Genomic DNA, 144,179 nt, shown 5'->3' with positions numbered 1-144,179 from the left:
CCTCTTTGCTCATCGCTGTGAAATAGAGATAGAGTAAAGACTAAATTTTGTTTGATTGTCCAATTTTTTATTTTTTATTTGAAAAATGAAAATTGGAAATAGCTCGACGTTCGACTCAAAGCTCAACTCACCTCTCGGATTATGAGTTGATCCTTGAAAAATAGAAATTGAAAATACCTCAGCGCACGACCCGAGGCTCAAGTCACCTCTCGGATTATGAGTTGATTTTTGAAAAACAGAAATTAAAAAATACCTCGACGTGTGACCCGAAGCTCAACTCACCTCTCGGATTATGAGTTGATTTTTGAAAAACAGAAATTAAAAATACCTCAGCGTGCGACTTGAGGCTCAACTCACCTCTCGGATTATGATTTGATTTTTGAAAAACAGAAATTGAAAAATATCTCGACGTGTGACCCAAGGCTCAACTCACCTCTCGGATTATGAGTTGATTTTTGAAAAAAAACAGAAATTGAAAAATACCTGGGCGTGTGACCCGAGGCTCAACTCACCTCTCGGATTATGAGTTGATTTTTGAAAAAATATAAATTGAAAATACCCCGGCGTGTGACCCGAGGCTCAACTCACCTCTCGGATTATGAGTTGATTTTTGAAAAACATAAATTAAAAATACCTCGGCGTGCGACCCGAGGCTCAACTCACCTCTCGAACTATGAGTTGATTTTTGAAAAATAGAAATTGAAAATACCTCGGCATGTGACTCGAGGCTCAACTCTCCTCTCGTATTATGAGTTGATTTTTTGAAAAACAGAAATGGAAAAATACCTCGGCGTGTGACCCGATGCTCAACTTACCACTCGGATTATGAGTTGATTTTTGAAAAATAAAAATTGAAAAATACCTCAACGTGTGACCCGAGGCTCAACTCACCTCTCGTACTATGAGTTGAATTTTTGAAAAACAGAAATTGAAAAATACCTCGGCGTGTGACCCGAGGCTCAACTCACATCTCGAATTATGAGTTGATTTTTGAAAAACAGAAATTGAAAAATACCTCAGCGCGCGACCCGAGGCTCAACTCATCTATCAGATTATGAGTTGATTTTTAAAAAATAGAAATTGAAAAATACCCCGGCGTGCGACTCGAGACTCAACTCACCTCTCGGATTATGAATTGATTTTTAAAAAACAGAAAAAGAAAATTTTTTTCTCGAGAGAATTAGAATTTCAAAAAAAGATTATTAGGTAAAACTCGAAAGCCTTCTTTTGCATCGATTCAGTGCAGCTGCAACCAAAATCTCTTGCTCTACTGGAATACTTGTATATGTCATGTATAATGTTATTATGATATGCACGTGTTTGTCCTAAATGCTTTTATGCCTACATGATCATGCCATGCACCCTGGGTTGTTTGTCACGTGCCCCCTTTTTTTATTTTCGTGAAGGCCTGCATTCATTGCCTCAATCCTTAACTTTTCTCTCAGGTTTTGTACTCATCCTCAAGTTTTGCGAGTAACCTACGTTTTCGTATATCACCCTCCTGCCCCTTGTTGAACTTTGTTCTAGCTTCGGGGCCCTTGCACTTATCAAATTCTCATCCAGGTAATGCTCAACATTCCTTTTGTTTAAAGTATGTCATTTTACTATTTATTATTTAAATGAACCAAACATGAGATGCTTGAAAATGGAAAAGTAGGTATGAAAGAAATACCTCACATTCATATTTTATTTCAAAAGCAATAAACAAAGAAAATTGACAAGGAATATTTCAATAAAGGAAGCTTCATAAAGAAAGGAAAGCAAATTCAATGGCCACAAATGCTCTAGATATCCAACGCATGAACTTTTCCACATTTCTTCATCAAGGATCTTTTCGAGTATGGCTTCTTGTGTAGAATATTTCGAGCTTCTGAGAATGCTTCAAATATTGTAACTTCGCCATTTGACTCCTTGTTCAAGTCGTCTTGCTCCGTAAGTCCGAATCTGCTTTATTAGGATGCCCTTTCGGGTTTTCATTCTAATCCTTTATGTTTATCAAGATGCCTTTTTCGGGTTTTCATTTTGATTTCTTTTAGGCATAATATTTCTTCACAGCATCTGAATTCATTGGATTGGGTAATTCTTTCCCATCCATCTCAGTGAGAATCAGAGCCCCTCCCAAGAAGGCCTTTTTTACAACGTACGACCCTTCCCAATTTGGTGACCATTTTCCTCGAAAGTCTTTTTGTATTAGGAGGATCTTTCTTAGTACGAGCTCACCTTCGTGGAATTCTCTTGGCCGCACCTTTTTATAATGGGTCATGATCATTATCTTCTAGTACATCTGTCCATGACAAATTGCCTTCAAGTGTTTTCCTTCAATAAATTTTAGCTGATCATATCAAGCTCAAACCCATTCTGATTCTTCTAGTTTTGACTCCATTAAGACGCGTAAGGATGGGATCTCCACTTCGATAGGCAGAATGGCTTCAATCTCGGAGACTAGGAAGAAAGAAGTTGCTCCCGTAGATGTTCGTACTAAGGTGCGGTATGCATACAAAGCGAATGGTAGCTTCTCGTGCCAATCTTTATATGTCTCAGTCATCTTCCTGATAATCCTCTTAATGTTTTTGTTAGCCGCTTCTACTGTTCCGTTCATTTTCGGGCGATAGGGTGAGGAATTATGATGGTTTATCTGAAATTGCTCACACACTTCTTTCATCATCTTGTTGTTCAGATTCAAAGCGTTATCTGAAATGATTCTCTCAGCCAAACCATATCGACATATGATCTCTTTTTTTAGGAACCTGCAGACTACAGTCTTCGTCACATTAGCAAACGAAGCGGCTTCTACCCATTTTGTGAAGTAATCTATAACCGTAAAGATGAATCGATGTCTATTAAAAGCCTTCGGGGAAATTGACCCTATAACATCGATGCCCCACATAGAAAAAGACTACTGAGAAGTTATGACATGAAGGGGCGAAAGAGCTGTATGAATTTTATCGCTGTAAATTTGACACTTGTGACACTTTTGTGCGTAACTAATGCAATCCCTTTCCATCGTCAGCCAATAATAACCAAGTCTTATAATTTGTCTAGCCATTGTGAAACCATTGGCATGCATTCCACAAATTCTTTCATGGACATCTTCAAGTATTCTTCTGGCTTCATAGCGTCCACGTATCTCAGAAGCATTTAATTTTTTCCTCGCTTGTATAGGATATCCCCACCAAGAACAAATTCAATCGCCATTCTCCTAATCGTTCTTTTGTCATTCTTGTTTGCTTGCTCGGGATACCTTTGATTCTTGATATACTCCAAGATATCATGGAACCATGGTCGTCCATCTGACTCATTCTCAATGCTAAAACAATGTGCGGGGACCTCATATATGCTCATTTGGAGAGGCATTATTTCAGTTTCTTTGTTTACTTTGAACATTGAAGCCAAGGTGGCCAAGACATCAGCCAATTGGTTCTCTTCTCGTGGGAAGTAGTTAAAAGTCACTTTTTTGAATTCTTTGACCAGTTCGGCAACGAGATCGTGATATTTGACTAATTTCGAATCCCTCACTTCCCAATCTCCACGGATTTGATAAATCATTAATGCTGGGTCCCCGTACACTTCTAAAATTTTGATTTTTCGTTCGCTAGCTACACGAAGCCCTATGATGCAAGCTTCATATTCTGCTATGTTATTGGTACAAAGGAAATTCAATCTGGCAGTGAGTGGGTAATGGTTCCCTTCCGGTGACACTAAGACTGCTCCTATCCCGTGCCCCAATGCGTTCAATGCACCATCAAAGCTCATCCTCCATGATTGATCTTTTAATGATTCACCTTATTATTCGGAGATGCACATCAAGCGTTCATCCAGAAAACCAAATCTCAAGGACTCGTACTCCTCCATTATTCGACGTAGCAAGAAGTCCGCTATTGCTTTTCCCTTTATCGACTTTTGGCTCATATACGCGATGTCATACGTAAATAATAGGATCTACCATCGTACCATTCTTCTTGAGAGCTTAGGTGATTCCATCATGCACTTTAATGGATCCAGCTTTGAAATTAACCATGTCGTATGATACAACATATATTGTCTGAGCCTCTGAACTACCCAAACCAATGCGCAACAGAATTTTTCAATTGACGGATACTTTGCCTCATACTCTGTAAACTTTTTGCTGAGGTAGTAAATTGCCTTTTGTCTTTTCCCCGACTTATCATGTTGCTCTAGTACGCAACCCATTGAGTTTTCAAACACGGTCAGATACAATATTAACGGTTTTCTGGGGGTCGGCGATACTAGCACTAGAGGATTAGACAAATAGTGTTTTATCTTGTCGAAGGCCACTTGGCCTCCTCGTTCCACTCTCCCGGATTATGTTTTCGAAGGAGTCGAAAAATTGGATCACATTGGTTGGTAAGTTGAGCAATGAATCGAGTGATGTAATTTAACCTTCCTAAAAATCCTCTGACTTCTTTTTATGTGCGTGGAGGTGGCAATTCTTGTATGGCTTTTATCTTATCTGGATCAACCTCAATACCTGTCTTGCTGACAATGAAACCTAGCAATTTCCCTGAGGTATCCCCAAACGTACACTTGGCTGGGTTAAGCTTCAACTGGAACTTTCTTAATCTTTCGAACAGCTTCCTGAGGTTCCCAACATGCTCTTTTTCTTCCCGGGATTTGGCAATCATATAATTGACATAAACTTCTATTTCTTTGTGCATCATGTCATGGAACAACATCACTATGGCTCTCTGATATGTTGCCTCAGCATTCTTCAATCCGAACGACATCACTTTATAATAGAACGGTCCCTACATTGTCATGGATGTGGTTTTCTCCATATCTTCGGGAGCCATCTTTATCTGATTATAACCCGAAAAACCATTCATGAAAGAAAACAATAAATTTTTTGTCGTATTATCCACCAACGTATCGATATGTGGCAAAGAAAAATTATCCTTAGGGCTTGCTCGATTTAGATCACGATAATCTAGGTACATTCGTACATTGCCATCTTTCTTCGGTACCGAGACTATATTAGCTACCCATTCTGGATATTTAGAGACTTGTAAGAAACCAGCATAAAATTGTTTCTTGACTTCTTTTATCTTTAACAGTATTTCAGGTCTCATTCTTCTTAACTTTTGTTGAACGGGTTTGCATTCTGGTTTCAGTGGGAGCCTATGGGCCACCACATCCTCGTTCAACCCTGGCATGTCCTGATAAGACCAGGCAAATACATATTTGTACTCACGGAGCAAGGCGATCAAATTCTGTTTGGTGTTCTCTGAAATGGAAGTCCCAATATTCACTTCTTATTTCTTTTCTTCATTTCCCAGGTTTACTATCTCAACAAGTTCTTGATGGGGTAGAATCTGTTTCTCTTTTTGTTCTACCATTCTCAGTAAGTCAGGAGACGAGGCACAATCTTCAGCATCGATTTCAAGACTTGTAATGGGATTGTTCATGCCATTGATATCTGAGCACCTGATAGGTGAATGGAAAAGAAAACTATAGAGGAGCATCAAAGTATTGGAATCAACAAACACAATGTTATGGAATGATATGAGATACATGTAGGGAAAGGCTGTGAGAAGAGGGAATAAATATGAAACTGATGGGAATGAAAAGACCATGACAAAATGCATCTTCATTAATGTTCATTGAAATGATAAAGAGCAAACATAAGCTCTTACAAAAGGAACCCCACTATTTAGGCACACAAAAAGAAAATGGAGAAGTAACATTAGGCATTACTCTGGATAGGACTTAGAAACTACAAGAAGGTCCACAACAGTCCAATTGTTCAAAACATATCTTGGGGGACAAAGGCGTATCATTGAAACATCCTTAATTACATCACCCTCGTTGTCAACAACATTTATGCTGATGTTCTGAAGACCCTTTTGAATTAATAACAAAGCGCTTCGCGGATTGTCTTGCCCTAGGTACATCATTCCCGCAGATGTAAATGTTTCTGACAAAGGAGGATACGTCATTGGCTCCCATTCCAATTCTCGACCTGAGGCTCTTGCGATTATCCTTTCTTGATTTTTTAGTAATTGTTTTCTTCTCTGACGTATATCTAGCTCGTACCCCAAACCACATCGAGTACTGTGGTGCACTGGTTTCAAGGTTCTAGCTATCTCTTGCTGATATTTTCCCAAACCTTTCTTCGCTCGAGCTCCACAGTCAGCTTAATTCCCATCTTGGTGTTTCTTGACAACTTGGGTGTGGGAATCTTGTTTCCTTCGGCGATGAATGTGGCATTGATAAATTCAAAGGAACGAAAGGAACATTCCATGGCATCCTTGCTTACTTCGATGTAAGGTGCATCAGGAGAGATAGATGTGACAATGTCTTCCTCACCAGTGACAGTAATCAAGTGATTATCCATGATAAACTTCACTTTTTGATGAAAAGATGAAGGAATTGCCCTGGCAAAATAAATCCAAGGTCTCCCTAAAAGGCAATTGTAGGAAGGCGTGATGTCCATGACTTGGAATTTGATATCAAATACACATGGGCCCACCTTTAGAGGAATTTGGATCTTTTCTATAACCTCTTGTCATGTCCCATCAAATGCCCTTACTGCGGAGTGACAAGGCCTTAGATAAAGACATTTCACCTAGCATCTTGGAAAGTGTGGCCAGAGGCATGACATTGAGTGCAGACTCATTGTCGATGAGCACATTCGGTACTATGTAACCCTTGCAATTGGTTGTGATGTGTAATGCTTTTACAGAGCCCCTGTAATTCGGCGGTATTTCGTCATCACTGAAAGAGATGAAATTATCCGCATTCAAGTTGTTTACCCACCTGTCCAGCTTTTCTACAGATATATCGCTTACCACATAAGCTTGATTTAACACTTTTAGCAAGGCATTTCGATATGGCTCTGAGTTCAACAATAGAGATAATACCGAGATTTGTACCGGCTGCTTGTTTAATTACTCCACGACGCTATATTTATTGTGCTTAATGAACTTCAAAAATTCATGTGCTTCCTCCTCATTCACATGTCTTTTAACTTCTTGCTCAGACCGCATTCCAATATCGACTTCAGCCTCATGCATTGGTGCCTTTCCTTTCCGGTTTGAGTCAACGACTTTCTTCCTTGGTTAAACCATCTCGGGGGAATAACACCTCCCACTACGGGTAAAGTATCCTACTCTGCTAACGCCTCTATTGGTAGCCTTTGACTTTTCTCCTTCAGGTACGACAATATTGACATCATATTTCCATGGTATTACCTTATTATCCTTGTAAGGGAAAGGAGATGGCACTTCAATTATCACATTCGGGTTAACTTCCTCCTTCCTTGCCTTGTAATAAATCACCAAAGGTCGATCGAAGCTATAAGGGATAGCTAACGGTTGATTATCAGATACACATATTTCTCATTCCTCGACCTCCTCTATTCTGTCAAAGATCCTAACCTCCTTATTATCCATCATACCCTGAAGTAGTTTTCTGAATTCTTCACAAGATTGGATGTTATGCCCTTCAATGCCATGGAAGTCACAAAAAATTTGACCTCTTGTACTTTCTTCATTGAAAATTCTGTTGAATGGACAGAACAAATCCTTCTCAACCATCATCTCCCATATCTTCCGCAAAGGCATCCTAACTTCGGCAACACAGCTTTTAGCTCGCCATTCATCTTCATTTATCACCGCATTCACATTCCCATCAGTATGGTTAGGAAAAAGATTTCCGGCCATATTACTAACACCATCAAATCGTAGAATGTAAGCATCAATGAGACCTTGAACCCTCCTTTTAAAAGCCAGAAAATTTTCTGTAGAATGCCCTTGATTTCCAACGTGATTCCTGCAACTAGCGTTAGGATCATATCATTTTAGGTATGGAGGCTTCAGGGGGTGCCATATAATGTGGGGACATTAATTTCTTCTCTAATAGTTTCAGGTATAATTCTCCGTATGACACGGGAATTGGGGTGTCTAAACTGAAAAATATATAGGATTTTTCCTATATAATTCATCACCTTTTACTTAAATTTGTTGTTAAAACCAAGTAATTGTTTAATAAATTAATGAAATATGCAAAACATGAAATTAAGATATATAAATTATTAAAATGTGATTTTATACTTTATTATATAGTTTTCATGCATAAAATGACTTATTTTATATTAATTTGAGCATGTTATATTTTTAAGCTATGAAGTGGGCCATGCATGATTAAATTAAATAACAAAATACAAAGTAATATTTAATAATTCATTTTTAATATTTCATTAATAAATTGGGTTTTAATTAATTAAGTAAATTGATTAATTAAAGTGGTTAAATTATATTATTTAGTCCTCTAAACTATCTACTATTTTTGGACAGGTCTGAGAGTTTTCTTCTAATTGCAAAACCATCCAAATTAGGGACCAAGTCAACCCAATTTTCAGCTACACATGTATGTCATAAACCATTTTTTTGTTTAATTATACAAAGTCCTTGAAGAGTTAAAGAAATCGGAGATTTTCCCGAAGATTTGTTGATGACCGAGTCTTAGTCCTGATTTGTTGTGGCACTCAAATTGACCAAAAATTAAGGAAAAATCAGCCACCTTTCCTCAATTCATGGCCGGCCACTCTTGGAGGAAGTTTCAAAGGATGGACACTCCTATTTTTAGTAAACTAGCTCATTTGCCTCACATATAAATAAGAGTTCATTTCTCACTTTTTCAATCATCCCTCATCCCATCATCTCTCACTCATTCATCATTCTCTCAACTCTTTTAGCTATCTTTCCCCTTCATCATCCTTGCATAAGGATTTTAGCAATTAAGCCTCTTAAAGAACCCTTGGTCTGCCACCTTGGAGAGCCATCAGCAAATGAACAAAGCAAAGAAACGAAGGAGCCTCGTCAGTCAAAGTCTTGGGTGATAGCCACTTCGAATTGGGTTTAATCTTTCTTTTCTTTAATTTAATATAAAGATGTTTGCTATGTGTTCTTTGTTCTTGTTTATAACAATGATAGCTTAAATTTATTTAAGCTAGGATGATTATTTTGATTAAATAATATTTATGTGATTCATGCTTATAATGTTTGTGCCTCAATCGATCCTGTTTTCAATTAAAATCAAGTCTATATTTCATTCATACGTGATTGAAATGCACCTGAATTAGCTGAGTGATCCTAACCAGACGACGGCTAATGGACACATAATTGAAATGTGCATGCTCAATTTAGATCCTAACCCGATTAAATTGTAGGTTGCATAACAACTCTAACCAAGATCTGTTATCTGCATAGTTTTTAGATTTGTGTGATTAAATTGTTTCAAACCTAACACGTCCCTGTTACCTCACACGAATGCTAAGAAACCCTAAGTAAATAAGGATCAATAAAATGCGTATTTACTAAGTAAAGGATTCCGAAAGAACATAATATGGTTTCCAAACTCATGAAAGATCGAGTTGCCATGGAATGCTTTTCTGAATGCTATTAAGCATGTTGATAATAAATTGAGTTTAATTAAAGTAATTATCCTAGTTTATTTATGTTATAATTGTTGGAAATTGTGTTTAATTTTACTAAAATCTATTTCATTCATAGAGTTTGCATACTTAGGATAAATTACATGAGGGACTATTGCATTTAGTTTGATATATTTTAATCTCCACTTCTCAACTATATTGTGTTTTTTTATTTACCAAATTGTTAATATAATTTTACAAATTAAGTGACTTAGCACAAATACAATCCCTGTGGAGACGATAACTCGATACTTACTTATTACTTGATAACAACTGTGTACACTTGCATAAACCCGAGTGTTATAAGTTTTTGGCACTGTTGCCGGGGATTGTCAACTGTTGCCATAGTCATTTTTTTCGTGAAATTATTTATTTTCAATTTTATTTATTTCTAACATTATTAATTTATTCTTTTTAATTTTTGTGATTTTCTCAGGTGTTTATGAGCATAGATCGAATTATCGATTTACTCCCAATAGACCTTGAAATTGAGCGAACTTTCAGACAAAAAAGACGTGAACGAACAGCTCAAAGAAAAGTCAAAATGGACCTTGGAAATTAGAATCAAGAACAAGTCAATGAGGCCGATAACGTACGAAATCCTATCCTCATTACCGATGATAGGGATCGATGCATCAGACAATATGCTGTGCCACTTTTCAGTGAGCTAAACCCAGGAATTAGAAGACCAGATATTGAGGCAACCTAGTTTAAATTGAAACCAGTGATGTTTCAAACGCTACAAACGGTGGGCCGATTTAGTGGTATACCCACGGAAGATCCACATCTCCTCCTTCGATTATTTATGGAGGTAAGTGATTCATTCAAGATAGCCGATGTGACTGAAGACACACTGAGATTGAAGTTGTTCCCGTAGTTGTTGCGAGATCGAGCACAAGCATGGCTCAATTCATTGCCACCAAGTTTCATATCTACATGGCAAGAATTAGCGAAGAGATTTTTGGTTAAGTATTTCTCACTTAGCAAAAACGCTAAGTTGAGGAACGAGATCACAACTTTCCAACAATTGGATGACGAGTCTTTGTATGAGGCTTGGGATCGATTCAAGGAGTTACTTCGTAAGTGTCCTCATCATGGGATTCCTCATTGTATCCAGTTATAGACATTCTATAATGGTCTCAATGCACATACAAGATTGATGGTAGATGCTTCCGCGAATGGTGCAATTTTGTCTAAGTTTGATAATGAGGCTTATGAGATCATCGAGAGGATTGCGAGTAATAACTGTCAATGGCCACCAAATCAAATAGCTTCAGGAAGACGTGTAGCCGGAGTTCATGAAGTTGACTCTCTCACTTCGTTATCAGCTCAGGTATCGTCTATTTCCTCTATGTTAAAATAGTTAACCACTAATAGTACTAATAATTTTGCAGCTCCACCACCAAGTCCACTTGAAATAGTTTCCTGTGTGTACTGTAGAGAAGGTCATTCTTTTGAGAATTATCCATCAAATCCCGAGTCAGTGTACTATGTGGGGAACCAATATCAAAATAGGAGTGGACAAGGACCCCAGTCCAACTTATACAATCCTTCATGGCGTAATCATCCTAAATTTTCTAGGAGCAACCAAGGAAATGGACCGAATAACAACTTATTGCAGCAAATACCCAACCAATCTCAAAGGTTTAATCAACAAGCTCCAAAACCACCTCAAGCTGAAGCATCAAACAGTTTGGCGAACTTGTTGAAAGCGTACATGGAAAAGAATGACTCTTTGATCCAAAGCCAACCAGCAACACTAAAAAATTTGGAAAACCAAATGGGTCAGTTAGCTACGGAGCTACGTAATAGACCGCAACAAACCTTGCCGAGCAATACTAAGAATCCAAGGAATTTAGGTAAAGAACATATCAAGGTAGTGGCATTGCGATGTGGTAAGACTCGGGAACCCCGATTGATTGATGTCGAAGATAAGCATGTTGAAAAGGAGGGAAGTCAACCAGATGTTGAAGTTCTTACACCAAAGGAATTAGAATCTGCAAAGTCTGACAAGGTAAACCCTGACTTAGTGAATTCAGATATTTTAACATCTTCTTTGGATACAGATTTACCTACTCAGCATAGTTGTCCGGTTCAACCGAAAGTTCCATCACCTTCATATCTGCAAAGATTGTAGCAACACAAGCATAAACATGAGGTACAATTCAAGAAGTTTTTAGATGTTCTGAAGCAGTTACACATCAATATTTTGTTGGTGGAGGCTTTAGAATAAATGCCGAATTATGTGAAGTTTATGAAGGATATACTGTCCAAGAAGAAATGACTGAGTGAGTATGAGACTGCTGCCTTGACAAAGGAGTGTAGCGCGTTCCTGCAGAATAAATTGCCACTGAAATTGAAAGACCTAGGAAGCTTTACTATACCTTATAACATTGGTGAATCTTACTGTGGTAAAGCTTTGTGTGACTTAGGAGCGAGTATCAACTTGATGCCTAAGTTTATTTTCAAGATTTTAGGGATAGGTGAAGTAAGACCTACAACTGTGACGCTTTAGCTAGCGGATTGATCGTTATCATATCTCGAAGGAAAGATCAAGGATGTTTTGGTAAGAGTCGATAAATTTATTTTTCTTGATGATTTCATTATTTTAGATTTTGAAGTAGATAAGGAAGTGCCAATCATCCTTGGGAGACTTTTCCTAGCCACGGGGAGAACATTAATTGATATGTAAAAAGACGAGTACAAGACGACCAGCTAACTTTTAACATTTTTAAAGCGATGAAATTTCCCAATCCGGTAGAGGAGTGTTCAGTGATGAAAGAGATAGAAACCTTGGTTTCTACGGAAACAATTTTGAAGAAGATCCATTGGAGAAAGCCTTAAATCTTGACCCTTTGGAGGATAAAGAAGGTGAAGAAAACATGGCTTTGATGGAAGCCAATCCGAGAAATTTTATTCAATCCACACGGTTTGAACCGTTGGAGTTGAAAGTCAGAGAATTTGTGCAACCCAAGTTTTCAATTAAAGAACCATCTAAACTCGAATTAAATGTATTTCCTTCCCATTTGAAATATGTTTATTTAGGTGACTGTTCTACTTTGCCTATGATTATTTCAATAGAACTAACGAAAGATCAAGAGGAGCAACTAATTGTTATTCTAAAGAAATTTAAGAAAGCAATTGGTTGGACCATAGCTGATATTCGGGTATATGTCTTTCTTTTTGCATGCACAAAATTATTTTAGAGGAAGGTGAAAGAGCTCGAATTGATGGGCAAAGGAGGCTGTTTCAGATAGTTCGTGGGTAAGTCTGGTACAGTGTGTGCCGAAGAAAGGTGGAATCACGATTGTTGAAAATGAGCGTAACGAGTTAATTCCAACAAAAACTGTTACCGATTAGAGAATCTGTATTGATTACAGAAAGTTGAACAAAGCCACTCGGAAGGACCATTTTCTAGATCAGATGTTAGATCCTAAGGTAGTCATGCGATTCCTACATAAGCATGTGTTTACACGATTTGGGACACCAAGAACTATTATTAGTGATGAAGGTTCTTACTTTGTGAACAAATAACTTAAGTGGTTGCTTGACAAATATGATGTGAAGAACAAGATTGCTGCTGCCTATCACCTCTAGTCTAATAGGCAAGTTGAAAGAGTGAATCACGAAATCAAAGGTATCCTTGAAAAGGTAGTACGCCCTAGCAGAAAATATTGGTCTCGAAGGCTCGATGATGCATTATGGGCCTATCGACCAACATTTAAAACTTTGTTAGGAATGACTCCTTATCGGTTAGTCTTTGGAAAGGCATGTCATTTGCCTTTAGAGTTGGAGAATAAAGCTCACTGGGCTTTGAAGTAGTTAAATTTTGATCTTAAGCAAGTCGGTGAGAAAAGAATGTTACAACTGGATGAGTTGGAAGAGCTAAGGTTGTTTTCCTATGAGAATGTCAAAATGTGTAAAGAAAGATCATAGAGATGACATGATAGTCATATACGACCTCGCGAGTTTAAAGACGGTCAAAAGGTTTTGTTGTTTAATTCAAGGCTAAAATTATTTATTGAGAAGCTGAAATCCCGATGGAAAAGACCCTATACCATCTACCGAGTTTATCCTTACGGAGCTATTGAATTATACGACAATTAGGAGGTACGTTTAAAGTTAATGGTCAACGTCTCAAACACTATTGGGATGGTGAAGTTGAGCGAATTGAATCCTTGCTCAAATTAATAGACCCTTAATTTTTCATGAACTCATTGTGTAAATAAATAAATAATTAGAACTTATTTTCTTAATTTATTACAATTAATTAATTTTGTCTAAGGAGATTGAAACTTAAGTGGGACCGTTGTGACCCCTCCAACCTTTCTTGGGAATTAATTTAATGTAATTTGTTAAGCAGAAATTTTCTAATTAAGACTTAACTTTTTTTAATTTCATTGTTCTGTTTAAATTTTAAATTTTTATGTTAATAAAATGGGTCAAATTTGGCCCAAGTACTAATCAGTTTTTTTCTAAGTTGCAGTCTGAGTTTGAGGCCCAAGACAGTAAAAAGGAGGAAAAAAATTAGGCCTTGCCGTCACACCCATTACTTGCCGCCCAAGTAACTTTAATGTAGCTAAATTTTTGCTACATGTTGCCCTAATTTTTCCCTATATAAACCCCTCTTCATTCTAATAATTTCCATATCACTCAAATGAATTTGCTTCCACCCTAAAAATCCCTAAATCTCTTCTTTGTGCCGTCAACCTCAAATCCCGAAAGATGCCCTAGTCCTTTTCTTTCTTTTTGTCGAAATTCCCTATTGCTGTCGTAAAGAGATCGCCGCCGCACCATCCTTGCTGTCACAAGATTTTTTCCGTAGCAAGTTATACCAATTTTACCGATTTCTTTTTTCTCTCTTGTGCAAAAACTCTGCTAAATTTTTGGGAAAATACCATGTCTCGTAAAAGAACTAGATCGTCAAAGACTACTCCTGAAAACCCGATTGTGGTTGATGAAGAAGTGAAAGAGCGATTTGATTCAATTTTCAAGCATCAACCTATGATGCCGGAAAAAAGGTTTTAACCTGAAGAGCAATGATGTGATGGTTGTTCCTATGCCAATTAGAAAGATAATCAATGCTCTCAAGTGGGAACGATTCTGTGATGCTTGTTCACTTCCTGATGATGAACTAGTTCGAGAATTCTATACTAGTTTGACTACGTAAGATGCTACTGAAGTCATTGTTCGAAAGAAAAAGGTACCTGTTACTTCTAAGTCCATCAATGATTTGTTTAATTTACCTGATGTTGAAGAAAATGAGTACTACCCTATGATGAGCAATATCAATTGGGATTTTCTTCAATAAGTGCTTGATGTTGTAACAAATCCGGGATCCCAATGGATTATAAGAAAGTATGAGAGCCATTCTTGTCGAAGAGAATACTTGAAACCAGTAGCAAAGGTATGGTTTTATTTTGTTCGCTACAGTTTTATGCCTATCTCAAACAGTTCCACCATCTCAATGGAACAAATGCTCTTGTTATATGCAATTTTGATAGAAAAGTCCATTAAATTTGGGAAAATTATCCTCAAGGAGATTCATGATTGTGCTAAAAAGAAGGCAGGAAGTGCTTATTTCCCATCATTAATCACTTCAGTTTGCCTAAGGGCCCGTGTTAAAACACAAGCAAATTTGAAAGGGCAGTATGTTCAAGGGTGTATTACAAGATCTTGAAAGGTTGGTAGAAAGAGTGCATGAGTTGACCCAAGGTGAGCAAGAGGAACCAACTGAGCTAGAAACTGAAGAGTCAACAAATAAAATAGAAATTGAAGTTGATTCAGTTGTAGACACTGAAGAAGAAGAATCTGATAAGGAACCAAATAGTCCTCAACCAGCTGAATGAGCTGAAAACCCTGAACCTAGGGTTGAGCCAGAAGAAGAACCAGTCAAGCTAATCGTTGAACCAGAATTTACAACTCCAATGCCGACTCCTGCATGTACTTCAAGGAAATCGGAGTTGTCAATTTTGATGGATATGTGCAAGTTCATGCTCAATCAACAACAAACTTACTTGAAATATGCAAAAATTAGGGATGATTCAATTTGAAATACTTTTAAGAATATCTCTAATACTTTTGTTCCTGAGTTCCCAGATGCTATCTTTGAGACATGGGCGGAAGAGACTGACGATGCAAGCGAAGATGGAGCTAAAGACGACAAGGGGAATAAGTCAGAAAAATAAAATGGGGGATTCTTGTCTTGTTATTTATTTAATTGTTTTTAGGTTTTTAGGAATTTATTTCTTTAGTAATTAGGATATAATTTTTGCAAAATAAAACATAGCAAGCATGAATAAATACTTCTTTAGAAAGAAAAAGACTAAGTGATATGGCAATAGGAATGAACATGTCTAGGATTGGGTTGTTAAGAAAGACTTGGTGTTTAAGTAGTCTTAATGACTCACCTCTCTATCTTTATAACCCTACCTGGTGTTCAGTTTTCATTCATTACTTTGTTTTTGCAATGAGGACATTGCTTCTTTTTAAAGGGGGTAAGGCAAATAATTGCTCGAAATTTTTAAAAATTTTCAAGTATGTTTTTATCATTTCTTTCATAAGTATGTTTTAATAAATGAATGTTTAGAGAAATTCTTTTTAATAAGATAGCTTGTATACAAGCATGAATGATGATTTTATCTGAGTGATTGTATGTTATCATAAAAAATGGAATGTTTTTATTATCTTAGTCTTAGGTAATGTTTGCCACGAAAACTTAGTTTCTCTTGAGATTAGACATGCATGAAAGTTTATATCTTTAGAATTGACTTAGTAACTTTCTTGAGGCGAAATCCTAGGGGACATAAAAATCTAAAATGATATAGGCACTATTTTTTTTTTTGGATTGCTTGAGACTTTTCAAGCCCACCTTATGATATTAGACCCTTGAAACTATAATTTTGAGCTTAAAGGTTTGGTCATTGTAATAAACCTACATTATAAGCTAGCTACCATCTTTTTTTTTAAATTATCCAAATTTTGCGCACCTATCTTAACTAAAGTTGTCTTGGGAATCAATATTTGAGGAAATTTTCATAAAGATGTATGTGCTCATGCTCAGTCTCCAAAAAGAAAATGTATGAGTATGAGTTCAAAATAAGTTTGGGGGTATTCCACAAGTTCACTTGAAGAAAAAGGTTGAATTTCAAGAAATCCAAGACAAGGTAAAGGTTAAGATTTTGAAACCGAAATGTCTCATCTATTAAAATCCCCACCTTTAACTGAGCCCATTACAACCTTATAAAAGATCTATTGATTTGATGATTATGTCACCTACATTAGTGGAGAGCAAGTATTAAGTTCACCATATGAAGATCATAAATAAGCCTTATGATTATTTTGCTTGATTGATGAGAAATTGTGTCGAATGAAAAATATTATCTATGGTTGTGACATACATGCAAACTATGATTCATGTTGGCATATCTTGAAACTTAGAATAAAATTTTCAAAATGTTTGTATATGAGTTACTTGTTAATAAAGAAGATCTATGAGCATGAATTTATTGATGCATGATTATGAGACGAAGATTGATGCTACTTACACTCTTAGCAAAATTTTCCTTAGCAAGACCTTGTGCTGTGTATGAACATTACTCGGGACGAGTAATGATTTAAGTTTGGGGGTGTGTAAACTGAAAAATATATAGGATTTTTCCTATATAATTCATCACCTTTTTACTTAAATTTGTTGTTAATACCAAATAATTGTTTAATAAATTAATGAAATATGCGAAAATATGAAATTAGGACATAGAAATTATTAAAATGTGATTTTATACTTTATTATATAGTTTTCATGCATAAAATGTCTTATTTTATATTAATTTATGCATATTATATTTTTAAGCTATAAAGTGGGACATGCATGATTAAATTAAATAATAAAATATAAAATTATATTTAATAATTCATTAATAAATTGGGTTTTAATTAATTAAGTAAATTGATTAATTAAAGTGGTTAAATTATATTATTTGGTCCTCTAAACTATCTACTATTTTTGGATAGGTTTGAGAGTTTTCTTCTAATTACAAAATCGTCCAAATTGGGGACCAAGTTAACCCAATTTTCAGCTACACATGGATTTCATAAACCATTTTTTGGTTTAATTCTACAAAGTCCTTGAAGAGTTAAAGAAATCAGAGATTTTCTCGAAGATTTGTTGATGACCGAGTTTTAGTCCTGAGTTGTTGTGGCACTCAAATTGACCAAAAATCAAGGAAAAATCAGCCACCTTTCCTCAATTCATGGCCGGCCACTCTTGGAGGAAGTATCAAAGGATGGACACTCCTATTTTTAGCAAACTAGCTCCCTTGCCTCACCTATAAATAAGAGCTTATTTCTCACTTTTTCAATCATCCCTCATCCCATCATCTCTCACTCATTCATCATTCTCTCAACTCTTTTAGCTATCTTTCCCCTTCATCATCATTGCATAAGGATTTTAGCAATTAAGCATCTTAAAAAACCCTTGGTCGGCCACCTTGGAGAGCCATCAGCAAATGAGCAAAACAAAGAAGCGAAGGAGCCTCGCCAGTCAAAGTCTTGGGTGACAGCCACTCTGAATTGGGTTTAATCTTTCTTTTCTTTAATTTAATATAAAGATGTTTGTTATGTGTTATTTGTTCTTGTTTACAACAATGATAGCTTAAATTTATTTAAGCTAGGATGATTATTTTGATTAAATAATATTTATTTGATTCATGCTTATAATGTTTGTGCCTCAATCGATCGTATTTTCAATTAAAATCAAGTCTGTATTTCGTTCATATGTGATTGAAATGCACCTGAATTAGCTGAGCAATCCTAATCAGACGAGGACTAATGGACGCATAATTGAAAAGTGCATGCTCAACTTAGATCCTAACCCGATTAAATTGTAGGTTGCATAAAAATTCTAACCAAGCTCTGTTATCTACATAGTTTTTAAATTTGTATGATTAAATTGTTTCAAACCTAACACGTCCCTGTTACCTCACACGAATGCTAAGAAACCCTAAGTAAATAAGGATCAATAAAATGTGTATTTACTAAGTAAAGGATTCCGAAAGGACCTAATGTGGTTTCCAAACTCATGAAAGATTGTGTTGCCATGGAATGTTTTTCCGAATGTTATTAAGCATGTTGATAATAAATTAGGAGGATCAAACATTTTATTAAGCATGTTGTTGAAATGTCAGTTTAACTCTCAACTCAGCTACGACTGAACCATCATCAATCAAAGACAATCGGGCATTCATAGCTAGCAAAGCAAACAGAGATTTTTGACTTAAAGCATCAGCAACAACATTAGCCTTACCCGGATGGTAATCAATAATCAAATCATAGTCCTTTATCAATTTAAGCCACCTACGCTGTCTCAAATTCAAATCTTTCTGTGTCATCAGATATTTCAGACTTTTATGTTCAGTATAAATATGACATTTCTCATCATACAAGTAATGTCGCCATATTTTTAATGCAAATACAATAGCAGCTAATTCAAGATCAAGCACAGGGTAATTTCTTTCATGTGGCTTAAGTTGTATCGAAGCATAGGCTATAACTTTACTTTCTTGCATCAAGACACAACCTAAACCATTTAATGATGCATCACTATAAATAATAAATTCTTTACCCGGTTCAGGTAGTACCAATACAGGTGCTTTCGTCAACAAATCTTTCAATCGGTCGAAACTCTGCTGGCATTCATCAGTCCACTCGAATTTAACATCTTACTGTAATAAACGGGTCATCGAAGAAGCTATCATAGAGAACCCCTGTACAAATCTCCGATAATAACCAGCTAAACCCAAGAAACTTCTAACTTCAGATACAATTTTCGGTGGACTCCAATTGACAATAGCTGAGATTTTACTCGGATCTACCCTGATGTCTTCTGCGGATACAATATGTCTGAGAAAACCCACTTCTCGAAGCCAAAATTCACATTTACTAAATTTAGCGTATACTTGCTTCTCTCACAGAATTTGTAACACAATTCTCAAATGTTCCGCATGTTTATTTTCATCTCGGGAATAGACCAAGATATCATCAATAAAAACTACCACGAACCTATCTAAATACGGTCTGAATATCCGATTCATCAGGTCCATAAATACTGCAGGTGCATTAGTCAGCCCAAACGACATAACAAGAAACTCATAATGCTCGTACCTGGTTCTGAAAGTTATTTTCAGTACATCTGACTCTTTTACCTATAACTGATAGTAGCCAGATCGGAGATCAATCTTTGAAAATACAGTGGCACCCTTCAACTGGTCAAACAGATCATTAATCCGAGGCAATGGGTACTTATTCTTTATAGTGACTTTGTTGAGCTGTCGATAATCAATACAAAATCTTAAGGACCCATCCTTCTTTTTCACAAATAGAATCGGAGCACCCTAATGTGAATAACTTGGTCAGACAAAACCCCTGTCAACAAGTTCTTGCAACTGTGTCTTTAACTCCTTTAATTCCGTAGGAGCTATACAATATGGAGCTATGGAGATTAGAGTAGTTCCCGAAATCAGATCTATAGAAAATTTCACTTCTCTTTCTGGTGGCAACCCTGGTAATTCCTCTTGAAACACATTGAAAGATTCACATACACCTGGCACTGCCTGTATCTTTGTCTCAGATACCTTAGTATCTAACACATATGCCAAATAAGCATCATACCCTTTTCTGACACACTTTTGAGCTGTCATAACTGAAATCACATCAGATAATTCCTCTGTCTGATTAGATTTAACCCGAAGTAATTCTCCATTCTGACACTTCAGCACAATATATTTCTTTTTATAGTTTACTACTGCATCATGCTGAGTTAACCAATCCATGCCCAATATCACATCAAACTCATCAAAAGGCAATAACATCAAGTCAACCGGAAAATAAATACCTTTACCATCAGTGGAAAATTTTTACAAACTTTATCCACCATCACAAACTAGCCTAGGGGGTTCGAGATTTTAACCACAAATTCAGTAGGTTCAACAAATAAAATTTTAACAAATACTAATTTTGTGCATATGTATGAATGTGTAGAACCAGGAACAATTAATGCAATAATATAAGTATCAAGTAAAGAAAATGTACCAGTAATTACATCTGGTGCGGAGACATCTTCTCTAGCACGAATAGCATATGTCCTGGCTGGTGCTCGTGCCTCAAATCTGCCTATAGTATCTTTTATAACTCCTCAAGTACCACTAACATTACTGGTAGGTCGAGGTGGTCTACCCCTTGAAGCAAGATTACTTAGCTTCGATGTCTGTTCTGCCTCTTTTTCTATTCTTTCGGAACAATCTCTGAGGAAATGATCGAAAGAACTACATCTATAACAGGCTCCACTCTTCAGTCGGCATTCTCCAAAATGAACTTTATTACAGTACTGGCATCTTGGCTTAGGGGTACCAACACTGCCAACACTGGTTACTGATGGAGTGGAAGGTCTTGGATTAGTGCGTTGAAAACTTCACTCTCTACCCGAATACCCAGTGGCTGAGGTAGAACGATCCTAGTATTTCTTCAATTTCTTTGAAGTAGAAAACTGAGATTTTTCCATTGATCTTTTACTAAGAATTCGAGCTTCCCTCTCAGCCTGTTTCTTTTCTTTGTTCAATTCTTCTACTTTATAAGCTTTCTCTACCAATATAGCAAACTCTCGAATTTCAAGAATTCTGATCAGTAGCTTAATTTCTTCATTCAACCCTTCTTCGAATCGTTCGTACATTTCGGCTTCTAATTGTACCCATTCCCGAGCATATTTACTCAATCAGACAAATTCTCTTTCATACTCAAATATTGATCTGTTACCTTGTTTCAGCTCAAGAAATTCTTTTCTCTTTTGATCGAGGAACCTCTGACTGATATATTTCTTTCTGAACTCGGTCTGAAAGAATTCCCATGTAATTTTTTCTTTCGGAACAACTGAAGCTTTAGTATTCCACCAATGGTAACCTATATCTTTTAGCAATGATACTGCACATTTCAGACACTCTTCTGATGTGCAAGATAATTCCTCCAAAACTCGAGTAGTATTTTCTAACCAAAACTCAGCCCGTTCGGGATCATCATCAACTGCAGTTTTGAATCCTTCTGCCCCATATTTTCTGATTTTATCAACCGGATCTTTTCCTTTTTTCATAGATTCAGTACCTATACCCTATAGAATCTCGGGAATCGGTGGAGGAGGAGGAGGAGGAGCTTGAGTTTGTCGCACTACAGGGTTAGTTCTTAATTACTGAGTAAATCATTCATTCATCATTTGATAGAAGGCCATTTTAGCCTCTTCACTTTGGTCTCTTGTCTCGGACCTTCTACTACTAGTAGCTTCAACTTCTCTTTGTTCTGAAACCGGAGCATGACTTCCGGCTTCCTCAGGTTGAGCTCGGTCGGCAGGCATTTACTATAAGAAAATCACATTTCAAATGGTCAGGAGATATCACACTATCAATAATAATTTAAATGGCATGTATAACTAATCCCGTATTTGCTACGTTGATTCGAGAACCGGCTAAACTGTAGCTCTGAAAGCAACAAATGTAATACCCCCTACCCGTATTCGTCGCTGGAATAGGGTACGAGGCATTACCAGGTTTTATTGAATAAATTTTCTATTATTACGAGTTAAATACTATTCATTTATCGAAACACGTCATGACGTCTCTTAGATAGGCCTCCGAAGCCCAAAGCATACATCGGGACTAAACCGAGATTAAATCGAAACCATAAGAATTTTTTTTATGAACTCAATATAACCCCTTTATAAATTTCTAACCTTCCCTGCAATTTTAAACCGAGACTAATCTAAACCAACCAATCCATTTCAACATATTTTCAAGATAGATTCAAACATATCCATAAGATCATGACATACCAAAACGAAGATTTGTTAGTCATAGCAATGGCTAACCTTACATTCATTTCCCATTAACATTTACTTTATTAGCTTATACATGCCATTGATTTTCAAAATAAAGTTTCTTTATATACCGAAATCTTGAGGTTGATAGTGTGATGCGTCTCTAACTAGATCTAGTTTCCGAGCTCTTAACACTACAAAACAGGGGAAAAGGAAACAGGGTAAGCACTTTGTACTTAGTAAGCTCATGTAACAAGAATTATACTTACCTAATATTTCCAATACAATGCAATAAACATTCATACATCCATTCAATGCATTATTCCCCTAACATGCACAAACTCAACATTCAAGTTAGTTCAATAATTTTCATGTATCAATAATATATATACCATGATTTGATGAGCTCATCAATACCATGATTTCTATTCCCTTGTTATTTTTCCATATTTATCCCGTTGAATTTCTCAAAATTTCGATGGATTTTTAGGGGTACACTTTAGTGCATAAATTCGGGTCCGTCAATTCATATTCATGTGCGCACATTTCCATTTCAGAGAGCACACTCTCGCGAACCTCATCCTTAAGCGGGATTACCAGTCCAGGCTAAATCCCATGTAATATAAACTCATAGAGTATTGTCGGGATTACCAGTCCAGGCTAAATCCCCTGCAATGACAATTACTCTAATGAGCTTGGATCAGACCCTAATTCGGATTACCCATCCGGGCTAAATCCATTTTCCACATATTTTTCGGGAGGGCTACATCAAGATAGGATCACCCGTCTCGGCTAGATCCTTTTTACCATCAATTCCTTTTCAAAGATCCATCGAATTTCCTTTCATTCAACCGGGATTTATTTTCTCTTTTCATCAAGAATATCAATACTTCATCAATTATCATACAATAAACATCCAAATCATATTCACATCAAGAAAAATATAATTCAAGTTACATGAACTTACCTCGATACTTGTTCGTATGCAAAAATCTACTAATCCCAAACTTTTTCTTTTCCTCGATCTAGCTCGTATTTGAATTTTCTGGATTCAAATAAATAAATTTAATCATTAATTTAATACATTTCATGTTCATATGTAACATTCTCTATAATTCTATTATTATTTATAATTCATTCAGAGCTGTCTTCTTGAGTCATAGTTACTAAATTATTTATATCTTGAACTAAAAAACTCCAAATTAAGATCCACTAATTTTCCCCGAAACTAGACTCACATATCTTCTTACCATAAAATTTTCAGAATTTTTGGTTTAGCCAATAATTACAGTTTATTCTTTAAAAGTCATCCCTATTTTGTTATTTGATAGTTTTGCCCCTTCTTCACTAAAAATTAATTATCTCCTCGTACACAATTCGGATGATGTTCTCGTTTGTTTATTTTGAAAATAGACTTATTAATTATTTTAAAAATATAAATTTAAGCCCCTAATTATTTTTATCCAATTTTTTATGAATTTACAAAGTCAGAACAAGGGAACCCGAAATCATTCTGACCTTGTCTCACAAAACCTATTATATCTCATGATTTACGATTTCATTGCTTACACTGTTTCTTCTATAAGAAACTAGACTCAATAAGTTTTAATTTCATATTTTATTCATCCTCTAATTCGATCTCTACAGTTTTTGGTATTTTTCAAAGTTAGACTACTGTTGCTGTCCAAAACTATTTTAGTGCCAAGTGTTGATTTCCAATTTACCCCAAATTTCACAGTTCATACAATTTAGTCCTTGCTCAATTAACCCCTCAATTAAGCTAATTTGTCTCAATTTATTCTTTACCTGGACATTATAAGTTATTTCACAACTATTGAAATTCAGAATTTCCACATAAAACCCTAACTTCACACTCTTTTACAATTAGGTCTCACACATTCATTTTCTATTCAATTCTTTCAATAAAATCGGCAGATAAACAATTTAAAGCTCTAATTCCATGCTAAATCATCATATAATTCCAAAATATATTCATAGAAACTTTCAATTTCATTCATAAAATCTAAAACTAATGAATTCAACAAGTGGACCTAGTTGTAAAAGTCACAAAAACACAGAAATTTCAAGAAATAATCAAGAATAGAACTTACTTGTAGTAAAAATATGAAAAACCAGCTTAAGGAAACCTTCTATGGTGTTTTTTCTGATGATAATGCAGAAAAAAAGAGAAATATAGATAATTCTACTTTAATCCTAACGTTATTAAGTAAATTTTACAATATTCCAATTTTACCCTTAATTATCCTTATTTTCTTGCTGATTTCATGCCCTTGTCGTCCATCCCAAATAGACCTTGGGTCTATTTGGATTTTAAGCCCTCTTTCTTTTATCATTTAAGCTATTTAATCATTTTCCATAATTTTGTATTTGTTACAATTTAGTCCTTTTTGTTCAATTAACAATCGAAACTTTAAAATTTCTTGACCAAAATTTAATACTAACTTATTAACACTCCATAAATATTTATAAAAATATTTATGGCTTAATTAAAAATCCCTGAAGTCTCGATACCTCGTTTTTCGATTCTAATTATTTTAATATTTATTTCTAGTACACTATTCACTATATACTCACTAAATTAATAATATTTTCTACTCACTTGTCGGATTTAGTGATCTCAAATCACCGTTCCGACACCACTGAAAATTCAGGCCATTACATCCAAGCTCACGTCCGAATGGATCCTAGATTCAGAATGTTCTTTGCACATGTGTCCCAATAGAGAATGGTTCTCCACATACAGTTTGGTTGAAGGTGGAGTTGTGTGCATGTGAAACGATTCATCTAGGAAGGTAATTGGTGATTCATCTATTTATCATTGGCTACACAGTTCATCTCATTGCTAACATGTTTGTCCCTAAGAGAGCTTCATAGCTTGTATAAATATAGCTGTCACAAATACCTACATCAGTGGTAAAGGCAAAAATTTTTGTTTTGTTCATTGCCTTAAAACTTCATTTCCAACACCAAGAAAGCACTTATAACAGTGAAATTGTTAGGGTTGATTTGATTTCCATTGATTTATGAATTAAGCAAACTAAGCATAATCTTTTGAATTGTTTTAAATAAAAGCAAAGGTTATTATTCCTACAATTTCCTACAACATTTTGCCTATTCTATTTGTCATATGTGGATGTTAGATTCATGGACCATAACACTATGCATGTCAAAGTTATGGAATAGAAGATATGAAGTTGGGAAGTTGGATGGGAAGAAGAGTTCATCATGATTTAGGTCTTTCCCTTTTTTCTGATAATTTTCCTTAAATCCTTGAGCCCAATCGAAAGACCTCATCCATAGTGATGCATTTATTGTTAAAAACAACCTCATTACGAATAATCCACAATGACCACAAAGAAGGAGCATAACATATAAATAATTTTGAAATCTGAAAAGTGGAGTTAAATTTCTAGAAATAAAAGAAGATGATTAAATTTTAAATTTATGAAGAGTGCAAGGGCTTATGGCATATTTTATAACTATTTTTATCTTTAAATTATAGTTTCTTAATATTATAAGAATTTATGACATATTTTAATTTTTTAAATATTTTTTATAATTTATTTTAATTTTGTGCATATATATCAAATTTAATTTTATCAAAATGAATATATTATAAATTAATATTTAAAATTTTAAGGTGACTCGAAACGAGATTAGGAAAAACTAATTGGAGGAGAGGACAAAAATTCTTAATAAAATCAGATTTAAAGCGAAAGGTAAAGGTGAAGGTCGAGGAGTAAAAAACCACCCGCTTTATTATTATTATTATTATTATTATTATTATTATTATTATTATTATTATCCTCGTCTACCCCCAATTTAAAGAAACTAAAAGGAAAAATAATTTTAAGTTATAAAAGATCATTTTTATCTTTGTATATTTTAGTTTATTTTTAATCTTTATCTTGTAATATTTAATATTATTTTGGTACATTAATATTATTTTTTATACTTTTTACATTTAAATGCATTATTTTACATTTGAATTAAAACTCGATTATCATAATTAAATTTAATAATATTTATACTATTTATTAAGTGTTTTACTGAGTTGGTATCACCTCAACTGGGTCACCAACTCAATTAAGGAAATTATGGAAATGTCTTTCTATAATTAAAATAAGTTATATTATTTGAGATAATTTAATCTTTTATTGCAACGAGAAAGGATTGTATGAAACATAGATTATCCCTTTTCTAATAGTTTTATGCCACGTCAACAATTTCATTTTGAATTTCAATATTTTACATTGGATTTGATTTTTTAAGGATGAAAATGCTGAAATTTAGGATGAAAATATTGATATGACATTGAACTATTGGAAAAGGATTTTGGATGATGTGGCATTATTGTTTTATACAATTTTTCTCTAGAGGTCAAATAGTTCATCTATTATAAAAGGTCAAAATATACCATGACTCCTTATACTCTTCAGTAAATTTCTAGTTTAGTCACTTTGTACTTTTATTTTTAGGAATTTAGCCCATTTATTTTTAGATTTCAAAATTCAAGTCTAACTGATAACACTATTAAAATTATTTTGTTAAATTCAAATTTATTAAAATTTATTTATTTTAGTTACATGACCATTAAGTGAGAATTAATTTCAAAATGGCGACCCATAAATTTAACAGAAAAAATTTAATATTGTTACCAATTAAACATAAATTTTAAAATCGAAAAGTAAAAAACTAAAGTACTAGAAATAAAAGTACAGAGACTAAATTTTAATTTTACGAAGAATACAAATCCTTTTGACATGTTTTAACCTTATAAAAGTATCAATATATTCATTATACATTAAATTTTAAAGCAAACGGTTAGAACTAGTCAGCAATTCAACATTAAAATAATTAAAATATACTTTTAAGTCCCTCAGTATTCTTCATACATTTGAAATTTAATCTTTTACTTTTATTTCAAAGAATTTAATCTTTTATTAGATTTATAAATGTAAGTTCAATTATTAATCTGTTAAAATTTTTTATTAGATTCAAATTCATTACAACATCATTTTTCAAGGGTGAATGTACTTGAGAGGTCCCTTTATTATAGGGACTGATCAAATTAGTCACACTACTATTAAATGGGTCAATTTAGATTATATTATTAAAAAGAATCAAATAAAGCTAAATTGGAATTGAATTAACATTTATTATTTAAACAATGTCATTTATTATTTAGTAGAGTTATTATTTTTAAAGTTTTATGGTTCTATAAATGAAATTTTTGTTTGGAATTGAACTACAACTGAAATAAAATTTAAGATGTTTTTTTTATAGAACAAAAGTTAGCTCTGTTACAATTTGAACTTATTTAATTTTTTTAATAATATAAAGACTAAATTTATCTATTAAATAATAGGATTAATTTGATCCAATTCCCATAATACAGGAGTTCTAAGGTATTTTAACCTTTTTAAAGATACATTATTACTAAGGGAGTTTTTTTAAACAAAAATTCAAAATTTTAAGTGAATAAATTTAACAAAAAAATATTTATCTGTGTTAAAATGAAACTTTTTTTTTTTAATCTTAAATTTACTTTGACCTTAAATAGTAAGGTTCAAAAAAGGAAACCAACTTGCAGGGTAAGTTACAGAGCATTCTTGTGTCCTTTCAAGTCCGATGACAATGAGAGGCCTCAGAAAGCTAATGCTCAGTGCTGAAAATGGAGAATCAGATGAAGAAGAAAAAAGGGTCTCTCACTATTCATCCAACCATCAAATACTGTTAGTTGGTGAAGGGGATTTCTCTTTTTCTTTGAGTTTGGCCAATGCTTTTGCCTCTGCCTCTAACATTTGTGCTTCTTCCTTAGACTCCTATGGTAATCAAACACAAAAGAAACAACCCTTTTCTTTATAAAGTGTTTTATTGCTTTAGCTATTTACACCAAAGTTTCTTTCTTTCTTTTTTCCATAATGGTGTGCGGTTCTGTTCCTCTTTATGAAGAATCAAGAAAGGGTTTGACATTTTTCTTTTAATTTAGTTGTTAAGAAAATTTTTTGATTTTACTGATATTTTGGTTAAATAGATATTTTGGTGAAGAAATACAAGAATGCAATTTCAAATTTGGAAAATCTTGAGAAGCTAGGGGCATGCTTACTACATGAAGTGGATGCATCCAAAATGAAGCATCATACTGACTTAGCCAACCGAAAGTTTGATCGAATCATCTTCAATTTTCCACATGCTGGCTTTCATGGAAAGGAAGATAATCCCCATATGATTCGGTAAATTTCCTCTTTGCAATTTCATATATGATTCTGGGATTTCTTTCTCATGTTTCTAGATGTGTATTTAGTGTCCAGGATATTTATGTTCATGCATGGCATCTTCTAATATTTTCGTATCATTAATGTCTTTGCTATCCTTTTTAGTTATTCCCAAGTTTTTAAAGATACATAAATGGATAGAGCAAATTTACATGAATTTCTGCCGTTATTTGAGTGTTGAATATGTTGGTCTTACGATTCTTTATATAGAGGGTCCTTGAATGGCCATATCTTTATACCTATGTCTAGAAATGTGTCAAGTTCAAGTGTCTGACACGATTGCTTGAAGAATAAAATGAAGCGTCTAAGCGACATAATGGTAGTGTACTAATATTTCTGTGTCATTTTCGCTTTTCATCCGTGATGTGATTAAATAAGTGTCTTTACTGCACTTCGTCCTAGAAATTAGGAGGATCAAACATTTTATTCCTTTTCCATTTGGAGGGAGTTAAACCATGAATGTTGTCATAAAATGACAGGAAGTTCATACTTACGGTATATTCCAAATCTGAGATGTGATATTGATGCTTGTATTCAAGTATCAAGAGATCATATGTAAGTATTTAGTTGTCCCTTTGGCTTCCACAATACACACTCTGTTTTTCACAATATTGTTGTACTAAAACAGGATGCATAGGAACCTTGTACAAGGTTTCTTTAGGAGTGCAAAGGGCATGCTTCGAGCTAATGGTGAAATTCATGTAAACCACAAGACCAATGCTCCGTTTTCCCTATGGAATCTTAAGAAATTAGCTTCTGGGTGCTCTCTGGCATTGATTCAGTGTGTAGATTTCAATGTAGAAGATTACCCAGGTTATCACAACAAGAGAGGGGATGGTTCAAGATGTGATGAACCCTTTCCTCTTGGCAAGAGCAGCACCTTCAAATTCGGCTTTTGCTCTAGAGCTAAGAAGGCGTCTAAAGCAACCAAAAGATGGGGTTCAATGTGTAACAAATCTCAGCATTTTCAAACCATTTCAATGCCAATGCAGCTGCGTTCAACTTCTGATTTCAACTATCATCGAAGGAATCATACTGTGAATCGCATCCCACTGCGTGTTAAACTGCGTCCTATCATTCCTAACCAGAATCAATACTCCGGGGTCTTTGATAGAAACTTTAATGGTTTGGTCCGAACATGTCAAGCGAATAGCCTGAGGTCTGATTTTGATGCAAGATATGATGATCTAGGAAGCTTGAGGCATGGTCTTGACAGACAATTGGTAGAGGTGCCGAGAACCTTGAATGGTAACTTGCCTTACATGCATGAGCACAAGCATGAGCATGAACAAGTGAGGCATAGTCTTGACAGACAAGTGGTAGGGGTGCCAAGAACCATAAATGATAACTTGTATTACATGTATGAGCATGAACAAGCGAGGCATAGTCTTGACAGACAAAAGGTAGAGGTGCCAAGAGCCTTACATGGTAACTTGTATTACATGCATGAGCATGAAAATAGTCTTGACAGACGAATGATAGAGATGCCAAGAACCTTAAATGGTAACTCGTATTACATGCATGAGCACAAGCCAGCGAGGCATAGTGTTGACAGACAACTGGTAGAGATGCCAAGAGCCTTGAATGGTAACTTGTACTACATGCATGACCGTGAGCATGAACTTGCCCATATTAGCAATTCGAGGCCTCATCTTCACAGGGCGCTTGCATGTCCAACCTCCCAGCTGAAAGTACCTAATACTCGGGATGTTCTCCGTTTGTAAATGCATGGAATCTTCTGCTTTTTTGTCTGTGCCAGTTACATAGTGCATCAGCATAAAATGACGAGTACATACAACTTGTGATGCTGACCATGTAAAGTCAGAAATGCTTAACCTTCCTCTGAAACTAGTTATCTTTTGTCTATGGAGCATACAATGTAATGCTTAAGTACGGGTATCTTTGGTTGCTTTGCTTTACTTGATGTTTAGTGCCTAACTAATTCTAAATTCATATGATTATTGACTACATCTAAACAAGTTGCATGCTTTGCTTTACTTGATGTTTAGCGCCTAACTAATTCTAAATTCATATGATTATTGACTACATCTAATCAAGCTTTAGCTTGATTTTATCTCTCCTCCAACTTTTCCTTTATTGAATTTAAATTGATATTCTTACTCTCCATAGTCTCCTTATCATTTTCTCTCTTAGTGGTTATGGAAATTCCTTTGATTTTTAGGTGAAAATGGTGAATTTTGATGGAAAAGATCAAATTGTAAAAAAAAGTAAAATTTTCTTTTCTTCAAGAATGGTGGAGGTGAGCTGAAAGAAAGATGGAGAAATTTTCATCATCCTTTCTTTTTATTTTCTTAACCATTAATTAAATAAAAAACATATTATATTAAAAGAATAAAAACAATTTTAAAATAATTTTAACCAATCAAAATCTAACACCAATATTCATAATTATCATGAAACATCATGATAATTATCTTAATTTAAAATAACTATGACTATTTTACCCTTCAACATATATTAGTTCATATATATTTTGAAACTTGTAAATTAGTTGATCCTTTAAATTTTATTTATTAAACAATGATGAAAAATTATTTTTATGCGTAAACCATAAAAATAGTCACCCAACCATATCTTTCTTTCTATTTTAATCACCTAACTATTAAATTTTTTGATTTAATCACTAAACTTTTCGAAATTAAATATTTTAACTACTGTTACTGTGAATTGATGTGAAATTTATCCATTTAACCCCAATACTTGTACTTAAGCATTACATTGTATGTTCCATAGACAAAAGATAACTAAAGGTTAAGCATTTCTGACTTTACATGGTCAGCATCGCAAGTTGTATGTACTCGTCATTTTATGCTGATGCACTATGTAACTGACGCAGACAAAAAAGCAGTAGATTCCATGCATTTACAAACGAAGAACATCCCCAGTATTAGGTACTTTCAGCTGGTAGGCTTGACATGCAAGCGCCCTGTGAAGATGAGGCCTCGAACTGCTAAAATGGGCAAGTTCATGCTCATGCTCATGCTCATGCATGTAGTACAAGTTATCATTCAAGGCTTTTGGCATCTCTACCATTTGTCTGTCAACACTATGCCTCGCTGGCTTGTGCTAATGCATGTAATACGAGTTACCATTTAAGGCTCTTGGCATCTTTATCATTTGTCTGTCAAGACTATTTTCATGCTCATGCATGTAATACAAGTTACCATGTAAGGTTCTTGGCACCTCTACCTTTTGTCTGTCAAGACTATGCCTCGCTTGTTCATGCTCATACATGTAATACAAGTTATCATTTATGGTTCTTGGCACCCCTACCACTTGTCTGTCAAGACTATGCCTCACTTGTTCATGCCCATGCTTGTGCTCATGCATGTAAGGCAAGTTACCATTCAAGGTTCTCCGCACCTCTACCAATTGTCTGTCAAGACCATGCCTCAAACTTCCTAGATCATCATATCTTGCATCAAAATCAGACCTCAGGCTATTCGCTTGACATGTTCGGACCAAATCATAAAAGTTTCTATCGAAGTCCCCGGAGTATTGATTCTGGTTAGGGATGATAGGATGCAGTTTAACACGCAGTGGGATGCGATTCACAGTATGATTCCTTCGATGATAGTTGAAATCAGAAGTTGAATGCAACTGCATTGGCATTGGAAAGGTTTGAAAATGCTGAGATTTGTTACACATTGAACCCCATCTTTTGGTTGCTTTAGACGCCTTCTTAGCTCTAGGACAAAAGCCGAATTTAAAGGTGCTGCTCTTGCCAAGAGGAAAGGGTTCATCACATCTTGAACCATCCCCTCACTTGTTGTGATATCCTGGGTAATCTTCTACATTGAAATCTACACGCTGAATCAATGCCAGAGAGCATCCAGAAGCTAATTTCTTAAGATTCCATAAGGAAAACGGAGTGTTTGTCTTGTGGTTTACATGAATTTCGCCATTAGCTCGAAGCATGCCCCTTGCAGTCCTAAAGAAACCTTGTACAAGGTTCCTATGCATCCTGTTTTAGTACAACAATATTGTGAAAAACAGAGTGTGGATTGTGGAAGCCAAAGGGACAACTAAATACTTACATATGATCTCTTGATACTTGAATACAAGCATCAATATAACATCTCAGATCTGGAATATACCGTAAGTATGAACTTCCTGTCATTTTATGACTACATTCATGGTTTAACTCCCTCCAAATGGAAAAGGAATAAAATGTTTGATCCTCCTAATTCCTAGGGCAAAGTGCAGTCAAGAGACTTATTTAATCACATCACGAATGAAAAGTGAAAATGACACATAGGAATATTAGTACACCACCATTATGTCACTCGGACACTTCATTTTATTTTTCAAGCAATCGTGTCAAACACTTGAACCTGACACATTTCTAGACATAGGTATAAAGATATGACCCTTCAAGGACCCTCTATATAGAGAATCATAAGACCAACATATTCAACACTCAAATAACGGCAGAAATTCATGTAAATTTGCTCTATCCAATTATGTATCTTTAAAAGCTTGGGTATAATTAAAAAGGATAGCAAAGACATTGATGATACGAAAATATTAGAAGATGCCATGCATGAACATATATATCCCTGGACACTAAATACACATTTAGAAACATGAGAAAGCAATCCCAGAATCATATATGAAATTGCAAAGAGGAAATTTACCGAATCATATGGGGATTATCTTCCTTTCCATGAAAGCCAGCATGTGGAAAATTGAAGATGATTCGATCAAACTTTCGGTTGGCTAAGTCAGTATGATGCTTCATTTTGGTTGCATCCACATCATGTAGTAAGCATGCCCCTAGCTTCTCAAGATTTTCCAAATTTGAAATTGCATTCTTGTATTTCTTCATCAAAATATCTATTTAACCACAATATCAATAAAATCAAAATATTTCTTAACAACTAAATTAAAAAAATTGTCAAACCCTTTCTCGATTCTTCATAAAGAGGAACAAAAACGCGCAACATTACGAAAAGAAAAAAAAAGAAAGAAACTTTGGTGTAAATAGCTAAAGCAATAAAACATTTTATAGAGAAAAGGGTTGTTTCTTTTGTGTTTGATCACCATAGGAGTCTAAGGAAGAAGCACAAATGTTAGAGGCAGAGGCAAAAGCATTGGCCAAACTCAGAAAAAGAGAAATCCCCTTCACCAACTAACATTACTTGATGGTTGGATGTTGAGTATGACTCCTATTTCAATCCAATTTGAGAAATAATCTTTTAGTTAGACTCTATTTATTTGTTTCAATCAAATTCTGATTAGTCTAGATTATTTTATTATTATTTGATCTATGAATTTAGCCTATAAATAGGCTCTTTTACAACCTTAGAAAATACACCTATTAGAGATTAGAACTCATAACACATTTAGAGAATTTTGTGTTTATGTTTTGAGGGTTCTTTGTTTTCTAGTTTTCGGGATTTAGTTTTTTATCTCTATATTTTGTACTCTTCATTCTTTTGCCATTATAGTAAAATTATCTTTACCCGTGGTTTTTTATCCTCTTTGGAAGGGTTTTTCCACGTTAAATTTGTGTGTTCAATTTCTCAATTTATTCCGCTATTTTTGTTACTTTTTGCTTAATCGGTTCGATCCTAACAAGTGATATCAGAGCTAGTTTAATTTTCATAGATCAGCCCATTCAGATATGGCAGCAATAAGGTCTGAAATTGAAGTTCGATGGTGAGACAAATTTCAACCTGTGGCAAGTTCGGATGATGACAATTCTAGTTCAAACCGGCTTGAAAAAGGTCGTAACCGGGAAAAATCCTGAGAATCTAATTCAAACAGAATGGGAAGAGCTTGATGAAAAGGCCTTGTCTGCAATCCAGTTGTGCCTCGCGGATACGGTATTACAGGAGGTATTGATGGAGAAGACCTCATCCGCATTGTAGAAAATGTTAGAAACTCTTTATGTGACTAAGTCTCTAGCTAACCGTTTAATGTTGAAATAACGTTTATTTACGTTTCGCATAAACAAAGGTGAGCTTCTTAGAGATCACATCGGTCAATTCATTACTTTTTTAAATGATTTAAAGAACGTTGAGGTTCATATTGATGATGAAGATCAGGCTATGCTATTATTGTGCTCTTTACCCCATTCATACAAGTCTTTTAGAGAGACCCTGATTTATGGCAAAGACAAACTCTCGTTCGAAGATGTGAAGGGTCATTTGTTGAGTAGAGACAAACTCGACAATGAGTTTGGTTTGGATAGCAAGGCAGATAGGCAAGCTTCCGTTTTGGTAGCATCAAAGAAACGAGACAAAATGTGTCACTATTATAAAAAGTTAGGTCACGTAAAAGCAGATTGTTATAAACTGCGAAATAAAAGAGCTGCTGAGAGTAACGAGGAAGATGTAGCTGGTGCTAATTTGGCCGATGAAAGCGGTGATGATTTCTTATTAGTGTTAACGAGCGATAACTCCAAGCTCACGTCCGAGTGGATTCTAGATTCGAGATGTTCTTTCCACATGTGTCCCAATAGAGAATGATTCTCCACATATAGTTCGGTTGAAGGTGGAGTTGCGCGCATAGGAACCGATTCATCTAGTAAGGTAATTGGTATTGGTACTGTTAAAATTAGGATACACAATGGGACGATTAGGACACTCTCAGATGTTAGGTATGTACCTGATTTATGAAAGAATCTCATCTCCTTGAGTATTTTAGACTTGAAAGGATGCAGAATCAACATCGAGTCGAGCGATATTAAAGTATCTCGTGGAGCTCTCGTTTTGTTAAAAGGTAAAAGAACCGGCAGTCTTTATTTTTGGAAGGTTCTACAGTGACAGGTGAAATCGGATGTCCCTCGTCCGTTACTGAGTCGAAGTCAACTCGTTTGGAGCGGAGACAACTTGGTCATAGGAGGGAAAAAGGTATGACTGTTTCGTTGAAGAGAGGTTCTCTTTTGGATGCAAGTTTTGAAAAGTTAGGGCACTGTGTTAGTGAAAATCATACTCGGGTTAGTTTTAATTTGGCAGTGTACAAGTCGAAGGCTAGTAGTCTTCTAGTTTCTAAACACAGATTCGACTCAATTAATTCCCTGCATAGTTCAAGATAGGCCCATGGAGGGCTTTGGCAAAGATGGCATTGTGGAAATATGAGTCAAGGTAGAGATTTGTTGAGTATGACTCCTATTTCAGTCAAATTTGAGAAATAATCTTTCAGTTAAACTCTGTTTATTTATTTCAATCAAACTCTTATTAGTGTAGATTATTTTATTATTATTTGACTTATGAATTTAGCCTACAAATAGGCTCTTTTACAACCTTAGAAAATACACCCATTAGAGATTAGAATTCATAACAAATTTAGATAATTTTGTGTTTACGATTTGAGGGTTCTTTGTTTTCAGGTTTTTCGGGGTTTAGTTTTTTATCTCCATCTTTTGTACTCTTCGTTCTTTTGCCATTATAGTAAAATTATCTTTTCTCGTGGTTTTTTATCCTCTTTGGAGGGGTTTTTCCACGTTAAATTTGTCTGTTCAATTTCTCAATTTATTCCTCTATTTTTGTAAATTGTTGCTTAATCGGTTCGATCCTAACATTGGATGAATAGTGAGAGACCCATTTTTCTTTTTCATATGATTCTCCATTTTCAGCACTAATTATTAGCTTTCTGAGGTATGTGGTTGCCATCGGACTTGAAAGGTCACTCTTTTTCAACACCGACACAAGAATACTCTGTAACTTACCTTGCAAGTTGGTTTCCTTGTTTTGAACCTTATTATTTACGGTAAGAGAGAAATGGAAGGAAAAATTCAAGTTTAAGATAATTATAAAAATACCCGTTAAATATTTTTTAAATTTAATCATCTGATATTTTGAAATAAAAATTGGTTAAATTGATCATATATGTTAAAAAAATTTGACCTAGGTTGATTTTTGAAAATTTATGAAAATAAATCAATTTTTAAGAGGAGGGTGAAAAGGGAAGCGCTTTACCTTTAAATTACATTTTTAAATTTTTTAATATAATCAATTTTTTGTCAAATGATTAAATTTTAATGGTTTTGTCTTTTGGTCCCAACTTGATTCCTCTCTCATTTATATTTTTTATTTTGTTTTGTTTTAAGCTTTTTATATTTTTAATTAATGTTTTAAACATATCAACTCCTTTAGTTAAATGATTAAATAATAATGATTTCATTCTTGAGATTTAGGTTCAATTCCTCTTTTTAAACATATTTGTAATTTTTATTTAATGTTGTTTAAAAAATTTAATTAATAAATATATTATTTATAATTTTTTATTTTAAATTATCTAATAGCTCTTTTATTCATAAAATCAAATAATCATTAGAAATATGTTATTTTTAGTAAATATAATTTTTATATGTGTAATTTTTCAATCCATATCATGAGTGTAGTAAATTTTAGTATTATATATTTTTATATATGTATTTAAAATATATCAAAATAATTAATTGAAGTATTTAACATATAAAAATATTTGAAGTATCATACTCACAATGTACATGAAAAAATAATGATATTTGAAATATTTTGCATATAAAATAATAGTTGTATTTGAAATAATTATTTCATTTTATAATATTAGAAATCACCATACTCACCAAATATGTGGAGAAAATAAATATTTGACAAATAAATATTATATATAAAGATAAATATATATAAAAATAGTTGATGTTTATATTATATATAAAGGAATTATTAATTTCAAATATTTTAACATAATAATATATGTAAAATATATATTTTATTATACAATTACATATTTATTATTTTATTTTATGAATAAAAGTGTTATTAATTAAAATGAATTAAAATAAAAATTACAAAAAATATATTTATTAATTAAAATTAAAAAATTGAAACAATATGAAATAAAAATTACAAATGTGTTTTGAAGAGGAAATTGAACCTAAGTCTCAATGATGAAATCATTATTATTTAATCATTTAACCAAGGAGGTAATATATTAAAAATATAAAAGCTTAAAACAAAATGATATAAAATATATATAAATGTGAGTGGAGAGGAATCAAATCTGGAACTTAAGGATAAAACCACTAACATTTAGCTATCTAACCAAAGAAACTAATTACATTTAAAAAGTCAAAAAATGCAACATAAAGGAAAAGCTTCCCACTCTTTCTAAAAAACAGCCTGTTTCTCAAAATTTTCAAAAAAAGAAATTGATCTATTTGACCAATAACTTTTTTTTTGGCATAGATGGTTAATTTAGCAGAAAAAACCATGTATCTTTAGAAAGGTTAAAGTACCTGAGAGATCTTTGTATTTTAGGGATTGGATCAAATCAATCCCTTGATTATTAAATAGATCAATTTAGTTTGTATATTATTAAAAGAATCAAATAATTTAAATTGTAACAAAGTTAACTTTTGTTCTATAAAAAAGGTGCGGTGAAGCAATTCAATTCCAAACAAAAGATTTTTTTATAAAATCATAAAACTTTAAAAATATTAACTCTATTAAATAGTAAATGATATTGTTTAAACAATAAATGTTAATTCAATTTCAATTTGGCTTTATTTGATTCTTTTAATAATACAAAGTACTAAATTGACCCATTTAATAATAGAGGACTAATTTAATCAGTCCCTATAATAAATGGACCTCTTAGGTACATTCACCTTGAAAATGATATTGTAATGAACTTGAATCTAACAAAAAAATTTAACGGTGTTAACAACTAGACTTATATTTATAAATCCAATATAAGGACTAAATTCTTTGAAATAAAAGTAAAATGATTAAATTTCAAATATATGAAGAGTATGACACTTATATTTTAATTATTTTAATGTTCAATTGCATACTAGTTCTAACTATTTGCTTCAAAACTTAATGTATAGTGACTATATTGCTCATTTTATATCACAAGTCTTTGTATTCTTCATAAAATTGGACTTTAGTCCCTATACTTTTATTTCTGGGCTTTAGTTTTTTACTTTTGATTTCAAAATTTAGGTTCAATTGGTAGCAATATTAACTTTTTGTTAAATTTGTTGGTCTGCCATTTTGAAATTAATTCTCACTTGAGGATCATGTAACTAAAAAGTAAAATTGTAATAAACTTAGATTTAACAAAATAATTTTAATAAGATTATCAATTGGACCTGAATTTTAAAATTTAAAAGAATGAAAAGTTAAATTCTTAAAAATAAAAATACAGTGACTAGATTAAAAATTTAGGAAGAATATAAGGAGTTTTTATAATAGAAGAAGTATTTGACCTCTAAACCTATAGTAAAGTGAGATAGTTGATCCAAATTAAAACTCGATTTACAAAAATAAATATTGAAACTCTTAATCTCAAATGGGGATATGTGAGGAGGAGTCCCAGTGAGCAAAATCCATGGACCTGGTAAAGGCCTCTGGTGTCAATGCTACTTGAATGAAATTTGCTTCCCTGGAACTATCACATATACCAACATCACACTGCCTTTCTGTCAATCAACAATTAATAAATATTGAATTCAAATAAAAATTTTATTTAGACATTTAATTATAGAAATATGATTAAGAATATATAAACATTTTTGGCGATAATTGTATAATTTGAAAATTAACATTCTTGAATTTTGATAACAATATGATGGAGAGTAATGAAGTAAAAAATGTGCATTATAATAAAATATTTACTTAATTAGTGATATAATTGAAATTATGTAAACTGGTTGGAAAAAGTTTTTTTTTTAAAAATTAACATTAACATTGTTATGTGTTGAAAAATCAAGTTTAGAAAACGTGGCGTAAAATAAGTTCAATAAAAATAGAGTTTTAATTTTTTCTCCAAAACTAGAATTTGGTTGTGATATATAAAGTAATAAACACTTAATCAAAATTATACCTTTTTTATTCATCTAGGATAAACACTTCAACCGATCAGTCTTCTCCACTATCCTCAAGCTCACATCTGCCGAGTGTGGGCTCGCTTCGAATAAAAAAAATTCACAAAATTATCAGTGGGGCAATTTCATAATTTCTCTAAACTTTAAGGTAAAATTGTAAATACGAAAAATATCTCTAAAAATTCTTCAGAGAATTTTTTTTCTAGAACTTTCTCTATGACTCTCTTTATATAGGTAGAGTTTAGAGAGTTCAACTATAATTAAACTTAACCACTTTAATATTAAATTTTATTAAATTAATAAAATATTTACCTACAAGATAAATATTAAATTTAATTTAATATTAAGATAATCACTTTAATATTAAATTAATAAAATATAATCAAGATAAGTAGCAAATTAAATTTAATATTAAATCTATTAAAATAATATTATTTTTAGAATAGTTAATCTAAAATTAAATTATCTGGTAGAGTCCTAGTAGAAGTGTGATTTCTCCACTGCTCAACCGTCGAAGGACCACCTGCTAGCTGCCAGAATATCGTTGTCGTCGCCACCGGCTATCAAAATGTCGCTTTCGTCTCCGCCGACACCTTTGTGTCAGATGGTGCCATCGCAAGTACAACACCCTCCCGATTCGACCAGCTTTTTGGTATCGGTCTCGATTTTGGGTTCTCGAGCCCAATTTTTAATCTTAGGTCCAAATTTCAAGTTCAATTACCCATTGGGCCAATTGCCTAACTTGAAAATTAAGTTCCAAAAATATCATACTTATTTTAATTAATTTGATTAATTTAATTTTGCTTGATCAAAATTAATTTTCTAAAAAATCACTGAGATTTTCCAAAATTAAATTATCAAGAAAATTCTTTAATCAAATTTTCTAGTTGAAAAATTCTCAGAACCGCCCAATTTAATTCCGCATCGAATAAATCGATTCAATTAAATTATTTCCAAAGTTGTAGAATTTTTATTCTAATTTAAATGCAGTCTGATCGAACTTTTGTTGAGCTAGTAGAGGGGCCAATCAAACATAAACAATTATGCTATAGTAATTGCAATTATGTCCAGAAGCATCATTCCGATAATTCGCAATTTACTTAATCATGGATTCAATCCATCAAACTATTTATTAAAGCAATTCATCAAACTCTTTGTCCAATGACCTCGTCATGTGTGTGTTACCCTCATATGATATCGTTGATTCATTTGAGTTAAATTCGTTCCCTCAATACAATCATACTTTATCTCATTATCACAATTGTGTCTTCTTAATGATTAATATGATCACTGCCAACAAATGACTATGATAAATTACTTGTTCAAGAACAAGCAACCCATGGCCACGTTCCATATTTATCAATCCACATAATGCCAATAAGAGGATATTGTTAACTCTTTAATCGAGCTATGAATTCTATCGTTGCTAGCAAATTCATGACATACACAAGTCATGTACCCAACATACTGGCTATGGACTCAATCATCTTTAGAACATAAGCCTCCACTTATATCAAAGCACATGAGTTACATACACATAGTCAGTGACCAACTCAGGATTTAGGTAAATCACACCATGAACGTCACAAGTGAAATAATTCACAAGCGGATTCAAAATTAATTCATTTTGGGTCCAGTCCAATGTATCATTCTTCCAATGAATACATCTATGTCTCTACTCGTGGAGTCAACTGCTCTGATAGCAAAGACTAACCATCTCCCCAATTGGAATTGTATACGACATAATAATCCTTCCAAGTATGTAACACCCCTTACCTGTATTCGACACCGAAATAAGGTACGAGGCATTACCAGAACACATACACTTGTAAACGTATTTAACCGAGTTATAAAATTTCATCTAAATTAAAACTTTCAAAATTATTAACATGCTTTTATAACTCTTTACAATATATCCTCAAAATATTTTAATCATAATAAAAAGGTCCTACGAGACCCGATATATACTCATCCAATTCAATGCTTCATTTACATTTCATTCACGTACAATTCATGTCATTAAGTTCAATACTAATACGTATTTACCATTTAACTCAACGTATATCGATTATATCATTCGTTAACACATTTATGAAATTCTCAATTTTGCAATGAAAATATCACTCTAGGTTAAATAACAACATCAATTCAACTCATCATCCCTTTTTTCGTCATTTTACCCTTCAAGTATGTACTTACTATTTCATTACCTTTCCAAACCCGTTCCTATGCATATTACACAAAACATAAACATATCATTACAATGCACAACTTATAAGTTTAACGTGGCATAATTCAGCCACAACTTGGCCAAAGCCTAAGCATGTACACCAAACATATTAGCCAAATAAACATATAGCAAAAGCATTATAAGCATGGATGAGCACAACATTTATTCACGTATCAAACTTACCAACATGTGTTAATTCATAAACCATTCACGACATTACTTCATGCCAAATCATATACCAGATATACCATACATATATATTATGAAACTTTATTTTCCCACATGAGCTTAAATAATGACCAATAATGCACAAATATAAGCATCATTTCTATTTCATCATTTATCAATTATAATCGAACATATAACCAATTATACACAATTCATTCATATATTTTTCCTCCTCCTCCTCTCCATTCCACATCCTTAATATATAACACACTCAATTATCATTATCCAAAATTTCACTATTTGCTCATTTGTAATTTCAAAGCTGTCTGTCTGAGTCTGAGTCACTAAATTATTTATATCTCGAGCTACAGAACTCCAAATTAAGATCCGTTAATTTTACTCGAAACTAGACTCACATATCTTATTACCATAAAATTTTAAGAATTTTTTGTTTATCCAAATATTACATTTTATTCATTAAATTCTTCCCTATTTCAGTGTTCAACAGTTCTAACCACTCTTCACTAAAAATTAATTATCTCATTGTACAGGATTCTTATAATTCTCTAGTTTTTTTTTGAAAATAGACTCATTCAAGATTCTAAAATATAAATTTTAGCCCATAATTATTTTTTAAAATTTTGATGATTTTCCAAAGTCAGAACAGAAGATTTCGAAATCATTCTGACCCTGTATCACTAAAATTCAAATATCTCATAATATAAAACGCTTTTACTTTCTTTGTCTCTTTTATGTAAAAATAGACTCAATAAAATTTAATTTAATGTTTTTTCATCATCTAATTCAATTTCTACGATTTTTGGTGAATTTTCAAAGTCAGACTACTGCTGCTGTCTCAAAACTATTTTAGTATAAAATGTTGATAACTAAATTTATAACACTTTCCTTTCCTTTCTCTTCAATATTTTCCATCACTTCCTCTTATTTCCTTTTACTAACATAACAAGAATATAGAAACTTATATAATGAAACTCTACATTAACATTAATTTCCTACTTTTTCAATAATATCAAACTCAAAAATATATTGAAATCTTGATGTTCTTACCTTGTGCTATTGATTTCAATCTTTAACTTGATTTTCTCTCTCCTCCAGCTTCTATTTGTTGAATCTAACTTGATATTCTAGCTCCCCATAGTCTCCTTGTTATCTTTCTCTCTTGATGGCTATGGAAATTCTCTTGATTTCTAGGTGAAAATGGTAAATTTTTGGTGGAAGGACCAAATTGTAAAGAAAGAAAAACTTTCTTTCTTTCTCTCTTTTTCTCACGTTGGATGCATGGGAAGAAGATGATTTCTTTTCATCTTTCCTCCCTTTTATATTAATCATTTAATAATAAAATAATACTAAAAATCTTAATAAAATCTTAATTAAATAACATTTATCTAATTAATTAATTAAAAATATCACCAACATCATCATTACCTTCTAGAGTTCTCTCTCTCTCTAATTGACCATTTTGCCCTTCATAATATTTAAAATTTCATCCTTGAGTCATCACTTAATTTGGTAAAATTGTGATTTTGTACCTCAAAATTTTTCACCTTTTCAATTTGGTCCTAATTCATCCATTTTCCTTAGTTTCTAGATTATTCCACCCTTAAAATATTTGCACTATTGGTCCTTCAAACTTTTCATATTTACACTTTACCCCCTCATATTTTGAGTATTTACTCTTGGTCAGCAAAACTTTTCTCACTTTTGCGATTTAATCCTTTCTTGAATTAATATGTCATAATATACTTCCCAATGTTGTCATAACTCAAAATTTCCCTTTTTGTCACTTTATTTCCTTATTTTACTATATCAAGGATACCTAATTTCTTATTGTAGTAGTTTTCGGGGTATTTCAGTAGTAATTTTGGGATATTACGAAGTGTTTAAATAAAATGCTTTCTTTGATTCTTTTTGGGATTACATACTCATTTAGATTATCTACTAAAGTAAGTTGTCTTTCTCACAATGTAAACATTCTTACAGTGCCACTTGTCACTTCCCAAAAATCGGATTAGAAGAAATTGGGTTTGTGAAACCAAGTGTGATCGTGTCCTGATTTTGAGCTGGAATTGTGAAAATGTTGTCAAGTTAAGTGATCTACTTTAGTGGATAAGTGCTTTGGATGTGTGCTTGAGGCCCTATGTTTAAATCTCCTTCTTTGGAATTTTTGTTATTTTTGTCCTTATCACTATCTCTGCATATTTGATTTAAGGTTAATTCACGCGCAAGTGTTGATAAAATGAGTTTGTTGGTTCAATGGTAAGGTGTCAACTTACCCTTTGATCCTGTGCTTGAATCCTAATGTGTGCATAGTAGGAATTATTTTTTCTTTTGAAATCTAAGGTAAAATCTGATAGGATAACTAATCAGATTTAGTGGGGGGTAGTGGGAAGTTTTTAAGTTCTTTAGTTTTTTTAAAGTTTCCCAAAAATTCTCCAAAAATCCCTCACACTACCTACAGTCTATGCTTTCTCTTTCTTCCCCTTCCACTTTCATGTTTGCATTCTTTCTTTCTGTATGTTTCTGTTTAATTTTCCTCTTTTCCTTTCAATTCAATTTTTTTCACAAGATTTTTCCCTGCCATTTTTCTTCCTTTGTTACGATATTCACTTTTGAGATTTTTTCATCAACGTTTCCTTCTGCATCACTGTGGGCCGTGCGTGGTAAGGTTGTGATTTTTAGTTTCGAATTTGGTTAGAGATTGTCACGTTTTGAGTTTTGTTTTTTCCGTTGTGTGACCAAAGCTTTTAACCATGTGAAATTCTCTTTAGGTGAAGATTTGGTTGCGATTTACCTTTCGGAAAACTGAGAAATTTGTTTTGGCTATTGTTTCATTCAGGGGTAAGTGATCATTAGGGAGTCAAAATTTTAGAATATCATTGTCCAATCTCACATTTTGAAGTGTTGGTTTAGGTACTAGATATATCACCGTTGAATTTGCATCAAAAATTGATCAGGTGTGTAACGAAAAACTCGAAAAACAACGAATGAAAAAAAGCCAAAAACTAGACTATTAACGCCACACGATTGTGTGACAAGCCGTGTGTTAGACAGTGTGAACCACATGGTCTGAGTCAATTGGGCTGTGTGGGCCACACGAACTTGTCTATTGGGCTATGTGGGCTCATTTTTTGAAAATTTTACCCAGGCTGGTTTGACTCTAAAACTCGTAATTAGAATTTCTGTAGGGCCCATATTGTTTAATTAAGGCTTGGAAACAAGGTATTTGTTAATATGCTTCTGTGTATGATGTGTTTAAGGTATGTGAAATATATTTGTATAATTTGATACTATTAGTTCTGATGGTATGTCTTGATTTGCTATGTCTGTATATGTGTGTATGATGTGTGATTATGTTAATTTGTATTTTTTTTAATCTGTTATATAACTATGTATGTGACTTCATGGCAAAACTGATATGATTTAATGAGGTTTGATAAATCTGTTCTGCAAAGCGTGGACTCCCATGCCTTCTGTTTTCCGTTACTGTACGTCAGCATGTCCTACATGCTTATGATTCAGATTTTGTATATGCATGCCATGACACATTGCATGGGGTTTAGGATGATGTTGAAAAGAGGAAGATTCTGGCAGTTTAATGATCTGCACTATCTGGTGGTTTGACCACATATATCTTATATGACAGTTTTAATTGCAATCCTGGTGGCAATATAGTGGCTTGACCACATATATCTTATATGACAGTTTTAATTGCAATTCTGGTGGCAATGTCCACAATTATCTGTTTGTGTTATTTGGTTGGATGAGTTATGGGGAACTTTATTTTTGGTATGTAGCAGAGTTGGGTAGGAAGTTTTCTGGAAAAAAAATCTACATTATGATTTCTGAAAAATATTGCATTGACATAATCATACATTCTCAATTCTTCTCAATTGTTCGTGATAAAATTCTCTATGATACCCTAACTTCTGTGTTGTGATATGTATGTTTTATGTTTGAGTTCCGTTATTCAATAGGCTTTATATCCCACTCATTTTTTTTAATCTCTGACTTTTCAGGTAATCAGTAAGTTAGAATCAGACGGTGTGCGGGAGCTCGGATTGTGTTATCGGTTAAATAAATAAGATGGTTTACGTCTATTACTTTTCTGAACTTTTTGGACTAGGTTTTTGGTTATCGTTTTTTTTTGTTGGATTTGATATTTTTAACATTAAACTACAAAATCGTAGGAATTATCAAATTAAAATTTGGTTTTCAAAACTAAGAAATCTGGAATTTCCACTGCAACGATTAAGTAACCACTTAAGTATTTTTCTGTAAATAAATATATGATTTTTAAACGAATGTTTGCCTTAGTTTTGGAAATGATTTGCCTATGTTAGTACTTTCAAAACACACGGTTTTGAATTCAAATTCTGGGTTTTAAATAAGTGTTTCTAACTTTAGTTTTGCTAAACATCTATGAGAGTTTTGCCAATTTTTTATTCTTTCAAAACATGCACTGGGTTTGATTAAAATAAAAACTTCTGAACAAGTTGATGTAATTCCTCAATATCTAGTTATAACTTCTGTGCTAGGTTTGGGGGTGTTACACCACTTATAACTTCTAGGTTTTAAATAAGTGTTTTCTGACTTTAGTTTTGCTAAACATCTATAAGAGTTTTTCCAATTTTTTATTCTTTCAAAACATGCACTGAGTTTGATTAAAACAAAAGCTTCTGAACAAGTTGATGTAATTCCTCAATATCTAGTTATAACTTCTGGGCTAGGTTTGGGGGTGTTACACCACTTATTATCAGTTTGAACTTAGACAATCAATGAGCTAATATTTTCTTGATACAATTTCAGTATGCATGCAAAACATGAAAGACATAAACACAAAAGACATAATAGTGAAATGCGAAATTAACTTTATTCATTTATTAATCGTTGAAATGCATAGAAAATAATAACATGTTTACTACAATATAAGCACATTTTCCAACAGTATGGAGCGGTGGTTAAAGCTCTTGTTAAACACTCGTTTGGCATGGGTTCAAACCATGTGACCTCATCTCTTACCCTAATATTTTATAATAATAAAAAAGTAACATTATTTTTAAAACGTCTATAAATTATATTGAAATTAAGAATAAATTAATTATAGTTACCAATATTAAATATTTGTGATTAACTAAATTCAGATTGATTCTTATAAACGAGATGTAACAGCCTGATTTCGACCCTAATCGGACATAGTGGTTTCAGGACCACAAATCTGAGTCAGAAAAATATTTTAATATTATTTTGTGTGTTTATTATGTGTAAATTTGATTGTGTGAAATTTTTGTGTCTTAATTTTATCGTTTAAGTGACCAATTAAAGAAAAAGGACTTAATCATGTAAATAGTAAAAGTTGCTAACTAATTGTTAAAGTGCTAAATTGATTTGCTCTTTTAGTGGTAGGTGTTTATGTTGTAATTATACCATGAGTTATATTTATGGACGGTTATGTATATTGTATATAAAATGTGTATATTGAATTATAAAGGTTATTTTGGTAATTATATTAATTATGATAATATAATAAAACATAAAATAAAAACATCACATGCATGTTCATCTTTAGTAGCCGAAATTAGCTAAGGAAAATAAAAGAAAAGAAAAGCTACATTCGGCCTTTGTCTTGCTCAATTAAGGTATGTAATTTGTTCGGTTTTTGATAATTTTTATGTTTTTTGAGATCATTGCTAAGTTATCTTCAAAGCCCATGTTTCAATTTTTGAAATTTATGATGATTTTTTGTTTTTCCATTGATGATAGCTTGTGATTTTTGTTGATTGATGGTGAAATATTAAAGATATGTGAAAGATTAATATGTTTTATCTTTGAATTTTTGGTGAAATTGAGTAATTAGGGTTAAATTGTAAAAATAAATTTTTGAGGGACTAAAATGCTAAATAAATGAAAAATATGGACTTGTATGGCCTAGGGTAAAATTCGGCCTAAGCATGGTATGTGTGAATTTGGTGTATTTTGTGTTTTATGTAATAGGGACTAAATTGCAAAAAGTGTAAAAATGTCAGGGCAAAATGGTAATTTTCCCATTTGTGTGTTTTTGGATTAAATTGAATGAATTAATGAATAAAAAGGCTAAATTTGAATATGTTTAGATCAAGAAATAAAGAAAACGGAATTGGATCGGGGGAAAACGAAGGTAGTCGAGTAGTCGATCGTGTCCGTCGATATCCGAGGTAAGTCGATAAGCATTTAAATTCTGTTAAATTCAATTTGTATATAGTATATATATATGATAAATGGAATTATTAAAGATAATTTTAGTCTTAGCCGAATGTATTTGTTAAAATAGGTAAGTAATTGAGTTCGATTCAAATAGTATTTAACATCTGCAAGCCCGTACGAACCCTAGAAATGCATGAGATTTTTCTGATAAATGTTTTCGTGTAAGACCACGTCTGGGACGTTGGCATCGACTTGTGTTTTCGTGTAAGATCCTGTCCGGGACAGCGGCATCAATCAGTGATTACATGTAAGACCACGTCTGGGACGTTGGCGTTGTATAAATCTCTTGATTATTCGAGTATCCTATTTAATTTCGAAAGGTTCAACGGGCAATGATAAATGAAGATCGGATATGAAATTGAATTGCATATCCAGGTATGTGTTTGTTAAATGTATGTTTACAAATAGGTTAAGTTGTTATTTATAATTATGGAAAGTATGTGAAAATGGCATTTGAATTAACTAAATCCATATATATGTATATAAGCTGTTGATTCGGCCCTTGTTGAATTAAATGTTGTTCAATGGAAAGGTTATAATTATATATATAAGTTTATTTTCTATTATATAGCTTGAGTTTGAAATCAAGGTATGAAATTATAATGGATGATGTCTTTATATATGGTATGGTATATAATATAGGTTATATTAGTTAAATGTTATATGTTATGAATAATAAATATGCTTAAGCTTATGACTTACTAAGCTTTAAATAGCTTACTGTGTATTTGCTTTGGTTGCTTTTGTTTTATAGATTTTGAGGTTGTTACGAGCTAGGGGATTCGTCAGAAAAGCTCATCACACTATCAAATAACTACGGTATTTTAAACTGAAATTTCTTTTGAAACTATGGCATGTATAGACTAGCTTTGAAGGTTGTTTAATTCGAAGATGTATATATTAAAGCCATGCGAAAATGGCTTAACATCTTGTTATGTTTGGTTTTGGATTGAATTATGAATTATGCATGACTTGATAATAGTTAGTATTTTATGGATAGTATTTTACATGCGAATAATATGTGTGGTTTATTTGGTTGGCATCAAAATGAATTTATGATATGATCTATAAATAGAAGTATATTTGTAAATGTTGGAGAGTAAAAGAATGTTAAGTGTTCAGTTGTATATTGATTTGGTTTGAGGTATGATTATAAAATTTTAAAGGGTTTGTATAATCATTGAGATGTATATTTAAAATGTTAATGCCTATGTACATGTTTGTGGTTGTTTATTTTGTTTGATAGGTTAATGAGATTACCGAGAGTTATAAAAGTGATATTTTTTGCATCTTAGATTAATGTGGTAATGAAATGGAATGTGGAATTGGGAAGTGAATTATGTTTGAGCATTTATGAACATGCATGAAAATGGTTAATTCGGTTATATGCATTTAAACCGTATATGATTTGTTGTTTAAACATTGGTTTTTGATAGATAATTTGATTAGTAAGAATAGGTTTGTTTTGGGTTTATAATGTAATAGTGATAACTTATATACATATAATAGGACATATGTAATTTGGTTGTATAATTAGAACATGTATATTTGTTTTACATTTGGGAGTGAGTTGATTTGGTTACAAGATGAGCTAATTACGAACACTGTTAAAATATTTTGGATGTTGTTAAAAGGGATATATGTGTGAATCAACATTAGTACGTATAAGGTACTTTTATTGTATAATTTGGTTTTGGTAAATTATAAGTTTGGCTATGGCATAAGTTTCTTTTCTTGTATATGTGCATATTTTAGTTAGTTAAGAATTAGACTATTGCTTGTTTTAAATATATAACATATGTGTAATCAATGACCAAATTATATTTGGCTAAACAAAATTCAAATTATATGCATTTATAATCGGCTTTATAGGTAAGTATCAAATTGGCTATTATGTGTTTGTATTTTTTTCTTTTTTTGAATAGGTGAGTCATTAAATTGTTAATTATATGACTTAATTATATAGCATATTTAGTTATAGTATTTAATTGAAATAGGCTAGGTTATATTAACATAAAGTGCTATTGATTAAATAATTTATGTACAATGACCGAGTTTGTTTATGTAAAAAAATTTATGGAGACTATGAAATTAAGAAAAGTTAAATTGTTTAGGCTATTGAATTTGGAAATGGTAAAATGTACATTATTTTATTTTATTTTATATTTGTTCGTTTAATTAGTTTGGATAATTGAATTAAATTATCTTATTTGTTATTTATTTTTGAAATAAGCTTAATATTAAGTAATGCTTTGCAACCCCAATCCGGTGACGGATACGGGTTAGGGGTTACACGAGATTATTGGCGTAAACATTTGGTTGCCATTTTTTAAAGTAAATTGAGCTTGCTATATCTTATATATTTGAAAATTTATATTCCTTGATACTATATATTGATTGTATTTAATTGGTAAATGCATGAAATTAAATAGTATATTTACTACTAAAAAGACATAAGCTCGTGTCGTATATGAAAATGTTGCTACAAGTTTAAACTTTTATTGCCGTTTTATTTGGATATTAAAGTATTTTTTTCTTTTAACATTGTTAAAGAAATTTGAGATATAACAATATTTTGATCTTGAATCAAAGAAGGCTATATTTTTCTTTTCTCAAGATTCACCTTCAATATGTTCTCTCAAATATATATGTAATATACATGTAGTGCATAATATATTATTAATAATTACAAAACAATATCATCACCCTATAATTTCTTGACTTCTTACTATTATTGGCCAAGTTAAATTTATTTCTTGTTTGTATTGCATACCTCTAACATGATTTTTTTAGAATATAACTTGTCTTCCATCATATGCAATTATAGGAAAGAAAGCAATTTGTGAATTTAACTTATTGCGAACACATGCAAAAAGTAAATTTTAGTTATTTATATGTGGGTTAAAAGTGAAATCTAGGGTTTAATATGTAACACCCCATATCAAACTCGGTCATTGGATCCAAGCTACAGGATGCCACATCTGTTGTCGGAGCAATTATAATAAATTATACACAATGTGACCATTACACATACATATAAGTATATTACATATTCATTATATGTTACAAAATCATTTCCGGGTCTTATACGAGCTTGCGAAAGCTTTTTTGCTAACCTGAAGTCGAATTTAGACCAAATTGTAAAGTTTATAAAATATTGGGTTGCCGTCGCGACGCAACTCACTGCCTTGGCCTCATCACGATGTTAAAGGCCCAACGTCACATCTTGACTGCTTGATTTCAAATGGTTCAAATGGTACCAGTTCACAATGGCTTAACAAGTTGGCCAAATACATATTCAACCTGCTTTTAATATAACATATATATTTAATACCTCAAATATTACACTAAAAGTTTCATCACTAACCAAATCATCAATTAACCATTCAATTCAGTAATAATCCTTATCATACAATATCATTCTACCATTTGAACCATTCAAGCTTTAGGCATTATATATATAGGTAAACTTAACTTTTCAAATAATATACCAATTTCAATTACACAACTCACCATTTGACCATACCAAAATTAACCATTTCTAGCATTAACAATTTGTATATTCATATATTATACAATCCGACTCACAACCTAGGTACACGTTGTATATCGAAACGAAAAAGGACTACTAACATTGCCAAGTCAAGGATCATAGACTAGATGTTAAAATCACCTCCAAGAACTTCGAGTTCCACCTATACCTTCGCATGAAATAAACAAATCGTATATTGAACGATAACGCTCAGTAATACTTTCATGATTCAAGTCAAAATTATAATAGCAAATCCACACAATCAAATTCAACTCTAATGCTTAACTCATTCATCTAAGTCCTTTTTTGTCAATAGTTTCCATTTACATATGGCATAAATATATATATAGAAATTTGCATATCAATTCATAACACCTTTGCACCTAACTTACCATGCCATAGCATTCAACAATTGGATCCCAATTTTTTCATTTGTAGCTTACCAAATTAAAACATATTCTCATTGAAAAATTCATATGATTATGTTATACCATACTTTTAATACTTACCATACCATTTTCCATTCATTTCATATCCTACTTATTCAATTCATAGCATCATCTATATGTATATACATATACACAGTCATTCATTCAATTGAATGCTAAATATCATTATACCAATTCAACAAATGCCAATCTATGTACCATTTCATTAAATGATCATTTAAAACATTCAATACCATGTCTTATTTTAGTATGTATACAACAATCCATTTCAATTTCAAACATACATGCATTTAACAAAATAGTACACAAGTTCCATTGTAACACCCTATTACCCGACCCGATCGTCAGGTCCGAGTTACAAGATGTCACATTCGTTGCCAGAGCAATTTTTTTCAAATACATAGAAAAATAATCATTTCAAATTTCATCATTCAGGCAAACAACAACATTACAAACATTACATATCATAAACAACCATTTTCCAAGTCTTATACGAGTTATGAATGCCTTAAAATTAAGCAGAGATCGAACAATGACCAATTTGTAACATTTTCTAAACTTCGACTTGACGTTGCGATGTGAGAGGGTTTCTTATCACAATGCAACATATTGAATTGGCCAAATGGCCTTCTTCTCGTGGCGACGAATTTCCTCATTGTGCAGTGGCTTGGAGTTCAAGCTCATCCCGACAACATACCTTTGGCGTCGCAGCCTGACCTTGTCGTCGCAAAATCACAAACTGTTTCTAAAATTTCAATATACAAACTTGCAAATTTTTCAACAAACTAACCAATACCAAACTCAACCATATATTAGACTTGCATATATACATCTATAACAAATTCAACTATAATATAAAACACCATCCAACATATAACATTTCAACCTTATCAACAATCTCCCTTCAATCATTAACAACAAGCCTTACTTCACATCTAACAGCCCAATTTTCAGTAGTGTCAGAACAGTGATTTGAGATCACCAAACCCGATGAAAAATTTAGAAAATTTATTAATTTATAATTATAAGTTAAGCGTGATTTTAGAAATATTTCTAAAATTTGAGAATTTTGTGATTTAAAAGAAATTATTAAGTAAGTTGGGTCAAAAACGAGGTATCGAGACCTCGATATTATAAACTGAGTCGTAAATATTTTTATAAATATTTACGGAGTGTCATTAGGGTAGTATTAAAGTTTCGTTAAGAAATTTTAATGTTCCGATGGTTAATTGATTAAAAAGGATCGAATTGAAAAAAATAGTCCCGGGACTTCGTTCCGATAAATCGGACTTGTAAATATTTATTATAAATATTACGAAGTTAGTTGTTTAGTTAGTTAGGTTTTAATTAAGTGAATTTGTCTAAATTAGGAGTTATTGTGAAAAAGGACTAAATTGAAGTAGGGATAAAAGTTTAATTATAGATTAAAGAAAGCTAAAAGGACCAAATAGGGAATTATGCCATCAGCCTAAATTGAGGCGGCATAAGAAAAGAAATATCTAAGATATTTTTTAATTTAAAATAAATATTATATATATTATGTTTACTTAAATAATAAGTATATTGTTATATTATATTATTATAATATTATATTATTATAATAAAACAAGAAATAAAAAAAAAGAAAGAAACTGAATTGAAAAACGAAACAGAGAAGGAGAAAGGAGAAAGAAAAGAAAAAAGGGCGAATTGGGGTTTTGAAGTTCCAAGCTCAATTGGTAAGTCAATTTATCCCATTTTTTTGTAATTTTGATATTTTTGGAATCCTAGAACAAAATACTATTTCATTTAATTTGAAATTTGGAAATTTAGTAAATTTTTAGATGCTGTTCATGTTGAATTAATTGATGCATTAGGGGTTAAATTGATTGAATTTCAAGTTAGAAGTTAGTAAAAGGTTGATTTGCAAAATAAATTATAGGCTTTGAATTAATAGGGACTAAATTGAGAGAATTTCGAAATTAGAGATTTATGGTGAAAATGAAGAGTTAAAATGAGTTTATAGTAAGAATTAAGAGAGAATATGGAGTTAGATTGAGAAAATAAAATTAGTATTGATAAGGGATTAAATTAGAATTTAGGTAAAGTTTAGGCATAAATGGAAATATTTTGATGAAATTGTGTATTAATGATTTTTAATTGTTTAATTACGTAGCTAATGTCGTGCAAGAGTCATTGTCCGGGAAAGGAAAGGAGAAGGTGGACAAAGAGTGATTCGAGAAAAATTTCGGTTAGTATTACCATAATTCAAATTTAATTATTAATTGTTAAAATTTAAATTAATATACATGATAAGCAAATTGAGGTAAGTATCACGATTGAATTGAATGATAAATACGTATTGGTATTGAATTTATTAATAACAATTGTTGAATTTTGAATAATATGTTTAGTAAATAAAATAAGGTGAATATCGATATTGAATTAAATGATATTAAATTGTATGTGAATTGAATGAAATTGAAATGAAGTATGGATATGTATGAGCATTTGATGGTATATTGATTGAAAAGTGGAAAATGTATTGGTATTGAATTGTATATTGATTAGAAAGTGGAAAGTGAATTCGAATTGCATTGTGATTGAATCGAAAGTAAATTTGAAATAGAAAAATGATTTGAATATGTTAACTAGTCGGGATGAGTTGGATATAGTTGGCGTGCCATAGGATTGGAAGTGTTTAGGGATACTTCGACCTCGAGTCGATGAGACACTGGGTGTCAATATATTTCTTCGAATAGATTCGATGAGGTGCTGGGTACCAACTTACTTTGGCTTTGCCGATGAGACACTGGGTGTCAACTATTGCTTCGAACTATCCGATGAGGCACTGGGTGTCATACTGGAGTGTTTGGTTGGATCCGTGTATCCGCCAAAGTCTGAGTATTGTTAATAGGGTAAATAATGAAATGATAAACCGAATGAGTTAATCAATTGAGCTATTGAAATAAAATGAAAAGTTGAATTGTGAATTGAAATGTGATATGAGATTGAGAAATGAATCTAAGGTTCATGATGTGTCCAAGTTCCAAATTGTGTATATATGATATTAATTGATGAATTGTTATTGTTGAAATATGAAATTTGAGTTTAAATTTGTATGTATGATTTTATACATTACATGTTTATTAATATTATAATTTGAATTATGGTAATACCACTGAGTATGAAATACTCAGCGTACGGTTGCTTCTGTGCGCAGGTTAGTAGAAAGGCAGTGTCCGGTCCAGCATCCAGAGCAATCCCGACCTTAGAGAAATTTTAGTGATGTACCTTTGTTTTGATAATGTGGCATATACCTAGGTAATGTATAGGTTAAGTATAAGAGTTTTGTGATTACATTTGTAGAATGATGTTTAAATTCGTTATAAGTATGAAATGGAACTAAAATGACATAATTTATACAAATATGAAATGAAAATAATTAAAGTATGATATGTCTGTTATTTATTTGTGAATTAGTTATAAGTTATCCGGTATGTCTGGTAATGCTCCATAACCCTATTCCGGTGACGGTTTAGGGTTGGGGGGTGTTACATCACAACATGAGAAATGCCTACCTATATCCATATATCACTTTTCAATATTCCATCCATACATACTTTGTGCCTTAATAAGATTTATAAAAAGTTCAAGTTGCATTTATATCAACCATATTCTATCTATCAAGCACAACCCATTCAATCACATACAAACACATATGTTAAACAACATGTATCATTTTCAAAGGTACCATTTCATTCATCATATACCATAAAATAGTTGACATACAAATATTAGCCTTCATATGACTAAATCCACATGCTAAACCAAACTTCCAATTCCTCATTATTAGACATAGCAAGATACCCAAAATTACTCTACTAGGTACATGCCATTTAATCAACAAAAGGAAATCACCAACTTGGTTGATTCCGGGATTCTGTCTGGATGTTGAAGTCGATGCTCAGAATTCTGTATTTAACCTAACCTACACACGAAAAACAAAACTGTACGCTGAGTAATAAACTCAATGGCATTTCTATCATTCAAAAGGTAATAATTTTATATATATTTATATAGGTAAGTATGCATGTCCCATTAGGTAAGCCAATTTGTTTATCATTTCAACATTATTATTATGTATCATATTTTTATTCTTACACTTATCTAGTTATATATCACAATTCATATCAAATTTACCTTATAGCTAAATCACATTTATATGCTCCTAATAACCTGACTTGAATTTTCAAGATGAATACTCAGATTAATCAATCAACATTTCAAACTGGCACTGTAGTGTATTACTGGATAAACCGAAGCAATCATGTTGGCACATAAGTGCATCATCAGATATACTGAAATATAGACCTGTACAGTTAATAGAGTAACTAATTTCCAATTTCGTCACATATCTCAATTCACATCCCATCATTCTCAATTCAACATCAATTCATCATATAATATAACATAATTCAACTCAATTTCATACTAAATTCCTATATCAGTTAAGTCATAAAATTTTCTATTATATTCAATTTAGTCCCAATTTAGTCCCTATCTCAATATTCAGTTTCAACCTTAGCATTTCAACTCAATAACCGTTAATAACTCACCTCAATTTTATATAATGCAAAATGTAATAAATATATAGTAACTAGATTGGTCTCGGGTCATAAAGATACAAACCAAAAGCTCGCGTCACTTGTCATCTGCTCTCGCCTTTCCTTTCCTTTTCAACGGTCCTACGTCGTTTTTAACTACAAATAATATTTCAGCAATAGTATAATATCAAATTCTATCTAAATGACATTCAATTACAAAGTCATACATATTTTACAAATTATTCAATTTGGTCCTCCATCTCAAAAATAATAAATTTACATACCAATTCAATTCAAATAATAAATCTCAAATTGCAATTTATCATATTCAATTTATCATTTCTTTATGGTTTAGTCCATGTCTCACCTTTTGTACCACATTGCAAACAATTCAAATCACTATCAAACATACACAAATTCAAAATTCAAATATATAACAATTTAAAACAATCATACCATATGAACTTACTTGGTCAAAACAACATAAAAGTTGAATTGCAATGACTAATCAATAATTTTGCTGTTTCCTAGTTATCCTCTATTTGGTTCAATTCCCAATCTAAACCATAATTCAATTCAATTTATTAATTCTAAATAGTTTATAATATCATATTATTAACATGGATCAGTTAAATTTCACTTTTAAATGTCCCTAAATTTTTCATTTTATTCAATTTAGTCCCTAAAATCAAAATTGCAATACCTTTCAAATTTGAGCTTAGATTTTAAAATTGATCTCAATGACATCCTTTTAAGACACTAAAATATCTACACTTATAGAAATTTCATATCAATTTTGAAATTTATACACTTTAGTCCTTATGTTCAAAATTAACAATTTTACTTTACAAACTAGTCCTTTTTCATTTTGAGCTTAAAATCTAACAATTTAATATCAATTTATTCAAGAATTCATCAATGGAAACTTTTAGAAACTTTAAAATTTTTACAAATTGATACATGGACGATCTAAATCAAGCTCCCACAACCTAAAAAACGTAAACATTACAAGAAAAAGACCTAAATACACATACTAATTGAGGACTGATTGAAAAAATTCAAAAAATTTGGTTTTCTTCCTTCAACATTCGGCCATGGAGAAGAAAATTAATAAAAGATGATAACTTTACTTTATTTTTTTCTTATATACATAGTTTAATAATTAACTTGTTTTATTTAACTTAATTAACATTAATCATAATTAACAACGTTAGTGGATCCCAATTATCATCCACAACCATTTAACTATACAATAATGGTCTAATTGTTCATTTGGTCCTTTGGCTATTTAAAATCTGTAGCGATTGGACTTTTACAACTTAATCCTTGTACCATGATTAACTATCAATTCATCGAAATTACTAGACAAAAATTCAATATATTTCTATATTAACCTTGTAAATTTTAATATTTACTAACTCAGTTTACAGAAATGGGATCCCAAAACCACATTTTCGGATACCACTAACTTTCGAGTTTAGCTTAATTAAATTTAATTAACCTAATGTAATAATTATTTAAATAAAGTGGAACATGACTTCATAATCCACTATCATTGGTTTTATAATGGTTTATTAACCATTTTAACCCTTTGGCTATTTGCAATTTAAGTCCCTAAGCTTTTGGCTAATTAAAATTTTATAGCAATAAACTTTTACAATTTAGTCCTTGTACCTTAATTAAGCAATTAATAAACAAAATTGAAGGGTCGTAAATATTTTAATTTAATACTTATGAAAATGATGTTCGAAACCATATTTTTCAACATCACCGATTTTCGTGTCGTTACATCCATTTTAAGCAATGCCATTTAATCTTTCAACTTATATACATCTTTATCAAGTCACAAAATCATGTCATTTCAATTTGAATCACTAATCATTATAACATATCAAATTAGTTCATTTTAATGTCATTTTCATTATCAATCTATAAGGTTATACTAAATACACATAGTTCATTTCAAAGACACATTTCAGTATCAATCTATAAGATTATACCAAATACACATAATTCCTTTCAATGGCATAACAAATTGGTTTATCAATTCCATTTCATTACATTTCCAAGTTTCCAGTTTCAATTATACTGTTTCGCCCAATGGAACCCTAGTAAAATAGACTCGAATACACGGGTAAACTACACCACACCAAGTTGTTCATCTGAGCTAAAATTTCATAAGGTTGTCAGTCCAGGCTAATAGTATACAAGGTTGCTTTTCCTAGCTAAAATTACCACTGGTTAGGTTACTCATTCGAGCTAAACTTATATCAAGTTCTTCGTAAAGACATATATCTAGTACAAGCACGCATATGACCCTATTAGCACGCCAACCGTATCCTAACATATTATTAAGTTCACATGGGCATCAATTACACATATTTCATTTTCATCCCTGTAATCGATCATTTTTACATGATTTTATCCTATAATTATCCATATTCACATTTTCATACCTTGTAAACTTTCATATTTACCTATCATACCCTATATTCGATTACGTTTGCATTTTCATACCTTGTACACTATATTTATCACACAACAATCACTTATTTCATTTCATTTCAATTCAATTCTATTCAATCCAATTCATATATATATATATATATATATATATATATGTGTGTGTGTATCATATTTATAATTTCACATTTAATATCCAATTTTATTCCAATTCATCATCAACACACAATTAACTCATACTATATAACATATTCAATCTATTTTCATATTATGCATCATTTGCCTAATAAATCATAACACTTTCTATTTTATTCAATTCAGTCTACTATCTTCTCTCGACAATCAAAATCAATCATAGCAAACCAATCCATAATATCACTATTAATTCACCTTGATATTCAATCATGCAGTATGACATGAATATGCAAAGAATAAATTGATCTCAAATCACAAAAGCACAAATCGATATCTCGCGTCACTAGTCGACAACTCTCGTTTTTTCTTTCTCTCTCGATGATCCAAAGTTGTCATTCACTACGATTGATAATTTAATAAATAAGAACATATCAGATTTCATTCAATCCATATCCAAATACAAAGCCACGCATATTCTTCATTTTATTCAATTTAGTCCCTAAACTTGAGATAAACATCTCTCTCAATTCCTAGCTTCAAATTAAAATTCCATTTCACAAATTCTCATTAAGGACTTTATATTTTATATTTCTAACATTTTTTCATGATGGGTTTTACATTTATTCAATTTCGTCCCTAATGTAACAAAGTTAACAAACAAACTAAATTAACTTTACAATCTAGTCCTTTTCATAATCTAACCTCAAAATCTATCAATTTCAAGTCTAATTCATCAATAAATCAACAATCACAACTTTCTAAAACATTAAAAATTTATCAAATTGGTACATGGATTAGCTAAATCAAGCTCCCATGATTATAAATCTATAAAAATTTCAAGAAAAAAACTTGATTACCTTAAGCAATTTTTGGTTGAAAGTTTGAGTTGGAAGCTTGGTGTTTCTCCTTTAATGGCTACGGTGGTGGCTTGAAAAAAAGGATGGCAATTTGGTTTTCATCCCACTTACCTTATTGTTTATACTTAGTTTAGATTTAATTAAATTAGTTTAATTAGTTTAATTAATGAATTAACATAATTTAATTAGATATTAACTAAACTTAAGGGAAACAATCATCATCATCTACTATCCATTAACTAAAATTGGTTTATTGACTATTTTAGTCTTTTGGATAATTGCTCTCTAGATCTCTAAACTTTTTTAATTAAAATTCAATAGTGATTGGACTTTTACAATTTAGTTCTTGACTTTTCACTAAATTACTTAATCGAACTTCAGTATTTATATCATAACTCCGTAAATATTTTTATTTAATATTTACAAACTTGATTTCTGAAAATGAAGTTTTGAAATCGTATTTTCGGCACCATTGAATTTCGAGTCGTCACATAATATATTTATTATTTGTCATATATTATCTTTTTTATTTTCTTACTCATAATATGAAGTTAAAGATATTTAAATTATGTTCATTATTATTTATCAAAATAATTACTAAAACTTTTTATACCCATGATTTCTTCTTCATGTATCTGCAAATCTGAGGCTCACATTCCTTTCAATATGGCAAATAATATTATCTTAATGTCTAAGATATTTATTGGCAAATTCAAAATATACATGTTTAATCAAAATTATAAAATGCAGCTTTTAGAATTGGAATATATACACATGTCAACTTATTAAGGGACCAAATGGTGATATATAAACTATGACACGTTGGATATTATTTCTTAATTTGCAACAGGAACCAATGAAATATTCCTTTTGCCTTTCGCCTGACCCAATTTGACACGCGGTGATATTTTATTGGCTCCAAATTTATAGTTGTAGAAATAATATCAAGAGAACAAGTACGCAAGAAAAGCAAACGTCTAATCAGATCTATCAAGAAACAGAGGCTCAGCCAAAAAATGTTTTTTTTTTTAAGTGAGTGAGGATTGGTCAAGGGGAGTTCCATCATGTAGCTAGGTACAAATAAGCCATTAAAAGACTAGGTAAAAATAGGATGAAGCCAATGGGGTACGTGAACGAGAAAGGATCACATGATTGTGTCCTTGTTAAATTTGAGCTATCGAATGAGGATTGCTCTATCTGTTAAGGAAGTGGCTTTGGAAAACCTGGCCTTACTATTAAAAAGTAGTCTCTGAATGTGCACTTTATTATTGACTCCTATTCTTGAGGGAGTGATTGGGGTTAAGTTACGTGGCGATTACCCACAAAAACAAAGGACTATTCACTCTTTGGGGTGGGCCTTCATACTCAAATCCGAACGAAGAAAAGACTATTCAACGCACTAAAATCTAATGAAACTGATCCAAAGCCAAGACAGGAAATGTTACTAATAATAAGAAAGAGTTAATGGCCAACAGCATGGAATTGCTTTGCTTCAACATCTCCAACATAATGAAGAAAGAAATACTAATACTGGCATGTACTTCTCAGTGCCATAGGATCTGCTTTACCCATAGTGCTTTAGCACTACAACAGTCTGTAAGGGCATGAAGATTAGATTTGGTGCCAACTTCACATAAATTGCAGCAATCATCATCCGTCAGGTTACGTCGACATCGTTCAACATTGATTACCAATTTCTGTCGCATCACTATGTTGGGGCAGTTTTAGCTTCCATATCTTAAGCCACAGTGGATCCTTTGGTGCCAAGTATCCACCGCATATGCAAACATGACTTTCTGATACTCAACCTAAATGGTAGACAAAAAATAATAAAAAATTCCATCTTCATCTTCATCTTTTATCCACCTACTTATTTTATCCATTTTTCTTATTTTAGTTCGTTAAAGTAGAAACTGTGTAATATTCTTTTTGATATTTTGATGATAATTAATAAAATTCATTAACATGTGCCAAGGGAAGGAATATTCTGATAAATTAGAGAAATTTTATTTTATTTAAAATCTTTTCATTTTTAATTTTACTTAATACAAATCTTTCAAAAAAATGTTGAATAGGATAAATGGATAGGTAGTTATTTAACTGTTAATGTGGAAAATGATAAAAGTTATATTTAAAATAATTTATTTTAAAAAATATTTAAATTATTATTGAACTTTTATTCAAAATAATAAAATATTATACTAAAAAATTAAATTTACAAAATAAATAATTTTTCAAAATCAAAATTTATCTTACATCCGGCAACCCAATCAAATTTAGTAATTAATTTTAGTAATATACAAGTGATTTTATAATATAAATTTGACACATATAAAATTCATTATTAAAATTCAACATTTAATAAGGTCATGATAGCCCATTGAAAAAATTAATATTTTCAATGATTTAATTTTTATATATTTTGATAATCTAAAATAAAAATGATTTGGCAGAATTTTTTATAAAAAATGTGAAAAATAATTAGATAAGAGCTGCTTATCGTTTTTACAATTCATTTTATTTTATTTATTTTAATATTATATTATCTTATAAAACCTTACCTTTAAATTTTGATTTTTGCTTAGAATACGGTGAAATGTATAAAAATTAAGGATCAAATATAGAATATATTTTTAAAATTTCAAATTTATATTTATCAAACAATCTAATTATATTCGTAATTAATTTTAAGTAATATACCAAACAATTTTATAACTTAAATTCAATACTTAAAATATTCAAATACTTAATTTTTCAACATTTTTTCCCTCCAACTTAAAAAAAAATCATTTTAACCCTCCATTTAACTTTTCGCCTCTTTTAGCCCTTGAACTTGTATTTTTTTGTCAAATCACCCTAAAATGGATGGAAAAGTTAACATTTGTTAACTTTGCAAACATAGCATACATGTGGATTGCCACATAGATAACACGTTAATATTTAATTAATTTTTTAAAATTTGAAAATTATAAAAAATATATTTTAAAATCATTAAAATTATAAAAATTAATTTAAAAAATTAATTAAATGTCGGCGTGTAATATAAATAGTAATCTATGTGTATGTCACGTTAACAAAGTTAACAAACGTTAACTTTCTTACTCATTTAGTGTGATATGATAAAAAATATAAATTAATGGCTAAAAGAAGAAGAAAAGTTGAAATGAAAGGCTAAAGCTCAAAAAATTCAACGTGCGCTCAGGATTATGAAATTGGCAAATTGACGGTAATTATTGATTGGGATGATATTCAATGATTTCAAAGATGCTGTCCGTTTTGACCAAATTCTACTGCTCCTCAAACAATATGAAGCAAAATTGAGGCCAAGCATTGGCGTAGCCACGTTGAGGCCCAGGGGCCCAAAGTTTAAATCTTTTTAATTTTGTTTTTTTATAAATTTACATTATGACCCTCCCAAAAATATAAATAGGCTCTCTAAAATTTAATATTTTTATAATTTTCCCCTTTGTAATATATTATAGTCCTCTTAAAATATAAGTAGGCCGTTCCAATATTTTAATAGGATTAAAAATAATATTAAAAAATTTATTCTTGATAAAAACAAAGAGAAAATCTTCTTGAAGAAGCTAAATTACTCATAATGACTTTTGAATGATATTTTTGTTAAATAATAATAAATTAATGTTCATTTAATAGTTTACTTAACATAATAATATTTTATAAGTACAATAATATATATATATATATATACACAAAGAAAATAAAATATGAATAGATTTTATCATATTTCTTCTTCATATTGGTGCTTAACAAGAAAAGAAGAAAAAATTTTCTTTATCATTTTCCTCCAAATTTGAAGTATTAAGGTATGTTTTCTTCAAACTTTTCATAGATTTTGAATATTTGAAACTTGTTTTACATATATGTACCAATAGGTTTTTTTTGGTTTTGTTTTATCAAGTATATTAAAAGTTGTCATTAAAGGATATTGATGGAACTTGGAAGCTTATAAAATTAAGTGAAATGTGTATATTTTTTTATGAAAAATAATTAGTGGAGGCGGTTTCTAACCTGTTAGAAGTGTAAAAATGAAATAAAAATAGTTAGATAATGTCATAGTAAGTTTCGGCCAAAGTGAAGAGGAGGAAGAAAACTTTGGTCACTTTGTTTAAAATTATGTCAAATGATAGCTTGTGAAGTAGTAAGCATTCCTGTGAAAACAAAATAAAAAAATAGTTAACCGAGTCAAATGATAGCTATTTCGTCTTAATTGTTGGAATACTGCTTCTTTTGAATATATTTTTTATATGTTTAAATCAATTTTTATGTTGGAATACTGTTTCTTTTAAATTAATTGTTTATATGTTTAAATTGACTATTACATAGCACTTCTAATTTTAGCTTGCCCCCAAGATTAATATCATGGCTCTACCACTCGACCAAAAGATTCTACAAGTTTGATTTTGGGTGAGGTATTATGATATACCATTAGGCTGCCTAAACAACAACATGCCTTTTAAGACTTATAATTATGATAGGGAACGTCATAAGTCATGATTTGGATACTAAATATGGGGTGTAACTGATTCATTAGCATAACCAAGTCATTGAAAAAGTGCCAACTAATCACCAATGTAATGGTAAATGATATGTGTTGCTTAATTTTTTATTGATATCAAATTTTTGTGTTTAAATTTAAACAATTCATTCCAATATTTAAAAAAAAAGTCATTGAAAAAGGTGATACCTCAAAGTAAATAGTATGAAGGTAAATTTGCGAGTTCTATTTTTTCTGGTGTGTGGTAAGTTAGGTTCAATGATGAAGAAATTAATCCAGTCAAAATATCGTTCGGAGGTAGGGGTTAGATTGATTGACTTACGAACAGCTCATAACAGGTTAAATCGAACTAAAAAATCTGTTGAATTAGTTGAAATTATTTTCTCTATTTTTAATAATTTATTTAATTAAATTGAACAAACACGTTAAATCAATTAAATCGAAAATTTATGGTTTAATCGATTTAACCATCCATCCAATTGTGAAAACTTTGAATTAAACTTATAAATTTGATCATTTACAAATTTAGTGTGTGAATTAAGATGCAACCCAACTCTTTGAGTTAGAACTTGAAGCAACCCAACTTTTTTAAACGATTGATAGGCACATATCAATAATCAACGTCTCCTAGGCATGGTTATAAAATTGAAGGAAATCATAACAACAACGTGAGAGAAGAGGGAATTACAAGGCATGAATTATCATATTCAAACTTTGTACATGTCTCTGTTGATAAGTAGAGATGTAACTGTACATAAGAGACTTACTGAACTTTTTTGCTATAAATTCTTATAGGGATTTGGTGAGTTATGGACGTCCACAGTTAATAGAATTTGAAACACTCTATCTTAGTAGTACTTCAAGAAAAAAATTGCGTATCGTTAAAAAAACTATTAGTAAAAATATTATGGGATAGAAATCTAATGGGAAAATTAATATACAAACTCTCCGTATAAGTTGTCTTGTTAAAACCCTAAAATCAAACAGAACAAAATCTTAACTAAAGGTAAAAGAGTACAACATATTTTGGAATCATCCCAATACCGTCATTATTTAACATGTTTGAGCGGATGCATTCCAATTTTGTATACAACCCTTTCAAATGTTATAGTTGACAATGCATTGGTAAAGAGATTTGTTAAATTATCATTAAAACAAATTTGTTGAACTTTGATATCATCTCTTTTTTTTTTTCTCAATATTATGAGTGAAGAATAGTTTTAGTGAAATACGTTTGCTTTTCTCTCCTTTGATATATATTCCCTTTAATTAAGCTTTACATGCTACATTATATATGTAGAAGATAGTTGACGTTTTTTCCTATAGAGGTAAATTACACATCTTTCGAATATGTTGGATTAATAGCCTTTGTCAGACACACTCTCAACTTGACCCATGCATTGCAATTATTTCTTCATGATTTAATGATGCAATAGTTAATGTTTATTTTGTCGAACACCATAATATGGTTATACCCTTACATATACATAAATATTTTGATTCAAATTGACCACTATGTAGATTTGATAAATATCCAACATCTACAAAGCCAACTAGTTGGGATTTTGAATCATTTGAATAAAATAACCTCATACATATTATTTCTCTAATATATCTAATATATGCTTAATTTTATTCCAATGTTTGCGTTTTAGAGAAGAGCTAAATCTTATTACAAACTTACAATAATGTCCCTATGACAAGAAGGTATGGTATTTCATGACCGATGAATTATTTATCATTTTCACAATAATAAAATGAGTTTTATTCATATTCAATGATTTTACGACCATTGAAGTACTTAATGGTTGTGCTTTGTTCATGTAAAAATTTTAAGATATTTTTGTATAAAATGAATAATGAGCATAAATCCCATCTTTTAAATGTTCAATCTGCAGTCGAGGCAAAACTTTATTGTTTTATAGATTTTCATCTCAAATTCTTTCATTAAACATCTTATTACATTTTGAAGCTCTACAAGAGTTGATAAATTTAAATTGTCAACATAAACAAAAATTATCGCAAATTCTTATCAAATGCTTTTAAAAAAATACATGGACAAATTAGATCATTTGTATAACAGTTTTTCAATAAATATTTGTTGGGGATCGACCCGTACAAACAACGAAAAAGAAAATAGAGAAAAATAGAGAAGATCAAGAACACAAATATTTTACGTGTAAAACTTTCAAAAAGGAAAAAACCATGGCCAAAAAAGGCTACAGCTTTTCACTAAATGAGTAAACAAACAAGAGTACAATATGGAGAAAGTAAACCTAAAAGTACTAAACGTACAATATCCAAAATCCAAAATACAAAGCTCAAAATTCCAAAGAGTAATTCGGTAAACAAAACGTTAAATCTCATAGGGCACTCACAGAAAGGGTATAAAATATTATCCATAATTACCACGAAACTCTTACCAAAACTCATATGCGATTACATTTTGTCGCCACAAAAAAAAACCATTTTTCTGATTGGCGTCTAAAAACAGGGATACAATGGCCCCTTTAAATAGGCTTAGATTAAAGTTCTAATCATACTAAAAATATCACTGGAATAGTTAGAGTCTAACTGGGAGAAGAAGTCCTGCTTGAAGTCTAAAATGCGGCTGCCAAATGGGAGAACATGTTGTGATGTCATTTTCACCTATCGTGACATGGCCATCTATTTCTCTGGAAATATGAGGCACACCTCACAAATTTTCACCCTGACTCATTTTATTACGTCTCATTTGTCGTGCCTCATCATGGGCCAAACTCAAATTTTGCAGAATGTCAACCAAGTCTAAATCGTGCCTGAACTTGGAAACTGAAAGACTCCTAGTCTTCAAATCAAAGTTGTATAATGCAATAAAGGCCAATAATACTCAAATAGGAGAGAAAACATTAACTCTCTCCACCTTGATTATAACCCTCTACGACCAACATTGCCTCAAATATTCTGTGAACCATTCGAGTCCTTAAAACCAAAAGCGAGTAAGATTTTTCTCTAAATCAGACACATGCCTAACATCTGAAACAACTCCACCTTCAACCTAATTATGTGTAGAGAACAACGAATGATCACCCTTGTCCTCGACCACATCAGCTACCTCTATAATTATCCAAAACTGTCATAAATTGAAATTTGTAGTCTATCAAACTTCTCGATATCCAAAGAAGTTGTGCCACCAAATGAGTTGATCTGTGAAAGTTAAATCGTAGCTCTGATACCAGTTCATTAGGGATCAACTCGTATAAATAGAGAACGAGAAAATAGAGAAAAATAGAGAATATCAAGAACACAAATATTTTACGTGAAAAACCCTCAAAGAGGGAAAACCTATGGGAAAATTAGGCTTCGAATTTTCACTAAATGAATAAAAAAACGAGAGTACAATATGAAGAAAATAAACCTAAAAGAACTAAATGTATAATACCCAAAAACCCGAATACAAAGCTCAAAATTTTAAAGAGCAAACCGGTAAAGAAAACCCTAAATCTCATAGGGCACTCACAAAAAGGGTATAAAATAATCTCCATAATTACCATGAAACTCTCACCAAAACTCATATGTGACTACATCTTGTCGCCCCTAAAGGAAAGCCCTTTTTTTTAATTAGCGTCTAAAAAACAAGAACACAATGACCCCTTTAAATAGGCTTAGATTAGAGTTATAATCATATTAAAATATCTCTAAAATAATCATAGTCTAACTAGGAGAAGAAGTCTTGCTTGAAGTTTAAAACGTGGCTGCCAAATAAGAGAACACGTCGTGATGTCATTTTCGCGTCGTCGTAACGTCTTGAGTCGCGTCGTTGTGACATTGTGATCCTCTTCATTGTGGCATCACCATCTGTTTCTCTAGAAATATGAGGCACACCCCACAATATTCACTAAGACAATTGTAATACATACGTTAAACCGTTTGAGCAAATTTTTCAAGGAACTTTGAATCGTTCTAGGATTTTAAGTTCTTCAAGATTTTCATATAAATATCATTATAAAGAGAGATATAGAAATAGGTTGTAACAACATCAATTAGATGCATATTAAGTTTTTTAAGTATTTTTATACTGCTAAAATATTTAAATATGTTGCATCCACCACAAGAGAGTATGTCACTTTATAACCAATATTGACCTTTGCAATAATACTTGTGCTACAAGTCGTGTTCTATATCTTATGACTATTTTTTTTTTTGCATAAATAGAAATTTGTATCCTACAGGTGTCATGTGTAGGTGTTTAGAGTACAAGTTCAAAACTCTCATTTATAGCAAGTTAATTCAATTATGAGTGAATTATGTCTTGCCAATTTGGCTAATCTTCTATATTTCTACATTCCTCAATATATGTAAGTTTAAGATCCTTATTTTCTATTATTATTTCAACAATAATGTTAGAAGAAAAATATTGTTAAAAACTATATTTTTCTCAATTCATTTTGCACAAATAACCATTTATATTCCATAAGTGTCACTTGTAGGTTTTTAGAATACATGTCCAAAACTCTCACGTTTAGTAAGTTAATTCAATTCTGCATAAATTATGTATTGTCAATTTGACTAATATTCTCTATTTCTACATTCCTTGGCAAATGTAATTTCATGTAATGTCCTAAGATTCCTGATGTCTTACGTGACACTATTTCAAGAAAAAGCTTGAAAATTCTCAGGAAATAAAATTTTGATTAACTTGAGACTTTTCATTGAAATGTGACATTGGAATATTATTATTGAAGTGCAATTATCTCTTTAAATGAGATAAAGGCTTCAGTGATAAGTGATTATGAGTAAGAGGACTTAAGTGTAATTTTTCCTTTAGAGCGGTAATTTAGTCATTTTACAAATATTATAATTAGATTTTAGAATTAGAAATATTAACTAGTGATGGGAATAAATGTGAACCATTAGATCATGGTTTAAAAACAATGATTAAATCCTAACCACTCAATTATGTTTTACGTTGACCATTTGACCCCTTTTTAAAATATCAAAAATGGGAGAATATGAACAAAATTTGTTTCTTCCTTCAATCTCACCTCAAATTTCAATCTCAATATAGCTTTCTACTTAAATCCCTCTTTAAAAACCCTTTTTAAACTAGTTTTTCTCTTCTTCTTTATTGAAAGGGTTAATATACAGAAGTACCCGAACTTGACAACTTGTACCTAAACTTTTTATTAGACCAAACTGGTACCTAAACTTTTTTTTGGACTTAGCAACTTATACCTTGGTACCAAGTTAGCTTACAGTTTCCAAGTTTACGTTGGTACCTCTTTATATATTAATCCTTCTTAAAACTTAGGGTTTGGAATGGGTGGAGTGAGAAATGTAACACCCCAAAATTTTTTAATTTATTGTATACCTATATGCTGAGAAATTTAGTAGAATTTTGATATCAAAAAATTAGATTTTTTTATGGATTAAATTATTTTTAGTTTATTTAGAAGCCTTTATAAGGAAATTTTAGTTAATTTGAATATTACGAGCCCAATCGGGTAAAAATACAAAACTAAGGGTAAAATGGTAATTTTACCACTAATAGGGGGTAAGTTAGACATTTGGAACCCATAGGAAATCAAATATTAGAGTAAATATAGACTTTTGGTGATGAGAAGGTGATAGAGCCATTTTATTGGATTTTTAAGCCTTAAACTTGAAAGTTTTGTTACATGTTTAATATATGTTAAGCCATTTGACCAGGTAGGGTTTCATAAAAGGTTGCAGAACTTGTGGAGCAGCTCCCGCTACTCTTTGAAACACATCTGTTCTAGTGCAGAGCATATCTTTATCACCTCGACCCTTCTGACGGAGTCTTGCATCTCTAAATGCTCATGGTACTTTTGACGAGGTCATTGGATAAAACAATTAGATAAACTGCTTTCGTAAATAGTATACAATAAAGAGTTTTCAATCATAGTACTTCTTGTGGACTGACTCCATGATTAAGTAAATTGTGAATTATCGGAACGATGCTTATGGACATAATTGTAATTACTTGAGCCTAATTGTATATGTTCGATTGGTCCCTCCACTAGCTCAATAAAAGCTTGATCGGATTGCATTTGAATTAGAAGAAAATTCTATAACTTTGGAAATAATTTAATTGAGTCTATTTATTCTATGTGAAATTAAACTGGGTGGTCATGAGAATTATTCAACTAAAGAATTTGATTAAAGAATTTTCTTGAAAAATTAATTTGGAAAATCTAAATGATTTTTTGAAAAATTAATTTTGATCAAGTAAACTTAAATTAAGAAAAATAATTAAAATTAATATGATATTTTTAGAAATTAATTTCCAAGTCAGACAATTGGTCTAATGGGTAATTGAACTTGAAAATTAGACCTGAGACTGAAAATTAGGCCCGAAAACAAAAAACCAAGATCGAGACCCAAAACTGGTCGAGTTGGGCTTGGTATATGAAACCAAGTCAACGGTCCAATTGGTGGCTACACTGAACCGATCAGACTATCACTGGCCTGGATCGAACTAGCAACAGCCGAACCGACTTGGGGTGTCGTGAGGGTGTCGCACTTGTGATGGCACCATCGACTATGATGGTGCCAGGGGCGACGGTGGTGGCATTCTGGTGGCTAGCGAGTGGTCCTTAGTCGGTTGAGCAATGGAGGAATCACACTCCTACTAGGACTCTATCGGATAATTTGATTTTAAATTAACTATTCTAAAATAATATTATTTTAATACTTATCTTGATTTTATTTTATTAATTTAATACTAAATTTATTATCTTAATATTAAATTTAATTTAATATAGTATTATATTTAATTTAATTTAATATTTATCTCAATTTAGTTCTTACTCACCTTAGCATTTGATTATAACATTTCAATTCCATCTCACGACATTAACAATCTATATCCTCAAGATTCAACATCAATTAATATGTATAGACACATTTTAATATATTATGAACTTACCTAATATAACCAACAAGCAAATTTGTTCTTAGGGATTATTCGTAATTTTTCTTTTTCCGATTTTCCTCTGTATGATTCAATCCTTGATCTATATAATAATTCATTTCACATTATCAGATTTTAACACTTTAAACCATCTAGATTCATGAATATAATATCTTTTATTTATTTTGCATAATTTCCTAAAATTTTGCGTTTTATTCAATTTAGTCCTTAAGGCGAAACTATTATATCCTTTGAAATCAAGCTTTGATTTTCAATCTCATTACAATTTCATCATTTTACAGCCCTCTAAAACATACTTTTCAAAAATTTTGTGACACTTTACATTATTACAATTTGATCATTATACACAAAACTAACAAAATTTACTTAACAATTTAGTCTTTAAACATTTCTAAGCTTATAAGAAAAATATTAAACATAAAAATTTCAATTTTCATCAATGACAATTTTAGAAATCTTTAACAATTTTGAAGATGGATATACGGGTTAGCTAGACCTGATTTTAACGATTTCAAAATCATAAAATTTACAAAAAATGTATAATCGGAGGACTTACATGCAAGCACCCAAGGTTGGCCGAACCTTAGCTTCAAAAATGGTGTTTGATGTTTTTATTTTCGATAATGGAAGAAGATGAATGAATGAAAACCACCTTTTTTATGTTTTAATAATTTTATTATAATTAAATTTTAACTTAATTTAATACTATAAATAACAAATTTTACAAATAAACAACCACCAACTGACCCACTTATTATAAAAGTGGTTAAATTTCCATGCAAACTCTTGAAATATTATAATCTAAGCCTTTTGTTAACCAAAATTCAATAATAATCAATTTTTACTATTTCTTTAATTTAGTCCTTTTTTCATAATTAATTATCAAATCATTAAAATTTCGAGACCAAAAATTAATCCACTTATACTATAGCTCATTAAATATTCAAAAATAATATTTATGAGCTCAATTTATGAAAACGAGGTCCCGATACCTCATTTTCTAAAACCACAGACTTTCGGTACACACCACTTGTACCTTGACTAACTGACCAATTAACAAAATATGTTAAATCATGATTCACTATTATATTATAATTAACTCATAAATATAAATTAAATATATCTATGACTTTCTCATCAGAATTGTGGTCATGAAACCACTATTTCTAACACTATTGAAAAATGAGTTGTTACATGACTAGTGTTGAAATAACTTGTAAAGTGAATATGCTTAAATGACAGTGAAATGTGCATGTATGTCTATGACTTACAACTAGTGACGTACTGTAATACTTCCAATGTATCTTAATTTATGATTCATTTAATTTTAATATGTATTTATTTACCTTTACACTTGTGTAAATTATTAATCTCTTACAACAACTAATCTCTCACTTAGACAAGTCTCTCACTTGGACAAGTTAAGTCTAGTGATTTCCATTTGGACTTAATAACCTTTATGCTACATGCTATCATTTTTATGTATAAATTTTGTGTTGCCTTCATGAAGCCTTGCTCATCATCTATGTAACGCCCAGAGTTTCAAGTGTTTAAATGTGTTGAGTTTTGTCATTAAATGTGTTTAGTTTGGGTGGTTAAGAGCTTGGTCAGTTTGCTTAAGGTCTGGGGTTCTAATCGCTTTGAGTGTAAAGGGTATTTTGTTTTGTTTTATTAAGGTTGGGTGAGAGTTTAAATTGGATTTGAACTCTGCAGTGGTTATTAGGTTAGTTGTGGGGTGAGCTGGTGTCGTTCTTCAAGTGATATGAGTGTGGGTGGTTACTGTTTCTTTTTCTCAAAATTTCAGCAAGTCTATCTGATGTTTTTTTTTTCTTTTTTTCTTTTTGATTCTATTCTTTAATTTTTCTCCCTTGTTCTCTTACTCATCGTTTTGCTCATCTCTGGTAAAAATATTACCATATTCTTTTTACGACTTGATTGCTTTGATTATTTGTTGTTCGTTTTTGGGCATTGGCGAGTAATCTTCATTTTTTGTTAGGTATTTTTGTTTTGTTTAGGGATTTCAGTAAATTGGGGGTTTAATTTTCTTTAGTTTGGAAGGATCGTTTAATTGTGTTACTTTTTTTAGTGCTCGATTAGGGGAGAATCGTGAGTCGGGTGGTGTTCCTTTAGCGGGTTAGACATTGCACGGTTGCTGGTCGTTGTTGGTAAGTAGGCATTTGCTTTGGGTGCTTTAATAAAGCTGATACTTCGAGTATGCTGTTTGGGGTTTTGGTAAATTGGTGTTTCAATTTGTGGAGTTGATCATTTATGTGGTTTTTCCAAGTTTCAGAAGTCTCGTGGAGGTTTAGCGGCGAAAATGAACCAGGTGTGTAACAAAAACACGAGAAAACGGGGTTCAACGAAAGCTAAAAAAATTTTAAAATTTTTCCTAGGGTTGCACATGTCGTTTCGATCGACTGTGGGCCTTTCGTAGGATTGGTAAGGGCTAATTAAACCCTAATGCATGATATCTGTTAAACTGATAGACTAATTGAGTATATGAAAATCGAAATGTATGTTTGATTGATTTGCATAATTATGTATGATATCTGTATTCGAGCATGTTTAATTTGATAAGATCGTATATCTGTATTCTGCATCTGAACATGGGGTGGGGTTGTATATGTGGAGGAAATGTTCTGTGAGGCGACATTTCACTGATATACTGGCAGCTTGGCTGCATACTATTTTGATAAGTTTCGTATAGACATTATGTGGTGTGTAGGGATGGGTGGGTGTTTTATACCCCACATGGTATGTTAGGATAGACGAAGATGGTGTGTAGAGGATAGGGGTAAAACTCTGTATATTTGTGTGTATTTGAAAATCTGATTATGATAAGAACCCATGTCCGTTTCTGTTCTGGTATACTGGAATTCTGAATTTTATGCATGTATGCCTCTGTTAAGTTACACACTGAGTTTATGAAAACTCATATTTGTTTGTTTGTTTTGTTTAGGTAATCCTCATACATAGGTGGGTCGATGTGACAGATACTCTACGGTGACCACAAGTTCGTGAACTATCTTAAATAATGGTTTTTATTTATATTATGGATTATTTCTGAGACTTTTGTAATTATTGGACTCTCTGGACTGTTTGACTTTTATTTTGGTTTTGGATGTGTTTTTAACTCTTATACTGCGATGGTTGACTAAAATTACGGTTTACGAAAACAATTTTTTTGTTGAAAGCACAAAATTCAAGTTTCAACTATAATGACTTGTAAGCTTCCACTGTAAATTTACATTTTACTTAAAAGGGCAATAAGTGACAGATTCATTTTAAGAATATAATAAGTTTTTTCTGAAAATGTGAACTCTTATAGTAACAATTAATACAAGAAATTTAACATGAAATTTGGTTTCAAAACCTTTCTTTGTAACATTTTCAGATTCGGCCATAACGTCTAGGCCGGGTTTGGGGTGTTACATTTAGTGGTATCAGAGTTAGGTTACAAAACTCGGGCTGTGAATTTTGGGTTCAAAATTCTATTTGTAAAAAAACTGGTTTTTAAAGAAAATCTGTTTCTTTTTGAGTTAGTATGTGGTTCATCAAGTCTCCAGCGTTGATCCTAGAAGTACTTTTGGACTTAAAAATACTGCAGTTAGAACTATTTGAAACTTTACTGAGTTAGCTAGAGACTGTGATTTCTGAAAGATTTTTGAACTTCTGATAAATATTTGAAGCAAAAAACATTTGCTAATAAACACTGAAACTGATGCATAAAATTCTATAATGTAGATAAACTGAACTACAATGAGTGCTCATGGAAGTCGCGGTCGTGGTATTCATGGGCGTGGTGGGCGCCATAGGGGTACTCGAGCTGAGTCTTCCTCTTTGGGCAGTATGCCAAATATGGATACGAGCGAGACACCGGTTTCACCTACTACCAAGACAAGGTCTCAAAGCCGCTTGGGTGGGGACGACACATTGTCCTAAGCCATACTGATAGTTTTGGAGAGGGTCACTAGACCACATTCTGGATCTGGGGACCGTGGATCGATAACCGAACGACTTCGGTCCAATGGAGCTTAACTGTTTAGGGACGTCATTAGAGTTGCCCCTACTGTGGCCAAATACTGGTTAGAGGCCATCGAAAGGATAATGAACGGCATTGATTGCACTCCTGAGTAGAAACTGAAGGGTGCAGTTTCTTTGCTTCACTACGAGACATATCAGTGGTGGTTATCAGTTGAGGAGGGTACTCAGCTGGATCGATTAGTTGAGAGTTTTTAATACTGTCTTCCAGAGAAAGTATGTGGGAGCAAGTTATGTGGATGCTAGCAGGCGTGAGTTCATGAATCTCACTCAGGGAGATAAGTCAGTGACTGAGTATGATGTTGAATTTCTAATACTGAGCTGCTAGGCTAAAGGCATAGTGGCATCTGAGTATGAAAAGTGCATACATTTTGAGGATGGTCTGAGGGATAATTTGAGAGTTTTGATTGCTCCACAAAGGGAGCGAGAGTTCGTTGTTTTGGTGGATAAGGCAAAGATGACCGAAGAGGTTAAACGCGTTGAGTGCTAGAATAGGAATCGTGAGAGAGGTAAGAATAAGAGGGATTCAGGGCCCTTTAATTCTGTTTAGAGGCTTGAAAAACAGGCCAAACTTGAGGGGCCTTCTAAAGTAGGAGTTCCAATTGCTCCTACTGGGCTTCAGCCATGCGGTGACTGTGGTAGGTGCCATTCGAATGAGTGTTGGAGGAGATTGAGAGCATGTCTGCGTTGTGGGTCATTAGAGTATCATATTAGAGAATGTCTACAACATTCTAATCAGATGGAAACTTCTAGTTCAGGTTTTGTTCAGCCATAGAGGATAGTATAGTAGCCACTTAGGGGTTGTGGTTCGGCCAACGGTGGTAATGGTTTGGGCAGAGGACAGAGAGCACCGGGCAGAGGTGTTAATCATACTGAGGCGAGGTAGCCTGCATTGGTTTATATTTTTTGACGCTGAGAGGACAGAAACGCTTCTAATATGATTACAGGTACATTCTTTATTTATGATATTTTGTATGTTGTGTTGATAGATATAGGGTCAACACACTTGTATGTAGATAGTTTTGTTTCTGAAAACTTGGGGGTTATGGTTGAGAGTACTTCGGGTGAAATTTTTGTACTGAGTCCACTGGGTCAGTCGATTTGAGTAAACAGACTGTATAAGAATGTACCGTTAGAAGTAAAATGAGTTGTGTTTTTGACAAATCTAATAGAGCTACTGTTTGAAGAGTTCAACTTGATCCTGGGTATGACTGGTTAGTAGATCATCGAGTCAGTTTGGATTGCGTGTCTAAAAGGGTAGTTTTGAGAACCAAGGATGATGTGGAAGTAGTTGTGGTCAGCGAGCGTCAGGATTGCTTATCCAATGTGATCTCTGCTCTAGTAGCCAAAAAACTGGTTCAGAAAGAGTGTGAAGCATATCTAGACTTCGTAAGTGTTTCAGTTTCTAGAGACTCTTCTATCGGAAATATCAAAACAGTGAAGGAAATTTCAGATGTATTTCTGGATGCGCTGTTGGTTTTACCTCTGAATCGAGAAGTTGAGTTTGGCATTGAGCTTCTATTGGGTACAGTGTCCATCGCTCATTATAGAATGGCACTGAAAGAGCTTACGGAGCTAAAGGCTCAGCTTCAAGAGCTTCTGGATCGTAGGTTCATTCATCTTAGTGTTTCTCCATGGGGTATCGGTTTTGTTCATAAAGAAAAAGAATGATACCATGAGGATGTGTATTGATTATCGATAATTGAATAAGTTGACTGTGAAGAATAAATACCCACTTCCAAGGATCGACAATTTGTTTGATCAGTTTCGTGAGGCTTTAGTATTCTCAAAGATAGATCTCCGCTTTAGGTATCATTAGCTTAGGGTCAAGGAAGCTAATATCTTTAAGACGACTTTTAAAACTCGTTATAGGCACTACAAGTTCCTAGTCATGCCCTTTGGTTTGACGAATGCTTTGGTGTACTTTAAAATCGAGGATGAGCATGATAAGCATCTTAGAGTAATGCTTCAGATACTTCGAGAGAAGCAGCTTTACGCTAAGTTGAGCAAGTGTGAATTCTGGTTAAGAGGCGTAACGTTTCTAGGGCACATGGTTTCTGCTGAGGGGATCCGAGTTGATCCTAGAAAGATTGACGTTGTACTTGATTGGAAGTAGCCAAAGAATGTTTTTGAGATCCACAATTTTATGAGACTTGCAGGTTATTATTAGAGGTTTATTGAGGGATTCTCATTAATTGCAGCTCATCTTACTAAACTGTTACGCAAGAATACTCCTTTTGTTTGGACTAGTGAGCAACAATCGAGCTTTAAGAAGCTCAAGTCTATTCTAACTCAGGCTCCTATTCTAATACAACCTGAATCTGGTAAAGAGTTTGTGGTTTACAGTGATGCGTCACACGTCATTTTGGGATGTGTATTGATACAAGATGGTAAGGTTGTGACTTATGCGTTCCGACAGCTTAAGTCACATGAGAGACATTATCCGACACATGATCTCGAGTTAGTTGCCGTGGTGTTTACTTTAAAAATATGGAGGCACTATCTGTATGGTGAGAGGTGTATCATCTATATTGCCTCAAGTACCTTCTTACTTAGAAAGAGTTAAATTTTAGGCAACGTAAATGGATTGAGCTACTTAAGGATTACGATTGCATGATAGAGTATTATCCAGTAAGGCCAATGTGGTGGCTGATACTCTTAGTCGAAGAGTAATGTCCGATATGAGGGTGATGTTTGCTCGCCTAAGTCTGTTTGATGATAGGAGCCTACTAGCCGAGTTACAAGTTAAGCTAACTTGGATTAATCAGATCCGGGATAAACAGTTGGGGGATGATTCTCTGATTCTACAGTTCCATCAGGTTGAGAGTGGTAGTACATCTATTTTTGGGTTAAATAATGATGGGGTTATGTGTTTCTGAGGTTGAGTTTATGTATCGAACGATTCTAATCTGATACAGTCAATCCTGAGGGATGTGCATAGTTGCCCTTATGCTATACATCTCGGTGGAAATAAGATGTATCAAGACCTCCGTAAGCTATATTGACGGTCGGGTTTAAAATGAGAGGTAACCGATCTCGTTGCTCGTTGTTTAACGTGCCAGCAAGTTAAGGCTTAGCACCAGTTGCCTTTGGGTTTGCTCTAACCTGTTAAGATTTCCTTATGGAAATAAGAACGTGTTACGATGGACTTCGTTAGTGGGTTACCTTTAACACTTACTAAGAAAGATTTCGTTTGGGTTATCGTGGATCGTTTGACCAAGTTCACCCATTTTATTCCAGTTCGGATGGGACTATTCTCTGCAGAAGTTAGCCGAACTCTACATTTTTGAGATTATGAGACTTCACGGGGTTTCGATTTCGATAATTTCTAATAGGGATCCTCGGTTCACTTCTCGATTCTTGAAGAAAATTCATGAGGCTTTGAATTCGAGATTAGACTTCAGTACTACGTTTCATCCTCAAACCAATGGTCAATCTGAGAGGGTGATTCAGATACTAAAGGATATGCTTCGGAGTTGTGTGATTGATTTTCGAGGGAGCTGGGAGGATTTTCTGCCTTTAGCTGAGTTCGCCAACAGTAACAGTTTTTAGTCTAGCATCCAGATGACATCTTATGAGGCTTTGTATGAACGTAAGTGTCGTACTCCTCTATGTTGTATTGATTTGGATGAACGATAGGTTTTGGGTTCGGGGTTGGTTTTCGAAATAGAAGATAAAGTCAGATTGATATGGGATCGTCTTAAGGCAACTTTTGATAGATAAAAGTCCTATACAAATCTAAAAAGGAAGGATATCGAGTACTTTGTGGGTAACTTTTTCTTTCTTGAGGTATCACCGTGGAAGAAAGTTCTGCGGTTCAGACGTAAGGGCAAATTGAGCTCTAGATTCATTAAGCCGTATCGAATTCTGAGTCGTGTGGGACCGGTTGCTTATCAATTAAAGCTACCTCTAAAGTTATACTGCATCCATGACGTATTACATGTCTTTATGTTGAGGCAGTATCGGACTAACCTATCTCACATTGTTTCTGTTGAAAAGATTAAGGTTAAACCGGATTTGACCTTTGAGAATGAGCCGATTCAGATTTTGGATCAAGACTTTAAGATTCTGATAAGGAAGTCTATTTTGTTAGTTAAGGTTTTGTGGCAGAATCATGGCACTGAGAAAGCCACGTGGGAACCTGAAAACTCGATGCATTAGTAATATCCTCACCTATTTAGATCAGGTAATTTTTGAGGTCAAAATTTCTTTTAGGGGTAAAATTGTAACGCTCAGAGTTTCAAGTGTTAAATGTGTTGATTTTTGTCATAAATGTGTTTAGTTTGGGTGGTTAAGAGCTTGGTCAGTTTGCTTAAGGTCTAGGGTTCTAATCGCTTTGAGTGTAAAGGGTTTTTTTTTTTTTGTTTTATTAAGGTTGGGTAAGAGTTTAAATTGGATTTGAACTCTGCAGTGGTTATTAGGTTAGTTGTGGAATGAGTTGGTTTCGTTTTTAAGAGATATGAGTATAGGTGGTTATTGTTTCTTTTTCTAAAAATTCAACAAGTCTATCTGACATTTTTTTCTTTCTTTTATGACTCTATTCCTTAATTTTTCTTCATTGTTCTCTTGGTTGTTGTTTTGCTCATCTCTGGTTAAAATATTACCATATTCTTTTTACGATTTGATTGCTCTGATTTTTTATTGTTCGTTTTTGGTTGGGCATTGATGAGTAATCGTCATTTTTTTGTTAGGTATTTTTGTTTTGTTTAGGGATTTTAGTAAATTGTGGGTTTAATTTTCTTTAGTTTGGAAGGGTCGTTTAACCGTGTTACTCTTTTTAATGCTCAATTAGGGGAGAATCGTGAACCAAATAGTGTTCCTTCAGCGGGTTAGGCGTTGCGTGACTGATGGTCATTGTTGGTAAGTAGGCGTTTGCGTTGGGTGTTTTAATAAGGCTGATACTTCGAGTATGTTATTTAAGGTTTTGGTAAATTAGGTTTCAATTCGTGGAGTTGATCATTTATGTGGTTTTTCCAGGTTTTAAAAGTCTTGTGGGGGTTTTGCATTGAAAACGAACCAGGTGTGGAACAAAAGCACGAGAAAATAATGTTTGACAAAATCTGAAAAAGTGTCCTGTCAATGTCACACGGGTGTGTGCCCAGCCGTGTACGACACATGACCATGTGGGCCCACATGGGCATGCCACACAGGCGTGTGGGTCATGGGCCAAACCGTGTGGGCGCCACTAGTATGTGAGCCCAAAATTTTAAAATTTTTCCCAGGGTCGCACGTGTCGTTCTGATCGACTGTGGGCCTTCCGTAAAGTTGGTAAAGGCTAATTAAACCCTAATGCATGAGATCTGTTAACCTGGTAGACTAATTGAGTATATGAAAAATGAAATATATGTTTGATTGATTTGTATAAGTATGTATGATATTTGTATTCGAGCATGTTTAATTTGATATGATCGTATATCTGTATTCTGTATCTGAACATGGGATGGGATTGTATATGTGGAGGAAGTGCTCTGTGAGGCAACATTTTACCGATATACTAGTAGCTTGGCTGCATACTATTCTGATAAGTGTCGTATAGACATTATATTGAGTGTAGGGATTAGTGGGTATTTTATACCCCACATGGTGCACTGGGATGGACAAAGATGGAATGTAGAGAATGGGGGTAGGACTCTGTATATCTGTGTGTATCTGATAATCTGATTCTGATAAGGACCCATGTTCGTTCTGTTCTAGTATACTGAAATTCTGAATTTTATGCATGTATGCCTCTGTTAAGTTACACACTAAGTTTATGAAAACTCAGATTTGTTTGTCTGTTTTGTTCAGGTACGCCTCAAACATAGGCAAGTCTGTGCGAATGAGACTCTATGGTGTCCACAAGTTCGTGAACTGTCTTAAATAATGGTTTTTATTTAAATTATGGATTATTTCTAAGAGTTTTGTAATTATTAGACTCTCTAGACTATTTGACTTTTATTTTGGTTTTGGATGTGTTTTTGACTTTTATACTGCGACGGTTGACTGAAATCACGGTTTACAAAAACAAATGTTTTTTTAAAAACACAAAATTTGGGTTTCAATTATAATGATTTGAAAGCTTCCACTGTAATTTTACATTTTAGTTAAAAGGGCAATAAATGAGATATTCATTTTAAGAATATAATAAGTTTTTCCAAAAATGTGAACTCTTATAGTAACAATTAATATGAGAAATTTTAACATGAAAGTTGGTTTCAAAACCCTTCTTCGTAACATTTTCAGATTCGGCCATAACGTCTAGGCTGGGTTTCGGGTGTTACAATCTAGACTATCATACCAACCCTAAGACTTGAAGAGTATTAAACTAGTGTATATATATGTGATAGTGACTCTTGCGGCATATACTAGGGAGTCCTTTACCTTGTTGTATGTATATGTGTATATATATTAGTTTCATAGCTACATGGAGGTCTTGTGCTCAAGTATTAATTGAGTGATTTGGTTTATTGAGCATATTGTGATTGGCCTTGAGGCCTCTCTACTGAATGATTACTTGACTTGTTTTGCATGTATGCTTTTTGGTTCTATGATTATGTCTTGCTTGATGACTTAATATGATGGTATACTAGATCGAATTTAAGGTTATGGCATGTTTTAAGAATGAATCTCGATAGTTTTCAAGTATTCTACTGATGTGACATGTCTATGTATGCTTGGGATGTGTTTGAAGGTGATTTTTAAGTGTTTTGGGAGTGAATTTTTGGTCCCCTGCATTAAGGATTTGGCATCTCCCTTAAAGGTATTGGAATAATGAAGTTAATAGTCAATTTTCAACTCTAGGGGTCCAAAGTATTGGAATCTCTCTTGGTTGTATCGATACAACCAAATCAATAGCTTAAATGTTACAATTCTAGATATATATGTACTGATACAAGTCAAGTATGTATCAATACATCCTCCCTTACTTCTATAAAAATATTCTTTTGATCGTTTTAAGACCCCAAGAGCTCGTTTTATATTTCCAACACCTCCAAATACCTTCATATTAATTTGGAATGGTTTAAAAGTGTTTTCAAAGCTTCTCATTTAACTCAAACTCAATTTTTGGACATTATATATTGGTTTTAAAGTTGTATTTTCTTGAGTGTCAAGTTGCTAGAGTTAGTGTCGTGGTAACACCACCTATCCATACTAGTCTCAAAATGGCAACAAGTGTTTCAGTTTAAGATCCTCATTTTCTATTGTTATTTCGATAATAATATTATAAGCAAAAATATTGTCAACAACTATATTTTTCGGTTCCATCATTTTCCTCCAAAGACATAATTTATCAAAATATTTTAATTATCAATATTTTTAGGTATCTAGAACTCTTTTGGGGTTTTATAATTGGTTATGTCCTTGGCCTCTTTTGGGGCACTTGCTTCCATAATATGATCATCTAAAGTGTTTGCTCATTTCATTTTATGAAATTTTTTTTATTTGGTACCAATTTATCTATCGTGTTTCAGGCAGACTTATTTTCATTAGCACTAATAAATTGTCCTACAAGTACACCAATATGAATTTGAGGATCTTCAATTGGTAAATTAGATTTTGTAACTCTTTTAATGTCAGTGAAAGCATCCAACAATTTTCTTTGCATTTTTTTAAATGAATTACATTTTGAACTTCTACTTCACATTGGTTTGTTTGGGGGATCTATATGAGATAATAATGATGCATCCTATGTATTTATCAGGCGGTTATTTTCTCCTCCTAATTTTTGGAACATTATTTCATCAAAATGATAGTCCACAAACCATGTTGTAAACAGGTTTCCTGTACTTAGTTCAACATACAATCAATTCTCTCTATAACAATATCATTTATCTGTAAAATTTTGGATGTTATAGGGAGGTGGTTATTATATACTTATAACGACATTTGAGATTTATATCATATTTGAATTTTTAAATTAAAACTATAATATATTAATAACATTAATTAGTAGGATTTAGATTGTATATTTAATAAAATTTACAAATATCATTTTATTTACTAAAGATTATTTTCATTTAATAAAATATTATTAATATATTTTTATATAAACTTTAAACATTTAAGGATTAAATCTTGAAGAAATGCAAGTTTAAGGATTAAAAGGGATTTAATTATCAAAGTTATATTAGACATAATTTTAATAGAGGAGAAAACAAAGAAGGGTGAGGTTAGGTTGGTAGTTGCTACTTAGCAAACAGCCAGCTATTTTTCATTCCATATTTCCAATCATTAAAGAAGAAAGCTAGAGTTGTTGGTATTCATTTTTGCTATTTCACCTTTCCAGTTTCCACTCTTCTTAAGAATCTCCGTTCCGCTCTTCCATTTTTCTTCTTTTCTTAAACAGTTGTTTTCTTTCTTTTAGTACATAATAATAGGAAGGACGCAAAAAAACGAAAAACACTTTCCTTTTCTCAAACATTTCACCATAATTTCTTATTATTTATTCCTCACTTGGGCTGCTGCCTAAGCTTTCTCTCCTTTGAGTTCCTTTTTTAAAAAAATAAAAAGAGCGCTTTTGGAATGGCTTTCTCTTCTCTCATCAGATCCACTGCCGCCGTCTCCCCTCTCCTCCAGGCCTCCGCCCGCTCCGACCTCTCTCCTTCACCCTCTTATCGCCTCAAGGTTCTTCGCTTCCCCCCCAGATCAACACCGTAGAGCTTTTTTTTATTCCTGTTTTAAATTTGTTGCATAGTTTATTCTTTTATTTCTCTTTTCTTCTTTTTATGTGTTTTTAAAGGAAAAATAATAGTAACTGAGCTAAACCTAAACTGAACGACTGAAATTTGTAGCTTCGTCCTTCTTTTCCTGCTACTTTTCTTGGTAACCGACTGAGTCTTAAGAATTACAATACCTTGTAATGCATGTTTTGTTTAGTAAGTTGTGTATATATATATATATATATATATATATATATATATATATATATATATATATTGGTTTTTCAGTCACATTTCGTTTGTTTGGTTGTGAGAAAACATTGTTTCGTTAATATAATGAATATAAAGGAAATCTGTAAAAACTCGTGTGCGACAGATTATTGCTTTTTAAATAAACTTTAAATTTAACGCTATATTCTTTTCACATTTTCTTATGTTACTAATGCTATATTTTAAGCGACCAGTCTCAGCTTACTTCTGTGACAATCTAAATGATAATGCTTGTTCAGGTTTCAAGCATTGGTTTTGGTGGGAATCTCAATTCCTTTTTTGGTGCTGCAGTTTCAACTAAGTCTTCTTCCTTACAGTTGAGTTATTCCATATTGGCTGTTCAAGATTTCTTCATTATTTCATTTGTGCATATTATTAGTCTTTTACTCTGGCAATGAAGGTTTCTTTTAAAAAAACTATTTGTCTGTTTAGGAAATGCAATTCAAGGAGTATCCAACCTATCAAAGCCACTGCTACGGAAATTCCTCCTACAATTGCAAGTAAGTGTTTTATATGATAGGGAAGGGTAAAAAAGAGAAAGCGGCTTAATTTATTTCTGTGCAAATTAATTCAGAACTTGTATGGACTGATTCTCTGCTTTCGACTTATTTCTAATTTAATTTGACTAGGGTCACGGAGCAGTGGCAAGACAAAGGTTGGAATCAATGGTATGTTTCCTTGTTTTGATTATAGTCATGCTTTTTTTGGTAGTTGTACGTATCTTCATCTTGTTGCTTCACTGATCTTCATAGAAAATTATTTCACCTTCAGTTAGTGTGCATATTTTAAGTTGATGCTTGTGCTATTGCAAATAGCAGAGAACTAGCTTACTGAGTTTAGCTTATTACGTTAGTGTGGATGGGGATAAGGTACTTACCCCTTTGGAAAACAAAGTTGTGAAAACTGCAGTCCTTATATGCTATTATAGTATGTATGGTTGTGAAGTTTCATAAGCTACATATGTGCAAACTGTTGCGAGTTTGATACTTTACAATATCGTTAAGGTTCAATCAGCTTTTGACCTTTAGTTTAGATGCTTGTAACAACTCATTTTTCACAATGAACCTTCACAGGTTTTGGTCGGATTGGAAGGTTGGTTTTACGGGTAGCAATCGCTAGGGATGATTTCGATGTGGTAGCAGTCAATGATCCTTTTATTGATGCTAATTATATGGTAAGCATGTTCAGTTGCACTCTTTGGTTTGACCCATAGTTCCTTTAAAGATATATCTCTTTCATGAATCTGTATCTTGGTTTATCAAAGAGGCTAACAGTTCTGAAACTATGCAGTATTGTCTTTCAAGTATTACTGTTATTAAGTAAGCATTTTGTTTCTATTCTGTTTACCTTTGAGAAGCTTAGTCATTAGAAAAAGGTGCCTTGATGTGGACCTTAGTAGATTTTATAATGTTCTTTAGTAGTTTTGGCATCCATGCAAATGCCTTTTTGGTTTTTATGTCCCTGCTTTCTTGTTGCCAAAATTTTTTCAATATAATAAGTACTTATGTTGCTCGGGCTTGGATATGAATACTGGATTTTGGCATGTCAAATGTGTTAACTCCGACTCGTCAATTGCCTTGAACTTAAGAGATGGACATATGGAATAAAAGAGTTCAAGAGAAGGATATGTCTGCAGGGAGCTATGTCAAAGACTAGCTGGTTATGATATTTTATCTTTTCATAATTTGGAAATTTAACCAGTAGCTTGTTTTTTGTTGGTTCAACACTATGTTACCTGGATTTGTGATCTGAATCTATGGGATACGAGTATGTGTTTGACATGGGATGTTAAATTTTTCTAGACTCTCCCATGTATTTGTAGTGTCCTTGAAGAGTAATATCTCCATTCAAGTCTGAATTTGCGTTGGACACGGGTACATAAAGAAAAAGAGTTGGAGCAAAATGGGTTCAACATGTACACTTTCTGTTTTTTAGTCCTGATATTTCTCTTGGTGTCACAATGAAAACAACTTTAGTATCAATACTCATTATTACCATTATGCTTATTTTGTCTGTGTAGCTCTGGGTGTTGGGTGGTTGTGCTTGGGCTCAGGGCTGCTCTTGTCTGTTCTGTTTATTACATGCCTTGAAAACTGCCCTTATTATCCTTTTGGTCATTAGAAAATTGTTGCAATTTACTATTATCTTTTGTTTTCTTATTCGAGGCTTACATGTTTAAATACGATTCTACTCATGGAGGCTTCAAGGGAACCATCAGAGTTGTGGATGACTCCACCTTGGAAATTAATGGCAAGCAAATACAGGTTGTAAACAAAAGGTATTGTTCTGGAGTATTTTCCTTGAATGATTTATTGTAGTTTGATTTAGCTACTCTAAGATGTGTTATTCTCATTATAAACAAATTGAAACATAGTTGAATTCATTAAATATTTAAAATTTTGCTATTAAACCATCTCAACTTGGACTAGCATTTAAACAATATCCACCAGGGACCCTGCAGAGATCCCTTGGGGTGATTATGGGGCTGAGTTTGTTGTCGAGTCATCTGGTGTTTTCACAACATTAGCCAAGGCCTCAGCACATTTGAAGGTTAGCTGTCTAATGTCCTTGGATTTTTTTAATATTTCTCCCTTTTTGCATAATCACATTAATCGAAACACATAGTACAAGCACATCTGTGAGTGTGTGCATCATGCAGAATGCTCCAAATTGAACTTTAATGAATGTGTTCTTCAGGGTGGTGCCAAGAAAGTTGTAATCTCAGCTCCTTCAGCTGATGCTCCAATGTTTGTGGTGGGAGTAAATGAGAAGACCTACAAGCCAAGCATGGACATAGTTTCTAATGCTAGTTGCACCACCAATTGTCTTGCTCCTCTTGCCAAGGTCTAGTTGCATCCTTATATTTTAAGCTTTATTTTCGCACTGTTAACTGTTAATGGTCACAAGTCATGTGCTATGAGCAAAGAATGAGAAATTGTGTTTATTTTGTAAGATTCTGCTTTTGTGTGTTTTGACTTCTTGGTGGTTGACTATTTCATCTACCTTTATTTGACAGTATTTCTCTGTAGCTGGTAGACAATCCCATATGCCTGTCTTTAGTTCATGGTGGATGATATCCGTTTTCTTTTTGGCAGTTTTCCTTAGTTTTTGTCATAACATGTTGCAGGTAGTTCATGAGGAATTTGGTATCATTGAGGGTTTAATGACGACTGTCCATGCAACTACAGGTATGTCGATATTATGTACCGCTCATTCATTAGATAGTACATGATGTTACATTGTTATGATAACATGGTAATTTATGAAATCCAGCAACACAAAAGCCTGTGGATGGCCCTTCAATGAAGGATTGGCGAGGGGGTCGAGGAGCTGGGCAAAATATCATTCCTAGTTCAACTGGTGCCGCAAAGGTATCAGATTTATATGACCAAATTTCAGACGATAAACTTCGAGATGGAAATTTTTAATTGTAAGTTTCCTTTTAGGCTGTGGGAAAAGTTCTTCCGCAACTAAATGGAAAACTTACTGGAATGGCATTCCGTGTCCCAACACCCAATGTTTCTGTTGTTGATTTAACTTGTCGACTTCAGAAGAGTGCCTCCTATGACGATGTCAAAGCAGTCATAAAGTGAGTTTTCTAACGTGTGGCTGAAGTATCCGCCTTGATCATTTTTCTGTTTCATTTTCTTGAATATATACCACGTTCACCGATATTCTTATCTCCTTTTAATGAAGGTATGCTGCAGCGGGTCCACTTAATGGCATTCTTGGATACACAGAAGAGGATGTTGTCTCGAATGATTTTGTGGGTGATTCGAGGTACTGGCAGTCTCTTGCTATTGTACACATTCATCCTCCATATACCTTATGCTGAAATGTAAAATGGGATTGTTTTAATCCAGGTCTAGCATATTTGATGCAAAAGCTGGAATAGGGTTGAGTGATTCTTTCATGAAGCTTGTTTCATGGTATGACAATGAGTGGGGTTACAGGTATGTTTTCCTCTCTTTCTCTTTCTCTTTCTCTCCTGCACTCACATGTGTATGGATGCAGGCACAGAGATGAGCAAACACAAGAGTGCTGCATATGTTTGAATGATGGTGTTCTTACATGAAATACGAATCATCTTGTCTGACGGTTTTCTTAAAATTCTGTTGCAGCAATCGGGTTCTTGACCTAATAGAGCACATTTCACTGGTGTTAGCAACACACAACTAAATATTTAGAGATTTGTACTGCCATTTTTGTGTGGGTTAGAAGTTGGTTTCAGGGAATAGGCATAAATTCCACAGTACCCAAAGTGTATGTTTTTTTCTCTCTTTTTGGATTGCTTGTCCATGTAAGAGTTGGGCGTCCCATAATGAAAATGTGAAATAATGAAGAATCGAGCAACCTTAAGACTGCTATTTGTGGCAAATCTAGGAGGGTTTTATCTTTGTCAAAATATATATATATATTTGGGCAGTATCTTTTATATGAAAATCTATGAATGATCTGGTTTGATGTTTCCTTCTGTTTTTGGTTAAATGGTTGTGGAATGTACTTGTTCTATGTAGAAAAAGAATTCAATGTTATTAGTAAATTCGCAGTTCTAGTGTGAGCTTCCCAAAAAAATTAACTACTTTCATCGAAGTTTCTAAGGAATATTAATATTTCTAAAAGCATATCTTTAAATATTTTTGTGTTTCGAAATGAATATCAAAATTTCTAAGGAAAATAATTAGATATTTTGGTATATATAAAGCTTTCTAAGGAAATGCTAATATTTTTGTGGATAATTGTTAAAATTTTGGTATTTATAATAAAAATTTTGGTCTGCCAAAATAGAGGTACACAAGATTTTAACAAAATTTCTAATAAAATACCAAATAGTTTTAGAGTTTAAATTTAGATATTTCAATATAATATTAAGGAATACCAATATTTCCAAGAAACTTAGTTAGAAATTTTGGTATATCAAAATTATGTTACACAAGTTTATACCAAGATTTATAATGAAATGCCAAATTTGCTAAGTATTTATCCTTAGAATTTTGGTATATATTCATATTTCTATGGAACTTCGTTAGAAATTTTGGTATACTAAAATCTAGATTTATAAGTTTATACCAAGATTTCTAACAAAATACCAAAATTTTTAATAGCATATCATTATGTATTTTGGTATACCAAAATACCAAGAGTTTGGAACCCTTAGTAGACTACTTGTGGTAAGCTAGAGGAAGGTGAGGATGATATCAAGTCATCATGCTACAATGGACATGACAAAGGATTGCAATCTCGCAGCGGTGAGCTAACTCCAAAAACTCATCCTTAATTGGATTGTAGGTTGTAAGTCGCCTACATGAGGCCAAAATCGCTAGTAATTGCCAGTTAGCCATACGATGGTGAATCCGTTCCCTGGCTTTGTACACACCACCCATCACACTATGGGAGCTGGCCATGCCCAAAGTTGTTACCTTAACTGCAATGAGGATGATGTCGAAGGCAAGGCTAGCGACTAGAGTGAAGTCATAACAAGGTAGTTGTATTGGAAGTAGAGGTGAATCTAGGGGGACTGGTAGGGGCCCCGGTCCCCCCTAAAATGAAAAATTGTTATTTACGCCCTTTAAAAATTTTTAAAATTTTATATTAGTAAAGTAAAATTGCACTTTGGCCCCCCCTAAACTTATAAAAAATTGATTTAATCCTTTAAAAATTATAAAGATATAGACTATTAAAAATAAAAAATTCATTCGACCCCCCTAAAAATTTTCTGGCTTCGCCCCTGATTGGAAGGTGCTGCTAGATCACCTCCTTTTCAAGGAGAGGTAATGCTTGTCGGGTTTCTTGATTTGACACTGCTTCACACCCAAAAAGAAACGAGATACGTCTGAATTAAACTTACAGATAGAAACCTTCTTTCGTTTCTTGATGATGAAGTAAGACCAAACCCATAAGCTTATTATCCTAGGTCAGAACAAGTTGATAGGATCCCCTTTTACGTCTTTGGATTCCTCCCATGTGACGACATGAGAGCATAAAAAGGAAAGAGAGGATGGGATTTCTCTCATTTTTGGCATAGCGAGCCCCTAACAAGAGGCCCGCACGACGGGCTATTAGCTTAGTAGTAATACCAAAATATATAATAAAGTACTAAAATTTCTATAAAACCTCATTATAAATTTTGGTATATTAAAATCTAAATTTATAAATGTTTACCAAATTTTTTAACGAAATACTAAAATTTATATTCTGAAAACATTAATATAAGTTACTCAAGTTATATAATTTTAATTAAAATATTGAAATTCGTATCACTTAAAATATTTTTCATTAATTAGATAATTTCTTTAAATATTTGAAAATATCAAAATTTTTGCATATACAATGCCACAAAGAAAATTATGTTTTTATTAAATAAGTGTTATCTGTTAATTTAATTAAAAGTTAAATATGGATATAACCAAATATCATAATATGAAAATTTTTGATGTAACCCAAATATGAAATAACAATTATATAACTAAATATTTTGGCAGATATCATCTAAAATTCAAAATTATACCCTAAGGTATTTTGGTATATAATACAAATTATAATGTGATACCAAAATTTTCAAAGTAACTGTTAGAAATTGTGATATACCAAAATTTTAAGTACACGTCTTTAGATGTTTTGGTATATACCATAATTTTAAGGAGTACTAATATTTCTATGGGACCTCGTTAGAAATCTTGGTATACCAAAATCATATTTACATAAAGTTGTACTAATATTTCTAATGGAATACCAAAATTTGTAAGCGCATATTGTAACAAGCCCAAATTGCCTGGGCCCAAATACAAATATTAAACCAAAATTAACAGTCCATTTACAATAAGTGCAAGCCCAGATTACAAACAAAATTAACCCTAAACCCAAAATAACAGCCCACAAACTAAAAATTTTCAGCCAAAAAAGGGAAACCCTAAGCCCCAACGCCGCACGTCAGAACCGCCTCCTCACACGCCACCGCCGCTGTTTGCCTATCACCAGCCGCCTATGCGCCTGACACCTGCAGGACCAAACCACACGCAATAGCAAGAAACAAGAACAAAAAGTAGCAAAACGACAAAAAATAATGATCAAGAGTTGTTAGATCCGGCTATAAAAGCCCAAAGTTCACCTGTGTATTTTTTTACAAAAGCATCGATTCTGAGTGTAAAAGAAATCAATCAAAAACAAGTTAGTTTTTTAAAGGTGATTATTTTTTAAGGGTTTCTCTAATCTTTCATTTTTACTTCATTTTTATTTTTTAATACGAAAATAAAAAGAGAAGGGAAGAAACGTACCTGAATCACCCCGTGGCTCCGTCGGCGGAGGTCTTTTCGCCATCGTCGGAATCGAGCCTTAAAAAGGGTCTAAAGTTTCTTCTGTCCCTCGGGTTGAAAGCCCAACTTTCGTACGCTACGAAGCAAGGGCCGAGAGGCCCATTTCTTTCGTCGTCGGCCATTGGCCATGGCGGCGGCGTGTCGACGAATGGTGGCCCATTCGACCTGAGAAAGGGGTGAGGGGAGATGAGAGGATGAGAGGATTCTAAGTTTTTTTTTTAAAGGCTTAGGCAGAAATGAAATTTTGAAAAAAATTTGGATTTTATAACATAATAAAATGACGCCGTTTTGATCTTGGGGTTTAGAGGCCAAAACGACGTTGTTTTGACCTCTGACCCCCGACCAGACCCAGCAACCCTCAGGATCCGCGTTTTTATGGTGAATGGGCTATTTGCACGTGAGGTCCCTCCGCTTTTGCACCGTAGTGCAATCTGGTCCCATGGGTTTCTTTAATTTTAGCCACATAATTTTCTACTTGTTTCATTTAGCCCGTGCTGAAACGCGGCACATAAGGCTGGGAATATTTTTCTAATTAGACCCTCATTCTTTGAGCACATCCCATTTTGGTCCATGGTGGCCCTTTTTTTATTTTTTTGTGATTTAAGCCCCAGATTTTGGGGTCCGTTTTCAATTTAGTCCTTAGTCTATTTAATTTTAATTTTTTATTTAAAAAAATAGTTTTGTCTAATATTTCACTTACTATTTATTTACTTATTTTCAATTATTAATCAAACTTACATTAGTATTTATTTATTTATTTATTGGCTTGTTCAATTTATTTTGGCCATTATTGTTGCTATTTATTTCATTATTTATTTGCTATTTTTAATACTTTCAAAATTTAGATTTATTATTATGGTTATTATTGTTGTTATTATTGTTATTGTAATATTGTCATTGCATCATTTATGCATGTTAATATTGGGATTTGTTAGCATCAATGCTACATGTATATTTTATTATGCATATTATTTCATTGTTATTTCAAATGTATATTGCAATATCGTTATTAGCCACATATGATCTTTTCAAAGTTTTTTAAACAATTTCTTTTAAAGCATAATCAAATAAACTACGCGCATATTGATAGATATTTCATGTGCTTTCACCCATTATTCAAAAAAAGGAAAAGTTTTAAAATAAGGCAATATTTCACGTTTTTGGGATTCGAGAAATTGTACCCTAACTTACGGGGTTTCGATTTTCTTGTTAAACCTAAATAGTAAAATATCCTTTTAAATTTCAAAATACACGAAATTTCAATAAAAATTAAAGGCAAGCTTAATCTCTAAGGTTCCAAGTCTCGTGTCCTAACTTACGGGATGTGACATTTCGTTACCTTGGGACGAGTGGGTCTTTAACTTCCTTTTCGATTTATTCAAGCGTTTTCTAATAACATTAATAAAAGGGGTCATATTTTAAATTTCCTTTCGAAATTTCAACTTTCGACATTTAGACAATAATTAGTTAATTAGGTACCAATTTTGGGCATGACGAGGGTGTTAATCCTTCCTCGCACGTAACCGACTCCCGAACTTGTTTTCTCTAATTTCGTAGGCTAAAATTGTTGTTTTAATAAATCAAAATATTTTATTAAAACAATCAAATTACGAGGTGACTTGATCACACCTCATAAAAAGGATTGGCGGCGACTCCCGTGTTCGTTTTCATTTTCAAAATTAAAGTCGACCCGTTTTTAAAAAAAATGGTTTCGACACATATCTTTAGATTTTTTTTATATACCACAAATTTTAAGGAAATATAAATATTTCTATAGGACCTCGTTAGAAATTTTAGTATATCAAAATCATGTCACACATCCTATACCAAGATTTTTAACTAAATATAAAAAAATTTAGAGCTTATCTTTAGATATTTTGGCATGTATCACAATTTACAAGGGAATAGTAATATTTTTATGAGACCTCGTTACACATGTCTATACCAAGATTTCTCTTGAATTCAAGTGTGTGTAAATAATGACCCAATGCTCTCTTTATATAGGGAGAGTTTAGAGAGTTTAACTATGAGTAAACTTAATCACTTTAATATTAAATTAATATAATATTTATTAAGATAAATTTTAGATTAAATTTAATATTAAATCTTATTAAAAAATAGAATTTTTATCTACAATATACACATTAAATTAAATTTAATATCAAATTAATAAAAAACAATTAAGGTAAGTATTAAAATAAATTTAATATTAAACTATTAAAATAATATTATTTTTGAAATAAGTAATTTGAAATAAAATTCTTTGGTAGAGTCCCAGTAGGAGTGTAACTCTTCCACTGCTCAACCATTGATGACCAACTGTCGCTAGCCACTAGGACATCGCCGTCGCAACCATCGGCACCACCGTGTTCAGTGATGCAGGTGCAAAACGCTTACGACACCGCAAGCCAATTTGGCTACTGCCAGTTCGGTTCGGGTTAATGATGACCCGATCGGTCCGGTCTAGCCATCTGTTTCACATACCAGACCCAATTCGACTAGTTTTTGGGTCTTGGTCTCAGTTTTGGGCTCTTGGGCTCAATTTACGATCTTAGGTCCAATTTTCAAGTTCAATTACTCATTAGGCCAATTGTCTGACTTGAAAATTAACTTCTAAAATATCATATTAATTTTAATTGATTTGATTAATTTATTTACTTGATCAAAATTAATTTTTCCAAAAACTACTTAGATTTTCCAAATTAATGTTTTTAAAAAATTCTTTAATCAAATCCTCTAATTGAACAAATCTTACAACCACCTAATTTAATTCCACATCGAATAAATAGATTCAATTAAATTATTCCCAAAGTCGTAGAATTTTATTCTGATTCAAATGCAATCCGATCGAGCTTTTGTTGAGTTAACGGAGAGACAAATCAGACATATACAATTAGGCTCTAGTGATTGCAATTATGTCAAGAAGCATCGTTCCGATAATTCGCAATTACTTAATCATGGAGTCAATCCATAAGAAGTACCATGATTGAAAACTCCTTATTATATACTCTTTACGAAAGCAATCCATTCAAGTATTTTGTCCAATGACCTCGTCATGTGTGTGTTACCTTCATATGATATCCTTGATTTCTTTAAGTTAAGTCCATTCACTCAATACAATCCTATTTTATCTCATTGTCACCGTTGTGTCTTTGTAATGATTAATATGATCACTGTCAACAGATGACTGTGATAAATTACTCGTTCGAGAACAAGTAACTCGTGGTCACGTTCCATATCTATCAATCCATACAATGCCAATGAGAGGATATCATTAACTCTTTAATTGCGCTATGAATTCCACTGTTGTTAGTAAATCCATGCCATACACAAGTCATGTACCCAATATACCGACTATTGGCTCGATCATCTTTAGAGTATAAGCCTCCACTTATATCAAAGCACATGAGTTGCATGCGCATAGTTAGTGACTAACTCAGGATTTAGGTAAATCACACCATGAACGTCACAAGTGAATTAATTCGCAAACTGATTTAGAATTAATTCATCTTGGGCCCAGTCTAATGTATCATTCTACCAATGAATACATATATATCTCTACTCGTAGAGTCAACTGCTCCAATAACCAAGACTAGTCATCTCTCCAATTGGAATTGTAGACAACATAATAATCCTTCTCAGTATTTGAATCAAATGTTCACTTTGATTCTTTTATGGGATTACGAACTCATTTGGATTACCTACTGAAGTAAATTGTCTTTCTCGCAATTTAAACGTTCATTACAATGCCGCTTATCTTCAGTTTGAACCTTAGGCAATGAATAAGCTAATATTTGTTTGTCACAATTTTGCTATACATGCAAAATATAAAAGATATAAATACAAAAGACATAATAGTGAAATGTGAAATTAACTTTATTTATTTATTGTTCAAATAAATAATAAACAGTTAAATGTTTACTATAATATGAACACATTTCCCAATAATTAGAAATTTTAATATACTAAATTTTGAGTTTACAAAACTATACAAAATTTCTAATAAAGTACCAATATTACTATGGAATTTCATAAGAAATCTTGGTATATAACAGAATTTTGTCATTTACCAAAATTCATATAATTAGATATTTGGGTATCGGTTTCTCTAGTTACAATAGAATTCTAATGAAACCAAAAATTTTGAATATTTTCAACCAATTTTCTTTAATTAGTTAATTTTAATATTTTTAAATATATTTTTATTAATAATAAAACGAATAAAATTATTTTATTTTAGTTAATAAATGTTATCAAGAAAATTGATTATTTAATTAAAATTAAATTACTATATAACAAAATATTTTAATATGAAAAAATTTCTAGGTACAACTCAAATACAAAATTTCAAAATCTTAAGATTATATAATTAAATATTTTGTATCTACCAAAATTTTAGGATAATCGTTAGAATTTTGATATACCAAAATTTTTAATTTTTAAGCTTATATCCTTAAATATTTTGGTATATACCAAAATTACTAAGGTGATATCACAATTTTCATACCATAATTTCTAAGGTGATACCACAATTTTAAAATGTTAAAGATGGTAGTATATCCAAATTTATAAATGCATATCATTAGATATTTCGGTATATATCATAATTTCTAAGGACATGCCTTAGTAATTTTGGTATTTTGTAAATGGGTGTACTAATTTTTTATCATAATTTAATTTTTTATTTATTAAATTACAGATTATCTTGATAGTTGACAAGAAAAGCTCTTCCATTTGACGTACTTAGACTACCTAGCTAGACGAGCTTTCAATTCTTAAACTAGATTTTTTGGGACTTTGGTCGTTCAATTGACGTACTTAGACTACCTAAGTTTGGAATTGACCGATGACATGTTCAAGTTGGAAAAAAACAATACAATTCTTTTTTCTAGGTTTTCCATTTGACGAAAGAGTTCACATTGCATTGTTTTCTATACTTGAAGATTGGGTCTTTATATATTTTTAAAATATAAAAAATTCAAAATAATTGTTTTGTAATAGTTTAAAAAATTGTTGATTTTTTAGAGAAATTTAATTAAAGAATATAATATTAATCTAAAATATGTCACTTAGATAGTTGGATTTAAACCAACTTGATTTTTACCATATTCATAAAAGTGACATTAGTTTAAAATGAGCACAATATGAATGGTGTTAAATATTTTTCTTGTTTAGCGAGTTTTGGAGGTACATTGAATATTAAAACGGAGTTTCTTAAATTTTTTGAATTTTTTGGAAATAGATTTAAATTGATAAATTTTATAAATGTTGAGGGCTAAAATTAATTAATTTTTTTTTAGATTTTGAACTCAAATGACAAATTTTGTAGACATTGAGGGATGAATTTGTTGATTTTTTTTTATTTAAGATCAAATTGGTAGAATGTGTAAACATTGGAAGGTCAAAATTGTTATTAGGCTAAAAGAGCCATATCAGCTTTCCATCACTCATCTAACAGAACCTCACGGGAGAGTGACTAAAATATTTAGTTTCGAAAATTTGAGTGACTAATTCAAAAAACAAAAAATAGTTGAGTGACCAAAATAGAACCAAAAGCATAGTTGAATGATTATTTTTGCAATTTACCCATAAATAATAGTTATAATAGAAGTTATAATGGGTAAATGACCCAAAAATGCTGATTTTTAACCATAATTATTGGATTAGACTGGTTTTTGCAAAAGTTACTGGATTAGGCCGATTTTGAAGAGAGAAAGGGAAAATGTGTCCAGTTGGGCACGTTTTCAGTGGATATGTTAGGAAAATGCTTCCAGCTAAATGCGCTTTCGGCTTTGGCTAGATAGTTAAATGCTAGTGCTTTTATCTTTGAATCTCGGCTTCGATTCCTCTCCTACTCATATTTGTTTGTATTTTAACATATTAGTTCTTTTGTCAGATGGTTAGATAATTGTAATTACATCCTTAGGTCTTAAGTTCAATTCATGTTGCTTCAAAATTTTTTTATTTTTAATTAATAATTTTAACATATTAGTTCCTTTCATTAGATGGTTAGATAATTGTGATTACATTCTTGAGTATGAGGTTCCATTATTTTTATAAGCATATTAATATTTTTTATTTCATATTGTTTCAAGCTTTTTATTTTAATTAATATTTTGATGATATTTTTAATTATTTTTATTTTTAATTAATGTGTTTTTATTTTTAACTCTTTTATTTATAAAATCAAATAATTCTTTCAAATATCATTTATTGAAAGAAAAATAATAATATGCTTATAAAAATAATGGAACCTCAAACTCAAGAATATAATCGTAATTATCTAACCACCTAACAAAAGGAGTTAATATGTTAAGAAAGTTAACAAACGGAGTTAATCTCTTGTTCAGCAAACTCGGGACAGTCTCGGATAAAGTGATCTAAAGATCCACATCTAAAACAAGCTCGATCATTCAGTCTACAACTACCCAGATGTCGTTTACCATAATGCCTGCACCCAGTTCTATCAGATCGGACATTTCCAACACTAGCAACAGAAGTAGCTAGAGCTTTGAAGCTCAAATGCGATCTAGCTCGATCTCTGTTCGAATGTCCCGCATTAGCCTTTGAACGGCTATAATCCTCTCGAAATTTCTTTGGTGCAGACTAAAATGATTTACTCAAATATCTCCTTCTCACATTTCTAGCTTCAGAATCAACTTTTCTTTTCCCTCTACCGAGTTCTCGACTTTGCATGCTCGATCAACAAGTACACCAAACTCTTTTATCTCCAGAATACCAACTAACAGACGAATATCTTCATTCAGACCATCTTCGAATCTTTTACACATTATTTCTTCGGTGGATACACATTCTCGTGCATATCGGCTTAGTCGAGCAAATTCTTGCCCGTATTTCGTTATGGACATACGACCCTGTTTAAGCTCAAGAAACTCTTTTCGCTTTTGATCAATAAATCTCTGACTAATGTATTTTTTCTGGATTTCAGATTGAAAGAAATCCCAGGTAATTCGTTCTTTCGGAACAACAGAAGTCAGAGTTTTCCACCATTGATAAGTTGCATCTCTCAACAAAGAAACAACACATTTAACACATTCTTCGGGAGTACAAGACATTTCATCGAACACTCGGATGGTATTCTCGAGCCAAAACTCGGTTCTCTCAGCATCATCATTAGTGGCCCTGAGCTCTTCGGCCCCATATTTTTAAATTTTATCAATCGAAGGCTTATTCATCAAAATCGAATTCATAACAGGAGGTACAACAGAAGTCTGAGGGGGATTAGGCAGGGGCAGAGGTTGTTGAGCAGCCGGATTCATTCGTACGAATTCCGTGAACTACTCGTTCATCATTTGGAAGAAGACTTGTTTAGCCTCTCCCTCATGGCTACTCGAAATAGGTATAGAATCAAATTACACTGCCCCTTGAGTGGGAGCGCGGATGCATTACTTTTCACATCATCTGCTACGGCTCGATCGGGATCTATTTACTATACGAAAACACATTTTCAAATGTCAAGAATCATCACACTATCGCAGTATAAGAATATGACATGTATAGCTAGACTCACACGCGCTACGTTAGTCCTAGAATCGACTAAACTGTAGCTCTGATACCAGTCAAATGTAACACCCCTAACCTGTGTCCGTCATCGGACTAGTGTTACGAGGCATTACCTACAAGACACAGTTAAGTACGGTCATTTATCACCTTTCATGCATCAAAGGATAACGATTCATTTATAACATTATCAAACTCGAATATCCACAATTCACTTATACTAATTTTGATTACATGAATCATAAAGTCAATCCAAATCAGTTGTACTTTACTAATCATGAATGGCAAATAGGCATACTTCAAAATTCAACCAATTCAATTCGGTTACCAATTCTAAATTTTGAATCAAGCTAACATACATCAAAACTCAATTGAACATGTTTCATAATTATCAAATTCGAACTAAAATTGTATACATCAAAAGCCATGTTCACATACTTAATAATTAAATTATATTCAAGCATATATCCTTACTTTTCATATACGTAAAATATATCGAACATAATTTCATTAGCTAAATATCAAACGTTTCATTTCATTACTTCAGATATGCACATAATGAAACCAATCGAACCGATATATACAAATAATGTCCATTCACATATATTACATTAGCAACTTTACAATATAACCGAACATACTTTTGGTGTCATTATAATATACGCATTTTACCCTAAATACAAAAACCATTTCTATGTATATTTACCGAATCAATATTAACCTAATTCATTAAATATTTCATAACCATACCAGTTTCACATGTTATACATACTAATCTATATTTAAACTTCCACACGACATAATAGGTATGCGTATATAATACACATAAACAAGCATCTCCATTTAACATATTCAATTATGATTATTACCAATTTTAAACACTAGTGTCAAACAATTCATACTAAAGTACCTATCTATCATATACCAAATTATTTAACCTCATATATGGCACACTTTGAAACTCAAATATTAAACCTAACATTTTGATCTTTCATTACTTAATCTCAAACAAAGCATATCAACCAAAATAATCATATAACATATTCAATATTTACTTCCACCAACCGTACCTAACTAGCCAACCATTCAAGCATAATATATGTACATAGTTTGCCATTATAACTGAATCAAAACAAACAATACACAATCAAATATTTAATCATCATTTTACTTCATTACTAAGCCGAATTATAAAACCATCCACAAAGACATAACACACCATGTATCAAGCTTACCAAAGATGAGCTAATCATAAGATTTTCATAATATTACTCAATCAAGACAGGTAACCAAAACACTGTACTTACAAGCCATTAAACATACTAACCAAAATGAGTTTATACCATGACTGAATATACACAACACTAGCATCATGATCAAGCCATTTTCGCATAGCTATATGTATATACAATTATCAAAACCAAACATAATAAAACTAGTCTATACATGCCATATGTTCAAAGTTCTAAGCTTTCAAAATACCGAGATTGAGATCGATAGTGTGACAAACTTTCTTGATGATCCCCGAGCTCGTAATTAGCTTCCAAAGTCTAATAAACAATGAATGAACAAACACACAGTAAGCTTAAATAGCTTAGTAAGTTGTAAGCAAATAGTTTTCAAAATACACATACAAATTATACAAGTAGGCTGAATTTTACAAATCTCGTACACATACATATATATACTCATATATAAGTTATTCATTCATCTTTTCATGCTATACATAATACTTACCTTTATTTTCAACTTCGTATAATTCAAACATACCTGAAATTGTTCAATTCAAACACACATTCAGTTTTTGCCATATAATTTCTCGATATACCATTCGAATTCAAAGAAAAGATGCTCAGATTGCTCAAAAGCTCGTACAACGCCAACGTCCGAGACATGGTCTTACATGTAATCAAATAATGATGACACTGTCCCAGACAGAGTCTTACATGTAATCATATATGACGCTAATGTCCCAGACATGGTCTTACACGTAAATCTCAAATCGCTGCCAACGTTCCAGACGTGGTCTTACACGATATCACATTTCAGCATTGCTGTGATTCGTATAGTTATTGGATGTCGTAAATTAATCAAATTAATTTTCCTATGTTAAATACAATTCGACATTGTAGTATTCATACATACATTTCGATTCAGCAATGTATAAATTAAGTACATAAAATTTAACATCAATTATTCACTTACGAACTTACCTCGGACAAAGACGAACAAAACGGGACGACCACTAGACCACTTTTAATTTCCACCGTTCCAAATCAGATTTCTTCTTTTCTTGATCTAACTCAATATAAATTTGACTTATTTAATCATATATTCATTCAAATTTATTCAAAAACACATAAATGGGTAATTTTCATTTTAGCCCCTAACATTTCACATTTTCTCAATTTAGTCCCTATTTCAATACAACTCAAAATATTCAAAATTTCAATACACCCTAGTTAGGAAGAATCTACCTTAGGTCTCTAGAAACAAAATTTTATCATTTATTTCACATTTTGACCCATCAATTTACAAAATTCACAATTTAATCCTTAATACACATTTTTACTAAAACCACTTAATTAAACATAATAATCTATCAACCAAGATTTATTTTTCATCATCAAACAAAAAATTCATCACATTATCAACAACGGAAATTCTCAAATTCATAATCAACTCCAACAATTAATACATGGGCTAGGTAATATACTAAGCAACGATCACAAAAACATAAAAATTATCAAAAGCCAAGCAAAACACATACCAAATTTTAGCTTCCAAAGTGTCGAATACTTAAAACACAAAAATGTCTTCTTTGTTCTTCAAGTTTCAGCAAAAACAAAGCCAAATGCATGGCATTTTGTGTTTTATTTTATTTAATATCATGTTATTTACTTTTTACTATTTTAACCTTAATAAAAACTTAATATAAATTACTTAATTCATGGACATAAATGTCCACTAACCTTATTGCCGAAACCATTTTTTTTGAAAAAGAAAAAAAGTTTGTTGTCGACTAAAAATGAAAATAAAATGGGGAGTCGCCATCGATCTTTTATTGTGGTGTGATCGGATCACCCTGAAAATAATTTTTGGTCTGCGAATTTTGAGAAAAATAGGTTCGGGAGTCGGTTACGCACGAGGAAGGGTTAGGACCCTTGTAACGCCCAAAATTGGTACCGAATCGATTGTTTAATGTCTTAATGTCGAAATTTTGAAAAGATTTTGAAATACGATCCTTTTATTTTGAATAAAATGAATTAGACGATGAGATTCACTTATTTCAAAGAAATAAATCGTCACACTCAGTAAGTTAGAATGCAGCATTTTAAATCCTCAAAATTAAATTTATCTCTTGACTCTTAAAACCTATGCTTTTTAAGAAGGATTTATGATTATTTAGGTCAAATGAAACAAAACAAAACAAAACCCAATAAGTTAGCGCTCGATTTCACAAAATTCCTAAATATCGAATATTGCCTTTATTTCCATTTGTTAGAAAAATCCTTGTCTCAAGAAAACAATATGTCATATCCAATGCGTTAGGACACCACGTATCGAATTCTCGAGAATGAGCTTTTTATTTGAAATTTGTATGGTTTTATTACAAAATAAATACTTGGCTCGTCATAAAGAATTGAAGCCCAGTAAGTTAGGGCGCAATCCTCTCGAGAATCCTGAAAACCGAGCACTTTTAAAAATTTATGAAAATAAAATGATTTGAATGTTTCAATGAAACACCATTTTAAAACAAATGTAATATGATTGAATGTTGAAATATGATGAACAAGATAGTTGAATGAGCAATAGATAAATGCAAATAAGAATAGCAACGATGATTTTAATCACATTATACAAATAACAATATTAAAACTCAAATCTAAATAAACTAATCATCTATTTTGAACGGTACACTAAGACAAAAACAATATAATTAATATATTCTATATAAAATTGACAATAAATTATAGACATGACTTCCAAATAGACTTAAGGTGAAAAATAACAACATTGAATAATAGTATTTAAAAAAAGAAAAATTATTATACAAACATTTAGCATATAGATATACAAAATGAACTTTAAGATATAACCTAAAACAAAACATTAAAATATATACAAATTATATCAAATTCTTATAGAAATATATATATTAATAAATAACGAATCAAATAATAACATGTTAAGTTTGAAAATAAGAGTATATAATGGACTAAAAATAATGCATGATAAATTTAAAACAAGTTAATGATGATTTAAAAAATAACAGCATACTACATCTTAAAATTATATTAATAATAGGTTTAAAAATAATGTCAAACTAAGTATTAAAATAGACGTAAATAAATATATTAAAATAAGTACTAACGCGATTTAAAACTATACTATTAAAAATCAAGTTAAAGTTAAGACGCGATTTGAAATATAAAGAATGAATAATAATAATAATAATAATAATAATAATAATAATAATAATAATAATAATAATAATAATAGGATTAAAAAATGATTTGGACTTCAAATAAAAATAAAAATAAAACATTACAAATAAAAATAAAAATAAAAAATAAAGATAAACTAAATTGGTAATCGACTTGAAAAATGAGGGACTAAAATAGCAATTAGACGCACAGATCCGGATATCCAAAATCAAACATGGGAAACGACACCGTTTGAACGTGGTTCCATTTGGAATCGGAACCAAATATACGGTATAAATTACAAAAATTAAAGAAAACCAAACTGAAACAATACAAAACAAAGGAGGACTGATTGCGCAAAAAGACCAACGAGCAAAAGTGCGTGGATCCTCCCCGGGTTGGGTCACCGCGCGGGTCGCACGCCTCTAAACGGCGTCATTTTACAAGCGTCATAAAAGCCAGAGAATTTGCTAATCTATTGACTATTTCAGAATAAAAAAGAAAAGAAAAAGATAAAAAAAAACCCTAAGGGTTTCATTGCCTTCCCAAGAGCTGCTCTCCACCTCGACTCCGATCATACCAGAGGAGGAAGTGAGCTTCGACGGCGCCGATGTCAAGGTAATATCCCCTCCTTTCTTTGTGTTTTATCTCATGCATAAGAAAGCAAAAAAATAAACGATGAACCCACAAAAGAAATTGAAAGTCGTCTCCTCTTCCTCTTTCTTTTTTTGTTACACAAGATTCATAATAAAAAAACATAAAAGAAAAAAACACAGAAAAAGATGAAAAGAACACCTTCCAAACTCAGTTTTTTTGCTTTTTTCTCTATTGATCTCTGTGTGTTTTTCCTTTCAAATGCCGAAAAATGGCTTTTATCACCAAAAATAAAATGAAAGTTACAAAAGAAAATCTATTTCGCTTCTTCTCTTTTTTTTTTGTTATTTTCTGCTGTTTTTTTGTTCTTTCTATTAGCTGGCCTCTTTGTTTTCTACTTTGCTGTTCCTTTGTTGCAGGTACACACTCGGATGGGGCGTGCGGAGGCACGGTGACGTGGAGAGGACGAGTGGTGGTATGGCTCGGCTGCGTACGGAGGCTAGTCACGCGCGGAAAGCTTAGTACGTGGCTAGCGGCGGCTGAGGCAGATAGTTGTTTTAGGGTTTTGTTTTGAAAATGTTTTAGGGCTAGGTATGTGGGTCAATGGTTTGGGCCTTATTGGGTATTAGGAAATTCGGGTTTGGGCTATTTTGTAGTTGGGTTTTAGGTTTAATTTTTTTGGTATGTAATTAGGTGGTGTATTGGGTAAGATTAAGTGGATTTTTGGATTTTGTATTTTTTGATTTGGTTTATTTATTTGTGATTTTGGGCCGGGCAAATTTGGGCCATTACACTTATAATGGTATATTAACCTTTTAAGGACTTCCCATAAATCAAATCATAACAAATTAGCATATTAACAATGAGAATGTCACTTTTACTTTTGATGCGATTTAGCCATTTTCTCAAATTAAGCACACAAACGGATAAATTAATTCACGAAAATTTTACACATGTCAATTCACATACTATAAGCATAGAAAATAATATTAAAATATTTTTTGACTCAAATTCGTGGTCCCGAAACCACTGTCCGACTAGGGTCTAAATCGGGTTGTTACAAAGTTGACGGTAAAGAATAAGTACCCACTTCTGAGGATCGATGATTTGTTTGATCAGTTTCGTGGGGCTTCAGTATTTTCGAAGATAGATCTCCGCTCTAGGTATCATCAGCTTAGAGTTAAGGAAGCTGATATCTTTAAGACGACTTTTAGGACTCGTTATGGGCACTACGAGTTTTTAGTAATGTCCTTTGGTTTGATGAATGCTCCGATGACATTCATGGATCTGATGAATCGGGTTTTTCAGCCGTATCTAAATCAATTCGTCGTAGCCTTTATCGACGATATTCTAGTGTACTCTAAGACCGATAATCAGAATTGTGAGCATCTAAGACCAAAACAAAAATTTACTCATAATTGAGTGACTAATATTGTGATTTACTCTAAATTCTTTAACTAAACAAATTAATCTCAACCAACTCAATTAAAAATTACTAAAAAGTCTCTGTTTTTACAAAGTAAATTATATTATTATTAGGTATTATTATCTTTTATTTTTATATAAATTAATAAAAGTCCACATATGATTAGACTAATGACTGGTCACATCATTAATGTCATTGACACAATGTGACCAATTATAATTATATATTTAATTTTTAATATAAATTTTACGTTTTTAATATATATATATTTACAAAAGTCTTAATCTTTTAACTAATGAATCATATTTTTATTTTTTTCCAATCAATTTAATTTTCACTTTTTAAATAAATTATTTTTAAAAAATTTTAAATAGAATTTTAAAATTTTTAAATACCTTTAAAAATAATTTAAAATCATAATTTTAAAATTATATTTAAAATCAAATAAATATATATTTAAAATTTTAAAATATATGTTTAAAATATTATAAAACAAATAATAAATTTTAAAGGTCATATCTTTAAAAATAATATATTTTAAATGTTTTATATTATTAAAAAGTATATTTAAAATTTTAAAATAATATTTAAATTTTAAAAATTAATAATTTTAAGAAAATATATTTAAAATTTTAAAAATAATATTATAAAACATTTCATAAAACCATAATAAACAAATAAATAAAATAAATAAAGGACAAATAAAAAACTTAAAAAGTAAATAAATAAAAACCTTTAAAAAATAAAAATGAAAAGGACAAACAATCAGAAAAAGTGAATGAAAAAAAAATTTACCTGTTTCAAATAGGCAAATAGACAGATAGACTACTGTCTTGAAATCTAGTGACTCCAATTTATTTGGCTCCAAAAAAATTAAAATTGCTTAAATTCCCTTACTTTAAAAAATCATAATATTTCTTTAATATTTATGCAAGTAGTGACATTTTACATGACTCAATTAAAAATTAATTTTTGATATATATTGCTGACGTGACATGTTAGTGGCGACAAATATTTTGGCTCAACTAATTTTTACAGTAAATTTTGGTTATTTTCGTATTTTATAACAAAAATAAGTAGTTTAAATAATTAATTCTTTTTTTAGGTTAATTTAATAATAATAATAATAAGAGCCTGATTTCCACTAGTTATAATAGTCAACAATAGCTAAAAAAACAAACTCAGATCTGCAACCTTCAAAGTGAAGAAGTCTCTGCAAAGATCGATGATGGATATCACAATAAAAAAGAAACTCAGATCTGCAACCTTCAACGTGAAGAAGTCTCTGCAAAGATCGATGATGGATATCACAATAAAGGAAAAAGGTGGATTACCAGGAGACGTTGACAACTCTTACAAGGAACCTGATGCTAAAATCCAGGTAATTATCACCGTTTATCTGTTCATCATCAAACATGTAGTTTTACCAAAGTTGAAACCAGTTCATATAGTTTTTAAAAATTTACAGAGTTTGAAAGTCAATTATATGTCTGCATTAGATTAGAAATAAGGAAATGAAAGGGCAAAGTTGTTGGCAGGCTACGGCAGAAAACCAAAAAAAAAGAAGGCGGTTGACTACTTGGATTGGTTCAGAGGCTTCCATGGAGACAAATAGGGACACAAATCCAAAGCTGGAATCTAAGGAGAAAGATGTAACTGATGATGATGGAGATTTATGTTATAGTACCAGCTCTTCTGTCTCTCCTTGCATCTTTAAAACTCCTTTTCCTGGCCTGCAATTCCAGGAGCCTCAGTTGGCTTCAATTGGCCCTTATCATTACACAAATCGAAACCTCCCACTTGACAAATACAAGTACTCTTTCCTTGACAGGTTTATATCTCGGACAGGCAAAGATTTGCGCTTTTATGTGCAGCAAATGATGAGTCTTGAGTGGCATTCCAGAACATGCTACTCCCACAAATTCTCAATGTCCAGTCCCCAATTCGTTGAAATGATGTTACTTGATGGTTGCTTCATAATGGAGGTTCTGCACCATTTTGGAGTCTCTGAACAACAACCTTGGGTTTTCCCCATTGAACCATGGCAACTCCCCATTTTGGTTCAAGACCTGCTCATTCTAGACAACCAAATTCCCTTTTTTGTTTTGGAAATGCTGTTTGAGTCATTGGAGAGCCAAGAAGGGACACCGACACCTTCTCTATGCACTAAGGCCTTGAAATTTTTCGATCTAGCTTTCCCTCTATCCATGGATATCGCCTGCCCTTTGAAACCCCACCATTTACTTGACTTGCTTCTCAACTCTATCCGCTCATCAAGTCCATCCCAAATGGTCTCCCCAAATTTTGTTTACTCATTTTTGAAGAAAATCAGTACGAGAAACCAAGCTGATACAATGAGAGATCAACTTGAACAGCAGCCTCCATTTTACTTAACAAAGAATGCAATGGAACTCCAAGCATCAGGTATAGAGTTGAGGTCAACAACCGCTGCTAGGTTCACAAATATCAATTTCAACAACGGAGGGCTTGAAATCCCGTCTGTAACCATTAATGACATCTTTATCGCCATCCTTAATAACTGCGTGGCCTTCGAGCATTGTTCTGAGACAAGCTCCAAAGACTTTACTGCTTATGTCTCTTTCATGAGTAAGCTCATTAGACATCCTTCTGATGCAGAGTTGCTATGTTCAAATGGCATCATCTCAAGATTTTCCCACAATGACCAAAAAGTGGTACAATCTTTCCATATGCTTTGGATGAATATTCTAGATCTGGACGTCCAACATTCCTATCTTTCCAAGAGGTTGAAGGAACTAGAATGGTACTATACACAAGATGGGAAAACTCGGCCTTGGCGGCGTCTTGTGTCGAGATATTGGAAAATTTGTTTCTTCTGCATCACAAACCTTTTGTTGGGTTTCAACCGATTAAGATCGGGTGTTAATTTGATGATCCATTTCGTAGAGCAAGTTAAATTTAATGGCATAAATGGAGAGTTTCAGGGTGACATTACATGTCCTCAAGACCATACCTCTTTTATCTGCGATTCTGTGTTCCGTATGGCTGGGTTTATATATAATAGTGCAAGAGGACGTGTAAAATCCATAGACTTGAGCCTTAGAAATAGCAAATTCATGGCTTTCTTTTTCCTCAATCTTGTCATTGCTATTATAATACTCATCGGTCATGAAATTCCTCCTCCTCCTCCACCATCACCACGCCAACTTGATGAGAAGGTCGATTATTCACGCGAACTTGAAGAGGAGGCCGATGAATTTTTAAGAAAATTTAAGAAAATAACGTTAGAAGCGAAGAATCAATATATCAAGGTTGAAGATACGGTGGCAGCGGATAAGGAAGGCATAGAGGTTGAAGATTCAACCAAAAGGAAAGAAAAATCAGGAGGGGACACCAGTAGAGTGCCATGGTCTATTGTGGACAAAAATGAGATGATTGTGGATTGTGTGAGCAATGAGGAATATTACAATGAGGCATGGAGTAAAATATTAGAACATAAAGTGATTGGGAAGTTACTCTCGGCTTTGTCACCTGTACCTTGGGATTGATCTATGGCTAACAATCTTTGTAAGTTTGGTGGAAAACGTTTGATGTATAAGAATCTGTCTATAATTGTTTATGTTACCATTTTAACTAGTTTTGCTATAAAGGGCATGAGCCACCTTTCAAATTAGTTCAAGAAACTTTATCATCTCTCTAGTAAATTGCAATAATAGTTTTATCAACAGCAGGACAAGTAAGAAAATGACAGATGAGGTTGCTTTTTCTAGTCACTACCTCTCCACTTGCCCTCTATGGTTAGGTAAGGAGAAGAAAAGTTGAAATTCTAGTAAACAAATTATAAAATATACGAAGAGACGAATTTAGAGAAACCAAGTCGAAACATCTTCTGTTTACTTTCCTTTCTCTACGAAACTTTACAAAGCTAATCACAATCCATCGGCCGCATAATATGTGGGGGATAAACTACGTAAATAATAAATTTATAAAAATGTACCTTAAAATACGAGGCATTTGTTGAAATGATCATACTAAAGTTCAAATATTATTTATTTACTTAAAAAATATCAAAAAGATAAAATCACTTGTATTAATATTTATTAATTTGTAAAATCAAATACAATTTAGTTTGTAATATCAATGACTTAATGTTAGCATAGATAGCATATCCATATGATTTACAGAATTATTGCATCTATGCTACATTTGATGTTTGTTCATCATGTTTTAGTATATGAGTTAGCAATAAACGACTTTTAATTGGTAACTTTTAGCCACTCAAGTGACTTATTTTGGGAAAGAGAAGGACTTTTTTCACTTATTTTTTGAATATGTCTTATTTTTACAAGGAATTTTACTCATCTCTCTAGTTTCAAGTTCAAATTTGTATAACTATTTTTTTATTTATGTCTAATTATTGTAATTCATATGAAATAAATAAGCATTTTCCTCGTATTATTGCACACCCCGATGTGAGTGAAAACAATTATGTAAAAAAATATTTATTAAAAATTATAAAGTGTTAAGGAATAAGCTAGAAATTGTAGTTAGGTAGTTGGCAGTTTGTTTGTTTAGAAGTCAGCTGTTAGTGATTAGTTCAGTTAGGTAATTTTGTTATTCGGCTATTGAATCAACTGACTTGCTAACTGCTCTTCTATAAATGACAAGCACTCAGTTATTATGAATGTTAAGAATCATTCAATAAAACAAGATCTTCTTGTTTCTATCAGTCTATCTCTTCTTCTTGCCGTTCTTGGCCAATCTTGACATGATATCAGAGCCACGATTTTTCTTGTTGAAGTAGGTGAAAGTTTGTTCACAAGGTGGTTGGTTCAACATGGCACCAAAAGTAGTTTCAGGAAAAGAAGGCAGTTAGAATCACTCCTCAAATGGTGGTAAGCAGATAAATTCACCATGTTCGGAGCCTAGTTCAGTTGCTTCTATTATTGGTTAGAAAGTTCAACAATTTCCTAAGCATTATACTGTCAAACTTGGTGAGAATAACTTTCTTTATGGAGGCATTAAATCATGATGATTCTTGAAGGGTATGGTGTGCAAGGTTTTGTTTTAGGAACCGTTAGTATCCCATCTCAGTTTGTAGTGGATAAAGATGGGAAGTTAGTTGAGAATCCTGAGTATGTACTACATAAACAACAGGATAAGTTGCTAGCATCTTGGTTGTTGTCTACCGTGTGTGATGAAGTCTTGATTTATCTTACTAATGCTCTTACTAGTTTTGATGTGTGGGCAACTATAGAAAGGAAGTTTGCTACAAAGTCTACTGTCAAGATTTCAAGTTTAAGGCATGTCTTGTATTCTCAAAAGAAGGGTTAGTTAATTGTTAAGGAGTATCTAGCCAAGATCAAAGGGATGTGTGACACACTAACTGCAGCAAGTAGTCTAATTTTTTAGTAAGAGCAAGTTAGCATTATTCTTGCAGGGCTCTCCGTAGAATATGAATCTGTTTGGGTGGTGGCCTTAGCTACTTGTGTTTCCCTTGACCTTCTTGCTGAAATGCTTCTTGATTGTGAAGAAAGGTAGCTAGAGTTTGTGTCCAATGTACCTATGCAAGCTAATGTAGCTAGTCAGTAGAATAGTAAGGGTACAAATCAGTCTAAGAACTCTAGTTTGAATGGCTATAGCAGGACCTATAATCAATGGCATAAGCAACAATTTAGAGGTGGTTTTCAGCATGGTAGAGGGTTTCATCGGGGCAGAGGTCGTGGGGGATGATTTCCACACAATTGACCTCAATGCCAATTATGTGGTAAAATTGGCCACATTGTGCAGAAGTGTTATTACAAATTTGATGAGAACTTTCCAGGTGTTTCTTATAAGGGCCAAATAATGTCTGTGAATTTTCATTAGTTTACTGATTAAATACAGTCAGCACATTCTTCACAAAGTTGTGGCATGCACTAATATTGTAGTAGAGCTCTTAGTCCATCGACTTAGTGGTGGCAATCTCCAAGCAGTTTTCCTCAAGCAAGCCTTGGTCAACTAGGGTGTCATTTTGCAGCATCCTCGAACAACAATGCTGATTAGATATGGTATCCAGGTTCAGGAGCCACAAACCACATCACTAATGATGTTTCAAATCTCAATCATGCTCCTGAGTACACAGGTACAAGCAAACTTTTGATGGGAAATGGTACTTTTGTTTCTATCTCACATGTAGGATCTTCCTTTATTGTCATTGGTAATAGAATTTTATACCTTAAACATGTTCTTCATGTTCTAACTATAACAATCTGTTTTTCATTAGTATCGAAAATGGTTGTCTCGAGCCCTCACTTTTGACGAGTGAGTCTGTAAATATTATTATTTAATATTTACGAGGTTAGGATAATATTTAATTCACGATTGATCCCTTAATTTTTTTCAATTGGATAGGTAATTAAGCTACAAGGATTAAATTGTAACAATGGTAAAAGTTAACTGCTACAAATTTTTAATTAGACCATTTAGTATTGCTGATTGGTGGAGGATGATGTATAATTCCACTAAATTTATGTTAATTAAGCTTATTATTAATTTAATTAAGGTTTAGTTTAATTAATTAAGGCTTATTAATTTTAAATTAGGTACAAAAGTAAAAATTAAAAGAAAATGAAAACCATTCACCAAAAAAAAATAAAAATGTCCACAGTTTAAAAAGGAAGGAAATAGGGTTTTATAACATTCAAACTTTCGGCCAACAGTTTTGCGAGTATACAAGTCCTTTTCTTATAATTTATATGTTTTTAAGGTTCGAGAGCTTGATTTAGCTAGTCTGTGCACTGATTTGCAAAATTGTTAGACAATGTTGTCAATAAGGCGTGTTAGTTCATGCACAAGCCTCTTGATCAACATTTCAAGGCTGCCGAACGTATTCTAAGGTACTTGCAGGCCACCTTAGACTATGGAATATTTCTTACTGCAGCCTCTCAGTTGTCTCTTATAGGCTACTCAGATGCCAATTGGGGCACTGATCCTGATGATAAGCGCTCAACATCAGGCTTTGTATTTTCCTAGAAGGCAATCCTGTTTTTTGGGGCTGAAAGAAACAACAATTGGTGTCTCGGTTCACTGCAGTAGTAGAATACAAGAGTCTAGCACTTGCCACTGCTGAAATCATCTGGCTAGAATCTTTGGTAGTTGAATTACTTGTTCAGGTTGTAAGCAAGGCAACTATATGGTGTGACAACTCAGGTGTTGTTGCAGTATTAGCCAATCCAGTTCTTCATTATAAGTTTAATCATGTCCATGTCCCAGCTCAGGACTAGGTGGAAGATGTGCTCACAAAGCATCTCTCAGCTGGACGTTTTACCATGTTCAGAACACAACTCAAAATTCTCAATAGAAATGAGCATCTCCAGAGCAGCAAATGATGGGTGAGTGTTAAGAAATAAGCTAGTAGTTGTAGTTAGGTAGTTAGTTTGTTAAGAAGTCAGTTGTTAGTTCAATTAGGTAACTCTGTTATTTAGCTATTGAATCGGCTGACTTGCTAGCTGCTCTTGTATAAATGGAAAACACTTACAGCGTGTTTGGTTCAGTGTAATAGGTAATCCATTACGCCCCGATTACGCGCCTATTACATTACTGACCTATTTCGGCGTTTGGTTCGCTGTAATCGGTATTACGCGCCTATTACAATACTGACCTAATCCCCAAATTCTCTGCTTTTCTATTCCCTTCCCAAATCGATGATTACCCTATTACGTCCGGCTTTCTTTCCCAAGTCTCTATTTTACCCTCCCTTCCTACCCGAAATCGACCTCCACCCTCTCCTTTTTCTGTCATCATCATTTCTCCTCCCATTTCTTTACCGTTTCTCTCTCTCAGTCTCTTTTTTCATTTTATCCCTTTCATTTGTTGTAGCATGTTTGAAATCAACTGCTTCATTTTTTCTCTCGGTCTCGGCGTTTGGTTTTTGAATCTTGAGGTATGAATCTTGAACTTTTCATTTCTTTGTCTGTCTTTGCCTTGGATTGTGGCATGTTCATGTTGGTATTTCTGAAGATCAAGTTTTTGGGCTCTGGCATGATTAGAGAGGGTTATAAATCATCATTTTTATTGCATGGGAAGCATCGGTGTGCCCTTTACTTTTGATCTTGAAATATGAGAAAATGATTATATGAGAGGGGCTAACACAGAAGTAAAGAGAAATTACATGGAAAAAAAATAGTAGGAACTTAAGGAGCAGTCCCTGTTCATGCATTTTATGTCAAAAAGTGTGGTTTTCAACATCACAACATAGTTTTAGTATTTATATTTGATGTACTGACAGTCGAAAACTCCTTGACATATCGCAAAACAACAGAGGCCATTGTGTGTAGTCTTCAACCGGATTCACCAACTGTATTATGTTTGATATGTGGTTTGAAACACTGAAAAAGATAGTAGAACCAAGCATAGGCTTAAACCATAAGCAAAATTGTTACCAGAAAATCTGGTGGTATGTCAATCAAGATGCTTGGAAATATATACAATATTGCAGGCCATACCAATCATTAAGTTTTTAGGTCCCCTTCCATTTTGCCTCTTCTAATGGAATATATCATAATTTGATTCGGAATCCGACCTAAAAAAAATTCATTTATATATACTTCTAAAGACTCTTAAAAAGGGGGTCGGTTCTCTGAAAGCTCCATTTTTTTAGTCTGCTTCTTCACAAGCGAACCCCTTTCTTCTTAATCAGGAAGAAAATGAATTAGTTGACAGAGCTACCAACCAAATCATATGCACCAACACCTCTCTCCCTTGGCTGTACTTAACATATATATTACATGCTCATTTCATTATACTAATGTGACTCAACTACAAATTATAGTTAAATGTTTAAACTTTCACCTTTTTTCACTCTTTTCATGGACTCGATTTTAAGAGGTGACATCTAATTTTGATTTTGAATTTCAATACACACAATCTCTTTTCTTATTCCCATTACAACTTTATCAGTTTATCAGTTTCCTGCTTCTCCTTATTGGTTGAGCAATTGTTTCGTCCTGCATGAGATTCAATCTTCAATTCCAGTACTTGTTATATGCTGATTATAGCAGATACGATTCCCCTGTCCTCTCTGAAACTAGAACAGAGAGTATAAACTTGCTATGATTAATGTTAATATATTGGATGATAAAAGGCTAATTTCTTCTGGGATTGTACCTATGTACTCAATTTTGTCTTTACACCTTCAATTATTTTCCTTTCAACTGAAAGATTAAAGTATATCAGGTAAAATTGTTAAAATGTGATCCTATTTTATATAAACACAACCACTTACAGCACATTTCTTCTATCATTAAACTGCAGTTAATGATTAGATTAGATATTGGCACTTAGATGAAGGATAAGAAACTCTATATTCAATTTTAATTTTGAGTTTTCTTTTTTGCCTGAATTTTTTTGCATGCTGATTTGTGTTTCATGTTGGTACAAGTCCTTTTTATTTAATATTATGGAATGGCATGTTCATGTTGGTAGCCATTCTTCAGATAGACCAGCATTAGAACCAAGGGTAGTAGTTATCAAATCTTCTCTGAAGGCATATGTGAACTGTCCTTTTTGTGCATATAATGTGATGAGCAGTTTGTTCTTGTGTGGCTTGAGAAACCACATAGGGTAGGGTACTTGACATTAATCTTCCTGTCTCTCAACACTTAATCGATTTCCCTTTTCTCATTACAGGTTCTTTGTTCCAACACTTCTTCATCGTAGTCATCCCCGATTTTCTCATTAAAGGTTAGTTTTCCATTGGTATTCATGGTTTTGTTTGTATGTTTTCCCCGATTGCATGTTTGTATTGTTGTAGCAGCTTTTGTTGTTTCCTTTGTATGGTTTTGTTTGTATGTTTGTATTGCTCATTACAGCTTTTGTTTGTATGGTTATGGTTATTGCATGTTTGTATGGTTCTGTTGGTAAATAAAAAAAAGCAACGTTTATCTGAAAAAAAATTAAGTTCAGCTTTTGTTGCTCATTTGATACTGATATATAATTATGTTCAACCTTTAATTGATATTATTCAAATAATAATAAAATGGGTTTGAAAATGAAATTTGATACAAAAGAAAAATAACAACAGATGATAGATGAATTGATGAAACAAAGGCAAGGCTGTGTAGAAACTTAAGGGTAAGCTTAAGCTTTTGGGGTTTTCCTTTCTGTCGCCCAAAAACAACAAAATGCATTGCTGTACGAAGCAAAATGAAAGAAGTGAAATAATAATAATAAAAAAAGAAACAAGAAAAAGAGCGAGGAAAAAAGATTGGGGGGAGTAATGGTTCTTCCCTTTTTATTTTGCTTTACAAATAATTTGAAAGAGGGTTAATTGATGAGTTTGGCGTCTCCCCCACTCATCCACATGCCTGCTTCCCCTACCCCCATCAGTCTCCCTCAAAATAGCTCACTACCTCTAATCCCATCTTTTTGCTTTATGTGACAAAGATTATTAATAATAAAAGTTAGATATGTACTCCGACATGGATTATTGTAAGTAGGTTTTTGAAATCAATTCAGGTATATCATTAATTTTCAATTTGATTGGTGTTGGATTTAGTTTTAAGATAAACATTAAAAACAATAAAAAGAAAAAAGTTAAATTCGAAGTATTGATAGACACCAATTGATCATTTTTGATTTAATAAGTCCAATGACTAATTCCAACAAATATAATAATAAGAAATTTGATTTATTTAAGTAAGATTTTGGATTCGATTTAATATTACAAAAGCTTTACCAAGTAATAAAAGAATTAATTTTCTTTAAATAAGATTTTAAATTCTAATTAATAGTTATATAGCATGGTATGTGTGTGAAAATGGCATGTAGAAGATATGTATGTTTTTTAAAATAATGGGCTTAAATCACAATTATTTGTACATGTAAATACAATACTACATTTCAATCTTTTCCAATCATAATTGCAAATACAATACTACTTTTTAATAATTATTTGTACATGTAAATGAGATAAAAGTTATATATATTTTTACAAAATGAAATTTAAATTTAAAATGTTATAAAAATTTTAAAACTTCAATTTCATTAGTAAACCAAATCCTCATTCTTTATTTTATTTGTTTTAAAATTAGGTCACCTTAATTAAACTAATCATCAATAAATAAACTAATCAATGTTCAAACTTTGAACATGCTTTATAATTTTAAATTATAATGAGTTTAGTTATAATCTAACAAATACCAACAATTAATTTTAGGTCAATTATACATATACCTTTAAATTTTAATATATTTAAAATGTATTTAAATATCTTTTCTTTCATTATTGTTTGGGTGATTGATAGAGAAATGAAATTAAAGTTGCAACGATATCATTTAATAGATACTTTTTTTCTTCGTGTGTTCTAAATTTGTGCTGTTTATTTTTATTTGATAATGTGTAATTGCAACTTCAATTCTTTGATAGTGTGTTCTAATTTTAATATGTTACAGTAATGGCTCGTCTGCCTTTAATTGCACAAAGTGTGAGGCGTAAAAGAATTGGTATTGCATTGATAATATGGTTGGAAATCTGTAGAATTGCGATTTGGTTCTTATTTAGGCGTAAAAGGATTAGGTCTTATACCTTAGATTTTTATGCAAAACGTGATTATGTGAAAAGGCATGTATATGCTAGTGACGAGACCTATATTGAACAAGTTAGAATGAATAGAACTGCCTTTTTTAAACTATGTGAGATGTTAGAATAATAGGGGGATTGAAGTCGTCAAGGTTCATGCTCGTTGATGAGCAAGTAGTAATGTTTTTACATATCATCTCCATCACCTGAAAAATCGAGTTATCAAGCATCGCTTTAGAAGGTCCGGGGAAACTGTTAGCAGAGCATTTCATAGTGTTTTAAATGCTGTCATACGCTTACAAGATGTGTTATTTAAAAAGCTGGAGCCAATTACAGCCGATTCTTCTGACACAAGGTGGAAATGGTTTAAGGTATTGGACTGAGTTTTATATATAGCTTGTACAACATTTAGTTGATTTAGATTTAAATTAGTATTCTAACTCAAGGTTTTATATCATGTGATATAGAATTGCTTAGGTGCTCTTGATGGAACCCACATCAAGATTAGGGTTCCTACAGTTGATAACCCTAGATATTGAACGCGAAAAGGTGACATAGCAATAAATATGCTAGGTGTTTGTACACTTGAGATGCAATTTGTTTATGTTCTTCCTGGTTGGGAAGGTTCAGTTGCCGATGGACGGGTTCTTCGAGATGCCATTAGTAGAAGACATGGACTAAAAGTTCCTCATGGTAAAGTGGATAGTTAGAGGACTTTGATATTGTTCATTAAGATCAAACTTTTTGTGCTGAATTAATCATTTAAAAAAATTATTTTATAGGTTGTTATTATCTAGTTGATGTTGGATACACAAATTGTGAGGGATTTCTTGCACCTTTTAGAGGACAACGATATCATTTGAACGAGTGGTGTCAGGGTTATCAGCCAAGTTCTCCGCAAGAGTTTTTTAATATGAAACATGCCTCAGCACGTAATGTTATTGAAAGATGCTTTGGGTTATTAAAAGTTAGATGGGGAATACTTAGAAGTCCATCATTATATCCTGTAAGGGTGCACAATAGAATTATTATTGCATGTTGTTTGCTCCATAATTTTATCCGAACCCATATGAGTATTGATCCTATTGAAGCAGATGTGGGAGAAGGATTACCTAGTAATGTGGTGGATGACAATGAACCGAATATCACAAATATTCATCCATCGAATGCTTGGGCTACTTAGAGGATGGAACTAGCCAACCAAATGTTCAATGAATGGCAAGCATCTAGAAATTAGTTAGGTTTAGGGACAAATTGAGTTTGACTTAATTTGTTGATGTTATTTTATGTATCTAGTTTGTGCTACTTTGGTGGTGTTTGAATTGATTTCTGTATTGTACTAAACTTGTTGAATTATAATTTAATTTCTTTTCATTCAGCATGTGTTATAAATTTAAATTTAGTATTGAGCTTTTGATTCATGATATTGAACTAACGATATAATTTTATAAACTGTTCACCTTTTGATTCATGATATTAAAAATAGTAAATAATGTTAATTTCTTTTTTTTTTCTTAAGATAATTATGTCAGGTGTTCCACAATCACATGCTTCTTCTCAAGCTTCTCGAGGAACCAAAAGAAAATGGGTTCCAGAAGAAGATGCAGCCTTGGTTTCTTGCATGGTGGACTTGCACAATCTTGGAACATTTAATGCTGATACCGGGTTCAAAGCCGGTTATTTGAACGAATTGGAAAAAATGCTAGAAAAGGCTTTACCAAATGCAATATTGAAGGCGAAACCAAATATTGAATCGAGGATTAGGTTACTAAAAAGGGAATGGTCAATCGTCTATGACATGCTTAATGGCTAAAACAATAGCGGTTTTGGTTGGGACGAGCATAGGCAGCTCGTTGTTGCTGAAGATGCAGTTTGGGACTCCTATTTAAAGGTAAAATGTATTTCAAGTCTTTATTATCTTATTTTTACCAAACTTATAACTAATATGATTTCCTCATTTTTTTTAGAGTCACAAAGAAGCTGCTCAATTCAGACATCGTACTTTCCCTTACTACGACCAGCTTACTGCCATATACGCAAGAGATCGAGCGACTGGGAAAGATGCTCAAACAGCTGCTGATGTTCTTGAAGAAATAAATGCTGAGGATGTACCTACTACAGATATGAATGAAGAGAGAAACACATTCTATGACTGCGAAGCTAACGTCTCTTTGGACGACATGAATATTTTTGGTACGGAGCCGCGAGGAGATAGAGACCAAGGGGGTTCCTCATCTTCAAACAAGAAAAAGAAGAAATCTGATGCTCGTGATAATATGTCTTCTTCATTTAATGAGGCTTCCACTTTATTGGCCGAAAACGTGCGGGCCATTGGCGATCAAATCAGTAGGAGTATTGCCTCCGATGTGGTAGTTCAATGAAGTCCAAGAATTCGGATCATCCAAGAGAAAGCTACAAATTTATATTCAACCTTATGGGAAACTGAAGGTTTAACCGATGATGAGCGGTATCGAGCTTTGAGTAAAATTCCAGATCATCCAACTCAAATGCTTGTTTTTTTTAGTTTACCTTATGCTGCGCGAATGGAATGGGTCAGAAGATTTCTTTCTGACCATTAAAAATCAATGTTCAAACTTTTTGATGTTGTAAAACTATATAACATATGGATTATGTTGTAGAATTTTATTTTCTTCTAACATTTTCTTAATATAAGTTAATTATGTTTATGCAGAATATAATTCTCAAGTTTTATTATGATTTTAGTAAATTCATATAAGAATATTTATTATTAAGAATTTTATGAATTATATATCATTATTATATTATATTTAATATTAATTATTTTAAATTATATAAATTCATATCGAAAATTTATTATCAAGAATTTTATGAAATTATATATCATTATTAAATTATATTTAATATTAATTATTTTAAATTATATAAATTCATATAACAAAATTTATTATCAAGAATTTGATGAAGTTATATATTATTATTAAATTATATTTAATAATAATTATATTAAATTATACAAATTCATATAATTAAATTATATTTAATAATAATAATTATTTTAAATTTTATTAAATCATATATTTTAATTAAAATATATTTAATAATAATTATTTCAAATTATATTTTATACTATCATATATTATGATTTTAGGAAATTCATATAATAATATTGATTATTAAGAGTTTTATTAAATAATATATTTTAATTAAAATATATTTAATAATAATTATCTTAAATTATATTTTATAGTATCATATATTATGATGAGTAAATTCATATAACAATATTGATTATTAATAATTTTATTAAATTATATATTTTAATTAAAATATATTTAATAATAATTATGTTAAAATATGATTAAATTATTTATTACTGGTTTTAATAATCTTATTAAAATTTAATAACAATAACAATAATAATTTATCTAAACAAATTTTTGCTAAGGGCATTTTAGTCATTCTAGTTTTTTTCCTTATGCTATTACACCTCCATTCTATTCAACCAAACACAAGAATACTATTATGCATCTATTCCATTACATTCAACCAAACAATTGATTTGCTATTACGCCTCTATTCCATTACGCCTCTATTCCAATACAACGAACCAAACGTGCTGTTAGTTCTTATGGATGTTAAAAATCATTCAATAAAACAAGATCTTTTTGTTTCTGTTAGTCTATCTCTTCTTGTTGTTCTTGGTCAATCTCGACATAAAGAATCAATGGTAAAATTTAACGTTTAAACCCATGTTTCCTTGGTTTAAGTCCAATCATATGTGGACTTCTATTAATTTATATAAAAGATAAAAAGATAATAATACCCTAATAATAAGATAATTTACTTTGTAAAGAAAAAAAAAGACTTTTAGTCATTTTTAATTGAGCTGTTTGACTGATTAATTTGTTTAGTTAAAGAATTTAGAGTAAACTACAACATTAGTCACTCAATTATGGGTAAATTTTGTTTTGGTCACTTAATTAAAAAGTTACAATTTAGTTACTAACGTTTTCAAAATTATTTTTCTATCACTTGACTGTTAAGTGGCTAACGATGACAGTTTTTTAGGTGGTATAATAATAATTTTAGTCTTCACATTTTATTCTTTTGTCAAATTGACTATGATTCTATATAAATTTATATATTAAAAAAACAAAATTGTTCAATAAAATTAGAAAATTCAATATAAAAATTCTAAAATATCAAAATCTCAAAAGTGTTGTTGCTAAAGAATTAATATGTCTGAGAATAAGAAAATGATGAATTGGGTGATGTAGAATAAGCCTTAAATTCTAGAATTGATATCTTAGATACTTGTGAAATCGACTCGATACATTTAAAATTTCAATTCATTTAAATCATTTTCAAAATCCAAATAGTAAAACAAACTATATTCCATTTTAAGCATTGTAAAAAATAGAAGAGATAAAAACAAAGACCATTGTTTTATAAAGAATGGATATTGAATATTTTTATTATATAGTTTTATGTTTTTTAAAGAATAGGTATTAAATATTTCTATACAGATAATACAAAAGCGAAATTTGAAGGGTTCAAAATAATTTTCCTCACTTTATTATTTTATGAATTATTTTAGAATTTCAAATATTATATTTTTTATAAAATTAATATCAAATTGGCAAAAGAATATGAAAAGTTAAGGACTAAAATTATTTTTATTTCAATTAAAAAAGGTCTTGTTAGCTATTTAATAGTGAGGTAATAGAGTTGATATAAATGAAAGGATTTAGAAGTAATATTTTGGGTTGGGTGGGATTTGGGTATATACATGGATTGGACACTTCTGATTTGGATGTGTATAGCATATATGGGTTTGGTTTGGATCTGAGTCAGACCCATGACGGGGCTATTTTGGTAATTGACGAAAGAGATATAGCATAAACCCTACTTCCTTTGAAATCTTATATATATTATCTCCGTCTGGTGCCGCTGCAAGCCTATTTCGCAAACAGCAAACGGAGCAGACAGTCAGATAAGCAGAGAAAATGGAGGCTGCCAGAACTGTTAAGGACGTTTCCCCTCATGACTTCGTCAAGGCTTACGCCGCCCATCTCAAGCGTTCCGGCAAGGTGCTCTGCTTTTCTCTCTTTCTTCATTTTATTTCTTAGGGATATAATATTTTCATGTATAACGCTCTACCTGCAAATTTGGATATCTTTGATTGTTTTCTTACTGAAAACAGGATTATTTTTTCCTTAATCTGACTTTTATTTTAAAAAAAAAAAATAGATCGAGCTTCCTTCATGGACTGATATTGTGAAGACTGGTAAACTCAAGGAACTTCCTCCCTACGATCCAGATTGGTACTATATCAGAGCTGGTATGTGTTTTATAGCTTTATCAGGCCAACACTGATACGGCATTGTATGCGTACTTATGCTCTAATCATCGCTATCTCTTGTTTTTGTAGCTTCCATGGCAAGGAAGATATACTTGAGGGGAGGTCTTGGTGTTGGTGCCTTTAGGAGGATTTATGGAGGGGCTAAGAGAAATGGAAGTCGCCCTCGCCATTTCTGCAAGAGTAGTGGATCTGTTGCCCGTCACATTCTTCAGCAATTGCAGAATGTGAACATCATTGATATTGATCCTAAAGGGTGAGTTTTCTCTGCTACCATTGTTTTTTTTTTTTTTTGCAATAATATGATTGCTACTGGAATTATTCGTTTTTTGGTATTATTATAGCTTCACCCCTAACAAGGAATGTAAACGAGAAAACAATTCATGATTGTATCATTCCTTATTCAGAAAGTTAGATAGACATTTCTTCTCTAACCTATTGTTTCAAAAAATTACTTATTGTATATGTTTTTTGAAGCATGTAGGTGCATACTTGAAATCCTTGTAATAATCTAAGCCAATGTTACTCTTAAATACCTTATTTGTCTACATGTGCTCAATCTTTGTGACATATGCAGACTGTGTAGAGAGGTATTGTTTGAATATATTTAACTTAAAAATGTTGCAAATATCCATGTCGGATTCACTCGACTACGAATTGTGAAATGTAGAATGTTGAAGCATATATGTTCTTTTCTAAAACAACAAACAAATACACCAATTTAAATTCATCCCAAGGTAACGTTTAACATGTACATAAGCACTCATTTGTTTAAGAAACTTTATATTAATTTCTTAGGATTAAAACAAGAAATTGTCATAATGATTTGGAAGTTAGATTTCAAAATGTTATAATGATATAAAGGGGTTTCATTATAAAGTTTCAGAAACTATGTAAACAGAACAGTTGTTTGGCATGTATCATATTGTGATAGCAATTTCTGTTATCTATTAAGATAAACTAATCTTTATGTGGTGTATCAGTGGAAGGAGAATCACATCAAACGGTCAGCGTGATCTGGACCAAGTAGCTGGAAGGATTGCGGTTGCCATCTGAGAAATTTTAAGAGAGCTGTTGTTGAAGGCTGTGTTAATCAATTTTCGTGTTGGTCCATCCGCTATGTGGGAATTTTTTTTAAAATTTTAATTTTAGAAACCAATGTGGTTGGTGTTTAACTATGACCATGAATTTTGAGTTCTAATGGAAGATTGTATGGTGGAGTTGCCCTTCTGCATGTTTACTGTCTTCATTCTCACTGGATTGTCCAGCACTGAACACTTGGTTCTGATTCAGTTTTGTGTTTTAAAGTAATCTAGGTCGTTTAATTAGTAAGAATTTAGCTCTTTCGACAAATATTGGTTGTTTTATTGGTAATAGTAATTGTCGGAATTAGTGTGAAGTGATGAGTTGAAATGTTCTTTAAATCCTACGTTCATGCTTTTGTTCCTTCTATTTTCTTCAAGGAATGGTAAGTGCCAAATGGTGAAATGCAGTTCAAGAATGAGTAGTGTTTTACTTGAAGAAATGCCTTGGAAACCATCTCTATGAAAGTTTACTAGCCGAAAATCCAGAGTTCATCTTTTATTACTGCCAAAATTATTTTTGGGAAAAGGTAACAAGATTCGGCTTTGAGACAAATAAAACTGGTCAAATGTTTTTGTTGTGGATATAAATATTTGTTATTTTTAATCCTTGTGTTTTTAGAATTTGAAAATTTTAGTCTTGGTCGAATAATAAGTACCAAATTTATAAAGTCTTGTTATTTTTAAAGTTTGATCGTCAAACATATTATTATATGTGTAAGTTATATTAATTTGTTATTTTTATATTATTTATAAATAAAAATCAATTAATAGATTTAAGGATTGTTTTTTCATCCCTACAACCTTTTATCTTAGTTGGTTCTTTTATTATATTAATTATATCAAAATAATTTCTATACTATTAAAATAAATTAAAATTTTAGTAAAATTATTTTTAATAGAGTTAATATTCATTGCCTAGAAAAGTCATTCATTGTGTAGTAAAATTTGTATTTTGAAAGAATGAAACTTTTTATCTAGATTTAAACTGCAAATAGAAAAATAATTTTGTCATATTTTAAACAACAAATAGTAACTTTGAAGGGTTTGGTACATTGATCACTAATATTGCCATTGTTACTTTTGATTTATTGCATTCATTCAAAAAGATACATACGGGTCGAGGTAATTTCACTGTGAAGGCATATGATTAATGCTTATGATAGAGTGGAGTGGCATTTAGTGCAAGCAGTTTTGATCAGGTTGGGTTTCAAAGAGCATTGGGTTGAGTTGATTATGCGATGTGTCTGGATTGTCAAATATTTAGTTGTTATGAATGGTGAGATTAGAGGATCCATCATCTTCTCTCATGGCCTTTGTCTGGGTGAGGATTTTTTGACTTTGTTAAGGGTGACATATAATGATGAGCCTTTGACGGATATACAAGCAAGTCGGGGGGGGGGGGGTCCTCGAGTTTCTCACTTATTCTTTGCAGATGATACTCTGATATTTGGCATGACTTCTACCGAGGGGGCAAATAACGTAGTGGCCATCCTATGGGAATATGAGCGGTGTTCCAAGCAGCAAGTCAATTTTGACAAATCCCTTGTTTATTTTAGTTTGAATGTTAGCCATGGTATGCGTGCTATTGTTGGGGGAGTGTTGGGTGTTCACAGTACTACGGATCCTGAGAATTATATAGGGTTGCCTATGGTTGTCGGGAGTAACAAAAAGCGTGCGTTTCGAGCTATTAAAAATCTCTTTCTTGGCAAAATTGGAAGTTGGTATAATCGGTGCCTCTCGCAGGGTGGTAAGGCCGTATTCATTAAATCAATCCTATAAGCTATTTCGCTATATTCGATGTCCTATTTTTACTTCCCAATTCTTTTTGCAAAGATTTGGAGCTGTTAATGTGTCGGTATTGGTAGGGAAAGTCAGCCTCAAGGAAGGGGATTCATTGGTGTTCTTGGGAGGGCTTGTGTGCTTTGAAAGAGGTCAGCGGGCTCGAGTTTCGGAATCTCTTGAAGGTTAATATTGCGTTATTGGCTAAGCAAGGCTAGCGCCTGCTGGCTAATCCAAATTCTTTAATGTCGCGTGTGTTTAAAGCTAAATACTTTCCTACGTGCAGTTTTATGGAAGCAAGGTTAGGGCAACAACCTTCATTTGTTTTGCGTAGTATCTGGGCTGCTAAAGGTCCCCTCCAAATGGGAAGTGATTGGCGGGTGGGGAATGGGTGCTCCATCTCGGTATAGGATGATGCTTGGCTTCCTGGTCCACGGCCCTGCAAGATCAATATTGATCGTGTTAGTGGAATTGACAGAGTTGTAGATTTGATTGATGTGGATAGGAGCGAGTGGCGGAGTGAATTAATACAAACTTTATTTTCTGAACCACTTGGGCGGTGCATACTGCGTTTCCCGTTGGCTGGGCATGTCTCATCGGATCGTTGGCATTGGTTCTTGGAGGATAATGGTGAATACTAGGTCCGGAGTGGCTACAAGCTGCTGTTGCGAGGCTTTTCGGGGACAGATGGTGACTGTTACATTAATATTACACAACATACACGCTTACTTTATAAACATCTATGGAGGGCTCAGGTGCCTGAGAAAACGGAAATTACATGTTGGCGTTACATTAATAATTTTCTACCTACAAAGGTTAACTTGTATCAGCGTAGACTTGGGTCGAATCGTATGTGTCCTCGCTGTGGTTGTGGCCCCGAGACCATCCTCCATGTCTGTCGCGATTGCCCTGGAATCCTGCACATTTGGCACAATTTGGGCATTAGTTGGGATCCTGTTCTAGCGGCTGATGATACACCCATTAATTGGGTTGGACAGTTATTTGCTCAGGGCACTCGCCATGTACAGCTCTTTATTCTCATCATTCATGGGGGAATTTATTAATTGGTTCAGACGTTACTTATATTTGTTTTGGGGTATTTGCGCGAATTAGACTTTCTTCCGTCAAATAGGGGTGGGGTTTTGGCTGTGGAGCCCATGCTTTGGAAGCCTCCTGTCGATCCTTAGGTTTGTGTCAATTTTGATGCGGGGTTCTTTGCGAATCTGCATGTTGCCAATGCCGGGGTTATTGTTTGGGATTCTGCTGGGTTGATTTTGGGCTTAGCTTGTCTCTGGCAGGACAACGTCTCTTGTCTGCTGACATCGGAGGCCCTTGCTTGCGTTCGGGCTATATATTTTGCTCAGGATTTGGGGTTTCGAAAAGTTGAATTGGAGGGTGATTCAACGGTGCTCCTCTCCAAGCTCAATGCTGCTGCTATTGACAGATCAACGATAAGTTCCATTATCTGGGATGCGAAACGATTAGTGCTAGGCTTTGAGCATTTCAAGTTTCACCACATACAACGGGGAGGTAATACAGTAGCGCACTTGTTAGGGACCAACATCGATTCAGGCGGCGGTGGATAGTGATCGGAGGGGGAGGGTCTGATTTGGCGGATATGATTACGGACATTGCAATTCTTGCTAGATCTGGCTCCTTTCTAGCAATTTTTGTTTCGACTTCAACCTTGTACGTTGATCGGTGGCTGACACTTGGGGTGTTGGAGCTTTTAGGCTTCTTGTAGTGGTGTGTGACGCACATTATGGGGCGAATTCCCCTAGCTTGTTTCTTTTCTGTTTTCTTTGACTATAATAAATGCATGCCGGATTTATTCAAAAAAAGAAAAAAAAACTGCTTTTTCATAATTTGGTTTTAATATTTACATTGGTATTTAAGAATTTACCTCCGCACACATTACCACGTCGTTAGTTGAATGTGCCTGGCACATTAAAAAATACAAAATCCTTTTTAAATATTATACATAAAAATTGAAAAAGTAACATTTTAGAGAATTTCAAATAATAATAAATTTAGGAAAATATATAACATTATAATAAATATTTAATTTTATAAAATACAAAAACACAAAAATATATAAAAATTAAAATTTTAGCTAAAACTTTAAAAAAGTCAGAAAGAAAGTAAATGTTGTATTGAAACTACAAAAAAATTGAGCCCAAGTTATATATTCAGTTTCATTTTGTCAGGTCCAGAGTTTAAATTAAAACTCAATTCTATGGGCCTAATTTTAAAGTTCAAAGTATGGTTTTAATGGTCCATATCCAAAGAGTCTAATGGCCCAGGTTCAATGCAATTGGAGCAGGTTAAGTTGGCCATTTTTGGGCCCAAAATTTTAAGGTTTTTTTCTTCTGCTTCTTATTGCATATTATTATATTGAACACTTTATTTTATATTATATGTGTTACATTATATATTCAAAATATATATTTTTATTATATATAATTTTTTATTGATTTTTTTATAAGGAAAGGGATTATTAAATCTTGGTAATTAGGTTAAAAATTTGACATATTTTATGTTAATTTTTCAAAGTTCAAAGAATGGATATGCTTGAGCACATATAGTTATGGTCCTAGTGACCATGTAAAACCACGGGGAGAATGATAAAATTTGTTGATGAAAACCAAGCTTTATGTTCTACTTGATGCATGATCTTTGAACTTGTTTTTGAAGCTTTAGTTTACACATTTGCAACTGATTGAGTTGCATCTTCATATTCTCCACCTCTTTTCTTATCAACATAATCTCTTTTTGAGGTGCTATGAATCCCTTCTCTAAACATTTCTTATTATTCATCTTCATTATTACTTGAGTCGTCGTTCTTGGATTAATATTTGACTTAGAAGCTGATATCGATCTAGTCATTTTTACTTGCTCAAGAAGCATGAATTCCGTTACGATTTTCAACGGCAATCGGCCGTTCCTCATTGCATGTTGGCGTGCATCTTCTGATAATCTATGATACTCCATTGCTTTGCACACACTAGCTCTTTCTTCCTCCATTAGACTTGGATGTGCCTACACAATCGTTGCACAAACTTTGAATTAGGTAAACTACTATTACATAGAAAGAAAGTAAGTTATTCAGGGGTGAAGTACATACCTTGAGGTACATGTCTATGGCTCTATAAAGGTTGTTATCGCACGATCGAGCATTTGTCGGTAATGCGTCCACAAGTAATTTGAAATCAATGAGCGTGAGGTTAATATCCCTTGCAATTAGAGTAAGGTAACCATCAATCAACCTTCCAACAATGCATAGTCTTGCCCTAGAGTTTTTCAAGGCCAATAAAACATAAGCCTTGACCACCCTAATCACAATTCCAGCATCATATGTAGTATCCTTATCTCCATAGTTCTTAACCAAGAGATCTTGAGCACGACATTGCTCCAACATGGAAGCTATTCTTGTTTCTAGTTTGCTCAACAACTCAGAATTTACTTGTATTTTCAGCCCCAACTTGACAAGGTAAAGTAGAAAGTTGCAAGAAACTGAGTTTTTCTCCGCTGGAAGCATATTAATTAAACTTTCAATGGTAATTCTTTGTAGCTTTTGAGTCAAATGCTTGGGTATTGTTGGGTCATCAAATACAAATGTGGTACCCGAAAACCATTTCGCCGTCCAATGAGCTATACATGATCCAACAAGCTCCGGTTTCACCCCTTTTCGTTTAATCGATTCGATCACTTGGATAAAATGATCAATTCGAAGGGTCGAAACATCTTGAAACCACCAAGTATCACTTGATTCTCCAACATTCAAGTTCCCATTACTATTTTGTCCTAAAGTAAAAGCTTTGGGGTCAGTTGAGGCCTTCCAAGCAATGGCATCGGAGCATTGTTTCACAATAAGCAAATCTTTGGACCAAGGTGACACAGATTCACAGCTTTTGAGTACCTTAAAAGTGTCTTTCCAAGATGAGAAAATTGCAAAGCTCAAAAACGCCTCTGTTTTGGAAATGAGATTACCTTGGTGAAGATCATCACTCATTTCCAAGAAATTTGCAGCACAATAGAGTGGAGCAATGGAGGTAGCTGTTACATCCACCTTAAATCCATAGCAGAAGTTGACAATTGATTCAAAGGTGTTGGTTCCACCAGGAAGGTCATCCAACACAATCTTGAGGCTGCCTCCATTGTGTCCATGTCCCTCACTTCTTTTTGCAAATACAAGTCTATTCAAATACCCACTTTTCGAAACCATAGCAAGCTGAGGATCACAACATGATCACTTGTTTATAAATTGTAATAGCTAATTATCTTAAGATATGACAAATGCAATGAATTACTAATTTCACATAAATGATTGTAAAGTTAAAATTGAATTAATATGGTAAATTATAAAAAAAAATTAAAACATAATACGAAAATACAGTTGGCCTTTGTGTTGGGCACAATATGAACATGATAATGACAAATCTGTCCACATATATCCCATCAGAAACAAAAGGCATGCTTCACTAATAATGACAAGTATATAGTTGTTGCTGACCTTGTGTAAGTGAAAGCTAAAATCTCCAACCTGCACCATTAAATCACTTGCAACTTTGGTCCTAACAAACCTGCGTCAGACGAAATCAAAACAGGAGTTTATTAATATCATCTCTACATAAACACCACCATTATATATACCTATATGTACCAGAAGAAGAAGAAGAATTTAACCAGTCATTGTTTCTTCTTTCCAATTCCTCAGCAACAATGCTAGACTTTGGTGGATAAATAACACAATGGTTAGGCTTCCCACCCAGCACTGAACCATGAGTACTCTGATGTTCCTCTCTACAACCCATCATCTTAGACCTCATTTTTCCTCGATAGCTATAAGTCCTTGAACCATCATCTTTGGGCTATAGTGTTATTTATACACAATGAATTAGCAGTGTACGTGGGCAGAGATGGGTGGGGGGTTATTTATTGCATTTAATTATTCCAAAGTGGTTAAAGCCATGAAGATGGTTTGGTACCCTTTGCCTGTCTGCCACAGTAAGAATATATGGATGGACAGCTTATAGCCAACACATTGACAATTTATGTTCTTCATTCTCATCCATATATATCATTACACCAATCACCCTTTTACGTCAGTGTCGATTTTATGATTGCTCCATGTATTATATCAAGAAAAGTACCATAATCTTTTGGGAGGAAAAAGTTGATAGAATTATATATGTTTAATAAATATTAGATTAAAATTCAAACATTAGAGACGGTATTGTTGAAAGGGTAGTTATGAATATCAAATATGATACTTAAAACGGACATGAAAAATAAGAAAAAAATTAGATCAAATGATATTTATTATATGGGTGAAAGAATGATGAAGTAGAAACTAATTTTTTTCTTCTCAATGAAAGCAATTATTTATTTTCAAATTACATTATAAAATTCCAGTAGTTTTTTTAAAGAATTAGTTTTAAAAAAATTCAAAAGTAAAATTACCATTATAATATACAAGTTACTGGTCTTTATAATTTTTTTTGATTTTTAAGCATTTCTCAATTTTATTAATTATACGCATTAAACTCAATGAACAAATTAATAGTAATCTCATTTATATTTTCAAGCTATTAAAATAAATAAGTTATATAAAATGTAAAATCAATTGAAGAAGTTTATGATTCATCTAATCATACATGTGAAACTTTTATTGTGATTCATATGTATAAATATAACTTTTAAGTTTAATTCAATTATACAATTTAAAAAGAAAATTACTAATAATTTATAAAAATTCATAAATCATATTGCACATATCTATTTTTAATACTTCAAATACATAACGAAATATTACAATTTCATGGCTGAAAATACCTGGAAAGGCAGAATGATGATGATCCAAGAATTTGTGGATAGTCTATGCTATGGACCCATATAAGAGAAGGTATTTATGATGGTTGGGATCGAATGTCAGCTAAGAGAAAGACCTCTCTAATTCGAAAGGCCACACAAATATTTGAAAGTTCCTTTGAAGCAAAAGCTCAGGCGGCAATCCAGTGTGTAAGAAGTTGTGGCCTAGTCTTAAAGAGGAGTAGAGTAATTAATAACAAGTATGGAAAAGAGCTGCATGAAGTGTCAACTACTGAGCTTCTTGCTCTTAGACTCTCACTTTCAAGATGTTTCTCTATTGGACTTTGTAAAAAGAGTAAAACAGAAATACGAAAAACTTATTTGTGTTTCGGAATACTAACTCTTCAACCTTTTAACCTATAATCTTCAACCACAAGCTATGGGCGATCCACATAAGTTGGGTATATAGGGAGCAATCAAGTACTTAACAACTAATAGATAGAATTAGAAAATTAAAATTTATAAGATGAATACCAAAATTCGAATTTTAAAGATGTCAAATTCGTGAAAATCTCAATGACATTCAATTTAAATAGTCCTTTGACTGTTATCAGAGCAAATCAAGATTTATTTAAAAACTCCTCCCATCATATCCAAGTCCACGTGCAATATGGAATATTTTTAAAATATATATAATGTTCTAATAGTTTCAATTGAAAAGTTACAAGTCGTCCAAAAATTATGTCACTTGGTTATTAGCAATGATGGAACCACATGTAGGATTGTGAGGTTAATTGATCCTACAAAAAAAATTTAAGAAAAAAAATACCTTATAAAAAGAATAATATAAGTAGAAAATTGAGTTTTGACCCCACAAAATATTTGAAAACATCTACTAAAATCTAAAAATCTTTAATTTTTTTCTTTCAACATTCATAATTTTTTCCTCAAAATTTTATTATTTTTCACACTCTCTCCATAAGTTTTACATGGTAGATTATCAATCTTTGAATACTTTTAAGTATATTTTCCTAATAATTTGATAGTAATTCTTTTTTCTTTTCGAGCTTTAATAATTAGTATCTAAAAATTAAAATTGTGATTTTACTTGTGATAAATTAGGATTTTTATGCGAGACTAAGTTTTTATAGATGAAATGATTTTGGGATATTGATTTTGTATGAGATTACTAATATCTTGATTGATTTATATTTTTAAGAGAACATTAATACAAATCCTTGAATTTTTTAGAAAACATTAATACAAATCTTAGAAGAAATTAAGATTGGTTGTCTATATAATCTTGTATTTATTGAATATAGATTAAAATTAGCATATCTGTTTAAAATTATTGTTGCTAGTGTGATTTTTGCATCTTGTGCTTTACATATTGCACTCTCATGGCACTAAAAAGCAGTTAAATAGCTTTTATATTGTGAAGGGAATTATATTTTATCTCAGAATTATATATGAGAATTGCAAAATTAAAAATTCTTTCAATCCAAGTGATAAAATGATATGCATAAAAATAATTTTATTTGAAGATTTAGCTTGTATAAATCACTATTACTATAATACTAATAATATGGTTGACTTCATGAATATTTTTGTAGTTAGGACTTAGATTTATTTAGTTACTATTTAAATAGTTTTGCAATACTTTTATATTTGATCGTGTTATGCATTAATCTATATAAATTTTTAGAAGTTTTAATTTTTGAAATTGGACCCCACAATCAAAATATTTTGGCTCCATCCTTGGTTATTAGCCAAGAGTTGTCACTAAATTACTAATAAAAGTTATAATTATTTAAGTAGACGTCTAATGAATAATTATGTTTATTGCTAAAAGATGTGACGATACATTTGGATATATATATATATGAAGAGACATAAGAACTCCTATAAATAAGAGTTACAGTTCATTTGTTTGGTACACCAAAACCACATCAAAAGTTAATAAACAAAAGTTTAATTTAATCTCCTACATCTAATATTCCTTGATTGCTCTATAAAGAATTACTGCAAAAGTTTTTTTTATAGAATTTCATACTCCTGTTATGCTCCGCTCAATGCTTAGTGGACTATTTTCATCAGTACAAAACATTGACAGTCATTGGGGTTCTTTGTATCCCTGATGTTCATTTGTTAGTAACTATTTTACCCATTAAAATATAGGTGGGGGCGAATAAAATCTTAAAAAAAGTGACATTGATATATGCATTGAAACCTTCATAAATTTTTTTATAGAACAAGAGAAAATTACGTTCTTAAAAAATTATACTGTTAGAATTAAGTGACTCGAATCATTATTTAAATAAAATACTGTGGTAAAATAAAATAAAAGTAAAATCCTTATAGAATTATACTTCTTTTATTTTATTTTAGAATAAGGTTTTTTAAACCTTATTAAACTCCATCTATTTGATATTGATTAGAATAAGGTGTTTCACTCCTATTAGAATATGGTTTTACAAGCCTATAAATAGACATAGTCTACTCCTTTTGTAATTAATTCGAATTCGACATAGTGAATTTTCTTCTCCTCTGCCCATGGTTTTTTTCCGAAAGGGTTTTCAAGTAAAATCTGTGTGTTCTTTATTTTTATTTATTTTTCTTTGTGATATATTGTCATTACCGATATTCTATTTTTTCAAATTGGTATCCGAGCTTCCGGATTATTCATCTCAATTACGGTAATGGCATCTTTGAAGTATGAAATTCCGCTGTTGGATCGCAACACCAGATTCGTGTTGTGGCAGATAAAGATGCAGGCAGTTCTTGCACAGATGAACTTAGAGGAAGCCCTGCTAGGGGTAGATAAGATGCCTTCAACATTGACGGAGGAAGAGAAGAAGCGCAAGGATCAAAAGATGTTAACACAGTTACATCTGCTTTTGTCTAACGAAATTTTACAGGATATGATGAAGGAGAAGACAGCCACTGGATTATGGAAGAGGTTGGAACAAATATATATATCGAAAACTCTAACTAGTAAGTTGCATATGAAGCAGCGTCTTTATGCTCACCGTTTGGAAGAAGGTGTGTCTATGCATGAACACTTGACAATGTTTAAAGAAATTCTCTTAAATTTGGAGGCCATGGAGGTTCAGTATGATAAGGAAGATCTAGAGTTGATTCTACTTTGTTCGTTGCCCCCGTCTTATTCAACCTTTAGAGATACAATTTTATATAGCCGAGAGTCTCTCACAGTTGATGAGATTTATGATTCTTTAACCTCGTATGATAAGATTGTAATACCTAATTTTTACCCGGCATAAACAAAGTCCAGTGTTTTTTACAAATCCAGAACAAAACAAGTTGGCCCAGAATACAAGGCCCAAAATACAAGAACAGTGGCCCAAATCCACTGGCCCAAAAATAGTCAGAAACCCTAGGGTTTCAGGGGTGAACTCGAGCCACACGGCCGCCTTGCACTCCTCATGCAGCCAAGAGCTGAATCTTCACCTGCAAGGAATAAACGCAAGAAAGGAAATAAAATCAAATAATTGCAATATCAAATCAATATGGACAGATTTATTTCCTTATATTTTTTTCATTATGGCTATAAAATAGCCCTGGATATACTGTAATACAGATCCGAAAAATCAAATAAAAAAGGGAGATTATTTTCATAGCAAAAATTGAGTTCAACATTGAGAGCAAAAATCAACCCGAAAAGGTTAACATTTACAATTTTATTTATTTATTTTTTAAATCTACTGCAGTTATTACCTTTTTTTTATCTATATACGAATAAAACGAGTAAAAGGAAGATAGAAACAACCTGTATTGGTGTCCGGAGTGCCGTGGACGGCTGAGGTAGCCGTCTCCGAGGATAGACGGTCGGAAGCCGAAGGGTTTTTCTCGAGATTTAGGGCTTTTTCAGCGATATTTTAAAGGATCTAAACCCAGATTCAGGCTTTGAGGGGTCGGAAGGGCCGAGAGGGGCATTTTCCCCTTTTCTGGCCACCGTAGACGACGGTGCCGGTGCCGGAGGCTGGCGGCCGGCACGGTGGTCGATGACCGGGCCCTGGTCGGGCGTGCTGGGGGGAGAGAGAACTTTTTTGAAGGTTTTTTTTTGTTTTTTTAAAAGAATGAAAATGAATTTTTTTAACCGAATTTTGGCTTATATAGCCTTTGAAACGGCGTCGTTTCATTAGGCCTCCCCAGGCGCTAAAACGACGTCGTTTTGTGGAGGCCGACCCGAATCCGACCTGACCTGGCCCAGGATCCGCGTGTTTTTATGCGGAGGGGTAAATTGCGCTTTTAGCCCCTCCGCCTTTTAATATTTTTACAATCAAGTTTATTTTATTTTTAAAATTCGCCTTTAATCTATTTTCAATTTTAATTTGGCCCCCTATGGAACGATGCCGTTTAGAGGGAAAAGGGAAATTACCCTTGCAGTCCCTCCATGGTTATTCACGCGTTCAATATGGTCCTTTGGGCTTTATTTATTTGCGGATTTACCCTAGATTTTTTAATTGCAGTTCAATTTAGTTTTTTTTATTTTTTCTTTCTTAAAATTAATTAATTCTAATAATGTAATTATTATTATTCTTATTTTTGTAACTTTTATAAGCAATATTTTTAAAAAAAATCTATATATATATATGTATATTTGTTTTTTATGTACATTTATATTTTTTCCTCATATTTATATATATACGCATATTTATCTTTTTCATTTAATTAATTTTGATAATGTAGTTATTATTTAATTGTTTTTAATATAATTTATGTGTATATGTATACATATTTTTTTCTTCATAAATGCATTATGTAATATATATATATATATATATATATATATATATATATATAAATAAGTTTTATAACCCAAAAATTTCCATGTAAATCATATGTATATTTTAAACTTCATAATTTCCATGTGTACATTATATACCTTCTTTTCTTTATTTATCTTGCTTGCTTTCTTCATTCGCTATTTAATTTCGCTTACATTTATTTTTTTATTCATTGGATATTTTGCATGTCATAGATTATTTTTTATGTATATTCATTTCAGATATTTATTTGTTTATATTATTTCTATGTCATTGTCGTATTTGTCATTGTGACATTTATACATACAATATAACATTACATCATCTTTTTACTCGGGTTTAAAAATAGAAATTTTCAAAATAAAGATAATACTCGTATTTAGGATTTTCAAGAAAATTGAGCCCTAACGTATTGGGTTCCAATTTTCTTCGTTAAATCTAACAATCGAGAATTGCTCTTTGATCAAAAATAAAATGAAAAAGCTTGTTGTTGGGAATTTAATATGTTGGGTCCTAATGCATTGGATGTAACGTATTGATTTCTCGAGACAAAGATTTTTTTTAAAGATATTTATATTAATAAAGGAAATATTCAATATTTGGGATGTTGAGAAATTGTGCCCTAACGTATTGGGCTGCGGTTTCGTCATAAATCTTAAACAATTGAGTATTCTTTTAAATTTTATCACACAAATCTTTTGGACAAACTCATCTTGAAGAAATAAAATATCGCGCCCTAATGTATTGGGTGTGATGTTTTCTGTTTCAAAATGAGGGAGTTCTAATAAATAATTTAATTTAATTAAGGATCATATTTTTAACTCTCGACGTTAAGACATTAATTCATCAATTTGGTACCAATTTTTGGGCGTTACGAGGGTGCTAATCCTTCCTTGAACGTAACTGACTCCCGAATCCGTTTTTCTAAAATCTCGTAGACCAAAGTTGTTTTAGGTGATCCAATCACACCTTAATAAAAGATTGGTGGCGACTCCAATTTTCATCGGCAACTAATTTTTGTTTCTCAAAATAAAAGTTGGTTTCGACGAAGATGAAGCATCTTGTGGTTAAAACTGACTCTCAAGAAGATGGTCTCATTGTTCGTGGGGGACAAGATCGGAATGCTAATGATGATCATAGAAGGACACTGGAATGAAATCCTCACGGTAAATCTAAGGGTAGATCGAAGTTTTCAAACAGAGGTAAAACTTGTAACTTCTGCAATAAGAAATGGCACATTAAATCTGAGTGCTATAAGCTATAGAACAAGATCAAAAGGGAGGTTGCAAATCAAAATGGAAAACAACCAGAAAATTTTGGTAAGGCTGATGTTGTAGAAGACTACAACGATGGTAAACTTCTAGTCGCTTCTGTCAACAATTTTAAAATGAGCGAGGAGTGGATCCTTGATTCGGGCTGTACCTTCCACATGAGCCCTAATCAGGATTGGTTTACAACTTACGAAAGAGTGTCTGAAGGTGTTGTTTTGATGGGAAATAATGCTTCATGTAGAATTGCAGGTGTTGGAACAATTAAAGTTAAGATATTTGATGGAGTTGTCAAAACACTTAGTGACGTACGACATGTTCCAGAATTCAAGAGAAATTTAATTTCGTTGAGTACTCTTGATTCAAAAAGGTACAAATACACAGCTGAAAGTGGGGTTTTGAAGATTTTCAAAGGTTCCATCATTGTGATGAAAGGGCAGAAAAAACTGCCAAGTTATATGTTTTGCAGGGTTCTACTGTTACTTGTGATGTAGTTGTCGCATCCTCTTCCTTGTCAGATGATGATATTACTAAACTTTGGCACATGCGCCTACGGCATATGAGTGAGAATGGCATGGTAGAATTGAGCAAAAGAGGACTTCTTGATGGGTAAGGAACTTGCAAACTAAAATTCTGTGAGCACTGCATTTTTGAGAAGCAAAAGAGAGTTCGATTCACTAGAGGAATCCATAACACGAAAGAAACATTAGAGTATATTCATTCTGATCTGTGGGGGCCATCCAAAGTGCCTTCGAGAGGTGGAGCTAATTATATGCTAACTTTTATTGATGATTTTTCCAGAAAAGTGTGGGTGTTCTTCCTGAAGCAGAAAAGTGATGTGTTTTTCGCATTTAAGTCTTGGAAAACCATGTTTGAAAAACAGACGAGAAAGTAAATAAAATATCTCCGCACAGACAATGGCTTAGAGTTCTGTTCTTATGAGTTTAATAAACTGTGCAAATTAGAAGGGATCGTGAGACACTTGATAGTTCGTCATACTCCACAGCAAAACGGTATTGTAGAACGAATGAACAGAATGATCATGGAGAAGGTTCGATGTATGTTGTCAAATGTCAACTTACCAAAGTTATTTTGGGTCGAAGCAGCCTCTACTGCATGTTTTTTGATCAACCGATCTCCATCCGTTGCCATTGAGAAAAAGACTCTACAAGAGGTATGGTCTGGTAATCCTGCCGACTATTTTGATTTAAAGATTTTTGGTTGTCCTGTGTATGCTCATGTTGATAATGGAAAATTGAAACCGAGATCCATTAAATGTGTTTTTCTTGGTTATAAAGCTGGTGTAAAAGAGTATAAGTTATGGTGTCCTGAAAATAGAAAAGTTATGATTATCATAGATGTTGTTTTTGATGAAACTGCTATGCTAACCTAACTTATCTCTTAAAGACTCTTCCAATAAAGAAAATCAAAAGCAGGTGGAGCATCAGATTAATACAGAATCTACAACAGAGTTGACTACTGAAGCTAGTACAAAAATTCAAAATAGAGTTGCTTCTTCACCACAATACTTTATCACCAAAAACAGAACTAAAAGAGAAATTAAACCTCCAAAGAAGTATGCCGAGGCTGATCTAGTTGCTTATGCTTTAAATGTGACTGAAGATATAGATGCAAACTAAGAGCCATCTAATTATTTTGAGGCGGTTAGTTGTGAAGACTCAGAAAAGTGGATGTTTGCTATGCAAGAGGAGATGAAATCACTACACAAAAATAAAACATGGGATCTTGTGAAACTTTCTAAAGGTAAAAAGGCTGTTCGTTGTAAATGGTTGTTTAAGGAGAAAGAGGGGACTCCAAGAGTTGAAGAATCCAGATATAAAGCAATGCTTGTTGCAAAGGGTTACAGTTAAATTCCAGGAGTGAACTTTACAGATGTAATCTCTCCAGTTGTGAAACATAGTTCGATTAGAGCTTTGCTTGGGATTGTGGCCATGCATGATTTGAAGCTTGAGCAGTTAGATGTAAAAACTGCATTTTTACATGGAGAACTTGAGAAGGATATTTTCATGCAACAATCAGAGGGTTTTACAGTCTCAGAAAAAGATGACTATGTTTGCTTACTGAAAAAGTCCCTTTACGGTTTGAAACAGTCACTAAGATAATGGTATAAGAGGTTTGATTCCTTTATGACTTCTCATAATTTTAAAAGAAGTAGCTTTGACAGTTGCGTTTACTTTAAGAAAAACAGTGATGGTTCTTTTATGTATCTACTCCTTTATGTTAATGGCATATTGATAGCAACGAAAGATAAAGAAGAGATAAGAAAGGTCAAAGTCCAACTAAGTAAAGAAAGATTTGGGACCAGCAAAGAAGATACTTGGTATTGAGATTCTCAGAGATAGAAAAACAAGTAAATTGTACTTAAGTCAGAAGGGGTACATTGAGAAAGTTCTTTCCTGATTCAATATGCAGAATGCTAAGCCTGCTAGTACTCCTTTAGCAGCCCATTTCAGACTTTCATCGGTCTTGTCTCCACGATTAGATAATGAGATTGAGTACATGTCACATGTTTTATACTTTAGTGCAGTAGGATCTCTTATGTATGCCATGGTTTGTTCACGTTTAGATTTATCATATGCAGTTAGCAGATACATGACGAATCCCGGTAAAGAACATTAGAAAGTAGTTCAGTGGGTATTAAGATACTTATAAGGTACTACCGATGTTTGCTTATAGTTTGGAAGAACTAGAGATGGAGTCATTGGGTATGTTGATGCTGATTTTGTTGGATACCTCGATAGAAGAAGATCTCTCACCGGTTATGTCTTTGCAATCGGAGGTTGTGCAATCAGTTGGAAAGCCACTTTGCAAACTACAGTCGCTTTGTCTACTACTGAAGCTGAGTACATGGCGATTACTGAGGCTTGTAAAGAAGCTATTTGGTTGAAGGGACTCTTTAGTGAATTCAATGAAGACCTTCAAATCAATACACTATTTTGTGACAGTCAGAGTGCCATCTTCCTTACAAAAGATCAAATGTTTCATGAAAAAATAAAACACATTGATGTTCGCTATCATTTTGTTCATGATATTATTGCTCATGGTGATATTGTTGTGAGCAAAATTAGTACTCACGAAAATCCTGCAGATATGATGACTAAGCCACTTCCTATAACCAAGTTTGAGCATTGCTTAGACTTGGTTGGTGTTTATTGTTGAAGATAAACCCTTAAGGGGTTTTATGGAAGAGGTGGAGAACTTGTTCGTTGGGAGTTCGTGATGAAGAACTTGTTTATTAAGAATTCGTGTCAAGGTTGAGATTATTAGAATTAAGTGACCCGAATCCTTATTTAAATAAAATATTGTGGTAAAATAAAATAAAAGTACAATCCCTATAGAATTATACTTCTTTTATTTTATTTTAGAATAAGGTTTTTTAAATATTATTAAACTCCATCTATTTGATATTGGTTAGAATAAGATGTTTCACTCCTATTAGAATATAGTTTTACAAGCCTATAAATAGATATAGTCTACTCCTCTTGTAATTAATTTGAATTCGACATAGTGAATTTTCTTCTTCTCTGCCCGTGATTTTTCCTCGAAAGGATTTCCACGCTAATTTAAAAGATCAAAATCACAAAACTCAACAATTTTAATATATACTTCCGTATTTAACTTTTTACCTCAGAATCCAAGATATTACTTCATTCAACTTTTTCGAAGTCTCAGCACAGCTCTCTAGACCACATTTATATGGATCACCTTTAATCTCCAACACCACATTTAACGTCAACAAAATTAGGAAAAACAATTAAGATATCAAAATATTATATGCATTATATATAATATATATATTACATGTCAGTATATGCGTGTGTGTGAGAATACGAGAATCCTATAAAAGTGAGGAATTTATTTAAAAATTACGACAGGGTATATGTTTAAAAAGCTTTGATTTTGAAGAAATTGGATTTTACGAATTGGTTTTGTTTTTGAAGTTTGATCAATTTCAATATTATATATTTTAAAATTGAGTTATTTTAAATTTAAACTTTTACGAGTTTAATATTTTAATATTTTATTAAATTTAATTTGAATAAATTTACTCAAAATTATTTTAATTGATTTTCTGATTTGAACTTATTTATAATTATAATTGTTTTTTGGCTATCATTGGATTGGTTTATTCCATTCATTAATAAATGAAGAAGGAAAAAAAAAAGACAAAAACTGCAAATGCAGCTTTCAAATATTATGTGGATAAAAAAAGAAGCAATGAGAATGGCGTGATTACACCCCTCAGTCGCATCACAGTTTTGCCATCCAACTGTAATTTTGTACCAAGTCACACTGCACTGGAACTAATCGAGGATTCAGAGGAGCCCTAAAATACCTAACCATATTATATCTGCACGGTTCAAAATACCTTGAAAAGCAGTATCATCGTGATCCAAATATTTGTGGATATTCTATGTAATACATTTATTATGGTTGGCCCATTGGTAGGACCAAATGCCAGCGAGAGAGACACCTCTCTAATTCAATAGCCCCAAAAGGAACTTTCAATTACTCAGCTTTAAGTTGAAATTATAAAAATTTAAGTTCAAGTTTTCTTCAAATTTGATGCTTGTAGTGATTGATGTAATAATTAACTAAACCTGGAGATAAATAAAATAATTGCTGTCTAGCAGAGTTGGATAAAAAAAAAATGAAAGTGCAAAGTTTAATTTGGTCTAAGGAAAAAAAAAGAAAGTACGAAATTTAATTTGGTCCTGGGTAACTTCTTGTGATTCCATACTCAAGTAAACCATATGGAATTCTTTAAGATGTTTATGCGGGCAGACCATAAAAAGTGGGCAATAAGTGTATCAAACCCGATTTTAATTCAAATGGTGCATCTACTGTCAGGTAAGCAATACCCAACGATTGTTGTTCATCTATTGCCTCGGTAAATTGCCTAATGGTGCGATTTTGAGCCATGACTTTTGGTTCACAATATAGTTCGTCAACGATTTTTGTCATTGCTCTACCTCCTTCTTCGATTTTGTTGCTTGAAACTTCAGACCCGTTTGGCCATTTATCGCGTCTTATTGTTTCTCTCCATATTGGTCGAGCGATTTTCTTAATTTTGGGGTCAAGCTCTAGTGGTTCTCTTGGATCTAACCTAATCATAAAGAGAAAATAACAAAAATTAGATTTTTTCCAATCCCTAACAACAAGGCCAAAATTTGATGGGTGTCGAGTCCACCCAAAATAAAATTTCTATGCCTAAATAGTAAATAAATAGAAGTATAGTGGGTAGGGTCAATCCCAGAGAGACTAGGATATCTAAAATTGTCATTTGATTTAACAAAATTACATGCTAGGCAACTGTTGTGCTCCTGATGTATGACGAACTGTGCTAAAATAAAAATGGGAATTAAATTTGATTAAAATAAAAATAATTAAAATCAAAATAATAGTAAAGATAAAAAACTATAGCAGGCCCAATTAGGCCGGGCCCACATACAAAAACCAAAATGTTTCAGTCCAATTTTGCTAAGCCCAATAACCCAATAGCACAGCCCAAGTCAATTAACCCAGCTACAACCACCGGAACCCTAAAATCCCTTAGCCGTCGCCTCCAGCAACTCTAATCGGCGCACGTTTCAGAACCAACCCTTCTCCACACACGCCATACTCCCCACGAACGCCTGTAAACACGGACTCAGAGAGTCCATCAGCGAAAATATAGTGAAAAAACACAATAAATAAGTTAGTTTTGGGCTATATAAAGTGGGATTTGTATATTGAAAGGGGGGGATTTCGGTGTCAAGGAATACAAATACGAAATACGAAATACAGAAAAAAAGAAAAGAGAAATACATTCTTTTCTTTGAATATAAATGTGTTTTTTCGATTTTATCCTCTTTTCAGTATTTTTGTGCTTATATTAATTTATAAAAGGGAGAGGGGAAGAGAAACTTACCTTTTTCGCCAGATTGGGCGTCTCCGTCACCATCGAACCACCGCCCGAATAATCATGGCCAGAGGGTGGGGTTGAAGAAACCCTAGCAGAGGATTTTATTTTATTTTTTCTCCTTTCATCGCAAATGTTTTTTAAAAAGAAAAACTGCTTTTAAAACTAAAGAACAAAACGGCCGTTCTTTGGGGGTCATGCGTTGACCCGAACCGCAGGTCGGGTCCGCGCCTCTCTACCCTAAATGGGTAATTTGCAATTGGCCCCTCCTGGTTGCGCGCGCTCAATCAAGCCCATTTTATTTTATTTTTAAATTAAGCACAGATTTCGCTTTTTGTTTCAATTTGGCCCATCTCTGCATGCTTTTGGGAAGGCGGAGATAATTTCCTTTTAGGTCCTCCATGTTTCCTGCGCATTCAAATTGGTCCCCCTTTTATTTATTTTGAATTTGCCCCGTTTTTTCGTCTTTTGTTCAATTTAATCCATTTTTGAACTATTTTACTATTTAATTATTTATTATTATTATTATTATTATTATTGTCATTTATATTTTGTATATACAAACATATTTTTTTATAATATAGATATGCTTTTATATTTTAGTTTTTTCCTACTTTTGTAAATACGTATTCACGCATATTTCCATATATATTTTATATATTATTCACATTTTTACAAATATATATATATATATATATATATATATATATATAAGTATACATGTACATTTTAGAATATACATATATTTTCTATATATTATAATTTAAAATATACATTCATTTTATAGTATATATTTACATTTTTAAAACATTTTTTATTAGTGTATATATACG

General features: G+C 32.4%; 7 protein-coding genes, 2 long non-coding RNA genes and 1 other non-coding gene across 16 annotated transcripts; 6 read left to right on the top strand and 4 right to left on the bottom strand.

The window, feature by feature from the left end:
- Positions 1–10,445: 10,445 nt before the first annotated feature.
- Positions 10,446–10,552, bottom strand: LOC128033628 (small nucleolar RNA R71). Its single transcript, XR_008189613.1, has one exon. It is a non-coding gene; the product is annotated as a small nucleolar RNA R71 (small nucleolar RNA).
- A 17,373-nt stretch (positions 10,553–27,925) lies between these two features.
- Positions 27,926–30,603, top strand: LOC105782797 (hypothetical protein). The gene is made up of 3 exons (XM_012607795.2): positions 27,926–28,158; positions 28,366–28,564; positions 29,235–30,603. The coding sequence occupies exons 1-3, from the start codon at positions 27,960–27,962 to the stop codon at positions 30,328–30,330; spliced, it is 1,494 nt and encodes a 497-aa protein (XP_012463249.1). The 5' UTR covers positions 27,926–27,959; the 3' UTR covers positions 30,331–30,603.
- Positions 30,604–73,265: 42,662 nt separating this feature from the next.
- Positions 73,266–74,751, top strand: LOC128039438 (uncharacterized). Of its 2 annotated transcripts, none has more exons than XR_008193951.1 (3): positions 73,266–73,748; positions 73,868–74,022; positions 74,543–74,751. It is a non-coding gene; the product is annotated as an uncharacterized LOC128039438 (long non-coding RNA). The 2 variants fall into 2 exon arrangements; XR_008193945.1 differs by having other exon boundaries at positions 73,271–73,748; positions 73,874–74,022.
- Positions 74,752–83,853: 9,102 nt separating this feature from the next.
- Positions 83,854–89,002, top strand: LOC105782782 (glyceraldehyde-3-phosphate dehydrogenase GAPCP2, chloroplastic). 2 transcript variants are annotated; one of them, XM_012607767.2, is made up of 14 exons: positions 83,854–84,228; positions 84,773–84,849; positions 84,966–85,033; positions 85,163–85,201; positions 85,607–85,707; positions 86,699–86,811; positions 86,984–87,083; positions 87,231–87,377; positions 87,661–87,721; positions 87,807–87,904; positions 87,980–88,122; positions 88,230–88,313; positions 88,397–88,486; positions 88,548–89,002. In XM_012607767.2, exons 1-14 carry the CDS (start codon positions 84,127–84,129, stop codon positions 88,606–88,608), a joined length of 1,284 nt encoding a protein of 427 aa, XP_012463221.1. In that variant the 5' UTR covers positions 83,854–84,126; the 3' UTR covers positions 88,609–89,002. The 2 variants fall into 2 exon arrangements, with proteins under 2 accessions (XP_012463221.1, XP_012463231.1); XM_012607777.2 differs by having other exon boundaries at positions 83,857–84,228; positions 88,655–89,002.
- Positions 89,003–91,216: 2,214 nt separating this feature from the next.
- On the bottom strand, positions 91,217–92,138 carry LOC105782792 (uncharacterized). Its single transcript, XR_008196549.1, has 2 exons — positions 91,808–92,138; positions 91,217–91,670 (listed from the first exon to the last, which is right to left on the bottom strand). It is a non-coding gene; the product is annotated as an uncharacterized LOC105782792 (long non-coding RNA).
- A 6,029-nt stretch (positions 92,139–98,167) lies between these two features.
- Positions 98,168–98,922, bottom strand: LOC105786789 (uncharacterized). The gene is made up of 2 exons (XM_012613269.1): positions 98,486–98,922; positions 98,168–98,387 (listed from the first exon to the last, which is right to left on the bottom strand). The coding sequence occupies exons 1-2, from the start codon at positions 98,920–98,922 to the stop codon at positions 98,168–98,170; spliced, it is 657 nt and encodes a 218-aa protein (XP_012468723.1).
- Positions 98,923–106,977: 8,055 nt separating this feature from the next.
- On the top strand, positions 106,978–119,723 carry LOC105782754 (UPF0481 protein At3g47200). 4 transcript variants are annotated; one of them, XR_008196522.1, is made up of 4 exons: positions 107,044–107,195; positions 115,463–115,516; positions 118,872–119,243; positions 119,320–119,723. XR_008196522.1 is itself a non-coding variant. In XM_012607708.2 (2 exons), the coding sequence occupies exons 1-2, from the start codon at positions 107,040–107,042 to the stop codon at positions 109,339–109,341; spliced, it is 2,184 nt and encodes a 727-aa protein (XP_012463162.1). In that variant the 5' UTR covers positions 106,978–107,039; the 3' UTR covers positions 109,342–109,466. The 4 variants fall into 4 exon arrangements, 2 of the variants coding, with proteins under 2 accessions (XP_012463162.1, XP_012463172.1); XR_008196517.1 differs by lacking the exon at positions 107,044–107,195 and adding an exon at positions 111,926–113,717; XM_012607708.2 differs by lacking the exons at positions 115,463–115,516; positions 118,872–119,243; positions 119,320–119,723 and adding an exon at positions 107,314–109,466 and having other exon boundaries at positions 106,978–107,195.
- LOC128041509 (uncharacterized) lies at positions 117,072–118,820 on the top strand. Of its 2 annotated transcripts, XM_052631890.1 has the most exons (3): positions 117,072–117,723; positions 117,820–118,045; positions 118,135–118,820. In XM_052631890.1, exons 2-3 carry the CDS (start codon positions 117,919–117,921, stop codon positions 118,533–118,535), a joined length of 528 nt encoding a protein of 175 aa, XP_052487850.1. In that variant the 5' UTR covers positions 117,072–117,723; positions 117,820–117,918; the 3' UTR covers positions 118,536–118,820. The 2 variants fall into 2 exon arrangements, with proteins under 2 accessions (XP_052487850.1, XP_052487851.1); XM_052631891.1 differs by having other exon boundaries at positions 117,072–118,045.
- Positions 119,724–122,256: 2,533 nt separating the features above from the next.
- On the top strand, positions 122,257–124,092 carry LOC105782775 (40S ribosomal protein S19-3). Its single transcript, XM_012607754.2, has 4 exons — positions 122,257–122,424; positions 122,585–122,675; positions 122,766–122,949; positions 123,677–124,092. Exons 1-4 carry the CDS (start codon positions 122,341–122,343, stop codon positions 123,747–123,749), a joined length of 432 nt encoding a protein of 143 aa, XP_012463208.1. The 5' UTR covers positions 122,257–122,340; the 3' UTR covers positions 123,750–124,092.
- A 4,095-nt stretch (positions 124,093–128,187) lies between these two features.
- LOC105782769 (coleoptile phototropism protein 1) lies at positions 128,188–130,452 on the bottom strand. Its single transcript, XM_012607744.2, has 4 exons — positions 130,244–130,452; positions 130,071–130,140; positions 128,682–129,788; positions 128,188–128,596 (listed from the first exon to the last, which is right to left on the bottom strand). Exons 1-4 carry the CDS (start codon positions 130,384–130,386, stop codon positions 128,216–128,218), a joined length of 1,701 nt encoding a protein of 566 aa, XP_012463198.1. The 5' UTR covers positions 130,387–130,452; the 3' UTR covers positions 128,188–128,215.
- Between the last annotated feature and the right edge of the window lie 13,727 nt (positions 130,453–144,179).

Source organism: Gossypium raimondii, chromosome 1, assembly GCF_025698545.1.
Source record: "Gossypium raimondii isolate GPD5lz chromosome 1, ASM2569854v1, whole genome shotgun sequence".
NCBI lineage: Eukaryota > Viridiplantae > Streptophyta > Magnoliopsida > Malvales > Malvaceae > Gossypium > Gossypium raimondii.
The sequence above is the reverse complement of the archived record's forward strand: the minus strand, read 5'-3'. Positions and strand labels throughout refer to the sequence as shown.

What these genes read in the sequence shown, in the direction of transcription:
- LOC105782797 (XM_012607795.2), top strand. Translation starts at nt 27,960, where the DNA reads ATGACAATGAGAGGCCTCAGAAAGCTAATGCTCAGTGCTGAAAATGGA. An exon ending in TTCTTCCTTAGACTCCTATG is followed by an intron (nt 28,159 to 28,365) that starts GTAATCAAACAC and finishes TTGGTTAAATAG; the next exon opens with ATATTTTGGTGAAGAAATAC. An exon ending in GATAATCCCCATATGATTCG is followed by an intron (nt 28,565 to 29,234) that starts GTAAATTTCCTC and finishes GTACTAAAACAG; the next exon opens with GATGCATAGGAACCTTGTAC.
- LOC128041509 (XM_052631890.1), top strand. Translation starts at nt 117,919, where the DNA reads ATGCTAGGTGTTTGTACACTTGAGATGCAATTTGTTTATGTTCTTCCT. An exon ending in TGGACTAAAAGTTCCTCATG is followed by an intron (nt 118,046 to 118,134) that starts GTAAAGTGGATA and finishes ATTATTTTATAG; the next exon opens with GTTGTTATTATCTAGTTGAT.
- LOC105782754 (XM_012607708.2), top strand. Translation starts at nt 107,040, where the DNA reads ATGATGGATATCACAATAAAAAAGAAACTCAGATCTGCAACCTTCAAC. An exon ending in AACCTGATGCTAAAATCCAG is followed by an intron (nt 107,196 to 107,313) that starts GTAATTATCACC and finishes TGTCTGCATTAG; the next exon opens with ATTAGAAATAAGGAAATGAA.
- LOC105786789 (XM_012613269.1), bottom strand. Translation starts at nt 98,922, where the DNA reads ATGTCTTGTACTCCCGAAGAATGTGTTAAATGTGTTGTTTCTTTGTTG. An exon ending in TTGATTCTGAAGCTAGAAAT is followed by an intron (nt 98,388 to 98,485) that starts GTGAGAAGGAGA and finishes ACATTCGAACAG; the next exon opens with AGATCGAGCTAGATCGCATT.
- LOC105782769 (XM_012607744.2), bottom strand. Translation starts at nt 130,386, where the DNA reads ATGAGGTCTAAGATGATGGGTTGTAGAGAGGAACATCAGAGTACTCAT. An exon ending in TTAGCTTTCACTTACACAAG is followed by an intron (nt 129,789 to 130,070) that starts GTCAGCAACAAC and finishes TGTGATCCTCAG; the next exon opens with CTTGCTATGGTTTCGAAAAG. An exon ending in CCATAGACATGTACCTCAAG is followed by an intron (nt 128,597 to 128,681) that starts GTATGTACTTCA and finishes ACGATTGTGTAG; the next exon opens with GCACATCCAAGTCTAATGGA.
- LOC105782782 (XM_012607767.2), top strand. Translation starts at nt 84,127, where the DNA reads ATGGCTTTCTCTTCTCTCATCAGATCCACTGCCGCCGTCTCCCCTCTC. An exon ending in GTCTTGCTCCTCTTGCCAAG is followed by an intron (nt 87,378 to 87,660) that starts GTCTAGTTGCAT and finishes AACATGTTGCAG; the next exon opens with GTAGTTCATGAGGAATTTGG. An exon ending in GACTGTCCATGCAACTACAG is followed by an intron (nt 87,722 to 87,806) that starts GTATGTCGATAT and finishes TATGAAATCCAG; the next exon opens with CAACACAAAAGCCTGTGGAT.
- LOC105782775 (XM_012607754.2), top strand. Translation starts at nt 122,341, where the DNA reads ATGGAGGCTGCCAGAACTGTTAAGGACGTTTCCCCTCATGACTTCGTC. An exon ending in TTGGTACTATATCAGAGCTG is followed by an intron (nt 122,676 to 122,765) that starts GTATGTGTTTTA and finishes TTGTTTTTGTAG; the next exon opens with CTTCCATGGCAAGGAAGATA. An exon ending in ATTGATATTGATCCTAAAGG is followed by an intron (nt 122,950 to 123,676) that starts GTGAGTTTTCTC and finishes GTGGTGTATCAG; the next exon opens with TGGAAGGAGAATCACATCAA.